At 44.2% G+C, this 141,348-nt stretch overlaps 8 protein-coding genes and 1 long non-coding RNA gene across 14 annotated transcripts in view; 5 read left to right on the top strand and 4 right to left on the bottom strand.

The window, feature by feature from the left end:
* BCL2L2 (BCL2 like 2) overlaps nucleotides 1-1,992 on the bottom strand; it is a 9,371-nt gene extending 7,379 nt beyond the window's left edge. The window contains exon 1 of the mRNA XM_033109116.1: nucleotides 1,777-1,992. The gene's annotated coding sequence lies outside the window, so the exon portion shown is untranslated. The remainder of the gene's footprint in view (nucleotides 1-1,776) is intronic.
* Nucleotides 1-19,565, top strand: part of PPP1R3E (protein phosphatase 1 regulatory subunit 3E) — a 19,847-nt gene extending 282 nt beyond the window's left edge. The window contains exons 1-3 of one of the 2 annotated variants that reach the window (XR_004423274.1): nucleotides 1-1,678; nucleotides 1,982-4,227; nucleotides 16,331-19,565. The exon at nucleotides 1-1,678 is cut by the window's left edge and continues 282 nt beyond it. Coding sequence is in view for 1 of the 2 variants with exons in the window: in XM_033109114.1 (XP_032965005.1) it covers nucleotides 1,262-1,678; nucleotides 1,982-2,404 (840 nt within the window). In the remaining variant the exon portion in view is untranslated. Of the gene's footprint in view, nucleotides 1,679-1,981; nucleotides 6,513-16,330 lie in introns of those variants that run through there. The other variant, XM_033109114.1, reaches the window with a different exon arrangement.
* LOC117023892 (uncharacterized) lies at nucleotides 3,928-11,384 on the bottom strand. Its single transcript, XR_004423275.1, has 2 exons — nucleotides 11,148-11,384; nucleotides 3,928-4,780 (listed from the first exon to the last, which is right to left on the bottom strand). It is a non-coding gene; the product is annotated as an uncharacterized LOC117023892 (long non-coding RNA).
* HOMEZ (homeobox and leucine zipper encoding) lies at nucleotides 10,913-19,565 on the top strand. The gene is given in 3 exon segments (XM_033109107.1): nucleotides 10,913-11,118; nucleotides 16,331-17,394; nucleotides 17,396-19,565. Coding segments are annotated over 3 exon segments (1,629 nt in total). The 5' UTR covers nucleotides 10,913-11,078; the 3' UTR covers nucleotides 17,921-19,565.
* Nucleotides 19,566-19,704: 139 nt separating this feature from the next.
* On the bottom strand, nucleotides 19,705-37,717 carry RNF212B (ring finger protein 212B). The gene is given in 16 exon segments (XM_033109117.1): nucleotides 19,705-20,109; nucleotides 20,112-20,145; nucleotides 21,644-21,705; nucleotides 22,379-22,479; nucleotides 22,766-22,805; nucleotides 23,768-23,816; nucleotides 24,209-24,269; nucleotides 24,433-24,475; nucleotides 24,695-24,741; nucleotides 25,720-25,748; nucleotides 26,434-26,494; nucleotides 27,138-27,253; nucleotides 33,671-33,745; nucleotides 34,144-34,196; nucleotides 36,056-36,156; nucleotides 37,595-37,717. Coding segments are annotated over 15 exon segments (897 nt in total). The 5' UTR covers nucleotide 36,156; nucleotides 37,595-37,717; the 3' UTR covers nucleotides 19,705-20,083.
* A 20,224-nt stretch (nucleotides 37,718-57,941) lies between these two features.
* On the top strand, nucleotides 57,942-107,201 carry SLC7A8 (solute carrier family 7 member 8). Of its 3 annotated transcripts, XM_033109108.1 has the most exons (11): nucleotides 57,942-58,802; nucleotides 71,714-71,918; nucleotides 73,057-73,208; nucleotides 92,424-92,549; nucleotides 94,049-94,202; nucleotides 95,180-95,303; nucleotides 96,770-96,873; nucleotides 100,423-100,519; nucleotides 102,162-102,311; nucleotides 104,831-105,008; nucleotides 105,537-107,201. In XM_033109108.1, exons 1-11 carry the CDS (start codon nucleotides 58,652-58,654, stop codon nucleotides 105,695-105,697), a joined length of 1,602 nt encoding a protein of 533 aa, XP_032964999.1. In that variant the 5' UTR covers nucleotides 57,942-58,651; the 3' UTR covers nucleotides 105,698-107,201. The 3 variants fall into 3 exon arrangements, with proteins under 3 accessions (XP_032964999.1, XP_032965000.1, XP_032965002.1); XM_033109109.1 differs by lacking the exons at nucleotides 57,942-58,802; nucleotides 71,714-71,918; nucleotides 73,057-73,208 and adding an exon at nucleotides 83,310-83,431 and having other exon boundaries at nucleotides 105,537-105,717; XM_033109111.1 differs by lacking the exons at nucleotides 57,942-58,802; nucleotides 71,714-71,918; nucleotides 73,057-73,208; nucleotides 94,049-94,202.
* Nucleotides 107,202-112,295: 5,094 nt separating this feature from the next.
* CEBPE (CCAAT enhancer binding protein epsilon) lies at nucleotides 112,296-114,465 on the top strand. The gene is made up of 2 exons (XM_033109113.1): nucleotides 112,296-113,371; nucleotides 113,931-114,465. The coding sequence occupies exons 1-2, from the start codon at nucleotides 112,862-112,864 to the stop codon at nucleotides 114,264-114,266; spliced, it is 846 nt and encodes a 281-aa protein (XP_032965004.1). The 5' UTR covers nucleotides 112,296-112,861; the 3' UTR covers nucleotides 114,267-114,465.
* An 8,234-nt stretch (nucleotides 114,466-122,699) lies between these two features.
* On the top strand, nucleotides 122,700-127,749 carry CIROP (ciliated left-right organizer metallopeptidase). The gene is made up of 14 exons (XM_033109053.1): nucleotides 122,700-123,361; nucleotides 123,495-123,579; nucleotides 123,671-123,722; nucleotides 124,034-124,177; nucleotides 124,452-124,577; nucleotides 124,770-124,854; nucleotides 125,023-125,168; nucleotides 125,241-125,415; nucleotides 125,598-125,667; nucleotides 125,746-125,842; nucleotides 125,948-126,220; nucleotides 126,410-126,639; nucleotides 126,819-126,998; nucleotides 127,507-127,749. The coding sequence occupies exons 1-14, from the start codon at nucleotides 123,064-123,066 to the stop codon at nucleotides 127,712-127,714; spliced, it is 2,169 nt and encodes a 722-aa protein (XP_032964944.1). The 5' UTR covers nucleotides 122,700-123,063; the 3' UTR covers nucleotides 127,715-127,749.
* A 179-nt stretch (nucleotides 127,750-127,928) lies between these two features.
* C6H14orf119 (chromosome 6 C14orf119 homolog) lies at nucleotides 127,929-131,637 on the bottom strand. Of its 3 annotated transcripts, XM_033109056.1 has the most exons (3): nucleotides 131,499-131,637; nucleotides 131,211-131,340; nucleotides 127,930-129,039 (listed from the first exon to the last, which is right to left on the bottom strand). In XM_033109056.1, the coding sequence occupies exon 3, from the start codon at nucleotides 129,036-129,038 to the stop codon at nucleotides 128,607-128,609; it is 432 nt and encodes a 143-aa protein (XP_032964947.1). In that variant the 5' UTR covers nucleotide 129,039; nucleotides 131,211-131,340; nucleotides 131,499-131,637; the 3' UTR covers nucleotides 127,930-128,606. The 3 variants fall into 3 exon arrangements, with proteins under 3 accessions (XP_032964948.1, XP_032964947.1, XP_032964949.1); XM_033109057.1 differs by lacking the exon at nucleotides 131,211-131,340 and having other exon boundaries at nucleotides 127,929-129,039; nucleotides 131,499-131,625; XM_033109058.1 differs by lacking the exons at nucleotides 131,211-131,340; nucleotides 131,499-131,637 and adding an exon at nucleotides 131,036-131,192 and having other exon boundaries at nucleotides 127,933-129,039.
* Between the last annotated feature and the right edge of the window lie 9,711 nt (nucleotides 131,638-141,348).

The following is a 141,348-nucleotide window of genomic DNA, read 5'->3' as shown; positions in this document are numbered from 1 at the left end:
CAGAGGTGGACTGCTGAGGTTCTAATCCCAGCTCCCTAATTATTATCTTATGTGACCTTGGGCAAGAGTCTTAGTCCCTCTCTCCATCAATTTTCTCATCTGTAAAAATAGCCATAATAAGACTCCCTGCTCCTATGATGGCTGCACGGTATGAGTTAATGTTTGTAAAACTATTACAACTATAAGTGCTATATAAGATCAGTGGGAAGTAGAAAAAAAAAATAAACAAAACTTCACATGCTCTTTTCACTAAAGTAGGAAAAAATGAAGAAAAACACCGGCCCTGTGCCCTTCTTGGAACCTCCCACTGGAACTAGAACCCTATAGTCCCAGCTCCAAGAGTGTGGTGTGTTCATTCATTCGATAATTTAAAGGCCTACTACTGTTATGAACTATCAGACACATGCTCTGTCCTCAAACGGCTTAGTCAGGTTAGAGATCAGAATTCGAACCCATTTTTTTACAGATGAGAAAACTGAGGTTACAGAGAAGTTGTGCCTTGCTCAAGATTACACCGCTAACTAGCACCAGAAGTGAGACCAGAAGCTTTGTCTTTCCACGACTTTTAGTTCAGAACTTTTTCCAATGGGCCACCCACCCTTGTGGGCCGCGTCTGTTTTTATTTGGGATTCTGCCTAGTTTTCATGACCTTCCCTTCTTTGCAACGCCCCCCCTCACCAAAACCTGTAAACTAGAGTTTAGACAACAGTGAGCCCTGCAGAGAAAGTCACACACTGAGCGCTTTGAACCTTCCCCTGCAAGAAAAGGAAATGTTACTCTTTACATCCTTCATTAACTCATCCCATGCCAAAAAGGTTGAGGTCGTTAAAAAAAATTTAAAAGGGCAGAGGGTCTCACCCAGGACGGAAAGGGTGGAGTCCCCGCCCCCTAGTGCAGCAACGCAGACAGATGGGAGCCACCTGTCAGAGGGCTGTGGGCGGGGGCCTGGGCCGCGACGGCCGCGAGACCCGAGGATGTGTGCTGCTGAGCGCACGCTCAGAGCAGACAGCTAGCAGGAGACAGGAGGTGATCGTCTAAGACCCTGGAAGCTGACGGCAAGAGGGAAGGAAAGGTAGTCACCAAGGCAAAGCAGAACTACGGGAGGTGGAGGATCCTGGAAGTGAAAGCAAGGAGAGTACGCAACTGCGAGGGGCGGTTGAAGCGGGCCGGCGGCTTCTGCGTGGACGCAGGCGAGTGGGCCATTCGGAGCGAGGTCACAGAGGCGGCGCTGCGGGCGGGCCCTGCCGGGGCGGGGGATGCCATGTCTCGAGAGCGGCCCCCCCGCACCGACATCCCCCGCAACCTGAGTTTCATCGCCGCGCTGACTGAGCGCGCCTACTACCGCAGCCTGCGGCCCAGCCTCGAGGAGGAGCCGGAGGAGGAGCCAGGCGAGGGCGGGACGCGCCTCGGGGCCAGATCGCGCGCTCACATTCCGAGTCGGGGCCGCCGGGCTCGCTCCGCACCCGCCGGAGGCGGCGGTGCCCGGGCGCCTCGCAGCCGCAGCCCCGATACCCGTAAAAGAGTGCGTTTCGCCGACGCGTTGGGGCTGGAGCTGGCCGCCGTGCGCCGCTTCCGCCCTGGAGAGCTGCCCCGGGTGCCCCGCCACGTGCAGATCCAGCTGCAGAGGGACGCCCTCCGCCACTTCGCGCCGTGCCAGCCCCGCGCCCGCGGCCTCCAGGTAGGCGGCAGGTGCACGCACGCCCTCTCCCTGGACCTCCCCATTTCGACCGCGGCGGGCATGGGGGAGTGGATTAATCAAGGAATACCCATATCCACCTCCACCCCCGGGATTGCTCTTGCACGTCCCTTTTGGGGCTCCCATTGGCGAGGGGCTATCGGCCACTCTCGCAGCTTGGCCGCACTCTGAGGGCCCGGACTTCGGGGTCGGCGTCGGATTGGTCCAATTACTCGCTATGACCCCGCCCCTCTCTGCCCTCCCTTCGCCAGGGCTCGGTGCTCCCTCTCCCTCTTTCGTCCCCAGGAGGCGCGCGCCGCCCTGGAGCCGGCCAGCGAGCCCGGCTTCGCCGCCCGCTTGCAGGCGCAGCGTATCTGCCTGGAACGCGCCGAGGCGGGCCCGCTGGGCGTGGCCGGGAGCGCGCGCGTGCTGGACCTGGCCTACGAGAAGCGCGTGAGCGTGCGCTGGAGCGCCGACGGGTGGCGGAGCCAACGCGAGGCGCCCGCGGCCTACGCCGGCCCGGCTCCGCCCCCTCCACGCGCGGACCGCTTCGCCTTTCGCCTGCCCGCGCCGCCCGTTGGGGGCGCCCTGCTTTTCGCCTTGCGCTACCGCGTGACAGGCCACGAGTTCTGGGACAACAACGGCGGCCGTGACTATGCTCTACGTGGGCCCGAGCACCCGGGCAGTATTGGAACCCCGGAGCCTCAGGGCTGGATTCACTTTATCTGAGACGCCTGCGGCCGACGGTGAAAAAACCAAAGGCACCTGGGGGCTAGGGGTGCCCAAAGATTTGGCGGGCTGCTGTCCGAGAGAGTCAAGTGCGGGAGACATCAAAGGGGTTTGGGGAGTGGGTGGAATCAGCGAAGGTCGGGGAGATAGGGGTGGAAAACACCGATTAGATGTGAGTAGACGGAACCCAAGGTACCGGAGAAAGGAGACCCGAAAGGGCGCTAGGAGGATTCGAAAAAAGCGAAAACTAAGGAGTATGGTGACGTTCTCTTCCGTGAGCAGGCACTGGGAGAAAGTTCGGCGGGCCTAGGCAGTGGAAGGTTAGGGCAGCCCTCTGGGGCTGAGCTGGTGTGTTGCGTGAAGTAGCAGCCCCCTCAGTTGAAGTCATTTAGATTGCTGGCTCTTTCCCTTATCTACCTTTGCCATCTCAGGTCCCCCAACCCTGTCCATCCTAGCTTTAACTCAGCTATAGTTGCCTTGCTGAAATCCCAGAAACTGGCCATTGCTCCCCAATCCCTGGCATTATGACAGGATTCCCTTGTCACCCCTGACAGTCCCTGGCTTGGGTATTGGAGAACTGGATGGGGAGTGATGGGAGATAGTAGTCAGAGCTCCCTCCTCCAGCCTCTTTGCAGCCCTGGGGGTGTGTAAATGAAGACAAAACCAACTCCAGACTTGTGCTTGTAGCCAAATAACGCGGCGGCTAATGGGTTGCTACACTCAGGGGCTTCCAGAAAAATGCCAGCCTTATTGTTCTGGGTGCCTTCTAATGACCTCTAAGCACTTTATGGACTGTATTTATCAACGGACTGTGAATCACAAGAATCACTATTCTGATTCTGCTCAAGACTAGGAAGTCACTGACTAGCTGTATAATTTTGGGCAAGTTCCTTCACCTTCCTGGGCCCCCGTTTCCTCCTGGGTAAATTGGATTTGGTTTAGGTGATCTCTTTTGGCCCTTTCTTGCTTTGACATTTTATGATCTGTGAGTAGCAGAGTGTAGATTAGAAGCCACGTTCTCCACCCTACAGTTGGAGTGCTACAGTTCAGAATGCACAGCACCCCGAGTGTTTGGTTGGGGCTGAGGATGGGTCCTCCAGTTTTTGACACAAATGTTCCAAGGCCAGGAAGCCTCCCCAAACCAGCCTGCAGCTTCTGGGTATTAAGGCTTCTTTCAAACCACAGCTCATCCTCTGCCTCTTGCTTTTTGCTCTGGCCCTCACAGACTTCCAGCCTGGATGCTCTGAGACAGCTTTTGGAAGGTCTCTTGGGGGAAATGATGATTGGGAGTCCCAAAGATGAAAGGAAATAATGTTGGGGAACTTGTGAGGATATGGGATTACGTGTATAAGAAATAGAAAGCACTTCAAGAATCAAAACAACTTGAAAATTAAATGGCACCAGAAGATGGCAGTGTGCTCCATATCCTGAGCAAGTGAAATGGGAAAGCTGGACTCTTACCCCTACACATTCATGCCATATGTCTCTCCTGGTTAACCTCTGCTAGTTGTTGGGGTTTTCCCCCCCCCTCTTACCCTATTCCTAAGCTCTGCTTTTCTCTTGTCCCTCTCTTTTCACTTCCATTTTTCTTTTAGCATAATAGAGTACTTACCTTCATTTTCTCTATTTCCAATTGCTTCCTTCTCATTTTTGTTGATCTGTGCTATTCCTTGTCCCTCCAGAAGGGGTGGAGAACCTACTTGCTTTTCTCCAAGACCATGGTAGATCCACCTTCCTCCTTCAGGCTCCTCCTTAACAGTCTTCTAGAAGGGAGAAGAGGGAAAAGAAGCAGTTCCTGATGCAAATGAACAAGGAGCTCCCAGGTAACCAGCTCCCCACCCCTTTATATCTGTTACTGATTTCTCAAAGAAAAATGTCTGGATCCCCTTCTTCCTTATCAGTAAGTGAGAGAGTGCATCAGGTGTACCTGTACAAGCATTCAGAATAGAGTATGGGGTTTGTTACCATGCCCATCCTACCTAAAGCCTTAATCCTTTGAAGAAAGATGCCTGAAAAAGAGGAACTCTGAGTCATTCCTCAAACAAAGGGCCATTTAAACATCATTCTTACCTGGTGAAAACAATTTCATACATCTTATGGATCACCTTCGGGTCAAAGTTCCAGCAGAGTGAAGAATGAAACTGTATTGGAAGCCACCAAGCAATGCACTTAGTTATCAGTGAAGAGCCCAAGGGAGGATGATGGAGAGGGAGACTGGGTCAAGGCTCAGGGTGTAGTAATCTTGCTTAATGTGTGTGCATTACTGTTATGTTGTATTAACAATCATAATAGCTCACATTTACTTACCCACTAAATCTGGTATCTTGCTTGCATTATAATCTTCAAAATAACCCCAGGAGTTGAGTAATATCATCCCTGTTTTAGAGAAGAGGGAACAGCTCAGAAAAACTCAGTAGTTTGTTCAAGATCATATAGCTAGTACAGGCAGAGCTAGGATTGTGAACCCAAAAAATCTCCAGAGCTCCAGTGCATAAACATGATGTTACATATTTTTTCCATTAAAAACCTTGCCATATATCATCTTATTAGGAAAATAACACAGTTTATAATAGTGCTCTGTCTTCCCATCCTCCCAGTCTCCCCAAGTGGCTTGGAGAAGGCAATGCACTGAGGGTCCCAAACTTCATCTGCTCCTTTTGGAGCTTGCTGTCTCCTATGCCAGTGTCCCAGATCTGAAGAATCAGCAAGGGACTAACTCGCCTGCCTGCTAGAGAACTTGGAACCCATTTGAACTATAGCCTTTCCATACAATGGGATTCTCCCCTGGCCTTAGTCAACCCTCCAACCTATTGGTGTGCCACCCCCTTCCCATACCCACCACTAGCCTTGAACAGGCCAATTGCCTAAACTTTCTCCTAGAAAGCTCCCCAACTAGGACTGGATGCTCTGTGCTCTGGCCGTCTCTGAGAGTCCTGGCATTACTGAGTGGAGAAATGCAAGCTGGTTGGAAGCAGGGAACCAAGGATAATCCATTGTTCCCTGAGCTCTTTCTCTGTAAGAAATACTGTGGCTCACTCATGCCCCCCGTTCTCAGCTTTACAGACCCAACACATAAGTCTTCTGGTTCTCATATAGTGCTGCTCCAGGGCCTTGGGGTGAGCTGACAGCCTAATCTGATAAGGTAAACAATAGGAATTTGGGGGAATCTGCAGGGATGTGTTGTGTTAGGCATTGTGGTAGGGACTTGCCTCTAAAGGCTGATGACTCGATGAACAGGAGCAATTTAGGGTATAACGTGAGCTGTGGAGTCGGAAGTGCCATGAGAAACCATGACCGTGGCCGGGCTTGGGTCCTTGAAGCAACACAGCAGGAGCACTGTTGCCCTTCCTCTCATCCAGACCTCAGAGGTCTGATAGCCTTCCTTCATTTCCTTTGTTTCTCGTTATGAATGTAGTTCATCATTTCTCTTCAGCATAACCCTTAACCCCTCAACTTTCCAATCTAACTCCCACATTCCTTGCTACTAACTCCTGTGTTTCTCTGGAGGTCCTCTGGATTCTTGTAATCCACATGTCATAGAATCAGACCTGGGAAGGCTTGTCTTTAGAGATCACTGGATCCTCCACGAGTAAGGACACAGATCCAAAGATGAGAAGTGACTCCCAACAGGGTCAGATGATTTTTCAGTGCAGCTTGAGATGGGGCTAACCTAGGCCTCCTGACCACATCCCATTTCCAGGGTACAAAATAGGGCTTTGCACAGTTAGATCCCCCCATTTTTCATGGCAAAGGATAACATCAGAAATGTTTCATTTTTGCTACTAGTTTCCATTCCCTTCCCCATCTAGGCATAAGGAAAAACAAAAGGGACTGGTAGTTTTTTGTGTGTCCCCAGCCGTGGCACTTCTTTGGTGATATTGCTAAAGAAAAATGAAGTTGCTGAAAACACTGAATAATCCACCCATTGAATAGCAGACCTGGAGAACTCAGGCCCTCCCAGAGCTTCCTCACCCCCTTCATAGTGCAGCCCTGTTCACTGGGCCCCAGACCCGCTAGTACTGTGCCTCACTTCAGCTGCCTTATGTACCTGCTCTCCCTTCTGGATAAAACACCTCATGTTTGAAATAAAGTTGAAATATGAAAAGAATGTATATCATCGGATATTGAAGTATTGTTTGTTTTGGGCTAAGGGTGGCAAAAGACCCAGCGACAAGGTTCTTCCCTCATACCCCCCATTTCTTGGTCATTTCATTTCTTAAAGGTCCTATTCCCTGTTACTGGAGTCCTCTGGATACGCAAACGTTGAGTGGGAAGGAAACATGGAGGAGTTGGGCAGCCCTGGTATAAGACACTCCACAAGATCCCACCACCATTTGGGGTAATGGTAGGGAAAGTTACCAGGGCCCAGCGATTTAGTTCCCTGGCACCCAGCACCAGTTGCTGGTGTAGTTAAAGGGAAGAGCTTGGGTAGAAGCCCCTAGTTTCCCCGTTGGTGGGGGTTCTTCCTTAAGGGGGCCATCTAAGTTACATTATGCTCCTTAAGCACTGGAGAGAAGAGCAAAGCCCTCCCCCCACACCCAAAGCCAAGGATGAGAAATATGACAGAGGAAAAGCAAGGACCTCTGTCTAATCCAGAATGGAGCAATAGAAATAGATATTAAAGGGAGGCATCCCTGAAAAAGATAAAGTTCCAACATAGTATTGACTCCTGCATCACCTGAATGATGAAAGAATCCAATTACCTGTAAAGTAATGAGACAACGTTCCTAGTAGGGAAGCACTAGCCCCAGAATAATCAGATGCCTCCCCATTACATCATAATGGCCAAATTGTGATGTCACTGCAGAGTACCCACTCTTTGATATGTGTTGTAAGTGAAACCAGATACACTGAAGAGTAGAATCAGAATGATGATCAGACACCCCAGGAGAGGTAAGGGGGGCTTTCCAGGGGTTCTCACTATGGCTTATTGCCTAGGGTCCCTCTTTGGCCCTAATGTCTTTCCAGACTTCGTACATCTTAGTTTGGCAATAGGTGTGTCTGAAATCTTCCTTCCACAAACTCCTTCATGGCAGCTTTTGCTATCCCAAATTCTCCATACTTGTAGTTCTCATGGGTCAGCCCTCAGCTTTGGTATTTCTTAGGAGATAGAGAGCAGAGTTCTCCTAAATAGGGCAGAAACTCACTGTATCTATTTGGTTAGCCCAGGGTAGATCCAACTTTTGGGAACCTTAATCATACCTTTTTAAAGAAAAATACATTAGTTACAAAAGTGAATATATTTTAGAATGAGAAAAGATATGAACAAATTACAATTTTAGAAAAGATAACAAGTACCCCAATATCACAAATTCAAAAATAAATTTAAAAACTTATCTACCTGGTAAACCTATATATATTTCCCCGCAATTCTGTTTTTGGCTGCATGCTCTTTGATAGCCTTTTCAAATGATGATTATATATAATATTTTCTATAAAGAGTGTGGGAAGGTACTTCACTCTATTAGATGGTTACTTTTGTAAATTCTCGATAATTTAGGAACTTATCTCCTTCACACCTTGTATGTGATAATGTCACATAATTTTTAGAATTTTTGTCAAACTTGGAAAAACTCAAATTTCTTTGGTATATGTGGTATAAGATTTTGGAGCATTTCAAATTTGCAATTATTAATGTCATATACAATACGTCTTCACTTAATATGTTGATAGGTTCTGCAACTTCAAGCAAAACAATGTATAATAAAACCAATTTTACCATAGGCTAATTGATTTAAATAAGAGTTAAGTTCCTCTGGCATGTCAACGTTACAATGAGATGACACTGAACAACATGTTATTCGAGGACCTATTATATGCTGAATTGTTGACATTAGGAGTACTATGGAAGCTATATGTATTAGTTTTCTAGAGCTGCCATAAACTACTACAGAGTAGTTTAGGTGGCTTAAACAACAGAAATTCTCTCACAGTTCTAGAGGCTAGAAGCCTGAGATCAAGGTGTCAGTAGGGTTGATTTCATTCTGAGGTTCCTCTCTCCTTGGCTTACAGGTAACCATTTTCTTACTATATCGCCACATGGTCTTAGGTGCATGTCTGTGTCAAAATTTCTTTTTATCATAAGGACACCAGTGGATTAAGACTGGCTCTAAAGACCTCAATTTAATTATCTTTTATAGACCTTATCTCTAAATACAGTTACATTTTGAGGTACCGGAAGTTAGGACTTTAACATATGAACTTGGGGTAAGGACACAGTTCAACGCATAACACTATACCTATTATTCAACTATTCAAAGAAGTAACTGCAAACCACAAAGCCCAAACTAAATGTATCCCTAACTCAACTTTCTTAGCCACTCCCAAAATGCTCAAGGCCCCACCATTTATACCTGACAAAAGAGAAAGTGTGATAGAATGGAAGACAGAACGGAAAAAGATGTCAATCTTAATGAATTACAGTTTAAATATTTTTTCCAAATTTTACAAAAGCCTATGACCATGTTAACATTGCTGGGGCTCCTCCAGTGCTTTGGAAGAGGTCTGTGCAAGGGGGGGCCTGTAACCTCAGCTTCCTTAGCTATAGGGTAAATGTTCCTGTGGTCAGTCCTAATATTTGAGCCATGCAAAGAGAGAGAGGATTTTTACCAATGATGGGTGATTAACATTTCTACACTGAGGATGACATGATGAGTCCCCATTCTTCAGTACTAGTCTCTGGACTGTACTGAGGATTATTGTCTTGCTAAGGGAGGGATTATCAGCCTCTTCCTCTCTTCCACTCCCCCACTCAGTCCACTCCATCTTCTAAAGCTTTAGGGTGAAACCCACATAAAAGTGAGAGATGTCAGCCTACACTCCAGAACTGGGGCAGAGGAGTTTCTTCTTTCCTTTGGTTCTTCTCCTAAATCTGTCTTTGATTCTGCTCCCTACTCTTGACTCTCAGGAGTGTCTTTCTGAAACAAGAAAGGTGGCTGAGTTCCCCACCTGTCATAATCCCAAACCCGAGATCAGGGATACCCAGAGTGACTGACTGAACCCTCTAGGGTCGGGCACTGAATTCCCACAGACAGTTCCTGCCTGGCTTTCCAGCCAAACAAGCACAAGTCTAGTCTCATTGTTTGGATCATGAAAGAATGACCTCTCTGCTAAAATCTGAGGGTTGCTGCTGGCTAGTGTTTCACTTTTCCCTTCCTTCATTACATAAAAACCATCGGGGTATTGTAATAGTCATGGTTTAGAAGTTGTATGCACCACCAGCCCTGACTTAAACCCTGAAGGATCAAAAGCTTCTAACTCTAAAGCTGAGTATGAATGTCTTCATTACTTACTCCTGTTTTTTGCTAATACTAGTTTGAAGGACGTGGGGCTGGCTCTTAGGTGAGATTGTCACAAAATATAATAAGGGAGAAGGGGGAGGCAGGGGCACATATGGGGCCAGCAACAGAAAATAGGGCCCCACACTGAAAAGAGATATATCTCTGATGTCTGGCAACCCTGAAGAGCTCTAGATCTTAGAGTGGAACAATGAAGAATCAAGTAACAGTTATGGTGGTTGGCTTTTGGGGGATACAAGTGTAGGGGTGAGGTCTGCATAATACAGGGCAAAGTCTGAAATTGTTTTATAAATTATTGCAGCTTATAAAAGCTACTACTAAATGACCTGAATAGGCAAGAGACTTTTTCAAAGACCAGCATAAGAACAGAAGAGTTACTTCAGAAAGTATGTTCCCAAATTTTAGTCAGAAGACAGAATCCTAACTATACACACTTTTGGCCCACAACTTAAGTGTATGGAATACTGCTTTGGTGGAAAGTCCATTTCATGGTTATCCCTTGTATGACGGCGAAAACCAAGGTCCCTAAATAAGAGGCACTGCGCCAAGTCCTCTTTACTAAGTGCAGGGATGGAGACCTGGGGGTCTGATAGATCCCAATAAGGTGACCCCTCCAACACTTCTTTGGGAACACCTATGCGGTGCCAGCTGGCCCCGGGAAGCGGCCGAAGGTGCCACGCTCCTAGTATCCTTGTCTTTCTGGGTAGCAAGATATTTAATCCATCTCGAGAACAAGTTCCCGGTTGCTCCAGCCGCTTGGTTTACAGTGACCCTGCTGACAGCGGTTGGCCCCTTTGCTGGGAAGGAACTGCTCGTGTAAAAGGCTGCCAAGCGAATGCTGAAAAGGTCTTCCCTCAGGAGGAAACAAATGGGAAGTAGTTGGCGGTCTGGACACTTCAGCAAGTGCTGTGAATTCCTTGGGGAATTCTGGGAGGAACATGGCCCCCTGTACTTCGAAGGTCCGGCGTCGCTAGGTCGAGGGTGGGGGAAGGTACCATTCACGGCACCCTGGCCCCGGAGGACATCTTCCCTGCCCCACGCACCCAATAGCCACCCCGGCTGAGGCCCACGCAGCCAATAGCCGACTTCAGCCGAGACACACGCAGCCAATGGCCAGCCCAGTGCGTTTCGCCGGTGCCCGCCTGCCTGCGTCCACCAATCGGGACTCGGGCTACCTTGGGACCCGCCCCACCCATCCGCCCCGCCTCCAACTAGCTCGAGCAGGGCTGGGCTACACGGGCGCGTTCTCGGGGGCGGGAGGGGTAGTCCCGGTCCCGGCTTTCCGCGCGGGTGGGCTCGGAGCAGGCCGCACCGGGCGGGAATCCCACTCCCACCCCGGAGGCCCCCTGCCCTTTCTCCCCCTTTTCCCCCGGCCCATGGTGCAAGGCTGGGAGCCGCCGCCCGGGCCGGACCGCGGTGAGTGATCCCCAGCCCCTTCGACTTACCTTCCCTGCCCCTGTGCGATCTCCGACCTCCGGGAGCCCTTATCCCCGCGCTGGGGGGAGGAGAATTTGAGTTTCGAACTACCCCGGTTCTCTTTTCTCCTCTGGACTTTTCGATTCCCTGTTGTAACTGGGGGAGGGTGAGTGGGTGTGTAGGGAGGGAGGGGAAGGCTGGTTTGGGACGCCCTTGGCGAGGGGAGGATTGAGATTCGCCTGCTCCCTGGGGCTCATCGCCCCAAGTGTAGCAACTTTTGTTCTCTGACCCAGTTTGGAGCCTTCTAGACTGCCTGTGAAATGGAGGATAGGAGAAACGTTTCCTTCCCAGGCCTCCCTCCTCCTCCCCATGACTACCTCCTGGCGACCTCAACACACGTACAGAAACCTGGCCTTACTTCTGGGGAGCAGTGGACTTGGGAATGAAAGGTTTGGGAGAAACCGTCCCTTCTGACCTCCTACCCAGCCATACTCAGAAAACCAACCGGGAAAGTAAGAACCCGAATCCTAGAGGTTCCTGGTGTTGCGTCTTAATCTGAGACTTCTAAACTGAAAGAACACTCAGCTGAGACCTGTTTGATAATGTGGGCCCGGATCAGATCTTTTATCATATGAACGATACATTTGAAGCCCTTTTATGTGATATAATTAGGATAGGCAGATGGCAGTAGAAAAACAAAGAATCCAGTTAGAGTTGGGAATTTTAAAAACGATGCGTACATGTCTTAAACATTGCCATTAAAAGTATATTCATTTCACCAATCTTTTGGGGTAGTGTCCAGGCGTTTTCTTTTTGTAAACCTTCTGATTAGAGTTCCCAATTGTCTTTCTAGAATAAACTACACAAACAAATCTCAAATCTGAGAACTGTTTAAACTAGTGATGCCTGGGCCCCAGTCCAGACTTATTAAGTCAGAATGAGGAGGAGGGTGCCCTGCTTTGAGTTTCCCAGGTAATTCTAGTGTGTAGTCTGAGATGGGAGCCACTGCCTCTCGTCATCTATGATTTATTTTCAGGTTTGGTTTCTTTAAAGTGGAGTGAGGACTTTAGCACTTGTGAAGCAATCTGAATGCAGAACCCTTTTGAGATATTTAAGTCCCTTGCCCCTCCAATCTTTTATACTTGTCTTGCCTACTCCCAACTGAGCAATTTTTATTTTTATTTATTTATTTTTTTAAGGAGGGCGCAGCTCACGGTGGCCCACGCGGGGATTGATCCAGCAACCTTGGTGCTATCAGCACCACACTCTAACCAACTGAGCTAACCAGCCACCCCCAAACTGAGCAATTTTTAAAATGTATACTCCTCTAGTCTTTCCAAAGCCTTTGTCTTTGTTTTCATAGGAACCATTTTTAATACACGAATTTTTCATAAGTTTATGTGATTTTAAGTACATTATTATATAAATACAGAACAACAGTGGGCACAGTAAGTAGGTAGGTTTGAAATCACACACAACTGACCCAAGTACACAGGGCAGCTGAAGGAAGCAGAGGATTTGGCACACGAAACAGCAGCCTACCAGCCTCTAGTCTCCAATGTACTGTGGGTATTGATCATGTAGTCCAGTGGGTCAGTTTAGCCAGGCTCTTGGCCCAGTTGAATACACCTCCCTTCTACTCTCTCCAGCTGATAGCACCAAAACCCTCTTATTTAAGTTCTCTTGAGTTTTCCATCCATGCTTTCCATTCATTCACATCAAGCTGTTTGTTCCTCTTTAAGCAGTTACCACCATTGCCTTTATTAAGTTGGGAGAACATAAGGCAGAGGTTCTCAAGCTGGGCTTCTGAGCAGCCAGTGAACTCCCTGAGATTACATACATAATGTGTAAGTGTGACTGCTCATTTGGGGGTGGAGGAGAAGTCATTGCTTTCTGAGGGTCCGTAACTTTTATCTGATTCACAAAGAGGTTCATGATCCACAATGTTGAGAAGCACGTAAGTTGAATGTCACTAAAAGTTGTAGGCCCTTAAAAGTGTATCACCAAAACACATTTCAGGCAGTACTTAAATTCTTCTCTGAATAAAGATGCAGGGAATTGAGCAGGATCATATCTAGTCTCTCATTTGAACTGCCACCTGCTTTAACCGTAAGCCTAGGCTCAAGCCTGAAGTTTTGAACACTTTTTTCCCTAGGATTGTGCGTGTAAACACCTAGACTGGAAGTTTAAGGCAGCCCATTCTTTTCTGCCATCTGCCCAGGGGTATGGAAAGAAAGCCCAAAGGAAAAGAGGGCATTGTTCTGACTCTTTTTTTATTAGTGGCTTAAAATAGCAGTAGGGCATATCTGGCACATTCAATAAGGATACGGATTTATTAATTATTCCGAATTGATAATCCCACTGCCACCTCTGCCTGTAGGAGTCATTCCTGCAGCTTTGATTTCCTTCTTTTTCTACCCTCCCCGAATGGAGGCCCAAGAACACAAGACACTGTAGTGTCTTCATTGTGGTTTGGATCACTCTAAGGTCTGCCCTACTTGTTATAATTCTCATGAGCCACTCTGATTATAGTTTCTCCCTATTTCAAAGCCAGATTCTTCCAGGGAGGTACCAGCTGTACAGCTGTGCCTTGATTTAAGCCACGATTCTGTATTAGGACATCTTCCATAACTTGTGTTTTGTATAATCGGAACACTGGATGTGTACAGTACACCAATACGGTATTTGCATTACTGCATGCTGTATTGAAATATCAAGATGATGCCGTGTGAATCCAAAGGCTAGCAAACCCCATGAATGAGCACAGTGTTTCCTCCTAGGCTTATAACGGTGCCTGCTTTATTTCCTGTCTGGCAGTCTTCACCTCATACTGGGCTGCTTTATCCCTTACGCTACATTCTTCTCATATCCAAAGTGTTATTGTGTCCTTAAAGAACAGGACACAAATAAGGTTAAGTAGATGCCAAGGGCTGCAGTCATAAAGTAGCTCTAGTTTAGGTTTGGTCGTGTTCCTGCTGGGCCATGGTTTCTAAATGGTGGTTTAGCACCTGGCTGTGCAAGCAGTTTCTCACTGGCCCATCAGCTGTGTCTAGGCTGAACCTGAAGGGTAAAGGTAGAGCTACGACACTGGCAGTTCACCTGGCAATCAAAAAGGGTTTATGTTCAAATTATGGATTTAATTCAGTGATTTTCATAATTTTTTAAAGCAGCAAAATCCTTTCTGGAATTATATCCAACTTCCAAAATATAAGAAGTATAAAATCACAGACGCCCTGGTTTCCTCCAGTGCTCGTTAGAAATAGGACTATGCAAAACATTGAAAATAGTGATTTTAAATAGTCTTTGTCTCACTTCCCCCATTGTCTAGGAGAAGCAGTACCTTATATCAATTACCCCATGAAGCTGAAGTAATGATAAAAGCTATTTATTGAGCCTTTACTTTGTTCTAGGCATAATGTCAAGTGCATTTTTTTCATTTAGTCATAAACTTGTGAGGTAGGTGCTGTTATTACCTCCCCTTTTTCTGATGGGACACTAAGACTTAGGTTAAATAACTTGCCCAAGGACAAGCAGCACTCTAGGACGTGGTGGAGCTTCGATTAATCTCAAATCTACTTCACCCCCCACCTCTACCTCTAACAGCTGCTCTAAGCCCTGCCTACACATGCCACCTAGTACATAGTAAGTGTTTAGTAAAATAACTTTACACTCAGGACTGTCTTCATTTTGTACATATAAGGAAACTAAGGCTCATGTAAGGTCAGTAACTTTTGCCCACATTGCTAGCTGGTGGCAGAACTGGGGTTCAAACTGCAGGTTGGCCTTACCCAAGAATCATAATTTCTACCCACTGTGCCGTGCTGCCCCCATTTACCTTCTTAAGGTTCTCTTCAAGCTGTATTGCCTTTAGGCTCTGCATGTCCTTCGGTTAAGATTTGCTTGTTGAATGGTGACACACATTAAAATAATTCTGAATTTTTCTAATCATTATATAAAATCCCTGATATTATTTGTAACTTTCTAGACTTGAGATTTTTCTCAATTCATCATGTAGCGTTTACATAGGAATTCTGTCCCATCATTAACATATCAGCAGTAATATTTATAAACTCGGATGGGATTCCTCTAAGAGTAAAGGGTGACAGATGTGTTAAAAGTCTCTAATAAAGGCCACACAAGGAGCTGAGTTAAAATTCGGTTAACAGGATTATTCTGGGAAGTAACTTGAGCAGGTATTTCTGGAATGAAGGTGATGGGGCTATCCCTGCAGTCCCAGAACCAGTGCTGCTGCTGGGTGGCTTGCAGGACCTGGTTACTATTTACAATGAATTTGCCCACCTGGGCTGGAGAAGAAAGCTGGCCTGAAGAGATAAGCACTGCCGGCCTTCCGCCCTGTGTGTGGGGGGCTGCTAAAGTCTGAGGGAGCTCTTTAGGCTCCCTAGAGAGAGACTGAGCTGTTGGAAGAGACAAAGGCTGGCGGGGGAGGGGATAACCTTTGTTCTGAGGATGACTTGGGGGAGGAAACATTCCCCTCTACCCACGGGGACCCAAACCCTGGGAGGGGTAAGACCCATTTATCCCAGATAGCTGACCTATCTTTCATCCTACTGAGAAAAAAACTAAAGCTATCAGGTTTGGGCTTAAGGTTTAAAGGTCCTATCCATTCCCCTCCCACCCCCCAGCTTCTACCACCAAGAAGGGAAAGAAAAGGGGGCTGGGTTCTGGGCAGAGGAACAATGCTGTCCTACCTTTACCTTCTAGATTCTCATGCGTTGTATTTCAATCCTATCTCCATTTTCTAGAGATAATAATAAATTGTTAGGAGCTAAAGCATTTGTAACAGTTCGGAAATTACTGCTCCTCTTGTTTTTGTTGTTGAGTCTTCATTTTGTGACTCTTGTTCCATGAACTTGGTGAAACGAGTTTGAATTGGAAAGGTAAAGGCTATATAAGGATGTTTTCCTTCTTCTAAAGACAGAATTTTGTCTTGGTGACAACACTCACTAGTCATGTGATGGGTTAATATAACTTCTGTGGACTTTGGTTTTCTCATACAATGGGAATTTTAGCAGACTGGTGATTCATAAGGTTATGAAAACTAAAGGAGAAATTGTTAAAAACACTTTAAAAGCAAAACAGCACAGTACACGTAGAAAGTTGACTGTTTTGGAGTGCAACATTTTGTTTGGTAGAAATTGAACAATGGGCCAAAAGAGGAACGCCAATGATTGAGCTGTGTTTCTTATTACAGCTATCTCTGAAGGGCACAAATCAGAAAGCATCATGCCTCCTAATAAAGAGGCCAGCAGTCTTAATACCTCCCCTGCGGGGCTCATCTGCCTCCCTCCAATCTCCGAGGAGCTCCAGCTTGTGTGGACCCAAGCAGCCCAGACCAGTGAGCTGGATGGCAATGAACACCTGCTACAAACCTTCAGCTACTTTCCCTATCCCAGTCTAGCAGACATTGCCCTTCTCTGCCTACGCTATGGGCTGCAGATGGAGAAAGTCAAGACTTGGTTCATGGCCCAGCGCCTCCGCTGTGGCATTAGCTGGTCATCTGAAGAAATAGAAGAGACTCGAGCCCGGGTGGTCTATCACAGGGACCAACTCCATTTCAAATCCCTTCTCTCTTTTACTCATCATGCAGGGCGGCCCCCAGAGGAGGTGCCTCCTTCTCCAGTGCCGCCTCCAGAACAAGTTAGTCTTGGAATAGTGCCCTTGACTCTTACTGAGCCCATCCAGGTGAAAGGATTGAAGGTAGAGCCCAAGGAATCCCCAGAGCCATTGAGTCACCACAAAGCAAAGGAGCCCCTGATGGCGCCTGGCAGTGGGGCATTCTCCCACCAATCAGAATTTTGGCAGGATCTTCAAAGCAGTGGCTTCTCTAAGGAGCAGGCAGGCAGGTGTCCTGGCCAGTCACATGGCCTAGGTACTGCTTCCTGGAACCACTCCACAGCTGCCCACCAGCCACGTACTCGGGATAAGCCCCCGCCAATCTCATTACTTGCCAGTAGTTGTAAGCCGGGGTCAGCGTCTAATGTGACTCCTTCTTCCTCTACCTCTTCTTCCTCTTTCCAGGTACTGGCTAATGGAGCTACAGCCACCTCTAAACCCATCCAGCCACTGGGCTGTATCCCACAGCCACTGTCACCCACTGAACAGGCACTACCCTCATATGTGGAGCCAGTCTCGCCCCAGAGGCTAAGGCATAACTCAGTACTAGGTAGGGTTGGGCCTGCAGAGTACCTTTCCCCAGATACACGCCAGCGAAAGACCAAGCGCAAAACCAAAGAGCAGCTGGCTATCCTCAAATCGTTTTTTTTTACAGTGCCAATGGGCACGGCGTGAGGATTACCATAAATTAGAACAGATCACTGGTTTACCCCGGCCTGAGATCATTCAGTGGTTTGGTGACACACGCTATGCCTTGAAGCATGGGCAACTAAAATGGTTTCGGGACAATGCAGTACCTGGTACCCCTAGTTTCCAGGACCCAGCAATGCCCACACCACCGCCTTCAACCCGCTCCTTGAATGAATGGGCTGAGACACCACCTCTGCCGATACCCCCACCTGCACCAGATATACGTCCCTTGGAGAAGTACTGGGCGGCCCACCAACAGCTCTGGGAAAGTGACATCCCTCAACTGAGTCAGGCATCAAGGCTTAGCACCCAGCAGGTCCTGGATTGGTTTGATTCTCGATTACCTGAGCCAGCTGAGGTGGTGGTTTGTCTAGACGAAGAAGAGGAAGAGGAGGAGGAAGAACTGCCAGATGATGAGGATGAAGAGGAGGAGGAGGAGGAAGATGACAGCGATGAAGATGTGATCATACAGGACTGAACGGGGGGGCTATGGGAGGGGAGGTCTGTTACTAAAAGATGAACCAACTTAGTAACTGTTTAAACAAACCACATTTTAAAAATTACCTTGTGGCAAAGAACTTGAAAAGCTTTGTGTTCTTGAGGTTGGGGGACAGGGATGTAGCAATGGTGGACCAGGGAGGACGAGTGTAGGGGCACAAAGTGAGGCAGGGAACTGAATGGGCAGAAATGCAGACCTCCAGCCTCAGTGAAGAGAGTGCTAAGGATCTGGTCCAAATTGGGGGCTGGGTAAAGGCTCTTGCTGTCCTCATATCTGCTGTCCTTTTCCCTTAGTGTGCTACAGAGAGGCCATATCCATAGGAGGATTGGAAAGCAGGAGTAAAGAATTCTGATTTAACTGATGATTTCAGTGTATCCCCTAGTCCCACTTTTCGCTGGAATATAAGGCTGCCTTGCACCCCTCCTTTCCTCTCTCAGCACAAGTCCATGCATGATGCAGCTAAGAATATCAGTCTGCCACAGTCTCACAAATATTTCCTCTTCCTCATACCACCTTGACTTGATATATTTTACCTGCTTCATGACTGAGTTACACAGGAAGCAGAATGTTTTCATTTCTGATACTGGGACCACTTTGCCTTGTACCTTTTTCTCTTTCCAAAATTCCCATTCTGTTCACTATGTCTCAGGGTAAATCTTCCCCCACGGAGCTTGTGAAAAAGTTTAATAACTGGGTGGAGAATAATTTAGACTGGATATTTATTGGAGGTGGGAATTAGGGGAGATGTCCTTTTAAAAAAAGTAGAATTAGGTTACAGAGGGATAGAGGAGATGGAATGGTTTCTACTGTTCAGAGGACTGCAGGTAGGCTCCAGGTTTGGTTTTACAAGCCTGACACTCCCTCCTGCCTAGCTTGACAGATTTTTCATCTTTTTGGTGTTGGTTCAATTTGTATCCAGAAGAGAGACCTCTCTATAGCATCTGTCTTGAGGACAGAGGGACCAGGTCTTGAACTGAATTTATTGATGTTTTAGAATGGTTTTCATCGGGGTCAGATATAAAGATATCAATGGGTTACCCATCTAGACACAAGAGTGGAAGCACCAAATTGCTAAAATAATAATAAAAAGGCCAAAAACAAAATTGTTTCTCCTCCACTTTGCCACTTCTATGGTTTAGAGATTAATGGAGCCAGATCCATTAACATTCTGATCTAGTACTTTTATTTTTGAAGCCTTGGGATATATTGAGACAAACTAGAGGCACACAATCTTTGAAAGGCAGTAGATCAGTATCTCTCACTATGCAGATTGTTTCCTGCACCTGCTACAGCACATGCTCTTGCTCAGAATAGGTGTGTCTAGAAATGCCTTTAAAAATAAATTCAGAGTTCCAGAAAGGGTAATGAGTTCAGCTACGAGGTCATTCCCAAGACCTAATTTATTTCTGGCAGATGCTTGCTCTCTTTACATTTTCCTAATATTTTTGCTTAAGGTCTGCCTGCCAGTGGTCCACTCATTTAATTTCTCATTTCTACCCCTTAGTAGCCAAAGAAGAATAAATACTTGATCTCAGCGGCAGTGTTCTTTGCCCCTCCCACCATTCTAGAGCTTGTAACACCAGTAGAGCTGCAGTGGCAATAAAAGGGCATCTTTTATTACTTACATACTTTAGTAAGCTGGAAGTCTGTGTCTCCAATTATTATCAGACAGAAAGGGAAATCAACATATTTAATAATAACTAGACTTAGAGGAAACAATAGGCAAATAGAAAAAAGTATAATTTTTGACAAGGAACAGAATTGTTAAGTTGTTAACACTGGCAATGGAAGAATGTATTTGAAGATAGAAAATGAAATCCAGAAATAAAACATAGTTAATGAGTATATTGCCCCTCACCCCAAAGATGCCAAGAATTGTTTTTACAACCTTTGTTTCAAATTGTAGGAAATGAAAGCTACATATGTCTTGTGGGATAAATAGAAACATCTTCCTGCGACAGTACCCTTATATAAAATCCTGACCACTTTGAGGAGGTGTATATGGTAAAGACTGAGAGAAAGTACAGAGTGAAACCAGGAAACCTGGCAGGGGTACATTTTCCAAGGCCAACATGTCTAACGGGTATTGGATGCTACAGTCCGTCCTTCAGCAGTATGTATAGATCAGACCTTGAAGATGGTCTATCTGGGAGTGGTCCACGCTTCTCCCTGGCTAATCCCATCTGCCTTTGTTGGTAGAGAGTCTGCAGCAGAGGACAAGCAGATACGGATGTTTATAACCGACAGGGCAAGTCAGGCCCTCTCTCAAGCCATTTTATGAAGTTTGCCAGGACAGCAGACCACCACTGTTGCTTCCTCATAGTTTTCGCCATTGCATGATAACTTCTCCAAACTAAGATTTGCTATATCTAGTGTGACATAGGTTTTGTTGTTACTTATGAAACTGTAATATTTCAGTGATTTCTGGTGTTAATAAGAATACTGGAAAATCAAACTACTTAGGAAGACCTGGAATATTAATACCACACCCAGAGATGATTACCAGGGAGGCAGAATTCTTATGCCTCTGGGGAGGTAGCATTTCAGTAACATTTTTTAAAAACTTTATTAGGGAAATTTTTAAAAAATACAAAAGTAGAGTAGTATAATGAACTCACATGTACCCATCACCCAACTTCAATAACTCATGGCCAGTTTTTCATTTTTACTCACTGCCCCTCTCCACTAGATTATACTAAAGCAAAACCCAGACAATCACTTAACTTCCTATCCATAAACATCTTAGTACTTATCTCCAAAAGATAAAGACTCTTTAAAAATGTAACCACAATAGCATTATACCTACAAAAAAGCTATTAACGATGCTTAATATCAAATGTGCAACAGGTCTTCAATTTTCATCAACTTGCTCACAGCTAGATTTTTAGTTTGTTTCAATCACGATCCAATGAGGGCCTATGTATTTGTAGATAGTTTCTATCTCTCTTAAGTCTTTCTCATCTGTAGGTTAATCCCTCCATTTGTGAGGATCTTAGAGAGGGACGTTATTTCCCCAGTTGCCTCTTAGGGCGTAGACCCTAATTTCTTGCTGATGGAAATAAAGAGAATATTGGATATGAAAACAAAATATCTTAGTATGGCCCTGGGGATCACCTAGGAGCTTAACATGGAAAAAGGGCTTAAATATCCTCAAAATCTAAGCCATAAAAGTTAACTTGAAAGACTGAACTTTTCATTGAATAGAGCTCATTACAAACCTCTTCTCGTTCCCATGCCCTTTTCCTCTTTTTGTCGGATTAGAATCATAGTCTCATAACTTTATAAAACATTCTAGCTATTTCAGGAGAAATAAACCAAAAAAAAAAGGTTTTTCCTAGTTCAAGCAGTACCTCTACACAAAAGATATATTCCATTAAGAATACTTTTTTGGTGAAATTTGGGAATGCCAATTGCGCCATATACTTAGTTCACCTTGGCCAAGACCTTTCAGTTTAAAGCCTTTCACAACTATGTTACCTAATTTAAAAATCCCAAACCAGGAAGCTAATCTGGGACAGAATCTTTGAAACGGAGACTATTCTGGAAAATTGAGTCGACATGGTCACCACACTTGAAATCCATGCATTCTCCACTGGTTACATTTTTGCCACCCTAACAGGAGACCAGGATGAGGCATGTAGTGTGCAGGCCTAAACGTGGGAGTTTTTCATACGCAGACAAGTTAGAGTAGCCAAGGCTTACCTGCAGGACCGGTAACTGCAAACCAGGAAGACTCTCCAGTGGGCTTCTGCTGTCCCTCTGACCTGAAGGATAGAATGGAATGGTGAAAGATAACTTCCTTGGGCAGTTCTTTGTTAGTGTTACTCGCAGATCAGGGTAAACAGATAGTTCTTAATCTGTGGAACACTCCTCAGAAGGGAAAAGACTGTTAGCTAAGCAATTTAAGAGGTGGGTTATAAAGTCTGTTCTTTTCCTGTGAAGATGGGAAGCGATCTGAGATTTGAGTTTATGAGTAGAAAAATGTAGCAACAATATAAAGATATTGATGAGCTATGGAAGATGACAGCCTCTTGTCAAAAGGACTGGGAGGTGAGTTACCTTTTCGAAAAAGGTGGGGAGAAAATAGGATACTAGTTTTATTCTCATTCAGAACTGAGTTCCTAACAATGTTCAAACAGGGATCTCAAACAAACAAACAAACAAAAAACCAGTTTAACTCTACAGGTCAACGTTCTGCCTAAATAGCAGGACTCAACCAGTGACTGGATGAGTGATATTTATGCAAAATCTTAAACCTCCCTTCACTGTGAAGGAAATGCGATAACTTAAAGGATTATTAAGGAGTCAAACTGAAGATAATGCTTTTTTGGCAGGGTGGGGGCAAATCCCAACTTCCTTTTTACCTCAAAAGTATTCATTTTAGTATATCTGTCCATGGTTGAAGCTACTATCCTTTGGTAATGTTACTTAACTTACCTGAATTATTGGGAGTGAGGACACTTGTGTGGCCTGAATCCCCACCATTTAGGGATGGTCTGAAAGAAAAAATCCCCAGTCCAGAGGAGGCAGATGAAGGTCTAAGGAGGAGAAATAAAAGCATCAGCAGAAAAAAGGAAAGATAAAGGTAAAAAGCATATGTAAAGGAAGAGCCTATACATTTAGGCTAGAGAACCTGCTTGGAAGTGAGAATAACGTAATTCCAATGTATATTAGACACAGTTCTAGTCAACCTTCTCTTTTGTTTACAAGGTAGATTATAAACTTCAGTGGTACAGGCCAGTGGAGAAGTAACCCCAGGGGTGCTGGCAGAGTGTCAGTGTGAACAGATTCCAAGTGAAAGGAAGCATACATAGTGTTACTCACCTATAAGATAAGCTGAGAGTGGAAGCTGGTGAAGGGGTTTCTGGAAAGCATAAAATTGAGCCTGTGAGATAATCCATGCACTGGAGAAGAGATTCAGGTATACTCGGGGTCAGTGCAAAAGAACTGGGGATCAAAGATTTTCAGTATATGTGTCAAAGAACCAACTTTTGGTTTTGTTGATTTTTCTCTATTGTTTTTCTATTTTCAAGTTCATTAATTTCTGCTATAATCTTTATTTCTGCTCTAATCTTTGGTTCTTTGAAATGATCAACAAAATGGACTAATATTTAGCCATGCTGTCCAAGAAAAACAGAAGGAAGCCTCAAATAACTAAAATCAAGAATGAAAAAGGGAACTTTACTACTATCCTAACAGAAATAAATTGGCTAGCACATCTACATTCTCATGGGGGTGAATATGAAAGAATTGGAGGGAGACTATTACGTGAATTTCAAAAATGGTTATCCAGAAAGATTTGCAAATTTCAAAATTGCCTCTTTGGAAAGAAAGGGAAATCTTCTCTGATAAGTATTCTCTAAGGACTGGCTAATGCCCTTGAAAATAGTTAACAGTAATAGTTCTAAGGGGAAAGAGACAAGAAATTAAATGAAACCAAAATATTTCTTCACTGGAATATTTTTATGTTTAATACATTACCTGTTAGGCTAACATAATGGGCATCTAGTTAACCTTCCTTCTAAACCTAACTTCTACTGCCATCTTGTGGCAATTTAAAAAACCAAAGTCAATTATTTTGAGTCAAGTTACCCATCTGACTAGAAATTTTCAGTGACTTTCTATCACTCAGATTTTTATTTTCTTCTTGTAAGTTTGAGAACAGAAATGTCATTATTTGAAAAGAAGTAACATATGTCTAGATAACTGGAATCATTGGAAAAAAGGTAAAAACGCATTATATTATGCACCAGAAAACCAGAAATCTGATGGTGTATGCACAGAATATGTTGATTTCTGACACGTAACCCCTCTCTCTCCCCTCACCAGTATAAGAGTCTCTGGGAGTGCTCCTTCCCTGAAGGCCTCTGGCTCCCTGAGGGACAAATAATAAACATCAATTAAAAATATATCCTGGTTTTCTGGCTTCCATATTCCTTGCTATTTCTGTATATCTACACATTGAAGCATATTTTGTTCTCCTGAAGTTGGTATGCCAGTCCAAGAAGGATCCACACTTTACTACTTCCAAAATGAACATGATGACACTGTTCCTTTAGTCCTTGAATGCTTCCACTATTCCACCCCTATTCATTCTGTGTCAGCTTCTAACATCAGGTCTGCATTGCCAAAAGAAAAGAGAGTCCAGGCATGGCATCGGGTAATTTATGCTAAAACCAACATAAGTTTAATATTCTCCACTTAAATCTTTGCTTTCATTTAGCATTAGAAATCTCAATCGGGAAAGAGAAGGTAACTATTACTTACTTGTCCCACGGTACCAAAGCCAGCCACTCTATAAGGGATAGACTCCACTGAGGAGGACCTACTGTATAAGGTGAGACAAAAAGAAAAAACACAAAAACCTGGTGTTAAACTTTTATACAGACCTAAAGTCTCCTCAGTCCCTATCTCAGCCACATCTCGGTATTTCTTTCATCTTCCAACTTTTGCCAACAGTTTTAATGTTGCTATGTAGGTTTCCTACTCACCTGACCACTTGGCTGCTATGCTGAGAACTAGGTCGTGGAGTAACTGAAAAAGAATAAAATGCACAATGAAAAGCTGCCATCAATAGTATGCTCTGCCTAGCCTAGCCAATCAACTGTAAGTGGGTATCTGATTGTATGATCTTTTCATATCATACAGAAGATTAGGAAAATTACATTCTAGTCTCTGAGAGGAAGCCATTTCCCATGTGGGAAGAGGATATTAAATCATCTCACACAGATATTTGGCAAAAATGTTCTCTACCTAACTGTGATGGGGAAGTAATGCCCACTGGTCGAGGTGTGGTTGACCTGCAAGGAAAAAAAAGAGTCAGCTCTAATATCTTTAAGTAGAAGTTAAATGCCACATCAGAGGATAAATCAGATCATTGTTTTTAGAAATAATAGCTTCCCCTGTGAGCACAAATTTCTTACTATTATGTATTAATAGGTATTATCCCAAAATATGGAAGCAGTTTCCATATGAGACTCCTTGGCTCTATAACTCCCTAAGTGAAACCTTCTCCCCTTCTTTATTGCCCATAATAGGAGAAGTTTTGAAGTCCTTCTTTCCTCCCTCAGCGCCTTACCAAGTACTCTCAACTTTACATATATCTATCTGTCCACCCATTACTACATCTAACCATTCCCTCACTCTCCATCCCCTCATCCATCCATCCATCCATCCATAAATTTACTGCTTATACGTCACAGATACTGAGATTACAAAGATAACTAGATTATAATTCCTATCTCTGAGAGGCTCATAGGCTAACGGGAGAGAGAGAAAATAAATAAAGCAATGTTTAAGCGTTATACTGGGTATATCAGAAGTACAGAAGTAAGAAAGAACACTAGACTGTAACTTCTGTGAGTGCATGGACCAGGTCTTTTTCAATCCACCAATACAAGGCTGATATTAAAAATATTTAACACTACCGATTAGAGTAACTAGTGATGTACACCCAACACCTGATAAATAGTAGTCACTTAATGAATATTTATTGAATAAATAGACCATCTAACTCTGCCTAATGAAGTCTTCATAAAAGAAATGACATGTGAACTGAATTTTGAAGGATGACAGTATTTCATAAGGTGGTGGTCAAGAGTGAGCATTATATTCAAGATTTTACTTTACCACTTTTCAGTAAGTAACTCTTGGAAAAGTGAAAGATAAGTTCATCAACCATTTCCTCCACCTCATAGCCCACACAGAAGTTACAGCCAAGAGTTAAAAAAGAACAGAAATTTTCAAAGAGGGCTAGTATGGATCCTGATAAAACTGACCTGCTTCCTTGGTACCAACTTGGAGATTCCTGTAGGGGAAAAAAACGGGACTGAAGCAAGCGGCAGCTTAAGGGTCCTAATCAATGGACCTTACTTGTTAGATAACTAAGCTGCAATGGACGCTAGTTGTGATTTCCAATAGGAGAAAAAATAGCAGCAGAGTTTCCTTAGGAAATTTTTAGCTTTGGGGGAATAAAATGTTAGTTCCTCTTCATAAAAATACATTGAGAATCCTTCAGACTGATATACGTGAAGAAATAGGGGGAGAGAAAGAAAAATGACAGGATTACAATGTGCTAGAATAGTTATAGGAGTAGGATCAATAGGAACATTATATAAAATACAAAGAACATTTTTAGGAAGAGAGAAATGTCTAGGAAATAGAGTTTGAGGGAGAGGAAGGGTGCTGAGGTGCTGTGGGATTCTTGAAAAGAAATTTTAAGTTACAACAGATGCCTCTTCTATAAGAGAGATTCCGAAATGGTATGTGATGACTCATTGATGTTTGAGAATGGGCTACCTAGATATTGATCCTTTCAGCCCTCCAAGGTCTTCTGTGGCCTCATCCATTTATTACACTGTGCTTATGGTACAAATATCAGTTGTATGTACCATGATGTGAAAAAGGTTAGGAAACACTATTCCATTCAGTCTGCTAGATAGATGGGAAAAGTAGGAGAGAAAATAATAGGAAGGAAAATTCATTTCATTCACCTTCAGGATGGCTAGAAATTTCTTCAGTTCTCCATTCTCCTTCCTTAGTACTGACAGCTCTCTAGGCAAAAGATGGAAACAATCAGCTCCAGCAGGTCAGTGGGATAAAAAGCCTGATTTTTATTATTATCAACATCTAGTTAATGCTTGTGGAGAGATGCTGAGATGCACAGTTATTTCTGTCAGAGATCTAGTGATTTAGAGAGACAATGGCAGGGTTTTGATAGTGAGAAGAATCAGGTGGACAAAATAAGCAGTCACTTGGTATGATTTCAGAGGAGTTTATATAGAATTCCATTTCCTCTCCACACACAGCCCTGGCCTGCTAATGTCTGAAAATTTCCATCAAGGATTCCATGTTTTAGCTTAATATTTCCAAAATAGACCTTCTTACAGGTAACATTTTAAATGCTGTCTCTTTATCACTGAAAAAGCTACCTCTGATTTCTCTGAAGAAGCAGTTTTTGATTGGGGGAAACAGAAGAGGAACCCTATAAAGTGAGGAGGGCCTCTTGAAAGAAGAAAGATAAAAATAAAATGGAGATTGAGGGGACCAAGAATTCTGTACCTGATTTTATCCAAAACAAACAAACACACATGGAGCAATTTACAGGCTTTGCAACCATAAGGAATTAAAGGCAACAGCTTCTCTGGAAAAAAAAAAACAAAAAAAAACAACTCTGGTGATTTGATTTGTTACTTACTTTTCCTGGCTGGTCACTGTTTGCTGTGCCTCCAGCACAACTGCTTCTAACTTTGTAATTCTATGCTTATAAAAGGCGATGAGGAGATCTGTTTGTTTCTTCTGGAAACTCCACACCTACTCAGGAAAAACAGACCTTTGATAAACAACCCCATAACTCCTTTCCCCTTACTTCTGGCACAAAGGGAAATCCACGAATTTATACTTTATTACAGAGTATTTTCTTCTGGAACATCTGGCCTAATTCATGACTTTCCAAAAATACAGGATTCAATGCTAGGGAAAGCCAAAGCTTTTCATTTCCAGACAATGATTTCCTAATATTCTAATGGGAATATTTTGACATTGTAGAAGGCCCATTTAAAAATATAATCTTTCATCTTAAAGAAGACGAGTGACACCCAAAAAACTTTTTCAAGCTTAGAATTGGTTCTGATCTAACTTATCAGATTAGTATGAAATTATCTTATTAGTTTGGACTCAGCTTCCACATTCCAGAGCACTAGTAACCAATTTACTTTCCCTAAAATATTCACACAGAGGCACTTACAAGCTGTTTATGCTGCTACAGTAATGGGCAGAGAGGTACAGAAGGGGATTACCTATTTCTGAATTTTATTTCTGGGCATGGACAAATAATTTGATCTTTTGCTTTACCATTTGATGTACTGATGTGCCTATCATGGGAATACTGAATGAGATCAAAAGTTAATAATTAGAAAGGGTTTCAGCCTTGTCGGGCTCTACTTTTGAATACACAGCAGTATTTATGTCTCATCTGCTTCCTTCCTACTCAAGACTATAAACCTTTTGTCTAAGGTCCTTCCTTAGATCTTGGTATTCTTGTCATAAACGTTTGTTCTCACTTACTTTGCAAGTTGTTTTTGTCACTTTACCACAGAATTGTACTTAAGAGTTTATATAGTCTCTAGCCTCTTTTCTTTCTACTTAAAGCAAACTAAACTAATTCTAAGTAAATAATTCATTGTAGTCTATTTTTTTAAGTTGTTTTCAATATGTTCATTTCAGAAAATCTGAACAGTGCAGAAGCAGAAAAAAAGTCACTCAGAATCCTGAGAGTTACCTAGAATGGTGGTGGTGGGGGAAACAATAGATATTACAGACAGATGTAATATGTAGCCAAGAGACAGTAGCCCAAACATCCTAATCTCCTGTTAGGATCAGTTTGCAGTGAAACTAAGTTAGTATCAGGCTAGGGCCAAGGAAAGCCAAATCCTGCCCTAGACTGGTTCTCCCTCTGAGACTACCAAGGGTCATACATGCACAGGGAACAGACCCCACTGTGGAACTCCAGGGAGCCAGACTGGAGTGCTGAAGGGCCTTCTGCCTAGGCCTAAGCAGGCTTACTTTGCCTACTTAGCCCCAAAAAACTCAAACCCAAATCTCAGATCTGATCATTCCAAGAAAAAGAAAGATGGATCCAAAAAACAACCACCCACAAAAAAGTGTTAGAGGACAGGAACAAGTGGTTTGGCCTGATGCTAGAGTACAAATGTTTAGCCTATTTCAAATACATCTACCAAAGAAGATTCTAGAACTTAACTCAGTAATGAATCTTAGTATTTTAAAAAATCTTGTTAGCACACTCATTAATTTTACTCACTTTTTTTTGTTTCGTTTTTTAAGTTGCAATTATTTTGTTAATAAGATAACATAGAGCAGATAATAAAAGTAGTTCTGTTGATAACACTAGACACTGTCTGGATATCTCCAAGTGTTAAATATTGTCTATTTTTTTGGAACAATGCATGAAACTACCAACTTCTAGACCCAAATTTCTCTCCTATATTTCTATACTAGGACCAGGTAAGGGTATCCTGGTTGTCATTAGGATTCCCAATCATTTCAGAATTGATAACATGGAACATAAATTTTATTTTATTTACTGAAGAGAGTATTTTAAAACTTCAATTCTGAATTAGGCCCAGTAATGGCAAGAGGCTGGAGAAAGTAATTGAGAGAGGCACCATAATGAAAGCAAAGGGGGAGCTCAGTAGTTTATTATGGTAAGATATAAGATATTTGGTCCAACATGGGGTGTGCATTTTACTGCTTTATTTTTAAAAAGTGGTTTTGTTTATTTATAAAAGTAATATATATTTTGGAAATGAATATTAGCTTGACCGACTGTATTTTTTGTACTAAAGAATGGCTTTCCTAATTCTTATTTTTAGTATATGTGCTGCCGAAGCGAGCACTCCTAATTCTTATTTTTAAATGTCAGAGTTTTTATTTCATTTTTTATAAATTTTATTGGGGAATATTGGGGAACAGTGTGTTTCTCCAGGGTCCATCAGCTCTAAGTAGTTGTCCTTCAATCTAGTCGTGGAGGGCACAGCTCAGCTCCAAGTCCAGTCATCGCTGTTTTCAATCTTTAGTTGCAGGGGGTGCAGCCCACCATCCCATGCCGGAATGGAATGGCAACCTTGTTGAGAGCTCGCGCTTTAACCAACTGAGCCATCTGGCCGCCAAGAGTTTTTTTTTTTCAGTTGAGGATTTATATTCCCATGAAATGTTAATGTTTTGAACATTTGTTAGGTTGGTGTAAAAGTAATTACGGTTTAAAAGGTTAAAAAAATTGCAAAAACTGCAATTACTTTTGCACCAACCTAATATAAAGGAGTTGCTAAGTTTTAGAAATTTACTTTAAAGGGACTGGTAAGTTCGCCACCTCCCATTGACACTCAAAACCTACTAGTTTGACTTACATATCTGTTGTGAAGCTGACTCCTTTATTCCATAATATCTAAAGGTCTTAGTATTTTTAAATTATTTCTCAAGTTAATCATACAGTTGAGAAGAGGAAATTTCTCTTTATAGACATATTCTAGCTAAAAACAAAAATGAGAAAGGAATGACAAAATTAAAATATCAGCATTTTGCAACTCCTAATGACTTATGGATCAATGTAAAGTTCATCAATGGCTACCATCACACAAAACAAGAGACAGAAGACCATTACATAACACTTGGTGAAACACAACACTGCTATAAAGTATTCTTGCCTCCCATCCCCTCAGTCAAATGATTCTGATTAAGACTAAATCTGTTAACGTATCGGAAACACAGAGCATAGATGAGCATATTAAATGATGCCATGGGAATATAATGAACAAAATCCACAGGGCTGTGAACAGCTCAACAGAACAAAAGACCATTTTCTTCAAAAATAATAAGAAATGAGAGGAAACATATAGTTTAAAAGAAACTTAAACGATATAACCAACTGAACTATACAGACCTTATTGAAACCCAATTCAAACAAAGTTTTAAAATAATCAGGAGACCACTGGGGAAATGAGAATGCTGATTGATGAGCTGATATTAGGGAATTGTTATTTTAGCATGACATTGTTATATTTAAGAAAAGAGTCCCCAAGTTTTAAAGACACACCCTAAAACATTGTTATATTTAAGAAAAGAGTCCCCATCTTTTAAAGACACACTCTAAAATATTTACAGATTGAAATGATACCTAGTTTTGGCTTCAGAATAATTGGGATGAGGTGGCAGTAGGCATAAAGGAAGACCAGCCATGAGCTGATAATTGGAGAAGCAGGGTGATGCCGATGTATCCCATATGGATACTACTATTTGGTGATGAGCTATCAAAGGACAACGACCCATACTATTCATTGTATTATTTCCAGTTCTATGTATCCATATGTATCCTATGGCCTCCTAACTGGTCTCCCTGCTTCTACTCTTAACTTCTCTATGGTTTATTCTCTACTCACAGCCATATTCTCTTTGAAAATTATGTGTCAGACAGACAATGCCAATTCCTTGCTTAAAACATTTCAATGGTGTCCCACTGCACTTAGAAGAAAATCTAAATTCCTTATCTTGGCCTACAGGTACCTATACTATCAAGCCTCTTTCTCTGACTTTACCTTGAATTATTCCTCTCTTCCTCCCAACCTCAATGTGCATTCATTCATTCATTTAATAAACATTTCTTAATGCAGCTAATTTGTGCCAGGTACCTAGGTAGGTATCGGGCAATACAAAGATGATACCTGACTTTCAAAAGCTTCAGTTTAGTGAAACAGACATATGAACAAATAAATTAAAAACACTTTCGCAGAGTTAGGTATTATACTTTTGCATAGTTAAGAACAAGGTGGGATTGGAGTACAAAGGACAGAGCAAAACTCTGCCTACAGGAACCAGAGAAGGCTTTACCAAAGAAGGAACAATTACTGCATGCATGTGGAAGATGCTAGTTGTGGATAATGGTGCATGTAGTCTATGACCCGGGAACAGAAGAAAGCTAACAGGTCCAAATGGGGCTTTCCAATCCTCAAAGACAGACAGTTTTATCTAGAGGTGAGTAAAAATTTCAAAACAAGGGGCAGCGGGTTAGCTCCATTGGTTAGAGCACGGTGCTCTTAACAAGGTTGCCAGTTCGGTCCCCCCATGAGCTACTGTGAGCTGCGCCCTCCATAACCAGATTGAAACAACTACTTGACTTGGAGCTGATGGGTCCTGGAAAAACACACTTAAAAAATAAATAAAAGTAAAACAAAAAGAAGAATTCAAAACAGGCAGCTTGATCAACTATTGGCCATAGAGTAGTACAGCAGAAAAATGCCCTTGTCAGGTCATTAAAGAGATTGGGGATGATTAAAACACAAATGGATATTTAGATCAACATTCCATTCATTCATTCATTCAACAATTTTTTGAGTGTCCAATACATATTAAGAACTATCTGAAGAGCTTGGTATACAACTATAAACAAAACCAACCAAATCTCTCCCTTCATGGAGCTTACTACATTCTAGTGCAGGATTCAGACAGTAAACAAATATATAATGTTAGAGATAAGAGCTATGATGAAAAATAAAGCAGGGTAAGGGATAGAAAGTGTTGGGCCTACTATTTCAGATATTTGAATCAGTAAAGGTCTGACTGAGAAAGGAAAATTTAAGCAAAAGTCTGAATGAGGCAATCTAGACATTACTTGGATCAGTTATTCAACTTCACAAATTAGGAAAACACATTTTCAGACATTGCTGACTTCACCAAACTGACCCTTCACTAAAGTGATGATTAACTGACCCTTTTCCATTTATTTTATCTTGATTATTTGACCATGTGTAATTGGTCCCATGATAGGTAGGCTAAGATTCAGACTACATATAATTTCTCTACTAATCATTAACCAATCCTGGGTTTAGTTATTAACCAAAGGTCTGCTCTTTCTCTTGTTCATGTGACCTTGTTTACATTTCTCCTTCAGTCTCAGCTGGATTTTATCTCCCCATAATGTTAAATAGTATCTAAAATATGATGGTTCACTCAAGCAGCTAAAAGCAGGATGCAGCCAAAGCCTCAATTCCCCTTCCTCTATCTGGAGAGTTAGAACCAAGGAGTGAGATACCAAAGAAAAATTAAACCTATTATCTTCAGCCAGAAAATGACTAAGGCTCCTTTTCATATTTAGAAAAGAGACACTCTCCTAAGAATGAGAAGTAAGAGTAAAAAAATAGTGATAAAATCTCAAGAAACATACCAAGATAGGAATCCCATTAGACTATGAAATAATTCCAGTGAAGAATTGCAGAGTGTGAGGGAAAATCCAAAGCTTTTACAATTTGGGAACTCTCTCAAACAGTTGTCCTGCCTTCTCTCTAGCTTCCACATTCCTATTACTCCTGACCAAGTCAATGGTATGCCAACATATGATGTATCAGGAAAAGAAAAATATTTTCTAAAAGCCAGGCAACCAATTATGAACACTAAATGAAGAATTAAATATATATGCATTACTAAGAAAGGTTATTGAAAAGTGAGAATGGGAGAGTTAGACCACTAAACCCAATGTTTGCAGGGTCAGGCCTATATATTCAAATACATTTTCAAAAGATGCATTAATCTGCACAGAAAGATTATAAATCTCCCTAGAACCTTCTTTACTCTTGAAAATTACTTAATAGAACTAGGAAGTACAAGGCAAGATGTCAGCTACATAGTGGTTTTTACAGCCTATCACAGATTCTGGGTCAGTAAAAAGTTAACTGTTGAGACTTGTATCATCAGTGAAAAAAGCAAACAGCAGCCAATTTCTCTCCACTGTGTACCAATGGAGAGGAAGTTTAAAGAGAACCTTTGGGGGCGGCCAGATGGCTCAGTTGGTTAGAGCAGCAAGCTCTGAACAATGGGGTTGCCTGTTCAATTCCCACATGGGATGGTGGGCTGCACCCCCTCCAACTAAAGATTGAAAATGGTGACTGGACTTGGAGCTGAGCTGTGTGCCCTCCACAAGTAGATTGAAGACAATGAGCTGCCCCTGAGCTTCCGGAGGGGCGGCCGGATGGCTCAGTTGGTTAGAGCGCGAGCTCTCAACAACAAGGTTGCTGGTTGAACTGATGGACTCTGGAGAAACACACTATTCCCCAATATTCCCCAATTAAAAAAAAGTTTTAAAAGAGAACCTTTGATAACGAAATAAGATGCACTTAGAACTAGCCTGGATAATCAGAGTTTTTTCACCTTTGTTTCTCATACCTGAGAGATGTGACTAAAATGCTGCAAAGCTGTCTCCACAGGGCTTTTGAAGTACATCTTCTCCTGAGGTTTCAGCTATGAAGAGAGTAAGACAAACATTGAGTATATCCACAAAGAAATCAAATAAAATTCTGGTAAATACGGCAAAGGATGTACTACCCCGTCTAAAGCACCTGGTATTATTTCACTGAGCTAAGTGAAAGGGCAATCACCACTGCTCCAGGAGATGTAGACTATATGTCCTAATTCTCCTTACCTTGTGTTTCTGTAACAGCAGCCACAAATAATTCTATCTGTTGTTTACCACCCCCACTTTTTTCTTTTTACAATTACTATCATCGAGTTTTGCTTGTTTCTTTTCTTTCTTTTTTAAAAATTTCAGTGATTAGTCCCTCATCAACTATACTCTTTGTATACTTCCTACAGGCCAGGAATGGGATAAGATCGTTTGTGGGAGGGGAAGAAAAACTTACATTATCAGAAAGAGCCAGATGCTTGCAGGCAGCTCCACAAACAGAACATTTTTCTAGGGGGAAAGGGAAAAAAATGTTTGGTTCTCATGGACATGAGGTAAGATTTTCCTCAAGTACACAGTAACAGTCAAGTAGGCTAGCAAGAGAAGAAAAGAGGGTTCTTACTGAATTTAGAATACCATTTGCTATAAAAGGACATCTACTTGAGCTCTGTTCTCTACATCAGTATTTCCAAACTTGTATGTTGATGACATGTAAGACTTTCACACTGTGCTCTACCCATCTCCCTCTTTATAAATCCCCAATTATCTTCTGTGGGTGAGGTACAGATCTAACGCCCCAGCAGGAAGTACTAGAGTACATTTATAAGAGTACTGGGAAGAGTACAAAAGCACCATTGATCTCAATTTTAAGTTACTCTTTTTCATTCCATCTACCTCACACTTAGCACACATTACTATAAAAAACTCCCCAATTTTTTCTGCCCTGTTCTAACTTTGCTAATATTCCTGGATCTTGTTCTGAAGCTCTCCTACTCTCCTATCTAATGAACCCATTCTGAAAGATGAGAAAATTGAAATTCCTAATCTTTCCTTGTAAGTTGAAATTTTAGTGGTGTTGCTGGTTATTGATTAAGATAAATGCCATGTCAGGAGAAAACATCACATGACAGATGCTTCACTGAGACAAACAGCTCCAAAGTGAGCTGCTCTTACCATAGTCAACAGCTTCGTTAACATTAGCAGACAACTTAAAAGGGTCATGAGATTCATGAGGTTAGGTAGCTTCTCCAGAGGCTACCTAACCTGGCTCTTCTTTCATTGGGTGCTAAAGCTGTTTCCCAGACTTCCCTCCATATTATTGCCAGAGTGAGCTAGCAAATGCAAATCATGCTTCTATTTAAGAAAAACACAAAGCAAACTTCCACAGCTCTCCGTCACCTGCAGGATAAAGTTCAGTTCTTTAGTCTGGCATATAGAGCCTTCCATCATCTGGCCACTGCCCTATCTCTGTAGCCTCGTCTCTCACCATTTCTTACCTTGTTTTTCATGCTCTAAAAATCTCAACCATGTGTAGTCTCCCCTGCACTATGGTTTTATGATGTGGTGTGCCATTATACATGCTGTTCTCTTAAACTAGAATGATCTTCCCTGCTATCCACTTGGCAAACTCCAGTTTATTATTCAGAACTCTACTGAAGCAACACCTCTTCTGTGAAATCTTCCTTGATCAAAGTATCCTATCCTAAGTCCCTCTTCTGGGCTATTTCCATACTGCATAAGTATTTTAGCATAAAAAAACCCAAACGAACAAACAAAAAAACCTCACCATCTTGAATTCAAGTCTCATTTCTAAGACTTAATAGCTCCAGGAACTTGGTCAAATCACTTACCCTATCTGAACCAGTTCCTCATTAGTAAAGTGGGTCTACTAATAATTACCTCCTGGGATTGTGGTGAAAATATATAAAATCGGTACACGTGGGAACTTTTTAAATTGCGAAGGTATCACCACCACCACCACATCATCATCATTTCGAATCAAATTGACCTTAGAGGCTAGAGCACTTCCCATTAGAAATGGCTCTCGTTACCAACCAAACTTTCACCCATTCTATTTGTTATTCTTATTTTTTTCTTTTCTCTAATCAGTCTGATAATCTTGTGGCTTTCCCTGCCCCGGGCTTCAAAACACTGACAAGTATCTTTGATTACTCAAGTAATGCACATTCCATTTGCTAAATCATTCTTTATTAATGGATTTCTGTGATTTCCATAATTAACAGTTTCCTGCCATATCTCTACCACCTTTGGCCTACTAAGTGATTTTTATCCCAAGTCACACAGATAAATGACTAATCATTATTTCTAGGTTAAAAACATTTTTGCCTGAAAACAATTAAGTCACTCACCCACAGTCATACACTTTTTACAGAAAATATGGCCACAGCTGGTGACAAAGAAATGGTCCCCATCTTTTCGGAAACACCAGTTGCAGTGAAACCAATCCATTCTGGAGCAGATAAAGAGGAAGAGTAAGAATAACCTGGGGCATAAAAGAATTGTAGCCGGTCCAAAAATCTATGTAACAATGTCTGCTTAGCTCCTGCTATCTTATTGGGATGTGGGCATATTATTGTGGGTATTCCAACCAGTTGTAAGGAAATACATACACCTATGAAGTGAGAAAAGCAGATTTCAGACTATGTTATACGATTTAAAAAATAATAATATATATGTATTTAATAAGACTATGATGGGACTCTTTTAGAATGGTGTGTGTGTGTGTGTGTGTGTTGCCTTTACAGTCCCCCCCCCAAGTTTTCTGGAATAATTCATGTACCAATTTGTAATTAATCTTTAAAAAAAGAACCATCCATTTCTTTCCTAATAGTTTCCTATGATACCATGAGATGAAACCAGGAACAATGGGCCAAATAATAGCCACTTGGGACACATTTTAACTAAGGGAAACATGGTTGTGAATGATAACGTTGTCTCAGCTTGTACACTTTCCCTTCTACTCTACAGAAACTCAGAATCATAGATCTGGAAGGGGTCTTGAAAATCATTTAACATCTTATCCAATCCCATCGTTTTTCAAAAGAGGTACCTGATGTTCACTGAAATTCAATGACTTGTCCTAAATTCCGTCTTTAGTTAGTGGCAGGTCTGGGATTAGAACCCAAGTCTCTTTATTCCCTGTGTCAAGTTCTTGCTACCACATTAAATAAGACTTTGTGTTATACATAGCAACCATACATCCTATATTTTCTGCTAATATAATTACATATAATTTAAGTACATAAGTATATAAATGGGACTTTGTAAGATTTTTAAATGAAGAAATTGACATGTCAAAAATACAGAACTGAGCTGATACATACTGAGCTGTAATTCATATGGTTAATGAATTCATGTTTAATTTCATTGATATTCTATTTAAGAATATAATATCTGTTAGTTTCATTTCTTTTGAAATTGGGGAAATAATTTAAAGAGAAGGTAATTTTTCCTCCCACCAGTCTTCTCTTTAAAAAAAAAAGTTTTTAAATGGTTTATGGAGAAGTTTGCTGAAAGAATGATGGCTAGCTTGTGCCGCATTCTAACATTTTTATCACATAAGGCAAGATTCGTGATATAAACTTACTGAATAAACAGTTCAATGCAAAGGAATTACGCGATCTGAGCCGTGAGCTTCAGATGTCTATTTGTTGCTCACGATACGCTAACTTCTACCAAGAAGTTGGTCTACAGAACTACTGAAAACGTCCCACTATACACACTCTGGTTTGTTTAGGGGCAGCAACAACAACTGTAGTCAAATGGGTTGGCCAGATGAACCCCTGTAAGAAGGGGAGTTAACAGGGTTTGTGAGGGAAAGACTTCCCTGGCTTCTACGGGCGGTGGGGATTCAGCAGTTTCAAATTTAGCAGCAGTTCCTTCCCTACCCACTGGGCCGCCGCCGTGATCCCAAAACGCCTCTGATCTTACTGAAATCATCCAGTTCTCCTCAGGAAGAGCTGGAAATGGCGGGAAAATATACAACGAGCCTCGCAGCAGGGCAAGGCAAGGAGCAGGGCGTGGCCCGCGACGCGTGCGTGCGCGAGGCGTGGGCGGGGCCGGGGCGCGGTGCCAGGTGCCTGCACACGGCCGGCGCCTGCGCGGTGTAGGATACAGTGGGGCTCGTGGTGGTCGGCAAGAGGCGAGGGTGCTTTTCAATAGTCAGGGAAATCTACTTCGTTAAGATTGGGACAGATAAGGAATGTGGCCTAATCCCGTACATGTTACTGTGGAAACAGCAAGGTGAAAATAAACCTCAATAACACACTAGAAAAATATGATCATAAAGCAGATAAAAACGTCAACCTAATATGTTTAAATGAAATAAAGAAAAGAATAGATCCTTTGAAAGAACAGTATAAATCAGAATTAGAAAAGCTAAAAGGGGACATGGATGGAGAACAGTCGGGTATTAAATGAGAACTAAGAAGTCTCGGGGTGAAAATCTAAACTTTTTTCAGAAATGAAAAATGGGAAAAAAGCACAATTAGGGCTGAAAGAAGACTGGAAAAAAAGAAAGAAAAAAGTTTTCAAGAGAAAGTGATAGATACAGAAAACAAGCAAAAAAGATTTTACACATATGCATACACACATATTTATGCCCCCAAGGAAAACCAGAGCAATGTATCAGAACATATTTAAAACCATTTTTGAGAAAATTTTCCTGAAATAAAATAAGACCTAAGTCTACGTATTGATAGGGCATACTATATTAGGATAAAACTGACCCAGAACAGTCAAAATCAAGACATTTTGTAGTGAAACTATTGGTCTTTAAAGATAAGGAAAACACCCCTTTGAGCAGCCAGACAAAAAGTACTAGTCACTTACAAGGAAAAGAAAGTTATACTGGCATCAGACTTCTAGTACAGCAGCATTGTTTGCTAGAAACAATGAAATAGCATTTTCAAGATTTTCAAAAAGAAAATATGATCCAAAAATTTTATATCCCCTTATACTTGTTCAGGTATAAAGGTCATTGACAAAAATAGGAACATGAACTTTTTCCTGAGGAATCCACAAAGTAGTCGTTCTCAAACTTTTTGGTCTCAGAGGTCCTTTACCTTTCAAAAATTATTGAAGACTCTCTCCCCAAAGAGCTTTTGTTTATGTGGATCATATCTATTAATATTTACCATTTTAGCTATTAAAACTGAAAAATTTGAAAATATTTATTTACTAATTCATTTGAAAACAATAAGAAGGTTCATTGAGTTATGCACATTGACACATTTCATTACACAAAATTAAAAACTGACACATTTCATTATACAATATTTAAATTCAGTTTTATTAATATCACTACCTATCTCAATGGAAAAGTCTTTGAGTATTGGGAAGCTGTCAATCCCACAGCTGCAGATACAAGTTTTCCAAAATTCTAATTTTCATCTGAAAGTTTGAATTTTATTATTGACAACAAATACTGTCACTTGTTTTCTTTGACATGACAAGCTTGTTTTGTTTGTTTTGGACAAAATGTCTGCCAAGTACCCAAGTCTGAATAACTATAGTTTGTTAATTGTTCTTTCAAGTAAAAATGAAGTTCTATAAAAAAAAAAAGTGATTAGTTAAGCTCACAACTCAAACCATTGAATAAATGGTTTTTCTAAATATAATCTTAGTTCTATGTAAATATTCTGGGTCATAGAAAAAGGAAAAAAATTCCAAAAAATTTGAATGAACTTAACATTGATATCAAAAACTAATAAATATCGTACAGATGCAATAAAACAAAACTACAGAACAGTCTCGCTTGTGAATATTGATGCAAAAATCTTAAATAAGATATTGGCAAATAGAATATAACAACACATTTTTAAAAATTTTTTTATTGGCGAATAATAGGGAACAGTATGTCCTTCCAGGACCCACCAGCTCCATGTCAAGTCGTTTCTATCAATCTAGTTGTGTGTGTGTGTGTGTGTGTGTGTATGTTTGGAGATGGGGGGCGCAGTTCAGCTCCAAGTCAAGTTGTTGCCTTCAATCTAGTTGTGAAGGGCACAGCTCACTGGTCCATGTGGGAATCGAACCTGCAACCTTGGTGTTATGAACACTGATCTCTTAACCACTGAGCCAACCAGCCACCCACAGGCAGCTCAGTTCCAAGCTCAAGTTGTTGTTTCTCACTGGCCCATGTGGGAATTGAACCAACGACCCTGGAGCTATGAGCACTGTGCTCCAAACACTGATCCCACCAGACACCCTAACAACACATTTTTAAAACTACACATTATGACCAAATGATGTTCATTACAGGAATGAAAGGATGGTTCAATATTAGCAAATCCATTGACGTAATTTATTATAGTAATATTTCTAAAAAGAAATATGTGATAATTTCCACAATTGCCAATAAAGCATTTGTCATAATTCACATCCATTTCTGATTTAAAATCTCAATGAAGTAGCAATCAATAGATGTTTCTTTAACATAATTAAAAGGTAAAAGGTGTGTGTGTGTGTGTGTGTGTGTGTGTGTGTGTGTGTGTAAAAATCAACATTTTAAAAATAGGAAACACTAGAGATATTCTTGCTGGTCAGGAATGAGACAAGAATGCTAGTACACTTAACATAGTATCAGAACATTAATTTAAAAGAATAAGATAAAAACATCTCTTTTTGCAGATTATATCATTGTATATCTGAAGAATCAATGGGAAACTACTGTAAATAATAAAATTAGGTAAAGTAACAGATTATAAAAGTAACAAAGAGAAACACAGTAACTTTTCCATATTCAAATAATGACCAGTTTGAAGATAAAATGGGTGAGAAGACTCTATTTAAAATATCAACAAAGAAGACAAAATGCTTAGGCAATACAGAAATATGCAAATATATATGAAGAAAACTTTGAAACATTACTGAACGAGACAAATGTTAGCATAAAGAAATGGATCTTGACATGATCCCAGTAAGAAACACCAACAGGTTGCCTTTCTGTAATTAAACTAATTGATTATAAAGTTCATGTGGAAAACGATCAAATGAACAAATAAGAATATCTAGGAAAACCCTAAAAATTTTTAGTGTCATGTGGGTGGAAAGCTGGCTACATCCAATATTACAACATATTATAAAGCCTCTATAATTTAAAAAGTGTGATATTGGTAAAAGAATAAACATACAAACTAATAACATAGAACGTCCAGAAACAGAATCATGTACATTTGGACAATTGAATTTACGATAAAGGTGGCGAATTCAATGGAGGGGAGGAGTTGAATTTTTTAATGAATTAGAGTTGGGACAACTGGATAGCCATTTGGAAAAATGCGAAATTGGGTCTGTATCTCACATTATTCCCTAGGATAAATTTCAAATGGGTCAAAAATCTAAATATAAAAATGAAACATGTGAGTGCTAGAAGAAGACATGGGTGAATACTTATAATCTAGGAGGGGGGAGAAAAATCTTCCCATGAGACTTTTATCAAATGTATGCTCAGTCTGTGGCTTGTCTTTTCAATCTCTTAATAGTGGTTTTTGAAAAGCAGGTTTTACTTTTGATAAAATCCAATTTACCAGTTTGTTCTTTTTGGAGCTTTGTGTGTGTGTGTGTGTGTCATATCTAAGAAATGTTTGTCTAATCCAAGGTCACAAAGATTTTTCCCCCCATGTTTTCTTCTAGAAATTCTAGAAATCTAGACTTATAGTTTTTGATTTACAGTTAGGAATACGATTTATTTTGAGTTAGTTTTTCTATATTGTATGAGGTATAGATTAAAGTTCTTTCCTTCGTATTTGTTGTTTTGTTTTTGTTTACTGCATATGGATATTCAGTTGTTCCAACACCATTCATTGAAAAGATCATCTTTTCTTAACTAAATTGCCTTTGTCAAAAAAATCGGTTGTCCATGTGGCGGCCGGATGGCTCAGTTGGTTACAGTGTGAGCTCTTAACAACAAGTTGCGGGTTCGATTCCCACATGGGCCAGGGAGCTGTGCCCTCCACAACTAGATTGAAGACAACTAGCTGCTGCTGAGCTTCCGGAGGGGTGGCGAGATGGCTCAACTGATTAAAGCCCGAGCTCTTAACAACAAGGCTGCCAGTTCAATTCCTGCATGGGATGGTGGGCTGCGCCCCCTGCAACTAAAGATTGAAAATGGCAACTGGACTTGGAGCTGAGCTGCGCCCGCCAGAACTAGATTGAAGGATGACTTGACTTGGATCTGATGGGCCCTGGAAAAACACACCATTCCCCAATATTCCTAAGTAAATAAATAAATAAATCAGTTGTCCATAAAAGCACAATTCCAATGATAATAGCATCAAAAAGAATAAAATACTTAGGAATAAATTTAACAAAAGAAGTGCAAGACTTATACATGGGAAACTACTTAATACTGTTGACGATACTACCCTAAGTGATTTACAGATTCAGTGTAATCCCTATCAAAATCTCAATGGTGTTTTTTGCACAAACTGAAAAACCCATCGTAAAATGCATGTGGAATTTCAAGGGACCCAGAGTAGCCAAAACAATCTTGAAAAAGAAGAATAAAGTTGGAGGACTCACATTTCCTAATTTCAAAACTTACTAAGAAGCTACCATAGTCAAAACAGTGTGGTGCTGGCATAAAGATAGACAAGTAGACCAATAGAATAGAATTGAGAATCCAGAAATAAACGTTTACATCTATGGTCAATTGATTTTCAACAATCATGCCAAAACCATTCAATGGGGGAAGGAATAGTCTCTTTGATAAATAGTGCTGGAGAAACTGGATATCCACATGAAAAAATGAATAAAGTTGGGCCCTTGCTACATATATAAAAATTAACTAAAAATGGATCAGAGCTAAATGTAATAACAAAAATTATGAAAAAATATAGGAGCAAATCTTCATGACCTTGGATTTGAGAATGGTTTCTAAATATGACAAAGAACAGGCAAAAAAAAACGGGAAAAAAAGGGGTATATAGAACTTTATTAAAATTAAAAACTTTGTGCATCAAAGCACATTATCAAGAGAGCAAAAAGGTAATCTACAGAATGGGAGAAAATATTTGCAAATCATATATGTCGTAAGGGTTTAATTACCAGAATATATAAAGAACACCAACAACTCAACAATAAAAAAACAACTCAGTTGAAAAATGGGCAAAAGAATTGAATAGACATTTCTGCAGAGAAAACACAGATGGCCAATAGACACATAGAAAGTTGATCACTATTATTAGTCATTAGGGAAATGCAAATCAAAACCACAATGAGATACCATTTTACACCTATTAGGATGGTTGTAATTTTTTTAAAAGGAAAACTACAAGTGTTAGGGAGGATGTGGGGAAATTGAAACGTTCATATACTACTGGTGGGAATGTAGAATGGTGTTTTTGCTGGATAACAATTTGGTGGTTCCTCAAAAAGTTAAGAACTACCCTACCATATGACCCAGCAATTGTGCTCCTAAATGTATACCCAAAAGTATTGAAAACAGGGACTCAAACAGATATCTATCCGCTAATATTCACAATATTGATGCAGCACTATTCATAATAGCCAAAAGGTGGCAACAATCCAAGTGTCCATCAAAGATGAATGGATAAACAATGTAGTATATACATACAATAGGATATTATTCAGCCATAAAAAGGAATGCAGTTCTGATACATGCCACAGTATGAATGAACCTTGGAAACATTATGTTAAGTGAAATAAGCCAGACACAAAACAACAAATATTGTATGATTCCACTTAAATGAAGAATAGTCAAATTCATAGAGACAAAAAATAGATTAGAAGTTAGCAGGGACTGGGAAAAGTAGAGAATGAGGAGTTATTGCTTAAAGAGTTTCCGTTTGAGTTGATGAAAAATGTTAGAACTAGAGGTGATGCCACAATTTAAAAAAGAGGTGAAGTGCCCTTCTCATCACATCATATCAGGAGGTTCATGATATTCACATGACAAACTGGTGATGTTACTCTTGATCACTTAGTTAAGGTAGTGTTTTCTAGGTTCGTCCACTTTAAAGTTTTTATTTTTTCCATTCTATATTTTTTGGAAGAAAGACTACAAATCCAGCCTACCCTCAAAATAAGGGAGAAGTGTTTAAGCACCAGTTCATATAATGAAGAGTATTTACGTACATTATTTGAAATTCTTCTGTAAAAAAGATTTGTTTCTACTCCACCATTCAGTTTATTTCTTCAATCATATATTTACATCAGTATGGATGCATGTATATTTATTTTATATTTTGGATTATGATCTAATACTACATTATTTATTTTGTTGCTCAAATTATTTCACTTGGCTATTGGGAAGCTCTCTCGGGTTAACTCCTCCAATCCTTTGAAATTTTAAACCCTTCTTTCCTTTCTGGTATTTCAAGATGCTCCAGACTTATTTTGTATTTTCCTTGTCCCAGCTCTAAAAGCCGATATTTCTCCAAGGATCCTTGGTTGCTTTTATTGGAGAATGGTATTTTAAAACCAAAATCTAGGCACAAGGTGTGCTCCTTGCTACGGCGATGTCATTGCTTCTAGGCCCTCTCGGTGGACAGCACTAGGTAATATATGTATGTATACTAATTCATGTACTCGTATACACACATATCGATCATTGCTTCTGTTTCTTTATCTGTATATATATTAAGCTAAACATGATTTCATACTGATCTCTCCAACTCTGTTCCAGTACCAAAGGGTTCATTCTAGGCTTCCCTTATTACTTGTCTGTCTGACAGTGAGAATTCTGATTCCCAAGATCCATTATACATTTACTTATTTAATCAACCACAGTACACATGTAAAGCAGTTTCAGAGTTGTTAACCCATACACCACAAGAAATAAATTTACCAGCTAGAGTACAGTGCCTATATACAGTATGTGGACCTTTTCTGACACTTGAAGAACTTTGATTTTGTACTGGATATTAGTTGATACCAAAAAATTATTGTTAATTTTGTTAGGTGTGATAATGACCTTGTGGTTATGTAAGAAAATGTCCTTATTTTAAAGAGATGCTTACTGAGATATGTAGGGATGGAATGATATCTGGAATTTTCTTGAAAGTGCCTCAGCAAAGAAGACAAGAAAAATGGGGAGGAGATAGATAAAGCTATGTGGCAAAATCTCGATAACTTTAGAATCTGGGTAATGATTCTGGGATATGAGATCATTGTACTCCTCCCTACTTTTAAGTATTTTGAAATTTTTCATTATACAAAATGTTTTATTATTTAAAGTTATATTTATTTTTGATAGGCAAATTATTTACTTGGTGAAAATTCAAAAGGTATCAAAGGACATACAATGAAAAATTAGTCTTCCTTTTTCTCCTGTTCCCAGCCACCAAATTCTCATTTCCAAAGGCTATTCAAGTGCTAGTTCTTGTGTACCTTTCCACAGATCATTTATATATTTACAAATATATGCATATATATACACATATATTTCATTTTCACACACACACACAAGTAGTAGCATACTTTATATTCTGTTTTTGATCTTTTTAAAAAACATTTAATTTTATAATTTCGGACTTATAGAAAAGTGCAAATATAGAAGAATGAAGAATTTCTGTTTACTTTAATCCAGATTCCCCAAATGTTAACATTTTACCAAATTTGCTTTGTTATTCTATTATTATTTTTTCTGTTCAATTTGAGAATAAGTTGCAGATATAATGTTCTATCACTCCTAACTATTTCAGTGTATATTTCCCATAAACAAGGACATTCTCTTACATAAACATAGTGCCATTATCAAAATCAAGAATTAACACTGATATGATACTATTATCTAACCTAGAAACCTTATTCAGGTTTCACCAATTGCCCCACACGTGTCCTTTATAGAAAGAGAAAAAATGTTTTTCCTACCCAGGATCATATGTTGTATTTAGTTGTCCATTAAAAAAAAATTAAAACACAAGTTTATAAATTGGAAAGTGAAAGCCCATCACCCTTGATCCTATTCTCTAAAGACAAACATGGTTCACAACCTTTATATAAATCCTTCCAGAATTTCTTTCAATGCGTATACCAACACACAACACACATGTATGTCACACACATTTAAACAAAAATGTGATAGTATATATAACATCTACAATTTGTTTTTAGTTACTATTCCATTTTTATCTTTATACATGATTCATTTTAAAGACTCTTTAAATATCATAAATTATACCTTAATTTAATTACACCTTAATTTAATTAACCAATCCCATATTGATGGGCCTATAGAGTGTTCCGATTTTTAACTATTGCAAAAATATGCTGTAATAAAAATATTTATTCATTTATCTTTGAGCACCCATGCAGTTATTTCTAGAAGTAATTTTTTAGACATAGAAGTATTTGATTATGTACGTTTAATAAGTATGCCTTGAATCCATCGTCTTTCCATTTTTACCACTCGTTTTCTTTTTTAGTCCTTCTTTTTTTTTTTTAATTTATTGGGGTGACAATTGTTAGTAAAATTACATAGATTTCAGTTGTGCAATTCTGTATCACATCATCCATAAATCACACTGTGTGTTCACCACCCAGAGTCAGCTCCCCTTCCATCACCATACATTTGATCCCCCTCACCACCAAATTACGTTCCCCAGATTAATTTTCAAGCCCCTGGCCATCCTATGGTCACCGATTGCCCTCCAATCCCCTCACCCTCCCCCCCCACCCCCACCCCTCCCGCCCATCTAGCAACCCTCAGTTTTTCCTCATTGTCTCCCAAACTGTTTCTGATTAGTTCATTCACTTATTCTTTTCTTTAGAATCCGCAAATAAGTGAGATCATATGGTACTTATCTTTCTCTGTCTGACTTATTTCACTTAACATAATGTTCTCTAGATCCATCCATGTTGTTGCAAATGGTAAGATTTCTTTCTTCTTTATGGCTGCATAATACTCCATTGTATAAATGTACCACAGTTTCTTGATCCAGTCATCTACCGATGGGCATTTTGGTTGTTTCCATGTCTTAGCTATTGTGTATAGTGCTGCAATAAACATAGGAGTGCATAAAGATTTTTGAATTGAAGTTTTGGATTTCTCCGGATCGATACCTAGGAGTGGAATTACTGGATCATAAGGTAGTTCCATTTTCAGATTTTTGAGATACCTCCATACTGTTTTCCATAGCGGCTGCACCAATCTGCAATCCCACCAACAGTTTGAGTACTGTAATTGCCTTCTAACTGCTCCCTGCCTCTAGATTTGCCCAACTCCATTGCATCCTACCACTGCTGCCAGATCCAATTACTGGTCTGCATAAAACTGCCCAACACTTTCAAGACAATTTACTGAGCATGGCAGTCAAGAGCTTCATGATCTATGCTTTTTTTTGCATCTCTTAATGTTGGTCAAAAGCACCGTGCACTTCAGTCTCATTGAATTTAAATCACGCTCTCTCACCTGTGTCTCTGTGCAAACTGTTTCCTTTGCTTGGCATAGCCTCCTGATTAACTTTTATTCATCCTTCCAGACTCAGTTCAGAAATCACTGTCTCCAGATGCTTACTCTGCCCTGCTCACTGAGGGCCCTCCCAGGGCATCCTTTGCATATCTGTATCAGGGCCCTGTCTCACCATGTTATAATTGTTCTTTCTCTCTCTCTCTCTACCCAGATGGGGACTATTATCTTCTCTTTGGAATTGCTGGTCTTTCCATAGTGTCTGATACGTTGTAGGTGCTCAGTAAATATTTGATAAATGATGGAATAAGAAAGGAAATTATCAGGGAGAATCTTCCCTTGCTTCTACACCCACTTCAGCTACTCAAAAAGAAAATACATCTCAATGGGAAAAGAGAAATTTAGGGCTAAAATGAAGAAGATTGGTGGTTATATAAAGTTGCCACCACTAGGTACTATAGGAGAAGGATCCATTTGACAATTAAATCATTCATTCAACAAATATTTCCTGAGTAAATGCCACAAATCAAGCATAATTTTAGCCATTGGGATTATAGCAAGGAAGAAGATGCAGTCTTGGTTCTGTGGAGTTTGCATTCCCCTGGGGCTGTAGCAGGGCAATTTTATCTAAGCTCCTACTATATCCTATGCACAGAGCTAGGTGGGGATAGGGATGGGGTACAAAGACATAAGAAATATTATCTATCCCTTCAAAAAGCCAATGACCTAGCAGGGAATCCAAAAGTATATACAAGTACACACACTACAAAGCAGAATATGTGATCAATTCAGAAATGTTAATTCACTCAGTCAACAAACAGTGAGCTTCTGTATTACATAACAACTGTACATGATAACAAATATGGCTCTTGCCTACAAGGTACTTCCAGTATAAGAGAAAAAGACATATTTTTAAAAATCTCATAAATAAATATGTATTAAGTACATTAAGTACTGACATAAAAGACAAAATACCAGGAACTATGACAGTGGATAATTTGGGAAATCTTTCCTGAGGAAGTACGGAGTGCTGTGAGAACACAGAAACAAGAAAGACCAGGTTAATTTAGGCCAGTTTCCTAGAGGAATGGGTATTTGAATGAGCCTTAAATAATACAGAGGTGGAGGGGAGGGGCATTCCCGGCAAAGGAAAAGCATCAGTAAAGGCATCAATATGGGAAAGTACGAGGTGGTCCAGAGTGACTGAGGGAAGAGTGAATAGGGCATCAAGAGGGATGGTGAGGAAAAGATGTTAAGGGAAAAGAGCCGAGAGATAGACTGAAGCCGCTATACATGAGTTTAGATTTTATTTTCTAAGCTAGTGGTTCCCCTAAGTAATAGGCAGATCCACTGATTTAGAATCTCAGAGGGAATTTTGTGGGTAAAACGGAGATGGAACATTGCATGAAGTTGCCACCAGAGGGTACCATAGGAGAAGGTCAATCTGAGAAATTATTGAGCACATCCCCCTGTACCAACTATATATTTTAAAAGTTCTTCAGGCGATTGTGATGTTTACTCAGGCAGTCTTAGGGGCCACTACTCTACTCGTATACAATGGAGATCCATCAGAGGCTTTTGAGCAGGATAGAAACATGATCAACCCCATATTTTAGAAAATATAACTCTGGGTACAGAATGGAAAGGGTAGAAGGTCACATACAGGGAAATTTCAGTAGGCTATTGCAATAAGACAGGATAGAGATGAGTAGTCATGGAATAGAGCACCCGCTATGGCATAAAAGAAGACAACTATGAGACAATTTTCAGAGGCAGAACCAACAGTACTTGGTGACCAACTGAATATGGGACTACAAAAGAAAAGGGAGGGGAAAAGATGAAGATATTAGGCATGGGTGACTAACAGCATGATGATATGATAGAATAATATTATAGCCACGGCCAGGAATGGGGAACACAGGAGAAAGAAAAGCTTTGTTTGGGGAACTAAGAGAAGTTTGGTTTTGAACCCAATGACTGGTATGACCTAACGTGGCTAATACCGGGGCTCAGAACTGTCTCCTGTATTCTTTTCCCTTTAAGCACCTTTTCTGAATATATGAATTGTAATTTTTAAGAAGTTTTTCTTCTGCTCCTTGCATCATCTATGTCTGTTATTGTCTATGGCTTTTCATGCTGGAGCTTTCCTCGAATGTCCAGGGATCTTTTGTTGTAGAGTCCAGGTAACTAAGTTGAACCTGGGCTTTAAGAGGTAAGAGAAAGATCTAAAGTGTCTGTATCTAAGGTCCTTGTATTAGTCAGGTTTCTTGAAAGAAACAAAACCAGTAGGAGATAGAAAAACAGACAGATAGATAGGTAAGAATATATCTATGTCAATATCTATATAGCTATATTTATATATATATGAAGAGAGAAACAGACTTACTATGACAAATTGGTTCATGTGGTTATGGAGCCTGAAAAGTCCCACTATCTACCATTAGCCATCTGCAAGGTAGAGACCCAGGCAAGTTGGTGGTGTCATTCGGTCCTAGTCCAAAGGCCTGAGAAGCAGGGGAGCCAATGGTTTAAATCCCAGTCTTAAGGCTAGAGAAGATGAGATGAGATGTCCCCACTCAAACAGGCAGGCAGGAAGCAAAAAAGGGAGAATTCCTCCTTCTCTGCCTTTTGTCTCATTCAGACCCTCAAAGGATACCCACTCACGTTGGGGAGGGCAATTTACTTTATTGAGTTCCCTGATTCAAATGCTAATCTCATCTGGAAACACCTTCACAGACCCTCAGAAATAGTATCTAATCTGGACATCTTGTGGCCAGTCACATTGACACGGAAAATTAATCAAACAGCCCTTGAGGTCCTTGAAGGTAGATAGTCTTTGTTCACCATTATATTTCCAGTATCTAGCACAGTAAACAATTAATCAATATTGGCTAAATATGTGAATGAAATTAATTGAGCACACCCAGGTATATATAATCCAATTTCTATTAGAATTTCTTTCTCTATTAATCTGATAAACTGTGTAGTATTGGAAATTTCTTAAAAGACCACATTCTCTTACTATGGATTTTATTCTCTATATCAGTGAGCTGCACACTATAGCCAGGTAAAGTTTCAGGTGACTGGGTTCATACATTTTCACCTAACTAAACTTCTGTATTTCCTTCCTAACTTTGCTACACATTTCTAGCATAGGAGATCACCGTTAGTTATCATGGTTAGGTGAGAAAGACGTAAAAAGAAATAAGCTATAATTTTTTTTAAATTGGTCTTTTTTATCTTTTATTTATTTATTTGTTTTATTAGTTTTGAGTGTACAAAGCAATGTAATAGTTAGACATTTACACCCCACATAAAGAGATAACTCCCCTCCCCGAAGTTACAACCCCTCTGACATCTTATATAGCTGTTAGGATACCATTAACTATCTTCCTTATGCTATACTCCACATCCCGTGGGAAAAAAATGTACATATATACATATATATATATGTATATATATATGTATATATATATGTATATATACACACACACATATATATACACACACATATATATATATCATTATATTTGACATTCAATATTATTCTACTTTAGCTTCAGGTGTGCAGCACATTGGTTAAAAATTGGTCTTAAGAAGAACAATTAAAGGCATAGCTTTCACCAAATTAGCCACTGTCTTTTTTGGCATCCCCACATTAGGATATCCTTGGATGCAAGGCTTGGAAGGAGATACTCTTTGTAAAATCCTCCTTTGGAACTTAGAATTTAGATTTTCAATAACTGGCATTAAATGATTAAAATTTATCTTGAAAATATACCTTTATTTTCATAACTGATTCAATATGCAATAACTACTGAATAAATATGTATTTATTAAATTCCTTCTATATGCCAAGACCTGCTCTAGGCATTAGGGAGATAATGGTAAAGAAACAAGCCAAGGTTTTGTTTGATTATATAAAAAAATTGAAACATATACAAAAAACTAGAGAAGATAGTATAATGGACTCTCCTATCTACCCACCATCCGGCTTAAACATTATCAACTCATAGTTGGCATTCTTTCATTAATAACCTACCTCTCCATTCCTAACCCCATATGATTTTGAAACAAATCCAAGATATATTATTTCTTCCATAAATATATTGACAAACATCTCTAACAGATAAGTACCCTTTAACCATAACCATAATATCTTACCCCACCTAAAAAGCAAAAAATCCAACAATCTGGAGCTTACATTCTGATAGGACAAATAAGAAAGAAATGGGCAAACAAACAAATAATATTAGGTAATGAAGATAAAAAAAAGTAAGGTCCAGTTGATGGGCTAGAGACTGACTTTTCTATTGGGTGGTCAGAGAAATCCTCTGTGAGGAGGTGACATTTGCTGAGGGACATGTATAAAGTGAAGAAACAAGGCATGTGACTTTCTGGAGGAAGAGTGGTCCTGACAGAGGCACCAGCTAGTGCAAAGGCCTGAGGCAGAGCTCAGTGTTGAAAGAAGAGTAAGGAGGCTACGAGTCTGGGAGGACTACGAGGTCTGACAATTAAGTTTGCATACTCATCCTAGAAAAAGTGCTCCATACCTCATTGCTGAGTATCACTATGGTCACCTTTGAAGTACTCCCCCTGGGAAGCTATGCACTGACGCCAGTGCCTAGTCCACCCTTCAAAGCAACTTTGGAACTCTTTTTCTGGAATGGACATCAGAGCTGTCATCGTATTACCCTTGATGTCATGAATGTCATCAAAATGCCTTCCTTTCAATTTTTCCTTTCTCTTCGGGTAGGACAGAAGTCACTGGGGTAGTAGGAGGGTGTTCCAATACAGTTATTTGTTTACTGGCTAAAAACTCCCTCACAGACAGTGCCATGTATTATCATGATGCAAGAGCCATGAATTGTTGGTGAAAAGTTCAGGTCATCTAACTTTTTCATGCAGCCTTTTCAGCACTTCCAAATAGTAAACTTGGTTAACTGTTTGTCCAGTTGGTACAAATTCATAATGAATAATCCCTCTGATATCAAAAAAGGTTAGCAATATCATTGCAACAAAGTTCATGATCTTAATTGTCAGAACCAGTAAGTGGAAGGAAGAGCAGAAGGATTTAATTTTGGAGTGGTCACTGGGGCCATGATAGAGATGATATCAAATTTGATTCTAATTAGGTGTAATTGGCAGCCCTTGGAGGGTTTTGAGCAGAGGAGTGACATGACCTGACTTATGATTATAAAGGATCATTCTGGCTGCTGTGTTGAGAATAGTGTATAGTGTGTAGGAGAACAAGTGTGGAAACAGGGAGGCCAATCAGAAAGCAATTTAAATAGTCCAGGTGAGAGCTGATGGTGAGGTGGTGACAAACTAGGGTAGAAGCAGTGGAAATGGTAAAAAGTGATTCATTTCTAGGTAAATTTAAATCTACAGCTAACAGGATTTGCTGACAAACTGAAGGTAGGGTATGTGAGAGGAAGGTAAGTCAAGATTGACTTCAAGATATTTGGTCTGACGACTAGTGCCGTTTACTAAAGAGGGAATACTGGAAGAAGAGTAGGCCTGGACGGTATGCAGGAACTGGACATATTAAGTTTAAGATGCCCATTAAACATCCAAATGGACATCGATTAGACAGATAGCTAATGAGAGTTTCTAGGCGAAATGAGAGCTGGATCTATACATTTGGGAATTACCTGTGTACAGATGCTGTTGAAAGTCATAGGAGTAGATGAGATCACCCAGTTAGTGAGGAAGGATAGCGAAGAGGAGAGATTGGGAAGAGAAAAAGATCCAGCTGAGGAACCTGAGAAGAGGCCAGTGAAGAAGGGGAAAGCCAAGAGAGTGGATACCTAGGAACATGCTGCTGTGAGATCAGTAAGATGAAGACTGAGAAATGACCACGAGATGAGACTGGTAGTTACTGATGACTTCGAGAAGAATGGATTCAGTGGAGCGATGAGGATTAAAGCTTAAATGTAGTAGATTCCAGCAGGAATGGAAGTGATGAAGTGCAAACGGGAGCAGAGAAGTTGGGTGGCAGCTGTAAAAGAATGTTGAGTCAAGGAAAGTTCTGTTCGGGTTTTTTGGTTTGTTTTAAATGGGAGCTATTCTAGTATGTTTGTGTGCTGACAAGAATAATCCCCTAACAAGTGAAAAACTGGTGGTGCAGGAGAGAGAGGACTAATTGCAGGAGCAAAGTCCCTACGAGAGGACAAGGAAGCTTCTGGGCAACTCAGGGAGATACACAGGATCACCAACAGCACATCCATCTCTGTGGGAGGGGAAGCAGGTTATGCGGTAAAGCTACAGGCAGGTTGACAGATTTACTGGTTGGAAGATGTGGACATTGTCTTTCTGCCTATTTCTATTTTCTCCATGAAACAACAGGCAAGGAGGTCAACTTGAAGTGAGGATTTGGGGGATGGTGTTGATTTGGAAGAAGGTAAGTGGAAGGATTAGTTGACTCCAGGGCTGTGGTAGGATTTCTGGGCAGTGGTGAGGGCCTGCTTGAGATTTTTGCTACGTGTGAAATGATCTTCAAAGTCAAACCTTTGATCATGTTTTTCTCCTCTTTCTACAATCCAGCCCCTCTCCAGGACCGAGGGCAACATCTTACTACAATTAGTCAACACATCAGTCTGCCCATTATTAATTAATTTATAATGCATTAATGTACCATTCGCTCATTCCTTTAATCATGTTTATTGAGCACCAGGCACCATTTTAGACACTGGGGTTACACAAGTGAACAGAACAAATCTCTGACCTCGGGGAACTTATCTTCCGTATCCTAAAAGATATAAGCCCTCCTATAGTATCAGGATTTGTTAAGAAAAAATAATTCCATGGACATTTAGATATAGTATTATTGTTTTATAGGCCCCAAAGCAAAAGGTTTTCATTAACTATGGGGACAATTTATTATTTTTTGGTGTATTGGCCACAATCACTTATAATTTTCATTCTGTATAATTTTATCTCTCTAACTGATCTTGAAAAAGGCATTTATTGGGTGCCTAGCTGCTTTTGTATTGTGTTAGATTTAAGAGCAGCTGTGCTTTCTCAATATGTATTGCATTGTCAGAAGCAACAGCACATTATTTTTTGAGCTTTCAGTGAGGATTCTTCATTTTACTCTTTCCATTGTACGTTTTTAAAATTGATTTTAAAAAGAGATGAGCCCTCATCTTTGGTAAAGATAAATCCTCAGTGAAAACTAATTAGGATGTGGGAGTTTCCATATTTAAGTACCCAGACCTGGAATCACTTTAAGCCTTAGAAAGAATACCAAGGCCCCACAAGAGATTGGGCACAGCATAGGAGTTACGGATGTGAAACCTGCCTCAGGGAATGCGTCTTTATTTCTTTCTCACCAGTGTGCTGGGCTGGCTCCATGGAATCCAGCCAAGTGCAGCAGATAGAAGAGTAATTTGCTGGAATTTTTGTTTGTAGTGTCAGAGCAAGGATTCATCATTATATCTAGAAGAGCATGAATTAATTGACAATCATAACAAAACAAGGTCATTCCATCCAAATTCTCAGGACTGCATTAACCCTAGAAGATACAACTTCCTTTGAACTTATGAATATATCCAAAGGCAAACAGAGCATACACTTAAAGGGCTTATTAACTGACTGCATCTCCTCATTTCTCTTCCTTTCTATCTTTCTGATCTGTTTTGGCCTTTTCTGTTTTTATTTCCTTCTCTTTGTTCACTAACTTTCATCTGCTTTCCATTTTTAACGAAATAAAGAACCACTAGTTCAGGAAGCCACTGTTTGATAGCAACCAGTGGTCACTGGGACTCTAGGAAGAAAGCTGGCTTTAATTGAAATCAGGTTTCCTTCTGACTCTGGACATGTAGGTGCAAGAAGAAGAGTGGAGTGGGAGCATGGACTGTGCGGTTCCTCCTGGAAAAGATTTGGGGCCTCTATTAGTGACCTCAGACTTCATAGCTGTATTATAAAGAACGAGAACAGAGTGCTTACCTACGATCCGGGTGGGGTGGGAATCAAGAATGGAGTGAATGAGCTTTGCATTCTATTTCTTTGCATTAACAGATACTTCTTACCTATTGTTTCAAAAAGGGCATATATTGGAACATGACAGTTGTTTTAGTTTAACTATTATACAAGTAGCATGTTCCCATGCCATATCCCTCTTTGTGCGGTAGGTGTCAGCCTCACACAGCCTTTCTCTTCCTAAATCCCTATTCATAAGGAAACGACCCTCTTACTTACCCTTTCTCTGTTTAAAAGAATCAATTTCTTCCCATCTTAAGCATCCAAAAACAACAGGGAACAGTCACCCAGATATTGGAAATAGTTGTAGTAAAGTATTTGGAAAATGACCAAACTGGGAACCGTGTGAAGGGGTGACAAATGTTGGAAGTGGTGTGAAGGGCAGATTAAGTCCTATGGGTCTCACTGAACAGATATTAAGTGTTGGTTTCAAGGTGGGTCTCTAAAAGGCACAGTTATGACACCACCTCAAGAAGAGGTGGAAGTGGCCTTATCAAAGGAGTCTTCTGTTTCCTTCAGACAAAGGAAGTCGAGGCATCAGCAAGTAGCTATAGTGTCCTGGGAAAGCTCTCAATGTAAACCGTTGATATCCTGCTTGTCCATGAATAGGTTAAGTGTCTGGTCTTTGACCTCAGGTAAGACACTTCTCTGAGCCTCTGCTTTCTAATCTTTACAACAAGAAAGAAAATATAACTGCCTTATTTACCCAAGGTGTTTAGTGAGAAGGAAAATAATTAGGATGTTGTACATAAAACAGTTTGTAAACGGTAAAGCACTGTTTAAATGTAGAAAGTAGAATGAAAGATATAAAAGCAAATGTAAAATAGTAAAACCGAATTCAGTGCTCAAAGTTTAAGAAACTTCAGTTAATAATTTCTATAGATTTTTTTCAACATGATACACCAAGACTTTTCTTTCTCTTCTGTGTTCAACATTAGTTATGTGGAATTTTGACACACTTAGGGTTTATTTCACAAAAAGATCCCAACCTGAAAAGAGCCGTATAATATGAATAAATGGTCCTGCTGAAGGGAGAGTCCTTTCCTAGCTTTTACTTTGTACCATTAATAGACAGTCATAATCCACTTGCAAAACTCCAAGTGCTAAAGAAATAGAAATATTAATCTTCAACACCTTTCCTTTTCAATTTGTTATGCTTAGTACCACTATATCCCAAGAATGTATTTGATCCCATAACCCTCTGTAGCTTCTTAATTCACAAATTGAGATGGCTAAAGCTTACCATATTGTAGACAGTTTCCACCGGTTTGGGCAAGAGACTTCAAATTCATCCCATTCATGTTCTATCTCATATTAAATCTACATAATTTAAATTAGAAATACAAATATTACTGAAAAAACTTATGTTTGAAAAGCAGAAAGATTATTTGTTTTATACTTCGATGATGAAATTGAGAAGTCTTCAAATCAGATTATTTAATAATTAATCCATCGATTTTTCCATCATTGCTTTCTAATGTTGTCAGGAAAGGCCAGGGGCAATTCAAAATATTTCATTTCTCATGACTCATCCCCTCCCATGGAGTTTTGTGCTATATTCCTTGCCTTGTATTTTTTTTTTTTTTTTTTTTTTTTTTTTTTTTTTTGCTGAGGTTTTCAATTTACAGTATCTTGAACTGGAAGAGAAGAAAGGGGTTGAACTTTCACTCTTAATAATTGCTGAGTGATCAAGGAGCAAAGTGGAAAAGACTGCTGATTGGACTTTACCCCCATTTGGAAAAACCTTTACTACAATAGCTCAACCACCCCTGTTTTAAGAAATCAAGTATTTATTTTCCTTAAAATCCAAAATCTTTTGGAATATTTTCTAAAAACATTGAGGCCTAACTTCTGTACGTAGTGGTCAGCTTGGGGAACTTTATTTTTTAGACTTGCTTTAAAATCAAGTATTTTACATAGTATATTTAATACAGATTCAAAATACTTTTAGATTTATAGTGCTGTCTGCTATATTGTTTCTTGCTGATTTTTTCAAAATACTTTGCAATTATAAATAGACATCATTGCTCTGATGCTTAAGGCAGCAGTTTCTGGGTGAAATTCTTCAGGGAAGCCGATATCAATATGGTCATAAGTTAATCATCTCTTAACATCAACAATCTGCTTCATGATCAGAGAGATGCTGATAATTCCCTATCCCTTCCTGGTCTGCCTTTCAAATAATTTATAGATGCAAAAAACATCAGAAGTTGGGAAAGGCCCCATTCCACCCGGTGGTGTCTTTCTTTCCTGGGACCAGGGTGAGAGTCATTTTGTTCCTGATTCAGCTAACACTAAATAAGAGCCGTGAACAGTGAGGCTTCCACCTCTTCCTAGTGATTTTGTTCCCACTATTCTCCACAGCTCAGGATTATACTAAATGAACCTCTTTTCCATTATTCTTAATTCTTTCCCTCGCCCATCTCCACCGGTGGATCTCCTCCTTTCAGAAACTTGAAGATAATGTCCCTACAACCTTCTCTCCAGTATCCTCAAATGATCCAGACATAAATATTTTAGTACATTCACCGGTGTCCTTCTGATGGTATAAAACCATCTACACAACTTGTCCCTTATTTATAAAGCTCACACATGCCGTATGACCTGTAAGGCTATACTAGCTAATGAACTCTCCGGGAACAGTTGACAGGGAAGGATTTTACTTCCACTTCTTCCAAGAAGATGGAGAAAAAGAGACGATTACAAAGAGAAATATTTTAACGCATCTTCTCAGTGATCTTTGGGGGCTGGGTGGTAATATTTAAATTGAAGAGGAGGGAGGAGACGGCGTGAGGATGGAGAGGAATGGACAGACGGAGGGCGGAGCTAGCTCAGCACATATAAAGCACACGCAAAAAGGGAAGCACGTTCGTGTTTGCCAGAGCCACTCTCCTGCAACCAAGATAGATGCGGCAGTCTGTGCGGTGAGCACGGAGATCGGAATAGGAAAACAAGGACAAGAAGACAAGCGAGACAGAAGATATCTGGAAAAACCGGAAGGCAGAAGACAGGGAGAGGAAAAGAAACCCACAGCAGGTGGAAACAAGATCCTGAGCAAACCGGTTGGGTCCACAGTTGTTTTTCTGCAAGAGAAGAAAAGTAGCGGAGGATTGCCTTTTTACCCTTCAGTGAATGAAAAGTACTTTTATCCTCATAAAAGAAAAGGCTAAAGGGACGTGAAAATCTGTTTTCTTAGAGGAAGAGCTAGGGGAAATCCAGATTATCTCTTTTTGAAGTATCTGAAATAAGCCACTGCCTGGTACATATTGCAGAACCATCCTGTTTTCTGAAGCTCTACATCCCTTCCAGGAGAATTCCAGCCGGAATAGCTGGTACAGTTTTATTTTTCTATTTAAATATCTATGTCTTTCCCTCCCCTTTAACACTTTCCTTGTTTGTAAGCACAAGTGACAAGAAAGTGTCAATACAGAAATATTTTCAGCTTTCTTTTACCTTCTTGTGTATTTTTTAAGAGGGTGGAGAGTGCTCCTTATTTTGGAAAGGACATTTTAATTTGAAAGGCTCTCTCTAAACACCCGCGCACATTTAGAAAGAGAGATACCTTTCAGAGGTTGAAATCCTACTGAGGAAGATGGAAAAAGGAGCCAGGCACCGAAACAACACTGAAAAGAATCACCCAGGTGGGAGCCAGTCGGAGACCAGCCCTGATACTGGGTCCGGAGGAGGCGGAGTAGCCCTGAAGAAAGAAATTGGGTTGGTCAGTGCTTGCGGTATCATTGTAGGTGAGTCCAATTCCTTTCCGCACCGACCACGCCTTTCCACCTCTGGTCGTCCTCCTGTGGAACCTTAATCCCTCTAAAGTATTATTTGTGCTCCCTACTCCCTTAGAAAAGGATTGTCAGTCACTTGTGCTATAACCTACCCCTGCTGGTCAAGTTTAAGAGGTATGGGAAGTGGTTGGTGTATGTTATACCTCTCTTCCTCTAAACCAGGCTGAACAGTTCTGTCCAGAGTTCATAGAATGGAGCAAATAGGGATCACACACCTGACTAATGGAAACATTGCCTGGGAGCTTGTGGGAAAAAAATACAGGTCTCCTGGCACCCCACTCGAAGATTCGGATTCAGTAGGCTTAAGGTAGGGCTAGGGAACCTGAAGTTTTAACAAGCTCGTATGCAACCATCTCCTCAGCAGGCTCTGGACTAGCTTTTGAGACATATTTAGTAAATATTTTGTTATTTTATGTTATATGAAAGAAACGGTGGGCCTAGGAGATGTGTAATAAATAGCTACAACTATGATAATAACACCTTGCCTTTTTGTAGCTTTTCCACTTTATGCAGCACTTTGTGAAGTAGACGTGACAGGGCTCTTATTCCCATTTTACAGATGAGATAAGGAAGAAAAGAAGAGACGGATTGTGCCTTTCTGTAAATGTGTAATTTGTAGTTTCCCAGTTGCCTAGTGAAGTCCACCGATCTCCAAACGTGCAAAGAAGACCCTGTGAGGTTCTTGAAGGGAACTGGGAGTAACTAGAATGGGGAGTCAAGGAGGGACTGCTGGGTAAATGTGTCCCGGCTGGGAAGTTTGAAGCTGGGGAGCCTTGGTGTCCCTGAGAGTGCCATTGCAGGCCACTCCAACCCCCTAACAGTACTCCACACAGCAAGGGGTCCCAAATATGGCTCCATCTCCAGAAACACATCCTTCTCTTTCCAGAGAGGCCCTGGGGATGAGTGGGCAATGGCACATACTATCCTCACCTGAGAGGCTGAGAGTTTCTCCTGTTGTCTTTGGCAGAGGGCTTTACCTGCTCCCCATAGTAAGGGGTGCAGGACGGTCAGGCTGGATATGCTCCGTGTCATCTCTTCAGAGTTCTTTTTGAAAGCTTATTGTGTCCTAGTGCCCACAAACCAGTTTCTCTGGATGACCCCATGGTCCATGTAGTAGCACAGGGACACTTCTGGCACCTGTGCAGTAGTGACACTGGAGAACACCCTTGAAATCAAATAAAATCAGTACAGTATTCAGATAATCCTCTTCACCTCTACACCCAGACTTCAGTGACAATGTTATCTCCACTCTGTTTTTAAAATAGAATCCCATTTCATCTAATTCTCTGACTCTGGGAGGTTCTCTAGGCATCTACAGTTTTAAGAAAGCTAATGTTATTTTCAAAAATTATAGTTGTGATCTGAATCTCTCATTACCTTTTCTTTGCCACTCTTTCATTTCAATTGCTTTTAAAAAATGAGATCAGCGAAGTACTCAATATGTACAGCACATGCCAATTTAAGGTCTATAAATAGTCCAGAGCCTGTTACCTCTTTCGCTAGTTTGACAGAGGATTAAGCATTTCCCTCCCTTTGGGAAGGTTCTGATTCATACACAGATGCACAACCCACATACACACAAGCACAACCTCCTTCTTCCTTGCTCACCTACCCCTACATATGTGCAGGTTTTCAAGGGTAGAGGATACTTTCCAATATACTGAGGTTGTTTTGTCTCTTTCTTCAACATTTTTCTAAGACTAAGAAGAAATGGGAGGTATAAAAAGTACTATGTTTCATACAAGCTCATAAAATTTATTCACAATGATCACTGATGATCTAAAGTAGACATAACAGAATGGCAGGTGCTGCAGGAATATAAAATGAACTAAGAGAAGACTCATGCCCTAGAGTTACTTATAATCTGACTGGGGAGATGCGATTCATATGCATTAAACAGAGAACATTGAAAATGAATGATATGGTGAGTTGTGTAAGAGGTAAAGGAGGGCAGATTTAGGGAAGCACTAAGAGGGAGAGGTTCTCACCCAGAACTAGATTAAGAAGCGTCTTGAAGGATGTGGAGAAAGACAGAGTAGAGAAGATGATTTGGGGAGATTTTGTGAGTAAAAGGAGAATGACTAAACTGTTATTTGCTTGAGCAAAAAAAAAAAAATGTGTCTTATACATCTCTGAGTCTTTAGTATTTAGCAGTCTGCCTGACACGGAACAATCACTGAAATGATTGTTGAATTTTATTGACTCTTGAACAAAAGTCTGAAGACAGTAGTAATAAGAAGTGTTTATCTGAAGGGCTGTTGGGAACCTGGCTTGAAAATCGTTAAGCTAGGAATAATTTCATCAACCTGGACCATTAGGTTGTTCCATTTTCTGTTTCTTTCTTTTTTTTTTTCTTTTTTTGTTAAGGGCTGCACTTTATTAAAAATCAAGCAAACATTTTCAACATATCAAATGCTTTCATTTACCCTTCTGTCTGTAGGCAATGACCACAACTATACAGACCCAACACAACAAAAGCAATTAACACAGGGTAATTAAGTGGTAGGTATATATTAATAGTTTAGTGGCCAGAGAGTGAGAACCTGTGACGCCGCTGGCTGCCTAGTCGAGCCCCACAAGGGTCCTCAACACTGGATTCAGAGATCTGATTCAGTTAGTTCACCTGCAGTGTTGATCAGGGCCAAAGACCCAGGGGGCTTTAAACGTGTATAAAACAGAATTACAGATCAGAATGCCAATTTACCTGCAGGGCTCCCGTTTTCATTTTTTAACATCACCTTTGCTCTGATCTAAATAGGCTATTGCTCTCCATGTCCTTGGCTAAGGAAACCTGTTGGCAACAGATGAACTTAGATTTCTCCATGAATGTGGAGTTCTTCCTCCTTCCTCCAAATCTAAAGAGAATGTGAAGGAGCAGCAAAATCCATTTATTAATGATTCCAAAGCTACTGTTAATAGCCATCAGTATGAAACTTTTATTGTTTGCCAGGCGTCCTATTACCTAACATGCAATATCTTATTTATCCCTCACAATAACCCCGTGTAGTAGACACTTATTAACCCTTCCTCCAGATAAGGAAATAGAGGCTCAGAGGGATAAGCAACATGGTGAAGGTCACACAGCTGAAAAGTTTTGAAGCCAAGATTCAAACCTAGAGCTTGTCTGAATCCTGAATCGAATTTTTAAGCATTATTTTCTGCTCCATTTTTATGTCCTGAAAGGGGTGTTTTCCTTTAGACCCAGGGCAGAGGTCTTTATTCGTTTTTATAGATGAAGCAGTTAGTGTTGTATTCCTGGAGGAAGTGTCCCAGTGTAAAGCGGAGTTGGGCAGGCAGCTGGGGTGGAAGAAGGTAATGTTCCTGGTGCAACTGAAGGAAGACTTGCAGGGGAGCCTGAGGTATGTCAGCTCAGCTACTACGGGATCTGGCCATCACAGACCATGTTCCCATTAACTCTCCCACATGCACACCTTTCCTTTATGGATCAGTGGTCTTCCCAGCCATGGAAGAGGGGCCAGAGTTCCTGGCTGTTTAGGTTATTTTATACCAGTTAAGTTTTTATGTACATACCCAGAATCTAGATCTGGAGGCATCATGCCGGCTGCAGAGTCTAAGAAAAATATTCATAATATGTCAGACCATTTTGTTTTTAGCACAATGTGTGTTCATGGGGAAACTTGCTTTATTTGCTGCAGAGCCATACTTGATACAGGTCTAGCTACTAGACCACACTATCTCAACTAAAAAAATGTTTAAAAACAGTATTTATTGAGTGCTAACTAAATGCCAGCTTCTGTGCTATATACAATATAAATTCCTTATATATATTATTTTATTTACTCCTGACCCAATCCCATGGAAGTAGATATTATAACTATCACTGTCTGTATTTTAAACATAACAGAGCTGGAAGGTAATTTGCCCAGGGTCACACAACTGATTAGTGAGGTGATCTGACTCCATGGCCAAAGCGCTTAGCCATTCCCCACTTCTAATTGGTAACCAGGAGAGAAGGGAGGGAGACTGGTGTATATTGTGTAGTGGGGAAGTGGGCCATGGAGGGCCATCATCCTGAGGTTGGAGTCTGGAAAGACCATGGATATCTGATACTGAAAAATTGGGGGAAAACTTTTTTTAGGGCTATTTGTCAACAAAGAAGTGTGGCTATAGTTATAACCATATTGAAATAACAGTGGCTGATTTGGAAAATTGTCAAGTCCAATAGATTTTCAGATCCATGTGTTTTACACCACTTTAGAAGATTTTACATTTTAGTCTCTAATATGATATATTAGCTTTCTAATCCCCAAAATGTCTATTGACTGTTAACCGAGGAATAGACTGTGAAAATTGCTTCTTGCGTTTAAACTTCAATTATTATTTTTAATGCATGGAGAGATTAGGATTTGGTTTATTCAGGATGAAAACACATTTAAAACTCTCATTATTCTTAAAGAAAACTCTGAGACAGCGCCAACTGGGAGGCTTGTGAAAACAAATACATCTTGGTGAATAGAGAAAGGCTATACCCAGCAGTGTAATAATAACAATAAGTAGATACCATTTACTGAACAGTACTATGCGCCAAATACATTGTACCTGATCAGTGCTTCATGAATATTCCCATCTAATCACATGAAATAAGCAACTGTTATTAAAAGGAAAGATTTTAATGAATAAGTAACTGGGCAATGACAAAGCCAGGATTCTACCCCAGTCATTAAACTCTGAAGCCACTGGGCTTAATCAAAATGCTCCACAGCATGGAGCTCAGAGCGGCTGGGACCAAGGATCCTGTCGCATGCTTCCTACACCAGGAACCAGGGAGCTCAAGGAGCAATCTGGTTGAGCCTGCAACTGACAGGGCTACAGGTATGTTCTCGCAAAGAGCAGAGTTATGCAGAATGAGTGACTAGCAGGAGATGCATAGGGTTAGGGAAAGAAAATAGGAATCCAGCAGGTAAAAAATTCTGTCCAAGAAACTGAACCAAACAACCCATTTTATTTAGAACAACAACAACAAAACACCCTGTACCCAGATCAGATGCCTTCTCAGAGAGGCCGGCACCATATAGTATATAATTTTTCTGAATTAAATTGGCATCTTGAAGCTCCTGGAGGTATTGGACAGACTGATCGGGCTTTTCAAGTTGCCTGGCTACCAAGGTTTTCTGCTTTCCTCTGAGGATTAATCCAGCAGCACAAATGCCTACCAAAAAATGCCTCAGGAATTTCTGGCTGTTGCCCTTGTTGTTATTGTTTGGAGTGGTGAGGGAGTGTTAAAAAAGCAGGTATGGTCAAATAATCCCAAGAATATATTCTGAGCGACGGAAAACGACAACCATTCAGGAGCAAGGGAACTAGGAACTATTCCATTCTGATTTTTTTTTTTTAATTTTATTGGGGAAGGGGAACAGGACTTTATTGGGGAACAGTGTGTACTTCCAGGACTTTTTTCCAAGTCAAGTTGTTGTCCTTTCAGTCTTAATTGTGGAGGGCGCAGCTCAGCTCCAGGTCCAGTTGCCATGCTAGTTGCAGGGGGCACAGCCCACCATCCCTTGCCGGAGTCGAAACCAGCAACTTTGTGGTTGAGAGGACGCGCTCCAACCAATTGAGCCATCCGGGAGCTCAGCGGCAGCTCAGCTCAAGGTGCCGTGTTCAATCTTAGTTGCAGGGGGCGAAGCCCACCATCCCTTGCCGGACTCAAGGAATTGAACTGGCAACCTTGTGGTTGGAGCCCACTGGCCCATGTGGGAATGGAACTGGCAGCCTTCAGAGTTAGGACATGGAGCTCTAACCACCTAAGCCACCGGACAGGCCCCTCCATTCTAATTTTTAACCCCTGGATGAGCATACAGAGCAAGGAACATGTCTTGTTCCCCTTGTGCCTACAGAGAAGGTCTTTGTAGTTTCACATTCAACAAACACTCGTTGAGTATATTATATACTAGGTAGGCCCTGTGCTGAGCAATGGTGAGTTTTATTTCTAAGAAGCAAAAGTATCCCTTAAGTCTATTTTAAGATGTTTTATTTATAGAAGGAATAAAGTTAGAGCCAAAAAGCTTTATTGATCACATTTCGTCCCTCATCTTTTGTCACAGTCACAAGTATTCCCACTGGTTTGCTCCCTGCTTTAACTCTCCTCAGCATTAGCAGTGACTTGTGGGGAGAGGGTTTCAGAATACGCCTTAAGATGTTCAGGGCAACCTTACACTAAGTTTCACGTTGTGAAGGCAGATTACCCAGAGAGAGTACCTTCGCTGCAGAATTATTACTGTACTTTTCGCATCTATACATAGATTTTAAAGGTGCCTGTACATCTATGAAATGCATAAATGCTTTAGCTGCTTCTTTAAAGTACAATTCTGCATAGGGTGTTTAGTAAGCAGCTGATATAGACAGGTCAGGTTGCTTTAGGGAAAAGTGGGTGGGCCCTGATGCTGGAAGTAGAAAACATATAATGAATTTTTCCATGGTTTGCATCCATGTGTTGTGGAAAGGAAGGAACCATCAAAAATACAGCTGAGAAGGAAGGGTTTGGAGAGAGTATTGGGTTTGCAAACTGCTTCCCTATTTACTCACTTGTAATCTGGACTAGTTACCAGTTTACTTATCTGTAAAATGGAAGTTTTTTGTGGAGTATTTGAGATCTTGCTGCCTGGCATGTGTTATCACATAAACTCATAAAAAATTCTCAGAAAATAAAATAAAATATAGCTGGCATCTTATGACATTTGTTCAATAAATATTAATTTTCTTCTTTCCTTAAGCTCATTCTCCACCCCACTTCTTCTCCTACCTCAACCCAAACACACACACACACACACACACACACACACACACACACACACACTAATTCTGGTTCAGAAATTTTGATTGGACTGATCTGGTGATGAAAACTGGCCAACTCAGCCCAAGTCTGACCTGCTTATTGACCAACCAATGCTTTTCCTTTTCTCTTTGTTGATTTGAGTCAGCTTACTTGTCAGAATCCGTCTTGTATTTCCCCTCTTCCAGGAAGCTTATTCTGAAGAGCCCGTGCCAGTGACCTTTTCCATCCCTAATACAATATCTTGTCATATCTTGCAATAGCACTCATGCGACTTCCACTCTACCTGGTGTTGTCAGCACTGTGTTCATGTACAGGTCTTCACTCTGCCACACAATTCCTTGAGGGCAGGCACTGAGTCTTACTCATTTTCACATCCCCGCGTGTTCAGTCTGGTATGTGGTAAGTGCTTAGAAAGTATTTGTTGAATAATAGCAGTCAGTCAAAAACAAATCATCCAGTGGGGGATCTGTTTCCTAACAATGTGAATATACTTAATGCTACTGAACTGTACATTTAAAAATGGTTAAGATGGTACATTTAATGTTATGTTTTTTACCACAATAAAAAAAGTTTTAGCTTAAAAATGAGTTATTCCCATGAACAATAAATTTGTGTGCTTGGATTTAAAAAACAAACAAATAAACAAACACCCAAATCATCGAAATTCAAATTTGAAAAGGACTTTAGAGATTATCCAGGTGATGACCTTGAGGCTTGAAGGTAGAGCCGGGTTTCTCAACCTCGACCCTATTACCTTTTGGGCCAGATACTTCTTTGTCTTGGGGGGCTGTCCTGTGCATTGTAGGATGTTTAGCAGCATCCCTGGCCTCCAACCACTAGATTCCAGTAGCGACAACCAAGTGTCTCCAGACATTGCCAACTGCCCTCTGGGGGTGGGAGAATGGGGCAAAATTGCTGCTGGACGAGAACCACTGAGACAGACAAAGCCTCTCACTGATGGTGCTTGGTTCCCCAGCCAGACAGGGAGACGCTAGAGGCCAGATGTGAACCTTGAATCGCATATTTGAGGGCTCAGCACTCTTAGCCCCTCAGGCCACGGTGCATGTCTTTCAGTGGCTGGTGGGTGGTGGCTGGCTCCCTCTATTTCATTAAAAGTCCATGTGTGAACAAGTGCTTCCCAATTACCTTCTAAAGCAAGCACGTACAGAGTGGGTGCTCAATAAATACTCTTTGAGATGCAATTACCTGTTGGCCGCCCACCTGCGGCATCTAAAAATTATATCTAGACAAGCAGACAAATGATTCAGAGAATACTTCATAGTCCTGCCTCTACAGAGCTGTTTTGGAGCAAAGCCTCACATTCTTCTAGGGATGGTCTCTATTCCTAGTGCTATAAATTCTAGCAATTCCTTGTATTTGCCAGCATTTCACAGACTATAAAGTCTGTGAAGATCACACATATGTGATCTCCTTTGATCCCCACAACAACTCTCTCAGGTAGACAGGGCAGGAACAATGATGCCCATTTAGCAGATGAAGGAAGGAGTCCTCAGAAAAATTAGGTCACATGGGAGTGACAAAGCAAGGACTCAACTCAAGGGCTCCTCCCATTCTAAGGCTAGAGCACTTTTCACTTTTCAGTAAGGAATCCAAAACAGTAGCGTCCTGTAGCACTTTCCACGTCTGTTCTGCAGGAGACGCTCTGTGGAGACAGGGCGTGTGTCACTGGCTCTCACCCTGAGGCAGCTGTTCGTACAGTCCTGATAGGAAAGTGCATACAGGGTGAGAGGCATGGTGAACTTCCAGGCTTGCCATGAGGATCAAAGCCCAGCCTTAATCTACTAGACCCTGCTTCCACACTGTTCCCTCAGTCCTGAAAATCCTGAGATCCTCCTAGATATTTTATGGGAAAAGCATAAAGAACGTTCACCTGGGCTTTCTCTGGATATTGTGGAAATGGCCAGACCCTACAAGCCGCAGGAGGAGCTCTGGCTATATTTCAGGACTAGCATGAGTGAGTAAGGAAGGCCAAAGCCTTTTGGATCTGAGGGTCTGTTGGGCGTAAGAAGTCTGTAATTCCATGCCCTAGGGAATTCTTTAATGGCTACAGCATTCCAGTGTGGACAGGCCTAGATGTGAGTAAAGCCTTTAATAGGAGTCACCTGGGTATTGGCCCACAGGTCGGGAAGTTAATGATCATTCATGGCAAATGTGGATTTTCTCAATTTTTCTAGTGAAGACTTGCCCGCCAATACAACTTGGTCCCTTTTTAATGGAGTGGTTTGCTTGGCTTTACTTTGACAGAACAAGCCAAGCTGGAGCTCATTGTCCAGGCATCCTAAGACCCATTTTTCACTAATTAAGATCTGTATAGTAAAATGATTATTTTATTAATTGGGGTGGATGAAAGGGAGGGTTGAAACACTGACCTCCAGTACCTTGTCTATATCAGATGGGTGAGCATCTCATTCTTGAATGGCTTTATAGACAATGAGTCTAAGAGTAAAACAATGGAGAAAAAAAATCCCACCCTAATCAACTTTCTTCCAACCTTCCATCAACAAAGGTTCAGAATCAAGGTGGTAGCTTTTTCTCAGTTCTCCTTTTCCAAAGCCACTCCAGAAAAGTCTCATTTGGACAATATCCAAGTTTATAAGTCGTGCAGCTAAAATGTGTGCTGTGCAGTTTCTACAGAAGACACAGCATGGGGTAGCGGAGGAAATCGTGGGCCAGGAGTCCAAGGTCTTGGCCACTCGTCCAGGCTTTGCTACCTACTCAGTATGTGACTTAGGTCAAGTCTCCTCACACCTCTGGACTTCAGTCTTTGCAAAGGTAAATAAGAATGATAGTACCTGACCTATGCACCTAAGGACATAATTATGAGAATCAAGTAAGGTAATGGATATGAGTATTTCGTAAATCACCATTGAAGCTGGTATTGGAATAGAAGGAAGGAATCAAATCTGTGTTCCAGTTCTTTAATAAGCATCTTCTGTGAACCATTCTCATTGCTTATAGAATGGAGCATATAAAACTGATTATTTTCAGGGAAAAGCTTGAGGCTGTGACAGAAGATTTAGGTTCTAATCCAGTTACTACTAACTTACCCTGTGATTTAGGTAAATAACTACCTCTCTAGGTCTCAGTTTCTTTATCCATAAAATAGGGATAATAATAACTCCCTCGTTTTCCTTATTTGGAAAATGGGAATGATAGTTGTCTTACTTTCCTCTCCTCTAAATTGGGAATGATAATAATTGCCAGTCTACTCTCCTCAACAGTGAGATAACTGGGTTGCCTTACTGATTTGCCTACAATATACGCTTGACATATTTCACAGGATTTGGAGGTTCCAAAGAAACAGGTATATTAAAGTTCTAGATTGATGTCAGATATCTTTCATTCTGTAAACATTTATGGAATGTCAGCTACGTGATACTTCACAGGCCAGAGGAGGCAATACAGTTCATATTCTCATAGACTTGCAGTCTAGTGGGGGGAGATAAATATTAACCAAGGAATTACATTAAAGACACTATATAGTAGGCATTACTTTTGGGTAAATGTAATGTGAATGTTCTTTCAGTTCCAGAACAGAGCTGTGCTGTGAGTGACATTCCTGCCCCCTGCAGAAGCTCCAGAGGCCACTAAGGTGGAGGAAATGTTAACTGATTCTGGTTTTCTAGGTAGCAGCTTCCTAGAATCAGAAAGAGGCATTCCTCTCCTTCCTGTTCTCTAGCATAATTCAAATTTGTTTTTAGATTTTATCTTTGTATTTTTAATGTGGTCAAAATTAATATTATTGGGGGGAGGGGAGAACCAATTTTTATAATATGATGCTTCTTGTCTCAGTGCCAACCTATTGCGACTTTTACCATCACTCCAGCATCTCCATGAATCGACATGCTACCCAAGAATACTGTAAGTGGAGGCAGGAAGTGGTCAGATCCCGAAATGGGCTGTTGGTGTTGCCCATCCCACCTTCCACGGCTCCCTTCACCTGGAATGAGGGAGGCAGCATACACTCTGGAAATGTCAGAATGTCAGCCAGAGAACAGAAGTGCTTACTGATTCCCATTGCAAAATTTGTTTTCCAAGAACTCTTAGTGGAACATTAACACTCTTCACTCCTGAGAAAATGGGATCTTTTCAGTAACATCCATCCTCACTCTCCACCTTGTGACAGCCATTCCTGGCTCTGAGAAACACCTAGCTGTTCCCCAACTACTCTTTCAGCACCTTAAAGACTAAAGTCAAACTTTGTTTTTCTCCTGTATTGATTGCTTTTCTAACTCCTTGAGCTAGTTTTATAACCCTCATTGTATTGCTCTCTTGGCTGGCTTTGAAATGCCCTACAGATCACTCTTCTGATAAAGACCTGCTAGGCAAGGAATTTAGTACCATCTTTCAGTGCTAGTTCTGAGCTCCCAGCAGCATGTTTAGTTTGGCAGTTGAAGGGTCACCTGACAGAGTGACCATGTCCTAAGTCCTGGGCCTTTTAGTCTCAACTAACCCAACATTCGTGCACACATGGGGACTGTTTAGACTCCTTCCCTCCCCCATTAGTCCTCTCATGTTATAATTTTTTAGTTTGAAAAGGGGCAGCTTATTCTGTATACCAGAGGAATAGCACGTTACTGCTTTTAGAATGTAAATATTCTCTTCTCCTTTGACTGAAATAACTGGATGCATGTCCTGGGATTAAAAATTAAATTTTGGTTTAGAAGTGAGTTTCAAGACTGAATTGAGGTTGAGTTATGGCTGAGATCTGTAAGTCCGGTTTTGAAAGCTGAGGGTAAAATCCTGTACTGTGCGTCTTGTTCAGCCCAGCACTAGTTCCAAACCACTAAAGAGACTATGGTGGGAATTTGAGATGTCCTCAGAACTCTGTCAAATCCAGCTGGCCTCATAGTTCTCCATCCAGCTCTGCATTTCTCCCCAGATCCATCTAGCTTCTGCTTCATCCCTCAGGCCTTTAGTGGTGCAGCTGGGTGGGGCTGGAAGAGTTTTCAAAGCACCTGTCCAATGGACCCTGATCACCATCTTAAATCATAAGGAGTACACAAAGGAAAGCTTGGGGAGGAACATGTCAGGAGCTGCCCTTAGAATCCTGTTCCTTCCCTGCCCAACACACACAGCCCAGTAGCCAACCATTCAGTCCTTGCTGCCAGCCTCACCTCTCAGGAGAAACTCAGCCTCTTGCATACAGAAGCAGAAGTGGATTAGAGCTCTGGATTAAACATCAGGAGACTGACATTTAGATCCAATTTTACTCATCAGTAGCTGTGGAATTTGGAGAAAGCCACTTAACCCCTCTGTGTCTTAGTTTGTAAAAAAGAGAAAAACCTGCCCTTCTTCTTCTACCTGAGTTTCATGAGGTTGTTTTGAGGCGAGGGAATGACCTTTGGAGGAACATAGTTCTGAGGCTTTGCACAGATTGCACTCCTACAAACGACTTCTAAATGACTAGGACTGCTTTTATAGGGTTATTTCATGTTTCTCACCAAGGGTGGGGCTGTCTTGGCTGGGGTGGAGGCCAACCTCCAGGAGTGCTATCCATGCTTATGGGTCTCAGAACCCCCAGGCATGGGGTGTGACCACTGTCTGTCCCTTTGCCTGACTTTTGAAGCTAATTGGCAGCTGGTCTCTGAGAATAGCCCACTTTTCCAGGCCTGCTATTTCTAGGCAGTCTTAAGACCTTTGTCACTTCGGAAGGACCACGTGCAGCCCATTCAGAGGGTCCTGAGATTCAATACCTGTGCCAGCACTTATTACTGTGTGGCTGGGTAATGCACTTGGTATCTCTGAGACTCAGATTCCTCCTGAATCTTAGGAGGAAAAATGATATCTGACTCCATAGTTTTGTCCTGAGGATTAAAGGAGGTATTTAGAGTACCTGACCACGTTCTTGGTCTCTACGTGCCTGTTATATGCTCCTTCTCCCCTGCTTCTAAGGAGAATTATTGCTAGACATACCTGCCTAAAGGTGATTCATGCAACACAAAGGCATTTAAGAATCAGATCAGAGATGAGACCGCCTCTGCAAATGCCAGTCCTGCCAACTCTGCTGACGCCACTCTCTCCCCCATACCTTTGGTGCCTCGTGCAGGGAACATCATCGGCTCTGGAATCTTCGTCTCGCCGAAGGGCGTGTTGGAGAACGCTGGCTCTGTGGGCCTTGCTCTTATCATCTGGATCGTGACAGGTCTCATCACAGCTGTCGGAGCCCTGTGCTATGCTGAGCTCGGGGTCACCATCCCCAAATCTGGAGGTGACTACTCCTATGTCAAGGACATCTTTGGAGGACTGGCTGGGTAAGAGGCTCTGCAGAGGCCTGAGTGGTCTAGGGAGCCAAAGCCAGGGGTTTCCAAGGTGCTGAGGGGAGCTAGAAAATGGGGTGTCCCTTTTGCCTCCATGTTATGGTGGCGAGTGAGGCCTTGTGTCCCCTTACTGCTCCTGAGAGTGGCAGAGGAACCAGGCTGTAGTTTTTTTTTAATCTCTGTTGACCTTAGTGGGCAAGATTCTATGCTAGAACGATGTGACACCTCTGACTGGAGATTCCCTGGGAGAGCACATCACAACACAAAGCCCCTTTCTCTTGACAAATGAGCGTCACCACCTAAGAGATGAGGTACCCTTCTCATATTATCAAGGATAATGGCTTCCGTCTAGAGCCAGGCCCTGATCTTGAATTCCTCAGCTTCTTCAGCCCTGCTACTGAAGAGCTCAATCCTCACCAAGGAGCGCAAGGTGTGGAGGTCACTTCCCTCACGATGCCCGCTCAGTGCCTCCCCAGGCACGTGCTTAAGTGGCCACACCCTTAGCATGTCCTGGCTGGCAAAATTCTGGGATTGCAAATTTTATTTTCCACCACTGGATGCTGGGGGCCAGAGTGGTAGGAAAGAGATGATTAAAGGAGAGGGGAGAATGAAAGAGTGCCAAGGTGTGTGTTAGCACTACCGTGTTTCCCCGAAAATAAGACCGAGCCGGACCATCAGCTCTAATGCGTCTTTTGGAGCAAAAATTAATATAAAACCTGGTATTATTTTAATATAAGACAGGGTCTTTATAACATAATATAATGCAATGCAATATAATGTAATACAATATAATATAATACCGGGTCTTATATTAATTTTTGCTCCAAAAGACATATTAGAGCTGATTGTCTGGCTAGGTCTTATTTTCGGGGAAACAGGGTAGTTGAAACTTAGCTCTTCATCTTTAAACCGTTTTATTGTCATGGCAGAGGGCTGGGTGTCTCTTTTGAGGGGGGACTGCATTCCTCAGCATCTTGAAAACAGAAAGGAAACCCACCTGCCTCTCCTCACACTGCCCAGTGACTTGTCCAGCCTTCCCCTGATGACTTCTGAATCCCTGCCATGCCTTTGGTGGGGGCAGGGGAGTCTCCATTGCTATCTTGGGTCAAGTCCCATCCTGTGTCCCCTTCAGGTTCCTAAGGCTATGGATTGCTGTGCTGGTGATCTACCCAACCAACCAGGCTGTCATTGCCCTCACCTTCTCCAACTACGTGCTACAGCCGCTCTTCCCCACCTGCTTCCCTCCTGAGTCTGGACTCCGACTCCTGGCCGCCATCTGCCTACGTAAGTGTCCTCTGGGCCTTGCTCTCAGGGCAGCCTCTTTTAGCCTTTCTGGTGGTCTCCATGCCTCTGCTTCTCCTTCCCCTCCCTCTTTCTTTCCTTCCCTCGTTTGTTTTTTTTTCCCCATTACTTTTCTTTCCATTTCCTACTTGTGTGCTTTGAACGAATGGACTCTGCATATAATTAACTACCTGGTCTTAAAAAAGAAGAAACTTGAGTTGCTGCTCAGAGCCACAGTTATTTTCATTGGCAAGGTTCTTTACATTATACAAAGCACTTTGACTTCCATGATCTGATATGAGCAAATGACAAACCCAGAAGCTAAGCTGGGCAGAATTATCATGTTTCCTAGTGCTGATAAGGTAGATGGAGCCAAGCAGTGACTTACCCAAGGTGGCAGGCCCCGAGTGGACACCGCTCTCCTGATTTCTTCTCATCCCAGCACACACACTGCGCTGGAGGCCCTGCTACGCGTGGGGAGGTTTTTCTGGGCTTGCCCACCTCTACCTTAACCTGCCAGTCTTAAAACGTCTTAATACTCTTTGGATGGAGAGTTTAGAAGTGTGAGTTGGAGGGAAATATATGCACTGTCTGTCCACGGTTCCTTGATAAGTTTTCTGTCTAACTGGGGAGAAAAGCCATATAGACAGATTTTGTGGTTAGGATTCAATTGCAGTAAGAATTCAAAGAAGGAGGAAAGAACTCTGTGAGCTAGAACAGGTTAGAGAGGCTTTATAGAGAAGTTCTGCAACCTCTATTTCTAAGAAGTCTCAACACTTAGTCGCTGATATCAGGGATCTCAATGGATGTGGGAATTTTGCATCTTTCAACCAAAAACTAATTTCCAAAGTAAATATTTGGATCTTTCAGAGGCTCCACTCCTAGAGTTAGCTCTGTCTCTACCTTCCCATACCTTCCAACACACATACTGGGGGTAGTGACCATCCTGGCCACACTCTTTCCCAGGTTTTGACACTTTCCTTCTGTCAGCTGGTAGGATGGCGAGGGAGGGGTCACTCGCCCATCCCAAAGCCTCTCACAGGACAGCCAGCTGGGCCCCAAGGCGTGGTCTCCTGGGCAAGCATGCCCTCTTCGGCAGTGATGTTCAGCCCTGGGATAGACCCCCCCACCATCCAGGCAGGTGGTACTGTGGAGCCAAGACACTTATTTGGGGTGTATTGCCTGTGCTTGGTCAGGCCTGCTCATGGATCTAGAGAGGGATGTGTGTTCTAGAACCAGATGGGTGGAGGCCACATCTGCACACCACTTTCTAACTGCTATGAGTGCTTGGCAAAGTAACCCGCCCCTCCCTGCTGCGAGATGGGAACTGGAATCCTGCCTGCCCAGGAGGTCGTGATTGCAAGGACTGCAAGAGATAACGAATGTTCTTAGCACTGCGTCGGGCGCCTTGTGGTGCTATTAGTCAGTGAGGGTGGTCAATGAGGGTAGTCACTTGATTCTTGCTCTCTAGCTGGATCTAGAGCTGGGGGAGGCGGGTAGGGGAAGAGGGTGTGGGAATGCAGGAAAAGTTGCTATATCTGCCATTAGACAGGCTTATGGGGGTTGGAAGGGGGACCACATGAGTGCTGGCCACTGCTATTTCAGTGTCTCGTGCACACAGACAGACCTTCCTCTTTTCTGCTGATTCTCCTAAAGTGTTTCAGACAAGAGGCCACCCTTACCCTCCAACTAGAAATCAAGAATCCCGAGGCTGCTCAGTCCATCCTCTAGGAGAGAAACCAAGCCACAGAGGGTAGTTCCCTGGGCAGCTGGACCCCACCGCTTCTTTTGCATTCCCCAAACCCACCAAGGATTGGTGGCCTATTGAGCAAAGACTCTCGGCAGTAATGTAGCCTTGTAGCTATCCCCTCAGGCCAGAGAGGTGCAAACCCTCCCAAGAGATAAGGACCGCTCCTGCCTGTAGCCCAGCTCCAGAAAGACAGGTTGTACACCGTCCCTTCTGCAGTCCACACCTCACCTGGACATTGCTAGCACCAAGCCAAGAACATTTAGGTACTCTAACAACAAAAAACAAGATCCTCCCGTCTCCCAATTCCTGAGGTTAAAGGTTTCATAAAGCTTATCTGGCCTGTTCTCTGCCTTTTAAATAGAACTGCAAAGAAATTGTGACCAACTTTAGTCAATTTTGCTCTCCAGAGGTAGAAATTTTTCAATGTCCTTGAGACATGTGTTCAAGTATTTTTCCACCTTCATAAGCAGGAAAATCTTCTTCAACCTAAGTTTATGTCTCCTTATTTCCTTGGGGGAATAGAAGACAGCTTCTCACCTCACCCTCTGAGCTACCCCTGTCCTCCCAGATGTGCAGGCCATGTGGAGCCTCCAACTTCTCTCCTCATAGGAGTGTACACGTGAACGTAGCCACGAACCCATACTTCCCCACCAGGCACTTCCAGGTACTTTGAGAACGTGTGAAAAGGTTCTGTTTTCTGGTTTGTTGAATGTTTTGTTTGTTTGTTTGTTTTGAGCCCACTTTTAGAGGCCCCTCAAGTCGTCCCTTAAGATAGCCAGTAAAATAGGATCCAGGCTGTCAGAAAGTCTTGGTGGATGCTATTTTTCATTAAGTGCTGCTGTCTGTTATTCCAGCACCCCTCCCACCATCATCTACCCGCACCCCTTCCTCTTAGCATGAGCTGGGCAAACTGCCCATGTAGAATAGGCCCAGTGTTCTTTGGCAGTAGAGCCAAGAGTGGCCCAGTCGAGCCATCTTCTTGAGAGAAGCAGTAGAGAGCTTGGCGATGATCTGAACGTATTTGATATAAGAAGCTCTGCTTTCTGCTGTGTCATTTTGGCATGCTGATGACAGGCTGGATCCACAGTGGAAATGAGTTTTTGAGGGAGAGGCCAGCATCTGTGGAGAGGTCGCTGGTATGTAATGGAGGGCATCTCAGTTGAAGGAGCTGGAGGACAGGGCAAGAGCCCAGAGTGGAGAACCAGTGTGGCAAAGCCCCTGGCTGGGCTTCATTGTGGGAGGGAGGAGATGAGGTCAAGTCTGGTTCCATGGGGTTGTTTTGGAACAGATCCGATGAGAAATGATGGTGGGAGGAGCCAGATGGGGGTGGAGAGGTAGAAAGAACCTGCTGTAACTGGCTTGCTTGCGGAGTTTGGAGGGGGAAGGGAGGAGAGGAGAGGGAACGAGAGTAGGAACTGCAGATTTAGATCACACTTATGCAACTGCAGCTGCCACTTTGCGTTATTTTATGATTTAGGTCAAAGCTGATTATTCACTGCTGACTTGGCAGAATATTCCTAGCCACCAGGCAGTGAAAAAAGAAATTATTTTATGTTTTAATTAAATGAAAATCCTTTCTCCCTTCTCCAGAGCAAGCATATTAGTGGGAGGAGGGAGTTAGGAAGGAGGGGAACAGGAGGTGTTAAAACTTGGTTTTGGTGCCTTCTTTTATGATTTGCTTGAATCTTTCTTTCTCTCTCTTCCTCTCTCTTTTCTTCCCTCCCTTCCTCCCTCCCTCCCTCCCTCCCTCCCTCCCTCCCTCCCCCCTCTCTTTTCTTTCTTTTTCCCTTTCTCTCTTTTCCTTCTTTTTGTTTGTTTGTTTGTGTTTTAGTATTTCATAGGTAAATGACTGTATTCTCTAAGTAAAAGATGTTCCCCTTATCTTCACCCCTCTCTCCTGCCCAGTAGCCCTGGTAACAGTGAACAGGTATCATTTCAGTTCTAAATAAAATACATCTATCAATGTATGTATCTGGGTATATAGACATACGTGTTGATAGGTTATTTCTGCAGCTTGCTCTTTTATCATCTAGCTGCATTTACCTGAGTTTCTACTTATTACAAAAAGTGGTCCCAGTGACACAGAAGGAGCACCAGGTGTTCTGGGGTCTCGCATTTGTGCTTCTTGCTTCCTAACTCTGGGTTTTCCTTTGGGATCTGTTTGTCCACCCCCTTTTGGAGACCAGGCAACCTTTCACTCAGGCAGCTCCTGGCTTCCTTCCTGTCTTTTGGGGCTGGGGTCATGTCTAGCATTGGAAGTAGATTTTTTTCTTCTCATTCAGGTCCCCCTCTTGTCTCTGAATGCTTTGTACTGAAGAAGCTCCTTTTCCTTTCTCACCCTGAGGAGAAACGAGTATTCTGCAAGCGTTTCACAAGTAAAAAATGCTTATCTTGTATTCTGTCTATCTACTGAGATTCCTAAGAGGCTGGTTTTCCAGGGCTTCAGATTTCTTCTTCTTAAGGATTTCATTGTATGTATTTCTTCTTCTCTCTTTTTTTTTTTAAACTTTTTAAAAATTTATTTTAAGTGTGTTTTTCCAGGACCCATCAGCTCCAAGTCAAGTAGTTGTTTCAATCTAGTTGTGGGGGGGGCGCAGCTCACAGTGACCCATGCGGGGATCAAATTGGCAACCCTGGTGCTAGGAGCACGGCTCTAACCAACGGAGCTAACGGGCCGCCCCTGCATTTCTTTTAACCCTGAGTTGTTCTATAATTCCTCTACAGAAAATTTCCAGCTACTTGAAGTAAGGTGCTGTGATAGAGAAATTCGTGTGTGTAGTTCTGCACATCTCTTGCAAATTAATCCCTCGACATCAGAGGATTCAACAGCCTTTCCTAGCATCTAAATCCTTTAATCTCAGTTCATTTTCCTTTAAGGCTATTCTTGAGCCCCAAACTTCTCATCCCTGGGCACTAAACATATTGCCTCAGATACCTGGGCAGGCTTCTTGCCCTTCCCTTGTCCCCAAAGAGTTATTTGGCTGTCTCATCAGCCAAAGATTTGATTCCCATATATCTAAGTCCCCCTTTTTTAATGTACATCTTCTAACTAACCAACATTTAAATCTAAATGTATTAAGAACTCTCTGGTTTTTACACAATGGTCGATTTGACTAAAATCCCATTTTTCATTTTTATAATGCATTAAGATGAAAATTACTTTGTAAATGAATTTTCTAGAAAAAAAGAAACTACAAATCCATCAGTTAATTACCATACTGAGCTCCTACACTGAGTGAGGACAAAGCATTATTTATATAGTCTTGGAAGACATTAAAGGCTAGTGAATTGAGTGGTGTACAAATAATTACAATACAATGTGATGACAAAAGGTGTTTTAAAGTTGGGAGAGGAGTGCTAGGGAAGGCTCCCAGGTTGAAAGGCAAGTAGGTAGGCTCCAGAGGGGCATAAAATAGAACCACCAGGTAGAGGGAAGGACATGGGCAAGACTTGGGGTCAAGAGAGAAATGACCTGTTGGAGAGCAGTAAGTACTTTTGAGTAGGTGGAGCCTAGGAGAGTGACAGGAGATGAGGCTGAACAGGTGAGCAGGAGCCAGACCTTGAACGATCTTGCAGATCACGCAGAAAATAGCAGACTTCATCCAAGGGATGCGGAACCACTGAAGGATTTTGCGCAGAGGAGTGATATTATTAGGTTCGCATTTGAGTGAAGAAAAGATCATGATCCTTGAAGCCTGGAGACAGGTTAGCAGGCTAAGCATTGTCCAGGCCAGGGAGGCAGTGGCCCACAATAAAAACAAAGCTACAAGGTGACAAAACAAGAAAGACTTAGGGGTTGAATCAGCTGACCATATTAATGGATTGACTGTTAAGAGGAAGGAATCTAGTACAAATCAAAATGAAATATGTTTCAACTTAACTGTCTCCAGCATTTGGGATGAGCCGTTATTTATGTGTTCCCTGTGTTTCTGCCTTCCATGTCCTCTCCAAAGCCCTGAGGAGCACTGAGCAGGTCTGTGGTTGGAAGTCTTCCTCAGGCGGTTACCCCAGGATGCTGAAAGGCGTGACAGCATGTAGCTTAGACTCTTGGGAAGCATTATATAAACAAGAATCGCAATACTTTGTTCATTCAACAAACATTTATCGAAGGCCCAGGATGTGCTAGATACTTTTCTTGGCACATGGGCTACAGTAATGAGCCAGAAAATCCTTATTCTCATTGGTGGCAGCAGCAGCAGCAGCAGAAAATTAAGCCTTCTCTCTTAAGTATTTATTGAGTCCACTTGTGTGTCCTCTGTTGGCACAGGGTACAGAATCGTTCAATCATTATTGAATATTCAAGTGTCTGTTCTGCTCCAGGCACTGTGTTGGGCATGAGGATACTTAGTTCCTATATTAAGGAACCTACAGTCCAATGGATGATTTTGACAAGCACACAGGGAATTTCAGTTCCAACTGGTAAGCTCCCTAAAGGACAACATTTAGGGAGCTAGATGTAACAGACATGGGGGCCCTGTGGGGGCGCTCCAGGTAGTTAAGTATAGCCACAGCATAGACTAGGAGGTAGGAAATGTAGATAGAAGTGGAGACCCAGCCATGAACGGCCCCAGGGCCATGCTAGAGAGACTGAGCTTTACTCTGAGAGCAATAGGAAGGCATTAAAGGGTTTCAAACAGAGGATTGACATTATCATATTTATATTTCAGAAGAATTATGGCTGCAACAACTAAGGATGGAGGAGAAGAAAGTAAGATCAGAGGCAGGGAGAGCAGTCACAGTGTGGTTACAGGAAACCAGGTTAGAGATAACGACGACGATGCGGATCAGAGATGGGGCAGTGGGCGTGGAGAGTAGATATACAGTCGGCCCTTGAACAACATAGGTTTGAAATGCGTGGGTCCACTTATACACAGATTTTTTTTCAATAAGTAGACAACTGACCCTCCATAGCCCTGGGTTTCACATCCATGGATTCAACCAACCTGGGATTGAAAACAGTAGTTTTGTTCCATGTTTTGTGAATCTGTGGATGCAGATCTGTATGCACTGTTTTATGCCATTTTATATAAGGGACTTGAGCATCCATGGATTTTGGTATGGCGGAGGTGGGTTTCTAGAATCAATCCCTGTCAGATACCAAAGGAGGACTGTAGGTAAGTTTCTGGGGAGTCAAAAGTTATGTGCGAATTTTCAATGTATGTAGGGGGTTGGCACCCCTAACCCCCACATTTTTCAAGGGTCAACTGTGTTTGGCATCAACTGTGTTTGGCAGGATTGGTAGGACTTGGTGATTCAGGATGAGGGAGTCAAGGATGATACATTCTTGTTGGCAGACAGGAGAAATAGAACAAGGACAACACTGGATTATGTTTTAATGTCTTCTCATTGGTGTGGTTCAGACTGCATTGAGTTGGCCCCCTCTGTCTTTGCTACTCGTCCTGTTCACTCTCCAATACTTACAATCTGTCACAGGCACTTGAGGAAGGCATCCCCTCTGCTTTTGGACGCCATGCCGATAACAGCAGAGTAAATGCCCATTCTTTAGTGGTATTGCCCCTCCTCCCTGCCCTATACAGCTTCTGGAGTATTCCTTGGGCCTATCCTGGAAATGAACGTATCTCCACTACCCTCATCTTACGTTTTTGTTAAGAGCAATTTAGTCTTGAGCTCTAATAAGATGAACAACTATAGGTACAGTGCTTTATAGTTTATATATCATAGTAAGCAAGTACGAAGGTCACAAAATTCAAGAATGGAGGTCTTCTTCCCTAGAGATCCATTGGTGTTGGACACTTCTATCCATTAGTCTCTTCTCAGATTGGGCTTTAGCCACTGGCTACCTGAGAAGTCAGGGTCTTCTTTTTACTTTCAGTGTACTTCAACTTCTGGTCCAGATCAGCTCCACTTTCCTAGCTTCCTTGTCTCTTCTGGTCTCCAGCTTGTTCTCTCAGACTGGAGTCCTGCTGTTCAAAGGGTGTACATAACCCAACTCCTGGAAATTGGAAATTGAGAAGCTTATTCCTGGGAATGTGTCCACCCTTGCTTGGGAGAATAATGAATGGGATTGAGGCTCTCTGAAACAGGGAGTTTTACTGGGGTTCAGCTTCCACCAGTTTGGAAACAACTTACTGACTTTCTCAAACCAGTCTAGAAGCTTAAATTCTCCACTGGCCTTTTGTCACTGACTCTTAAGGATCACATGCCCCGCCCCCGCCCCCCCAAGAGGAGCCAGCACCTGTGGTTTAGGAAGTCACCCATTCGTTGTGTTTCGTAAACTTTTAAGGGTTAATGTGACACACCAAATTTATATTACATACCAAGGAACATAAAATCATAAGACTGATGGTAGTGAAGCCTAGTAGTACTGGGAGCTTGGGGGAAGAAGAAAGAACAAGATTTGTTTTGAAAGTTTAGCAAGTTTGAACACAAGCTGCCTTTAAAATTGGGTTATAACTGCAGAATGTCCAAACCTGTAGAGAACTTTTATAAAAAAATTTATTTAAGTCAAACAGAGGATATACCTGGAAGCACAATCTCAACAGACTGAAATAAATGCTTCCGAGAATAATAGTTTGCATTTCTTTTATGAATTTGAGATTAAGGAGTAAACGTAAGGAAGATCACAAGAAGATGAGAGAAAGCAAGGCTGGGATTGGATCACAAGATAGTTAAGATTATGTGCTCACATTTTAGAAGCAGGGGTCTGAAAGGGGGCATTTCAAAGGTGTATTAACCTAGATGCATAGAAACAATGGACAGGGCTTGCTTAAGGCAAAGATAAGCCTTTTACTAAGGAAGTTATATGCCTGGGTTGTGACTACCCACCACGACCTACCCAGTTAGGAATTTAGGATCAGATCACTCTGTGAGGTTACCTTTTGTAGAACCCCTTTTTCGTCCACACTGACCAGTCTTGGGAATTTTGTAGCCTGAGCTCAGGCTTATAGTCCTTGGTGGATACTAACAGAGCCCACAAGTCTTCCAGTCCAGGAACCAACCAGACCTCCCAGGACCTACACCCTTTCCCCCAAAGCTGAGGATGATGGAGAGTCAGGCTAGCCCTCCCAAGCTCTGTGCAGACCCCTTGGAACCCGTGCCATCCCCCTTTCTCTGAGTCTGGGAGACATCAGCCCTGAGAATTGGGCATGAGATAACAAGAATTCTTCAGGCCCAGGCTGGAACAGTAATGAGTAGGATTAAAACAGGACTCCCCAAGGTGGCATGGTGCACTATCTGTCTCCCCTACTTTCCGGGCGTCTTCCGTTTTTCTCTTCTCTCCCACCGCAGCTCAGGAGCCATGCTTAGCTGATGCTGGAGAGAGAACTACTCAGCTTTTGGAAAATGCTGAGCTGGGTGTTTCGGCTTCTTGGCTGAACTAAGTACTGGATGGTGATTCAGCAGAAACTCCAGGACTGGCAACTGGCACTTCCCACGGAGGGATCAGGATAAGAAGGAAGGGGAAGAGAGAGCCAGGAAGGGAAGGGGCAAGGGTGAGGCAGCATGGGCTGGGCCTTAGCTGAAGGTGTCCAGGGAAAGCTGTGTGATTCAGGACCTCCAGAAGCTCCACAGTCTCTGTACCCTTCCTCTGCTGCTTGTTTGTCTATGGCAGAGAGCGACCCTTCCAGAAGGTTCAGCACACGTCCTCCTCTTAGAGGGGCTTCTGAGATTTCTCAAACTGTGTCAGTTCTTCCAGACGAAAAGGGCTGGAGAAGGGCAAAATGTTACTGTAGTGTGGTAGGCAAGATCTATTTCAAAGCCTATTTATGGACCTAACAGAAGCTAGGATCAAAGCTTAGTTTATAAGGACTGGCTGCTTTGATTTTTTTTTTTTCTCTTTGGTCGCTGTTGCTTTGTTTTGATGTTTTGTCTTCCACCAGTCAAGTTATTTACACATACAATAATCCCAACCTTTGTTTTGCATTGGCAGAGAGTTGAGACTATTACTGGGCTTCTCGCCCCCTATGAAAAATGTATTGGCCCTGAGTTAGCAGAGAAGGAGTCTAGGAACCCGGCTCTGTGTGTCCTCACTTCTACCCCAATTTCCCCGCAGCCTCTCTGAGGTCTATGAGGAGGAAAAATAGCTGAGGCTGGCCTGCATGGGCAGAACTGGAACTTTATCAGAGCCTTGAATTGCATGAGTTAGAAATCAAATAGGGCTCCGTGTTTTCTTTGCCTATCAGTGTCTTTTGGCAGCGGGCACTGGTTACCTCCTACTTCTGGAAACGGTCAGACAGGCCAACTCGGAGCAGCCTGTCCACAATTAGAAACACGTGCCCAGCTCCTTCCACAAGCAGGGTAGGCCACCAAGGAGCCCCGTCCAGCCTATCACAGCGCCGAGCGTCGCCACACCCCCTCCCAGAAGGCTGGGCGATCACCCGCAGTTCAGCGTGGGCACCCCGAGGGCTGGTCTGAGGGGCATCATCTCGCCCCTTTTGCTCCAGGTCCAGAGGGAGGGAGTCAGGGGAAGTTGGTCAGAGAGTTGCAGAAGGCAGAGAAGTGCACGCCCAAGCAAAAGGTGAGACAGAAACCTACGCTCTGGCAGGCGCATGACCAGGTGAAATTTACAGCAGCTACAGAGGGCCGGGGAGTTCCATCCCAGAAAGGTGCTTATTTTGAAGTTCGGGAGAGGAACAGGGTGTTCTGATTTCTACAAAGTGGCGTCACTAGCTTCCCTTCCCTGTTCAGCAGCTGTCTGCTTTCTACATTCCCTCTCTTTTTTTCTGTCCTGGCCTTCTCTCGCTATTCTGTTCCTCAAGCGCTCTCTCTCTCTCTCTCTCTCTCTCTCTCTCTCCCTTCTCTCCCTCCGCCCCCCCCCCATGTGTATTGTTTCTCTTCCTCCTTCTTCCCCTTGTTGTTTCTCATGCTCATTCTTCCCCTGTCTTCTTCACTACCTGTCTTTATGGACTTAAGCAAGTCTAGGCATTTTTTTCCTCCCCTTTCTACTCCCTGTTTTCTCTTATTTGAAAAGACAGGAGAGGCCTAGTTCTGAAATGCTAAAGGAAAACAAGGCTTTCCAAGCTGCCTCTGGCCCACACCCGAGAAATTATTTTCTAAAGCCCTGGGTGTGATGGACACAACTATTGGTTTCTGAGGAGTAGCCATCTTAGTCTTTCGCTTTTTGCTACATTGACACCTTACATCCTGCTGCCCAGAAAGCAACCTGGCCAGTATCTTCAAGTGACAGACTCAGAGCCCCAAGTGGCACTGTCAGCAGTGATCATGGGTGCCACTGACAGGAGCAGGAGAGAGAAAGAATGTGGGAATGGGTGAAGGGAAAGAAGAGTGCTGTGTATGTGATAAAAGAAAGGCAGGAGTAGTGGCAGAAGAAGCAACTGGGAATTGGGGAGCAAAGGGACAGTCCTGTCTTTGGCACTAATTAGCTGGGGTCTTACTTCACTCACATATAGTATGAGGTCCTGGGTCTCAGGTCATTCCTGGCTCTGATTGCCCCTGAGGCTGGAAACTACCTCTGAGTAGTAGAGTTCAGGCCTCAAACATCATCCTCCAGTGCCAAGAGCTGTCTACAAGGAGAGCTCCAACTGTTTTATGCTTCGAGCACTGTTATAACAATCAATCCAGCCCCCTATCCGTACGGGCCCAACCCAACTTTCACCCCATCTCACCAGAACAGTATAGTTCATGGAGCCAAAGCTGGCTTGACAAAAGGAATGAGATTAGTTTGGGGATCCACATGGGAAAGTGTTCATTGACCCTCCAATGAAGGCACAAAATGGCTCTTTGACAACCCAGCTCAGGAAGAGGCCAGATTTCTGTATCCAGAAGCGGGAGAGCACCCAAAGACAGTCATCCAATGGTCCCTGGGGATAACCTGTGTTTTGTGAGCTTTCCTAAGAGAAGGAGAGAAGCGGCCACCATAAGTGCCTTCCTCTGGCATCACAGACACTTGCCTGCCCTGCTTTATGAGGCTGTCCCATGACATTTACCCTGATATTTACTTCCTAGAGAAGCACAGTGGCTCGAATACACCCTCCCTGTATAGATGTATCCATCTATCCATCCTCCATTCAGTAAGCATTAATACCTACCATGTGCCAAACAGTGTTACAGGATCTCAAGGTCACACTGACTAGCAGCGTGATGTTTATGGCTGTGTGTGCACTGCTGGCTACAAGAAGAACAGGGAAGTTTCATTCTCCTCTGGGCCTGAGTAGAGCAGCAGCAACAGAGCTCTTTGGATTTCTGTAGGGCATTCCTTCCTAGCAATGATTTCTAAGGGGTAGTGTCATTTTCTTCACTTGTGGAAACCAAGGCATAGGGACATGCTTGAACGTCTAAGTTCCGGCCAGTGTCTCAGCCTTATTCTTACCAGGCCCACAATACCCTAGTACAGCTTTGTGCCTGTGACCCCACACTTTCAGACAGCTTGGATTGAGGGACCCCAGAACAGATAATTTGTGGACAAGCATCCTCCTGAGAAAAAGGTGAAACAGATGAGAAATTGAGGAGCAGGGTTAGGCATAGAGAAAGAAGCCACGAGGAGAGGCAATGTCACAGTGCAGGATATGGCCTGATGTGTGATACGGCTTCTCCAAAACCCTCCAAACCATCCCCTTCCCAGTCCACTCTGCTTTGCCTCTGATCGTCGGTATTATCCTGAGCAAATCATGCCTTCTTTTTGAGTTTTAGTTTCTTAGTTTATGAACAATAAGAATGACCACTTAACATTTTATACAGCAATACACAGGTTACAGAGCCATCCTCATGAGACTAAAATGGACCACACCTGCATTTTACAGAGAGGAAAGTGAGGCTCAAACAGTTTGACTAGCCAGTCCTGGCTCCCTGAGAGTCAATGACCAAGCTGGGAATGGCACCATGGTCATTGGGTTCTTCAAATTCTAAAGTTCTGTGATTCTTAGAGTCAGCCCTGGCTGCCCCGTCCCTCTAAGCTACTCATCCCCCCACCCCCATTCTTACCACTTCACTCCCTACACAAACTACTCTGAGCCCTCTTACCAGTTTTGCACTCAAAAAAGACACCAGAAACCCACATGGTCCTTCACTCACCAGGCTTACTTGGTGGAGCTGAGGGGAAAAAGTCACAGCCGTAGCTCTGTGCTGGTTGCAGGGACTTCAAACTAGCCCCACAATTCCTTAATCCATTCTTAAAATTTTCTAAACGAAGATTTATGTATTTGCTTATGCTAATGATTCACTGATGTTCTGTTGCAAAATAAACTAGAAATAATCATTTTAAATTACCTTTTACCTATAGTCTATAATATATTAACTTAAGGTTAAAGTTCCCCAAATATGTTGTTCCTATTCTCCCCTTCTAAGTTCCCCAAACATGTTGTTCCTATTCTCCTCTTCTAAAAATGTGTAATCCTTTAACCCCATGTGCCGTACCTCCTACTGAGACAGGTTGGGTTGACTACACCTAGGTCTGCCAAAGTGCATTTGGTGTTGTCCACTACAAGATAGCACACAGTATGGCCACTGTTTACCCTCCGATTTGAGGAAGGAGCTCAGACTCCAGCCTCTTGAGTTTATCTATTGGCTTTCCATCTTGACTTCTTTTTTGGCCTTCAATTATAGCCTCTGGTCACTAAAATTAGGAGACCAACAAAACTATGGGGGCAGAGAACAAAGGAATGTCTGTGGACATTGTGCATTCCACTTACCTTGCAAGAAGCTTGTAACTCTGGGCCTGTGTTCGTACAGTGTTTCCCCGAAAATAAGACCAGGTCTTATATTCATTTATTTGCTCCAAAAGACACATTAGGGCTTATGTTCAGGGGATGTCATCCTAAAAATCATGCTAGGGCTTATTTTCCAGTTAGGTCTTCTTTTTGAGGAAACATGATATGTGTATTTGGGTTGTGTATGTGGGCTGTATGGAATATGGAGGAGAATGGAGGAGAATGGAAGAGAACCTGGGATTAGATGAAGGACAGGTATTGGGAGTGTCTTTTGCCCTAAATTTTATTCAGAGGAAAAGCACAGCTAGAGTTATTATAGGACAAGCCTATTTACTGCTGTATTGAATTACAAAGGGGAGCAAGAGGAGGCAGTAACAATCTTGCCAGAGGGTCTGGGAGGCGGAAGAGTTGGGAGCTGTCGTATGGCGTGGAAATTTGCCAACTAGGTCAGCACGTTGGTGACCTCAGTTTCACTGCCCACTTCTAGAGAGCCCCACCACTTCCCTCCCCTTGGTGTCCTGCAAGGCCAGTGGGTAGGCACTCCTTTGGGGTCCTATTGCTGCTGTAACAAATTACCACAAACTTAGTGGCTTAAAACTACACAGATTTATTATCTTATAGTTCTGGGGGTCAGAAGTTCTAAATTCAAGGTGTCAACAAAGCTATGTTCCTTCTGGAAGCACTGGGGAGAATTGTTTCCTTCCCTTTTCCAGCTTCTAGAGGCCCCTACATTCTTTGGCTCATGACCCCTTTTTCCATCTTCAAAGCCAGCAGGATGGCATCTTCAAATCTTTCTTGCTCTTTGATCTCTGTTTCGGTCATCATTATCTCCTTTTCTAACTCTGACCCTCCTGCCTCCCTCTTAAAGGACTCTTGTGATTACATTGGGCCCATTCAGATAATCCCAAATAATCTCCCATCTGAAGATCCTTAACTTAGTCACGTTTGCAGAATTCCTTATATCATGTAAGGTAACATATTCATAAGATTAAGATGTTGACATTTTTAGGATGCCATTCTTCAGCCTACCCCCATGAGTTCTGATGTTATTGTCTGAGGGAGGAAGTGAAGTAGAGGCTTCTGTGACTCCCCAGGGATCAGGGCTGGGAAGGCGGCTGGGGGACACCATCTCTGCCGGAAGCAGGAGCTTGCCCCTCCCCTCTACAGAGGACACATTCCAGGTCAGTGACAGGATCTGGACTGTCATTGATCTGAGAAGGACTCTGCATTTCTCTGCCAGTCCTGCAGCTTTCCCACAGGCAGGAAGCATTGAGCCCACCTCTCCTACTTGTCAGTTGAGAAGCCCTGGGCACTAGGCAGAGCATGAGATTACTGGGGCTAATCTTACCTGCCTCATTTTTTGTATTCCTCCTGTCACCTTGACATTAGGCTTTTAAAACTGGGCGGATTAGGTAACCAACCCCTGACTTCAGCATGTTCTTGAAGTCTTGTCTTCTTGATAGTTTTTTCACCTTTTTTGTGTGTTGTTGTTAACCTGGGAAGCAAAAGAAAAAGAAAGCAGAAAAGGCCCAAGAAATACAGATAAGCCTGAACTTCCATAGAGGCCTCTAGAGAAGCGGCAACCAACCCCACAGCCAGAGTACAGTGGACAAGAACCGGAGTTGTATGCCTTTTTATTTATTTTGTTCAGCTAGGCCAAAATTATAAACATTTCTCTGGTGTTAGGGTCTCCCCCTCCTATAAGAAGCATCTCTGGTTCCCCTGGGCTGAGTTAGGGGATCCTCCTGGATGCCCCCTGGCTTCCATGAAGAGCTCTGCCATCACCACATTGTTTTATGATCATCTTTTCGCTCACCCACCTCCCCTCTTACGGTGTCAACTTCTTGAGGGCAGGGATTTGTGTCTTATTTATAACTTCCCCACCTACCAAAGTGCCTAGCATGTGTAGGCCCTTTGTAGATGACAGCTGCGTGGATGGATGGATTGATGGATGGATGGATAGATGGAAACCGTCATATTTCAAGCTGCCGTGACCACTGGTCCCCACCTACACGTGGCTTCCCTGAGGTCACTGTATCTCAAGCATGCAGAATTCATAGTCTGGCTGGGAAGAGAGGGCGGACATCACCATCAGCAACAGAAAGGGGTGCTGGATAGCAGACGGGTAGAGACGAGCCACCTAACAGGGCAGGGGCTTGGCAAGCACTTAACAAGTGTTGCCTTCACTCACTGACCTTTCCTCTCTGGATGGAGGCTCAGGTTTCAGCCTGCTGTGAGGGAAGCTGTCCTGTGGTACCAGGAGACTGAAAGTGCCTTCTTTCCCCTCAGTCACATGCTGTGATCACCCAACTGCAGGGTGAAAGGTCAGATGTGGCCTGCAGCCATTGTTCCAAGGAGATTAGTGTCACAGGCAGCCTGTCTCCTACCTCATTCTCAGGATTTCTCTTTAATTTTGAAAGACCCCTGTAAAGGGGAAAGGTTAAATATTAGTCAAGGACTGGGTTCTTGAGAAGGTGCAGAGATAAGCTCAGGCAGGACAGAAGACACCCACCACAAGTTTATTTGACAACGTCTCTCCTTCAAACATCTCCGATTCCACCAGTATACTGTGGAGCTGACCTCTTGAAGGAGTCTTTCTGGCTGCCTTGACAAGGTCTCTCTTGACAAGAAGATGATTTTGTGTTTTCTGTCCCAGTACTTGGGGAGGTGGCCACATTGTCCCTCCTGTTGGTCGTCCTGCTGCCCTTACTTCCCTTCAAGGACTTTCTAGTCAGCTCCCTGCTCTCTCTCTCCTCCCCTTAGTGGAGGATAATTTTCTTCTCTGCTCCTTGTTCTATAATCCTTACCTAGTCCTGAACCACATGAGTTTTGTGTCCTAATCTTCCTTCCTTTAATAAATCAATCTCCTTTATTTATTTTTTTCCTTTATTTATTTATTATTATTATTTTTTTTTTTTTAGGATTTTTATTGGGGAAGGGGAACAGGACTTTATTGGGGAACAGTATGTACTTCCAGGACTTTTTCCAAGTCAAGTTGTCGTCCTTTCAGTCTTAGTTGTGGACTGAGACTTAGCTCAGCTTCAGGTCCAGTTGCCATTGTTAGTTGCAGGGGGCGCAGCCCACCATCCCTTGTGGGAGTCGAACCGGCAACCTTGTGGTTGAGAGCCCACTGGCCTATGTGGGAATCGGCAGCCTTCGGCGTTAGGAGCATGGAGCTCCAACCACCTGAGCCACCGGGCCAGCCCAAGCTCCTTTATTTTTTACACATTATTGATTGTGTCTGCCTGAACTGCTGGGACCCAGTGGGCCAGCTCATCCCTAGCATGCCCCAGGGCCCTGGGGAGAAGCCCAGATCACAGGCCCAGTTGCTTAGAGTAATTTGGGTTGGATTGTCACCACGCATGTGATCTTAAAATCCTTATTGAATTGAGTAAAATAAACTAAATGTGTATTTATCATGATATCTCAGTCCATCTGGAACATTTGAGTATTTACAAAATGTTCTCCCTGTTCAGGCACTTAAAATCCTTCCTCCGACAACTTGTTTTGGTTCTCCTTATATGACACCATCTTGGATAACAGCCTCTGCATGAGGAGTCAAGCGTTTCTACTCTTGAAGTCAAGCTTCCTATTGCTCTTTTGGCTCTGTGAAACCAACTGGGGATCATGTCTCCTTTTGATGAGTTTCCTGGAGAGCAGGGGGATTGGTGTGCATTGTGAAATGTGTAGACTGAGAAGAGACTGGAGGGCTAATGAACTGGGGCATTTTCTTTATCCAAGTATTAAATATTTGCTGAGCAGCTGCTATTTGCAGGCACCAGTGATATGCCCTGGGATTAAAAACATGAAAAAGTCACAGTCCCTGCCCTCCTCATCTACAAGGAGACAGAGAAAAAGAAACAGATCATTATAATACAAAGAAATAAGTGCCAGAGTTAGATATAAACAAAGTGGTCTGGGAAGAGAAAGGAGGGACAAACTGTTCCTTGTCTATAAAATGTGGCTGATATATCTTACCTGGTAGGCACATTATCAGAAATACGTAAAATAATAACGACTTACAGAACAGGTGACATTTGAGCTGGATCTTGAAAGATGAGAAGGAATTTGCCAGGTAAAGACGGCCCAGGGAGGAAGGTTACAGACGGATAATGTCAGGTGCTTACCCTGCCAAAATGTTCTCAGAATCAAGGAAGGTTGAAAACTACTTGGAAAGTAAATGCACAGTTTCAGGATAAGGTATTGATAGAACTTGATCAGCTGTACAAGTGAAGTCAGAGTCCTGGTTAGAGGCTTGAGGAGAGGGAAAAAGTCCCATGCTTTGACATGCATGACTTGTCTGTCCCCTTGGAAGACTAGGGGTCATCCGGTCACTGTTTCAGAGGACAGGGAAGCAAGAGAATTTTAACTTTTCCTCCTTTATTCTCAAGCATTTCATAACCCCCAGGAGGTTGAGAGTCCCATTCCTACAGCACAGGGCCCCCGTGGGTTACTTAGAAAGTGTGGCAATAAAACAGAGAACCCCTCCAGCCTGGCTTTCAGCCTCTGAGCTCTCCTCCAGCCCTGGAGATTCCATGTTATTGAGATCTCTGTGACTCCTAGGAAAAGAGGCAGGTTAGAAGCTCCCCCATGCCACCCAAGAAGAGATGGCGGAAATAAGCAGATGAAAGCATGGTCAACATCATTAGTCACTAGGGAAATTCAAAGCAAAGCCTCAATGAAATACCACTTCACACCTATTAGAATAGCCAGACTTTTGAAGCCTACAGTAGCAAATGCTGACAAAGATGCAGAGCAACAAGATCTCACGCACGTTGCTGGTGGGAATGCAAAATCATACAGCCACTTTAGAAAACAGTTTGGTAGTTTCTTATCAAGTTTAACTTTCATTTACCATATGACCTAGAATCCTACTCCTAAGTATTTACTCCAGAGAAATTAAAACCCCATTCAAAGACCTCTACAGTGTACTTAAAGATTTCTGTGCAAGTGTTTATAACAGCTTTATTTGTAATAGCCTAAAACTGGGAGCAACCCAAATGTCCATCAGCCAGGGAATGGAAAAATAAACTGATACATTCATATAACGGAATACTACTTGACACTAAAAAGGAACAAACTACTGATATATGCAGCAACAAGAATGGATCTCAAAAGTATCATGGTAAGGGAAAGGAGCCCAGGCACAAAAGGCTACATATTGTGTAATTCCATTTATGTGACATTCTGGATAAGGCAACACTATAGTGACAGAAATCAAATTAATGGTTGCCAGAGGTAAGGGAAGGGGATTGATGTCAAAGAAACACAATATACAAGAGAACATTTTGGAGTGTTGGAAATGTTCTATATAGAGTGTGGTAGTGATGAAACAACTAAATGCATTTGTCAAATCTCATCAAATGGTACACTTAGAAAAATGAATTTTACTCTATATTATACCTTGATAAACCTAAGTAACAAAAGATTCTCCTAAACTTCTGTTGCCCCAAAACCACACTAGGAAGAGGACATCCAGGATCCCACAGGCTGCTCAGGGCACCCCTTAAATATACAATGATTTGAAAACATAAACCACACTAGTGCCCTGACCGGCTGCTGGCTCCCCCCCGCCCCCCGCAAAGCCAGTCCATGCCTACTTCTGGCTTCCAGCCCTGGGCAGGACATGTTCTGACCAAGTTCTAATTTGTGGCACGTAATCCCCATTTGAAACTCATTAACCTAGCCAGAGTTTCTGTACACTGGGCCTGAGCATGCGGGATATTTGGTTCATCTGCTAGAATCCCATCATCAGGAACAAGGAGCATTTCTGCTCGTGTGCAGAGGGTGTCCTTCAGCCCTATTGTAGCCCCTCAGGGTATGTTTGGGGGTCTGTCATTTCAGTGCTCCTCACATGGGTCAACTGTTCCAGTGTGCGGTGGGCCACTCGGGTTCAAGACATTTTCACAGCGGGGAAGCTCCTAGCCCTGGCCCTGATCATCATCATGGGGGTCGTGCAGATCGGCAAAGGTGAGTGTCACTGGAACCGTGGGCCCTGCCCGACTTTCCACCCCTCGCATGCATACACCCCCTCACACTCTCTTGGGATGTGTGCACGCCCTGAGATTTCCCAGTTCTGGTCTTAAATGACTTCTCTTCCTCACTTGTTTGACAAAGAGGAAGAGAAACCATCTTCCCAGGAAGTAGGGCATGTCTTGCCTGTTAGCAGATTTACTCCTCCCATGGCTCTGAAGACCCCAGATCTCTGGACTCCTATTGCCCTCTTGCCCCAACCCAACAGAAGCTCTCTGCATCTTATACTGTATCTTGTCCATATCTTAAAATGGGGGGTGGAGGAGGAGATTTTATGTTTTAAAATTACTCATAATCTCTACAAGAGAGAGTTCTACATTCCTGGGGCTCCTGCCAACATTCCCCACTGGATTTGGTCCTTTCCAAGCCCTACTCTGTATTTGGTTTCCATGGGACCCGTAGCACCCTGAGGCCCTGTCCAGTGTCATTGCCTCTTGGAGAGAAAGTCAGATGACAAGCAGGAGACCTCCCACCTGCCCACAAGCCCTGAAGGCAGTGTGGGGTGCCTGGATTTTGACTCCAAGAAACATAATTAAGATTCTGCTATATAAAAAATCTGATTATTTTAATCCGCTGGATTAAGTTCTTTAGCAGGTTATATTGTTTTTAGGAATTAGATTTAAGAAAATCACTGTGCTGTCTTTTCAAAAGTAGTGAGTCCCTCCTCACCTGGTCCCAATGCTTTCTCCTGCCCAGTCTAATCTCCTTATTTACTGTCCCAATGCTGAATCACAGATGAGTAAGTATGGGCAGTTACTCTGTGTCTCATTATAACGTCAGTCAGCGTCCTTTCTTGAGGACCGACCCTCTGTGTGCAGGGACACTGTGCTAAGAGCGGGGAAGGCAATTTAAAAGCTCTTTGTTGAAGGATCCCTGTCCTCAGGGAATCTATACCATGAAAAGGGAGACCAAACACACACCTTAGAAAGAGACAGGAGGAGATTGACAAAGAAAGCAGAACAAGCCTGAACTAAGATAGCATTATGGAAGCTTATGTTTGAGTGTTTGTTGTTCCTGATGCTTTCTTCATGAAAATGTACAAACTTAAATATCAGGGAAGGTGGTCAGGAGACTGCCAGGGGCTCTAAGCCTCCAAATCCCAGCGAGCCAGCTCCAATTTGCCCTGCTAGCCCCCCATGTTCCCCTGCCCTCCCCAGTCACGTTCCCCTGGGCTTTCCTTCCAAGTAACTTTGCCTGTTAAAAAAAGAACATTCAGAACTGTGCTTTGAACTTGAGCCCCATTGGACTCATTATCTTCGTACTCTGGGAGGTCCTGGACCCGTGTTTCCCTGCTCCTTTTAGTCCCACTTCTCCCATGCGTGGGATTCACTGGAGATGAGACAGAGGTGGATCATCACCACAGGGAGGTGCGATACGGGACCATCCAGGCCTCTGACTGGTCTCTCTGAGCAGTCTCCTGCCCCTTGTGTCCGCAGGAGAATACTTCTGGCTGGAGCCAAAGAACGCATTTGAGAATTTCCAGGAGCCCAACATCGGCCTCATTGCACTGGCTTTCCTTCAGGGCTCCTTTGCCTATGGAGGCTGGAACTTTCTTAATTACGTGACTGAGGAACTTGTTGATCCCTACAAGTGAGTTGAAATAGCCCAGTTCTTCCTCACTCCCTAGAAAGACCTAGGCACCCGCTACTGGGAAGAGGGAGCCCACTTCTCCTCCTCCCAGCCCCCATCCTGACCATGACCTGATCTATCCTGAAGAAATAGTTCATTTCCCAGGAACTTCACCATTTGCCATCCACCCTGGCAGGAGAAGAAAAATGACCCAGTGACTGTCCCAGAGCAGGTTAAAAGCTGAAAAACAGGGGCCGGCCAGTGGCTCAGGCGGTTGGAGCACCGTGCTCCTAACACCAAAGGTTGCCGGTCGATTCCTACATGGGCCAGTGAGCTTCACCCTCTACAGCTAAGATTGTGAACAATAGCTCTCCCTGGGGCTGGGCTACCGTGGGCTACATGGGCTACCATGGGCTACTGTGTGCTGCCGTGAGCGGCCGGCAGGCAGCCGGAGAGCAGCTATGAGCAGATTGCCTCAGCCCTGGGGGCGTGGGGGTAGGGGTGGGGATAGGAGCTCATAATCCCAGCATGGGCCAGGGAGCTGTGTCTTACACAACTAGACTGAGAAACCACACTTGAACTGGATTGGGGGTGGGGGGAGGAGGAAGAAGGGGGAAAATAAAAAAAGCTAAAAATGGTGCTGAGATAACAATGCCTTAGAGAGTAAAATGTGCCCTGAGAGTTTTCTAAGCACCTTACTTGCCTGTTTCAGGACAGGCAGATCTTTGTGTCTTGAGGCAGGGGAAGGGGTGCATTGTGGACATTCTGGTCAGGAAGAAATCGACAGGTGTGGAGCGTATTTCCAAACGAAATGTTTCATTTCCTTTCAATTATTCTGCCCATATTGAGACAAAAATCCACCACCACCACCCCTGCATCACAGAAGGCTGCACGGTCAGCTTCAGGCAGAAAGACAGAAGGCTCTCCCCAGACCCTGTGACGAGGCAGGTGGTCCAAGGTGCCAGGCCTTCCCCGTCTCACCTCCTCTCCCTCTACAGGAACCTTCCCAGAGCCATCTTCATCTCCATCCCACTCGTCACATTTGTGTATGTCTTTGCCAATGTCGCTTATGTCACTGCAATGTCCCCCCAGGAGCTGCTGGCATCAAACGCAGTCGCTGTGGTAAGAAATCAAACTTGCAGTCCCTCAAGCCAGGAATGTTGCCATAGTCTTGCCTGCGTAGCCCCCTCACTTTCCGCTGATCCATGGATTTGTGGAATCGGAAGTCATCCCAAGTCTTTAGGGCAGAAATCACATCTTCAGGTGCCCTGGAGCCAACTGACAGCCGTGCTGTACCTAGAACAGTCACAATGGCAGAGCTGAGTAGTTGCCACAGAGACTGTGTGGCCCATAAAACCGAAATATTTACCCTCTGCCCCTTTAAAGAACAAGTTTGCCAACTCCTGAACGAGGGCACTTTAAACTCGAAATATAATGATTGTATAAAGGAGACAGGCACCTCCCCAGAAAGGCATAATCTTGCCCAAGACGTGCCATTTCTCTCTGCCTCCATTTCCTCCTTTGGAAATCGTGCAGTCTGACTCATTCCCTCGTCAAGGAAAAGTATGTGCCAGTAAACAATTTGAAAGTAGGAGTGGGTTGTGCTCTTTGGGGAAGGAGATCATGCTGGTCCAACGCATAGGGGTCCTTGACATGTGGGAAAGACCTGGGAGCCCTTCTGTTCCCTCCCCGGCTTCACCTGGGCCACCACTTCACCCTGCCAAGCAGTGTCATCACTTGTCATATCTTAAGACTAAAGAAAGACGCCCTCCAGGATCCTGGAGGGACAGCCTGCTCCATGATCGCTAGCCTTCCCCAACAGGACAGCTATTCGAAATAACCCCTCCACCATAATATGCTGTAAATCAAGTGTGCACTTGGCTCAGAGAGTATGGAAAAGCTGGTCCCTTAATATTTTATATTACTTCAATACACGAAGACTAGTCTAGAGCTTCACTGCCTTTTCTTCCTCAACCTGTATAGTAGCCTCGTATCATTTCCTCCCACAATATCATTTGTTTCTATGAATTTAGAAATTCTCATCCTATGAGTTAGGATTCATCCCTGTTTTACAGATGAGAAAGTGAGGCTCAAAAGTTAAGAACCTTGCTCAAGGTCTCACAGCTCCTGAATGTTGGGCTGAGATTGGAGCCCCATCCTGCCTGACTCACTAGCGTACAATGTACCGGTAGTGAGGTCTAGACTCACACAGCTTGTTTCCAGTCCTGGGCCTGCCACTTCCTGGGTATGTGATCTTAGGCAAGCTACTGAATTGCTTTGTGCCTCAGTTTTTTTGTCCATGAATCAAGGATAACAAATGTTAGTTCATTATTAGCAGAATTAGTATTATTACCATACACTGTTTCCTTCAGTTCGCTCAGGACACTTACTGACTCCCAGCTGTATAGTGGTCACTATGGGAAGTGGTGGTGTGGGAGGAGGGTCAGGGCACAGAAGTCCTCTATCCTCTCAGGAGCTTAGCTACAGACCCCACACGCTGGGCCTGGGAGGAAGCATTCCCAGCAGTGACGCACAGGTGCGAGGTTGTAACCTCTCCATTTCCACTCACCCCTTGTTTTGTCTCACAGACTTTTGGAGAGAAGCTCCTTGGCGTCATGGCCTGGATCATGCCTATTTCCGTTGCCCTGTCCACATTTGGAGGAGTCAATGGGTCTCTTTTTACCTCCTCCCGGTGAGTGCTATCCAGGCCCTTTCCGAGCCTCGGCCACTCTGCTGTGCATATTGCTCTGTGTATGTGTGCGGGGCTTGTCTCCGTCAGCGGGTTCTGTGTGGGCACCTGGGTGGTGACCTTGCAGGGGGTGATTGCTCACATGAGGGCATGCGTGTATCAGTATGGATGTAGAGGGGTGTGTGCTGCTCACGTGGTTACCTACGATGTGTGTGGCTTTACATGGAGTGGTGAGAAGCCCTATCCCACTTCATTTGGGCAGTTGCCTGGGGGGCTGAGAAGGCCCCGGCTGCCTGACACAGTCCCAGCTCAGGGCCTATGGTTGGCAGCAGGACCGTCTCGGCTGTAGCCCCAGAGCTCCCTCTCCGCCCTCCTGGAAACAGGTTGTGCTGGCTAGAAAGGAATCCCACTTTGAAAAGAATCAGGAGGACCCTGTGCCTGGGGCCTCTGGGCTGGCCTTCCAGGAAAGCTCTGGGACAGACTTCGGGTGGGACGAGATCATCTCTGAGCACCCTGTGGGTGCAGGCTCCTCTCTACTCAACAGACAGGCAGCTGTGGGAGGTCGTCACGTGGCCACCCATAAGACTCAGGTGGAGTATGTGAAGTGAGAGGGCTCAGAAGAGAGGAAGGAAAGCATTTGTCCAAAGCCACGTCCCCCACCCTAAAACTCTCAGGGAAGCTAGAAGCTCCAGTGGGCCCAGGAGCCCCTGGCTCCTGCCTGCACACATTCAGGAATATGACCTCTTTGGTGCCCCTTTTTGCTCTCTCCAGAATGGCCTATTGAGGCCAACAGATCCTGGTGTGGTTCACGGGGTCCTCCCAGGGCTCGTAGAAAGCCCCTCTGTGCCCAGGGCACAGTCCTACTCAAAAGATACAACAAAAGAAGTTAAGTCCCTGAATTCAGCTGCTTCCAAAGCCACCCATCACATCAGAGAGGAGCTCCCGTGAAATGACAAAGGAGGGCTATGTTTTCAGGACCCAGGGCAGGAAAGAGGGAGGTGGGCGTCCCCTGTTCCCCAGGACCCTATAACGCTCATCCACAGCAACCTCGTGTGCATGTTACACAGGAGCAGTGACCACCTGGAGGCCCCAGCCGAGGGCGAGCGGTGGAAGAGCAGTGACCCATGAGGCTCTCTGGGATCTATTGGAGGAGAGTGACTGGCTACAGTCACTTTAGAGTGGGGTTTGTCCCTCAGACAGGCCAAGTAGCGGCCTGCATGCATGTGGTAGCTGTGTGTGCATGCAGGAGATGCGGCCCGGCGTACTCAGCCTCTGATTCCGAGGCGTGGCTCACCCACCAGGCCTCTTCAGTTCATCTTCCGGTTCCTTCCTTCCTCCTCCTCCCCTCCTTCTCTCTTTCTCTCTCTCATTCTTTCATGTTTTGGGATGTGGAGAGGATGATCCTTCCTGAGGAGTGGGAGTGTGTGTGGGTGTGTGTCATGCTTACCGTCCATGTCTCCTCCGTTGTCAGCTAGCTGGGCAAGGATTGTCTCTTGTGAACTTGACACTCGCAAAAGCTGTTGGACCTGGACAATTCCACTTGGCCCTGGCTGCTTGTGGAGGAGGGCGGGGATTGCGTGACCCTGGCTACGTGCATGATGAAGCCCACAGAACACCTGGGGCACCGCTGGCTGCATGAGGTTGCAGTATAGAGGGGCGATGACAATGGCTGCATGAAACTAGTGACACTGGCCTAGGGGCAACTGATGGTGTGCATATGTGTACAGGGGGCCGTAATCAACTCCCACACTTCGGATGCATTGCGGCTGTTAGTGCCACTCTCTCCTTACACAAGTTACAAGGTGACTTGTTCTCGTCAGAACACCCAGCATGTTGGTTCTGTGCCTTTCTGTCCCCATCACTCCATCTCCTTCCTTTTAGCCCTTAGGTGCTCCTTTCCCTACAATATCCAAGTAAAAGAAAAAGTGGTCTAATTCACACCAACATGTAAATGACTCCTAACAGTTTATATTATTCTCTTTTCTCTTGGGAGAGGAAAGGGGAAGAAGGCCTGCATTTTATGTTAAAATTTCTCTTTTTACAAATAACTCTTAAACATCAACATCCTTGTCATAATATTGTATGATAGTTTTGTAATGTGTTACCAATGGGAGAAATTGGGTAAAGGATACATAGGATCACCCTATATTATTTCTTACAACTGCATGTGAACCTACAATTATCTCAAAATTCAAATTTTTAGTATTTTTAAAGTTAAAAAATAATTTTTATTCTGATTGATTGCAAACTTACTGTCTATTTTAGAATACTGAAATTTTTTCTTAATGTCTAAGGAAGAAAATTTAAATTTCTCATAATCCTACCACCCAGAAATAATCAGTTGGTATTTTAATATATGTTTTTACATGTACTGTAAATAATTTTTTAATTAATTGGAACATATTGTATGGAATCAATACAGTTTTCTGTCTTGCTTTTTTCATTTACCATTATATTGTGAGCATGTTCTCAAGTAGTAAGTTTTTTCCTAGAACATCATTATGACTGCATAATATTCCATCTATGGATATACCATAATTTATGTAATCAATTTCTTACTTTAGGCATTTAAGATATTTCCGATCTTTTTATCATCAAAATATCTTTGTATATATACTTTTCACTAACTCTCTATTCCCTAGCATGGTTTTTTGGGAATAGAATAAGTAGCTTAAAGATATAAATTTCGGGGTGGCTGGTTAGCTCAGTTGGTTGGTGCTAATAACACCAAGGTTGCTAGTTTGATCCCTGCATGGGCCACTGTGAGCTGCGCCCTCCTTAAAGAAAAAAAAAAAAAAAAGACATAAATTTTTAGGTATAATTTTTTTTTTAATTTTTATGAGTTTATTTGAGCCAAACTGATGACATATGCTGAGGAGCAACATCTCAAATGCTCCCTTAGGTATAACTTACATACAATAAAATATACATCGTAAATGGTCAGATTGATGCGTTTCAATAATTGTAGACAGGAACGTAACCACCACCCACAAGATACAGGACATTTCCACATATCCTCCAAGTTCCCACAGGTCCCTTTCTGGTCCACCATGCATTCCCCACTCCCCAGAGGTAACTACTTTCTGACTAGGATATGAATAAATGCTTTTAAGGCTTTCCTCGTACAGTTCAGTTCCTGTGTATTCTTTGAGGATAGGGAAGGCACATTTTTTAAAAAGGGATTAAGGCCTTAGGCGAAGGAGAGAGGCTGCTTCTGCAGCAGCATTCCAGGCATTAAGAGAGACCCACAGAGTGACAGTACAATCATCGGTAACCCCAAGCCATCCAGGCTACACTCAGGGTCTCCACGTACTCAGGATCCATCCACTTATCCACTGCCTGCCTCTGTTTTGCCTGTACCTGCATTTGTGATTGTGGGTCCTGTGACTAGTGGGCTGGAAGGTGTGCATGAGAAGGCGAGTACCTGGTTGGAGGGGGGATGCTCCTGGGTGGGCAGAAGGAGGGCATGGATAAGGTAGCCCCGGCTGGGGAGGGAGCATCCTTGGGTGGTCCATGGGCCATCCTAGGCTGACCTGCTTTTCTCTCTGCCAGGCTGTTCTTTGCTGGAGCCAGGGAGGGCCACCTTCCCAGCTTGCTGGCCATGATCCATGTGAAGCGCTGCACCCCCATCCCAGCCTTGCTTTTCACGGTAAGGGCCCCCCCTTTGCCAGTCCTACACATACCCTCCATCTTGTGCTTCCTCTGAGCTGGGAGTTCACACATCCCATACATATCCTTGTCACCCTTCTGGTCTGCAACTAGGTTTCATCGGGTCCTAGATAGTCTGGCAAAAGGTATATACATAGGCTTTATTAATATGAAGAGCTATAGCAAGAGATAGGAGTCCTGAAACACCTTCAGGCTCTCAGGTCAGGTCATTTCCATTCTCCCATTCTTTTGGATCAGACTGAAGTGACTTCCTCAAGACTCCATAACCTCACAAAGAAACCTCTCCTTTCTTGGCTCCCTTCTGCACCTGTTGCCCACAGGATTGCAGCTTTGGGCCTCTGCTCCCGTCTGATCACAGCACACCCTCTCCTCTCCCCATTGATCTTCTTGCCCCAGGAGGCTCTGCCAGTCTCTTGGGAACATCACTGAAACAAATTCAGTGTTAAGGGTACACCAAATAAGAAAAATCACAAAGAAAGAAAGACTGGTACACTGAAAATGGAGAAAAGGAAACTTGGGATAAGGAAAATATAGGTGTAAAATAATTCCAGAGTGGAATCATTTAGAGAGAGCAAAAAGAAGGAACAAAGAGTTGTCCCCAGTAAGTCTTTTAAGTTATTTTTTTTCCTTCTGGATCCTGAATAAAACATTGAAAATGACTTTGGTCCACCAGAGACACTAGAGACCTCAGAAGTCAAGGGCATTTGTTGTACAACATTAGGGAGAGTTTCAGAATGTTCAGATGGAGGGTGAAGGTCATCGTGATTGCTTAGTTGTGAAAGGTGACTGCAGAAAACTCAATACTCCCAACAGGCCACAAACTTTTTTCAGTTTGAGCCATTGGTGCAGCACTATGACTACAAGACAAGTACTGTAAGAATCTGGCTTATTCATCAGCTAAAATCTTCTCGATTATTTTTACCATCAGATCTCACAGGAAAACGGAACGTTCTATTAGCCTTAACAGATGAGCAGAGGGAAAGAACATGGTCCGTGAAAATCACTGAGATCATTTTGAAGTTGGAAAGTGGACTCTATCAAGAAAACTTCACAAGGATGTTATGAGGGTTAAATGAGTTAATATTTGTAGAATGCAAAGAATAGAGCCTCGCACCTAGTGCATGCTATAACTATTTATGATATATTAAAAAAAAAAAAAGGAAAGGAAGGAAGGAAAATAAATTAGATGACTCAGACAAGAGAAGAGGATGAAGGCAAGATAAAGCCTTAATCTAAAGTTAACAATCTTCTCTAAGGGATAAAAAAAGCAAATTAATTTGAGCTATAACCAAGGGAGAAATGTAAATGAGACTAGGGTGAACATAGAGCCAGGTGTCACCAGTATTTAAGGACAAAATCTTTTCTGAGTAGTTAGAGCCCATGCCACACCAGTGATTAAATATTTTGATTATCACCCTTGCAATCAGGAAGAACTTCCTGGTAATGACTGTGTTAGCAATGGCCTGGGTTTCTAGGGGGAGATTGTAAAGTCTCCATTTTGAGACATCCTTTATGAAATGGCACCATTTTCCTGAGGAAGGGGCACAGTCCCTGACCTGTAAACACTTCCATCTGCAAATACCCTTCTGATCACTGATGCGCTTTTCCCCACCCCCACCTAGTGCATCTCCACCCTGCTGATGCTGGTCACCAGTGACATGTACACACTCATCAACTACGTGGGCTTCATCAACTACCTCTTCTATGGGGTCACAGTTGCTGGACAGATAGTTCTCCGCTGGAAGAAGCCTGACATCCCCCGCCCCATCAAGGTACAGAACCTCCCCATGGGGTCCCCTCCCCCTCCTCTACTGGTTCTAGTGGCAGCTCAGATTTTTCAATCATCTTTTTCTCAGCTGCTGACCACAGATCATCACTATGGTGGTAACAGACTATTTGGGAAGCAAGGACCTTGTATGAATGGGGCAGCCATTTATTTTCATTCTCTGCTGGGGATAGGACCAGAGCAAATTGCAGCTGGAGCGATAAGTTAGATTAAATGATACTTTCATCACGTCATTCCTTTGTAAACTCCAGCTGATTGTTCAAGGCTCCTTTCTGTCTCCAATATTTCCCTGGACCCTTTAGTCTCGCCAGTCTCCTCCTTGTCCCTCCAGATAGCTGGGTCCACTTGTGCTATGTTTCTATCCCAGAATGAGTTTCCTCCTCCCATCTGCCTGTCCTAACCATTTCCTACATAAGCTTCAAGTACCGCATCTTTGAACCTTCCCAGTCCACTCCAGCCATCCAAGACCCTCCCTTTTTAAATTATTACGATTACTGTGGCCCAACACGCAGCAGGGTACCCAGTGAACCTACTGATTGCGGTGAGAAATAACTTTGTGATGGAAATGATGGGATTGCTCAGAACAAAATATGCAAGAGTGCTACCTCTTTTACCGGATATAATACACTCCTGTGTATAATATGCACCCATGTTTTTGGCCCAGACTTCCAGGGAAAATAGTCTTTCATTTTAATTTTGAATTCAAATTTTTATTTGTTTACATTTAGATACTTGTTTTTTGTACTATAAAGGAATTTTCCTATTTATTTTAACATATTATGGTGCAAGAAATTTTATATAACATAGAATTACAAAACACAAGGTACAAGAACTTTTATGTAGTGGTAACAAATTTATGATATTTACACATCCTAGAAGGCCAAGAACTCTTCATCATTGCAAGTTTGTCAACAAAACCGATGTCATGCAGGGTGTCATGCGGGGTCTCAGCTCCCGCTCCCTACATAAGAACACAGGATATGGGGAGGCCAAAAAGGAACACCCACGGAACCATACATAGGGGAGTCATATCACTATATTCTCGCCGGCGCCTGGGTTGGAGACACAGGAAGCAGGAGCCACACTATCCGCAATCTGCCATCCACTTCTCTGCAATCCACAATCCACACTCCGCAGCCTGCCCTTGCCAGCCACCATTCGCTTGCTAACCCCTGTTTTCTGCTAGCGTAGCCACGGCAGTTATATCAGTGGCTAATAACTAACCAACCAGTAACAGCTGATGGCCAACTAGTCACAGCTGATGGCCATCTACTACCCGAGCCAGCACCTTTCCACGTGAGGCCGAGAGCCTGGAAACCGCACTCCTGGCTCTGTCCCCACAACCAATTGTCGTATTCCAGGATATTATTTTTCATACAAATATTGTTATTGATTTACAGAATTACACTTTAACTCATAAGCATAAATAAAAAAATTAAAAACATTTATATAGATACGGAATTAGTACCACCCATGTATAATGCACATCCTTATTTTTCCCTCACAAATTTGGGCAAAAAAGTGCACAATATACATGGCAAAATACGGTATTTTCTTGCAAATTAGAAGAATAGGGTATAGCCCTAAATTATTTGAAGAATTCTATTTTGGAAACAGAGGGAGACTGGATGCTTCTACTTGAAGATTCTTCCAGCTGAGAAATCAAGGGCTCTCTCCAAAGCTCTGTTTTCCACTGCCACTTTCCTACCACTCTTAGAATGCCTGCTAGAGGGCAGAGGAGGTAGGAGAAGCCCATCTCCCCACCACACGCATACTCTCGGAGAGGAGAGGACATGGAGGAGAAAGGCAGCTGAATCTAGAGGCATGATGAGGACTCTACTGGGAACTCCCACCTGTGGTCAACAACAAGGAATGAAGCCCAGAGAGAGACGCTTCTTTCTGAATAAAGTCAAGGCCCCAGATTGCCTTGTACTTGCTAGGTTTCTTGATTTCTCGGGTCTTGACAGATGTATCTTCTCAAATTGCTTGAGAGAGACAAACTGGGACTGATCCGATGAGAGGGATGGCCATTTGCCGCGGGCCTAGCGGAGGGTCCTGCTTAGAAGTGGGCAAGGGGCAGGGAGCCTGATTGACACAGGTTGTTGCATTCTTGCCCCTCATTTCTCCACCTCTCCTCCTCCCTAGGACCTCAGCAAGCATACACCAATGTACCAGCAAGCTTACCAGTCCCCACGGGCTGCTCTGGCCGCCATAGGCACAGGGCATGGTTGACAAGGACTTGTTTGACCCCACCTAGGAGGGAGCACGTGGGCAATGAGCATTGTTCCCTCCCTGGGTACCCCCCCTTCTTGGCCCACTGCCCAAGTTCACCAACATTTGTTGACACAGCACTTGCCCTATCAGGGCTCAGGGTGTGACAGCCACAGAACTGAATAAAACCCAGCCTTTGCACTTGGAGATGTTCCCTGAGGGTGAAGAAGAGGGAAGGGGCCCTGATCCTGGGGCCACGGGGGCCACACAGCTAACAGTACCTCTTCTCCACAGATCAACCTGCTGTTTCCCATCATCTACTTGCTGTTCTGGGCCTTCCTGTTGGTCTTTAGCCTGTGGTCGGAACCCGTGGTGTGTGGCATCGGCCTGGCCATCATGCTGACAGGAGTGCCTGTCTATTTCCTGGGTGTTTACTGGCAACACAAGCCCAAGTGTTTCAATAACTTCATCAGTAAGTTGTTGAAGGCTCTGGGTGGCTAGAGGGCCTCCTGATCTGGGCCAGAGTCATGGGCGGGCAGGGGAGCCCCACCAGAATCAAGAGGCTTAGGCTGGGCCCCAGAGCTCTGGGGAAGGCATTGGGGGTGAGGAAAGGGCGGGTACCTTCCCAGGGTCCTCTAAGGAGAGAGCAGCTGATGTTTCCACATAGACTTCAGACCTGTAGGTATAGGCAACTTGACAGCTATTCTGCAGGAGCTGCCCTGGGCTGGGTAGAGACCAGTGGAGACCGTGGAATTGGTGGTCATTGGGCATAGGCACAGTGGAAAACTGCAGCCTTGATGAGCAAGGGGCAGCCGGCAAACATGCTGCCCACTGACACAGGAGACAGGTGAAGTGGCATCTCCTGGAGGAGGTGTCTCCTGAAGGCACTTGTGGCTCTGCTGAGGCAGAACCCAGGGCAGGAGAGTGGGCAAGGGCATGACCCACCAGGCTGGTAGGACACTGGGCACTGACCTGGTTCCCGTGTGACCTTCTTCCACAGAGTGGCTAACCCTGGTGAGCCAGAAGATGTGTGTGGTCGTGTACCCCGAAATGGATGGGAGCTCGGGGACAGATGTGATAAATGAGGACATAGAAGAGCAGCGGCAGCCCATCAACCAACCCATTGTCTCCAAGGCCAAGGACTCAGTGGAACAGTCCTAGCCCTGAGGACCACCATCCCCACTCAGCTGCGTCCTCCCTCCTTCACCTCCTTTTTGCTCTCCTTCCCTGCCTGGGTCCCCCCAACACACACACACACACACACACACACACACACACACATACACACCCTCTGCTTCTGTCAAGCAGGGGCAGGAACTGGGGGTGGGTGGTGAGAAACTATAAACAAAAACACTAACGTTTGTACCCAAAGAACCAGAACTTCACCCCCAGGACCTGTGTCCAAAGCCCAAGGCCAGGGCTGCCAGTGCTCCGAGCTGCTAGAGGAGAGTGGAGCTGCAGGAGTCCCCATAGGGCCCTCCCTCTTGGGCCCACACCCTTGTTGCCTCCTCAGGAGCATGAGTTCAGTACTGCCTTCCTTCCCCATTCCTGAGCCCAAGGGAGGCCTCAGCTCCTCCAGAAGAGGCAGCAACAAGCAAGAGTGAGCCATTTGGGGAGGGACAGACTCAAGCAAATCTGTCACTATTAAAGGTCGCCTGGAGAGACTAGTGTCCCCTCCCTTCACTAGGGACCCAAGAAATCAGAGGCAGTACTTCCTTCTTCCCTCTTCCCAACCCCTCTGCACCGTGCCTCCACCCTCCCCAGCATGGGCTCCCTGTCCAGACTTAGATTCCTGTCAGGACAACCCCCGACTGAGCTAAGGACCAACAAAGCAAAATAACTGCCCCTCCCCTGACGCCCAGCCAGCCTGTGGAACAGATTGGGAAAGGCTCAAATTGCAGAAACCCAGCCCTGCCCCTGCCCCTGCCTCCTGCCCCCAACTGGGTGCCAAAGCTTCCTGAAACCAGAAAGATGTCTCCTAATGACAAAGCAGCTCAGCTCCTCCTCGCTCCCCACCCCCATGGGAAGGAGCAGGCACCCTGTCACTCTGCAGCTATGCTCCCAACATACCCCCACGCAGCCAGCACTGCCTGTGCCCCCGTCAGGCCCTTTTCCTCCTCTCTGGACTTTGGCTCCAGGACCTAGGACTGGGTGTGAAGGCTCCCCAAGCTCTTCAGGCCTGAAACCCGAGCCAAATCAGCCTTAAGTCACCTCCCATCCAAGAACTGGACCTAAAAATACTCCCTGATTTCTAACCTTCAGGGCAGACTTGGTATGAAAAGCTTTTCCAGGAGGAAGGGTGCTTTCCCATCTCCCCGGAAGTACCCATCCCATAACCTCCTAGACTGGGGAGAAAGTGTATTCTGAAGGCCAATTTCTCGCTCCTTCCTCAACTCAGATAACCCCACCCTCTTTTCCGGTTCCACCTCTGTCCTGTCTTTGGACAGCCTCCAGGGCTAGGTGAGAGGGGAATAGCAGAAGGCACCCACTTTGGAGCCCCTTGGAAAGCCTGTTGTCCGTGGTATATGGACTCTGGCAGAGGCTGCCTTTCCTTGTGCTCCAAAGGAAGGAGGCAGTGTTTGCCCTGGGCCTCGAGCCTTCCCCACCACACCTGTTGTGCTAAGGACTAGGATCCTTTTATCCCAAAGCAGGAGTTCCTCCATTCCCCCAACTCCCCAGCCCATCTGCTTAAACTGGAATACTCTGGGAGCCCTCCTGGCCTGCTCAGGTCTCCCAGCTTCTGGCCCAGCCCCCCTGACCCTGCATTGGTGAGTTGCCAGGTGTGGTATGAGCTATGGCCCCTTCAGAGTGGACTCCAGGTGGGCTGGGGCTGGCCCTTGGAGGGTTAGGGGACCATCCTCTTGTTCCCCCTTCTCATTCCTCCAACCTCATTTCCCCCTTCAATTATTGTTGTGTTTTTTTGTTCGTAAAGTGGATGCCTTACTTTTTGGATAAATATTTTTGAAGCTGGTATTTCTATTTCTTTTGGATTTTTTTAATGTAAGGTGGTTTTGGGGAGTAGGGAGTTAGTTATTCCTGGATAATAATCTTCTGTCTTTGAGTTGGTTTAGGTTTTAGAGGGTTTGTTTGTTTTGTGAAGGGTTTGTTTGGGGGGGGCTTTTCTTTTGATGTAATAAAATGTAAAATGGAGATGAAGTCGATGGTATGGTAATTCAATGACCTTCTGAGACAGAGTCGCCAGGTATTTCCTATCTTGTTAGGAGATCTTTGCTTGCCAGATTCCTTCCAGGATGCCATTCCTCAAAGCCCTCGCTCTGTCCCAGCGACCCCGTGCCAGCACTTTCAAACAGCTACCTCTTGTTTTGAACCAAAACTCGCTCTCATTTCTTCCGTGAAGTCACAGTGTTATGACGTTCCTGCTGTGTGCCGTGCAGAGAGCTTGCAGACTAGCCGGCTGGGAAGAACCTCGTCACTACCCAAGGTGGGCACCAAGTGCATGGAGGCAAAGGCAGAGGTGGTCCCCAAGGCCCGGTGGTCAGCAAAGTCTTCTGGTTCCAGGACTGCCAGAGCTGAATGGCAAAGGAAGGGACAGCCTGAGTTTGTGCAGAGACACAGAGGGGGATCTTGGAGAGCACCCAGCTGGGCCCAAGAGCTTGAGGGGAGGGCCTGAGAGGTGACGTGGGGTCTACTTAGCTGGAGTCGACTTCCGCAAAATAGGAAGATTTCTAGGTGGAAGAGTAGGAGGACTTGTACTAGCACAAATGAAGAAGTGGTTAAGGTAGGGGCTAGGGCCTCCCGATGCTTTGGGTTAATTGCTAGAGGAAGTTGACAGGATTAGACCCTGTCATTGCTTGGAGTCCCTCCTTTGTGGGCATCCCTCCCAGCTGCCTATCCTGGGACGGCATCATCCCAGAGTCAGCACTGCTGGAAGCCACGGGCAGGAGGGGGCCCGGGGGTGGAGGGGGGTTAAGACATCACCCTTCACACCTGGGACACTGTGAGGACACAAGCAGGCAAGATGCCTCCACTCGTGTCCTCCCGACCCCAACACTCCTACTTTGCGGTTGACGTTCTAGACTAAGGTTGGAGGCTCACCATTCACAGGGGCACAGGCTTGGCTCTGAATCCCAGGTCAGCCACCACACAGCGATGTGTCCTTGGGCATGGCAACCAGTTTGGCACTTTTAGAGGGCAGGGGGAAGAGCATTGAACCTAATTCCAAAGTGTTCCTCAATCTCCCAGCCCAAGGTTGTCCCAAAAGAGTGAGGGCAAAACTAGGCAGAGGCCAGTCTTGTGCAAGAGACCCTTCTCTAAGTCTCATGGCCACCCTTTGGGTTCACCTCTTCCCCAACAAACACTTTTCCTTTCCCTGGGCTGCACGAGGTCTTCTCCATGTCACCTCATTCTGGCAAGTCCGGCAAGTCTCCAATCTCCTCTCCATAGAGACACTTGTCCCTGGGGGCCCGCTCGCTCGCGCGCTCTCTCTCTCTCTCTCTCTCTCTCTCTCTCTCTCTGTCTCTCCCCCTTTCTCTCTCTCTCTCTCTCTCTCTCTCTCTCTCTCTCTCTCTCTCTCTCTCTCTCTCTGTAAGGTGACACTTGCTGATCTTTTCAACTTGGTCAAATGGGCAAATGTGGGTCTCCGCCTGAGCAACATGCATTTATTTTTAACCTGGGCCTTTCCCCTGTCTTAATCCTATCAGTCGCTTTAATGCTAGGAACTCAGATACTCAGACCTCAGGGAACTTGGGAGCCTTTTGGAGGTCACTGAAATCGTAGCTGCTTAAGTATTCATTAATTAATACAGTCACACAACAAATCTTTTTATAACCATTGTGTCCAGGGATTTTGCTATATGCTGTGGAACAGCAAACTTACTCTTGAATTTTTCAACTCAGCACAGACTTCAAATATTTTGTTTCATTTTCCCCATAAGAATATTCATACACGTCAAACCACCTGTCCCTAATTTTAATTCGAGCATACGGTCACTACAGCTAAAAAGGTCCGAAAGATGTATCTGACCCTACCCTCAAGGAGCAGATAGTCTCCAGGGGAAGAAGGCAAGAATGCTCATAGCACAGAGACGCGTCCTTACCGCGTCACTCACTGGCCACTCCTGCTGGACCCAGGGGCTGAAGCTGCCAGATCCCTAGAGCCTGCATAGGGCCTGGTACCTAAGTGTTCAAAAACATTTGTCAAATTAAGGCATCAGATGAGGCTGCAGACAGTGTATCTGCTTAGGAGACACAGATAAACCACAACAGGTGGTCAGCGGAAAGGCAGAAAGAGACTGAACATTGCTTTCTGTACATTATCTTATGAAAGTTTAATTAAACAACCTGACAAAGTAGGCACAACTACTGCCATTTTACAAGATTAAGTAACTTGCTCAAGGTCACCGAGATGATGACAAAGGCAGAATTCGAGCCCAGTTCTCTCTGACATTACACGGCCATGCTCAGCCACCTCCCTGTTGGAAAGACATGGTGAAAGGGATGGCCTTTGAACTGAGGCCAGTGACAAAGTAAGATAATACACGTGCATTGCTTCAATTAATGCAAACAGGTAGCAACTGCAGGGGCAAGATCTGGCTGACCAGGGAGGCTTTCTTTCTGCTCCTGAGCGACTATGCAGAACCCAAGAATCCCCCAGCCCTTGACTGGCACTGCCCTCCCCAACACCCTTCCTACCCAGCAACCCCTTCTCCCCTGCCCAGACATCAGAGCTTCTCCTGCCCAGCCAAACCCCTTGGTTACTGGGAAGCACTGATGTCAGTGTGCCAGCAACCCCGTCAGCCACCAGCCTGGGAGGTGAGGGACGGAGATCACTTATCTCCCCATGGCCGGAGCTGCCTGATTTTCTCATTTCCTGCCAGCTCTATTTGCACACCTCCCTGCTTCCTCCAGCGCTGGTTCACTCACTACTGACGCAGTCTCCCTCTCCCCCAGGGTGGCTGACTGAGAGCAAAGAAGGCTCTCTGAATCACACAGCTCTCCCTTCCTTATCCCTTCTTGCCTTGGGGTTTCAAGAACTAGCCATGGCCCTTTCCCCCAAGATCAATGCTGTATCCTTGTATGACCTTGGGCTTCAGCCTCTCTGCCTTGTTTTCCTCATTTATAAGGCAAGGATAAAAATACTGTCTGTCTTGCTTACCTTCCTACTTAACTCACAGGGAAACTGTCAGCATGGAAAAGTATGTTTCAACGATGGAAAGCATCACACCAGAAAATGCCAGGCTTTCGCTGTCATCACCAGTATTTCACAGTTGGGGAGGGATAGGATTTCTCACTGAGACAAAGCCCGGGCCCCAGTCTTCTCAGCCTGCCCACTCTCTCTGTGCCTGCACTGCAAGCCCTCATCCCAGCCATGTTTCCTCTTCCTCCTTCCCTACAGACTCAGCCTGTCTCGTGGGTGCCAGGGCTGTGGGAGGCTGCCCTCTGTTGTCCACCTGCTTCCTGGCCACCGCGGCCCCTCAAGTCCTCAATTTTGGACCAATATTGTCACCTGGTGGTCAACAGAGGCACTGCTGCCAAACTGAAGTAACTTGGCTGTGGTACCTGTCTGCCCAGGGTCCTTAGAAATCAGGAGAAGGCGGAAGAAATCTCCCCTCCTGGTTCCCGAGATCTGTCTCTGGGATGCACACAGATCTTCCCATGCCAAGTCAGGGCTTTCAGAGAAAGAACCTCAAGCCCTGCACAGAAAGCTCCTGGGGTAGTGCGGGAGGAGAGAGGGAGGGAGAGGATACTAACTAGAGGGGTAACTTGCCTCACTTGTAGGCAGCCCTGTCTACATTTGCATACTTTCTTTTAGTGTTCAATGCTACACATATCCCCTCTGCATTTGCCCCGCTGTGGCCTGGCCCTTGGTGTGCCTACCTTATAAAGCCTTCCACCTCCCTACAGGGTACCCACAGCAGTTGCTAGTGACAAAAGAGCCAGTGATATATTTCTATGTGTCCTTTCCTTGTCACTGGACATATAGTTCCTTTTATAGTAGATGAAATTCGACAAGTGAAAGCAGGGTCACAGCCAGTGCCTCTGACAGAAGGGAGTGGGGAGTTCCCAGAGAAAAAGAAAAGGGAAGGAAGAGGGAACCCAGCATGAGACTAAAAGTGCAGAGAACAAGCCCTGGGATTCTCCTGTAGACCCTGAAACAGAGACCCAGGAAGAGGTGATGACAAAAGACAAGGCTTCTCAAGCCTCACAAGAGGAAGTGGACCCAAGAGACACATCAAGGTCAGAGAACAGCCATGAAGAAGGGAAGACAGCAAACTGAGCTATAGCGAGTGCCTGAGCCCTGCGGCCGGGCACAGGAAACTGGGCAGAGCCCCAGGACCAGAGCAGGGCAGTGCGCCAGCCTGAGGCTCTGGCAGCACAGCACAGCTGGAAGAGAAAGGCACTGGAGCCACCAGAGGAGTGCAGTTTTTGGTTCCTGGGGCAGCAGCCTGCCTGGGCCTGGGGCACAGAGCCCAAGTCCTGCCCAGGGGCTTCAGCCAAGCCAGGCACTCAGGGACAGTGCCAGGCTGCTAGAGCCAGCCAGGGCTGGCAACACATGAGGGTTTGGGCTATTGCACAGATCTTGTGCAAAATCTAGCAAATAAGCATGCTCTACGCCACAACACATGCCCCATGTATGGCTTGCTCCCAGAACTTATCACGACTTCCTAGACCCCTTAAACTCCCCCTGGCATGCACCCAGGAGGATGACCTGGGAGGTGGGGCTACAAAAGGAACGGACTGCCCCTGGGTGGGGGGGGGTGGAGCCCTTGGGGGTACAGAGAGGGAGGCGTGTCAAGGGAGGAGCTCAGCCCAGGCTGGGGGTCGGCACTGTAGGAGGGTGTTCTCCGTTCGTTCTGACTTGCCACCTCATTCTGCAAAGAACTTTCTGGAAGTCGGAGGGAGGAGGCTACTCAGAGGGAGGTGTTGCCCTCGGCGAGGACTCTGGAATCCCCTGGACTCGACAGGGACTGGAGAGGCATTCCCAGAAGCATCAGCTCCTGGGAGGTTCAGAACTCTGGCTTGGACCCTGACCAAAGCGTGCCCCAACCGCTAAATAGTCCGGGGCCCCATTTCTCTAAGGCCTGCATCCTTCCCTCGGGGTGCGCCCTGCCCCTCCCTGAGTCACCCCAGGGAGAGAGGGGGAAAAAAACGGAAGAGAAAAGAGGCATTGACTACAGGGGAAGGAAAAGGAAACAGCAGAGGAGGGAGGAGAGAGGCCACACAGGAGTGGGTGACAGAGGAGACCGAGAGGGCAGATCTAGGGCAGATCTAGGGCAGGGGGAGATAGAGAGAGGGCAGGCCAAGCATCCCACGGGTGCCCCAAGAGCAGGGCTCAGGGGCGGGGAGCCCAGGGGGCGGGCCGGCCATGTCCCACGGGACCTACTACGAGTGTGAGCCCCGGGCTGGCCAGCAGCCACTCGAGTTCTCAGGGGGCCGCGTGGGGCCCGGGGAGCTGGGGGATATGTGTGAGCATGAGGCCTCCATCGACCTCTCGGCCTACATCGAGTCTGGGGAGGAGCAGCTCCTCTCCGACCTCTTCTCTGTGAAGCCAGCACCAGAGGCCCGAGGCCTCAAGGGCCCCGGAAACCCTGCCTTCCCCCACTACCTGCCGCCTGACCCACGGCCCTTCGCCTACCCTCCACATACCTTCGGCCCCGACAGGAAAGCGTTGGGGCCTGGCATCTACAGCAGCCCAGGGAGCTACGACCCCAGGGCCGTGGCCGTGAAGGAGGAGCCTCGGGGGCCCGAGGGCAGCCGAGGGGCCAGCCGAAGTGGCTACAATCCTCTGCAGTACCAAGTGGCACACTGTGGGCAGACAGCCATGCACTTGCCCCCAACCCTGGCAGCACCCAGCCAGCCCCTGCGCGTCCTCAAGGTAAGAGCAGGTCCATTCTCCTTGCCTTCCGGGGGGCTGGAGAGCTTCCTGCTTTAATTCTTAACGGGTCTGTGTTTGGTGTTGCTCTGTGAAAATGACCCACCCCGAAGCCCTCTGTGCCCACCACCCAACCATGACCCTGCTTTGCTTCTCTGTGAATTCACTCCCACGCTGAACCCCACTGTGTCCTGCAATCCCTGTGAACATCTGACCTACTCAGACCTCAGCGCCCCCACCATCAGCTTCTCCGCTGCCCACCAGCCCCCTGCTCTTGTTTCTCTACCTCCGGCTTCACGAAGGGGAAATGCCTGCTGATCATAGAACAGGAGACTGAAGTGTCCTCAGAGAGCGTGGGAACACGAAAGAGAGTTGTGGTCAGAGCAGGGACCCCATGCATCTGGCAAAGCAATGGCTGCTTTGACTGGGAGCCAGGAGCTGGCTCTAGATCCCATGTCCCTTGGATGCCCAAGGGAGCTCTGGCTTCAGGCATTCCTGCCCTGTCGCCACTCCGCTTCCTGGCCAGCCCTCACCTCTTGTGCTTCTGTACCTTCCCCTCCAGGCCCCTTTGGCCGCTGCCGCACCGCCCTGCAGCCCCCTTCTCAAGGCGCCCTCCCCAGCTGGCTCCTCACACAAGGGCAAGAAGGCGGTGAACAAAGACAGCCTGGAGTACCGGCTGAGGCGGGAGCGCAACAACATCGCCGTGCGCAAGAGTCGGGACAAGGCCAAGAGGCGCATTCTGGAGACGCAGCAGAAGGTGCTGGAGTACATGGCAGAGAACGAGCGCCTCCGCAGCCGAGTGGAGCAGCTGACCCAGGAGCTGGACACCCTTCGCAACCTCTTCCGCCAGATCCCGGAGGCCGCCAACCTCATCAAGGGTGTGGGCAGCTGCAGCTGAGCCCAGCCGGCAGACTGTGGGCACCAGCCCCCTGGCCCAGCCTGACCCTGGGGACCCCCACCCTGCTGGGGTCCCAGAGCCCCTCACAGGCAGAGCCTGAGACATAGACCATGGACAAATGGCAGCGGGTGGCAAGGGAGGAGGGCAGGCCTCAGCATTATGATTCTGTGGCTGAATAAAATTGCACTATGACTCAGTGCTGGGGCTGTACTGTGTGTGTGTGTGTGTGTGTGTGTGTGTATGTGTGTGTGTGTGTTTCCTTGTGTGGCATGGGGGACTCCAAGGGCATACATGTAGCTCTTGATTCCATACCCAAATGAATATTTGGGAGTATTCCCAAATATTCAGCAGACTTGCTACCCACAGATCTGCCCCCAAGAACTCCCCTGGCCAGGCTGTGAGCCCGTCACTCTGTTCTCTTCTCTCCTCCCCACCACTGACTCTGTTCTCTGGACACTGAAGGCACCTCTACCCCCACCCCACAGGACCTGGAGCAGCCTCTGATTACTGTCCTAACAGAGCTCTGGCTTGGAGGGAGATCCGGCACCACCCAGTCCCTTCTGCCCAGGCCTGCTGACCCCAGCCTCTCTCTCACCTTGAGGTATCAGTCTGGGAGCTCCTGTCCCAGGTGACCAAGGGAAAATTGCACATGGCTCTGCCGTGGTCCCTTAGCTCTTAATCCAGCCTCGATCCCTTTTCTTCAGATCCCCAGCTTCAGTCTACCAGACTGACATGCCTCCACGGCTCCTTTCCACCCACTCCCATCTTTGTCCCTTATCCCCTGGGACTCAGGTGCCGTAAAGCATGAGGATCTGGGTGCTTGTGGGATGAATCTGTTGGGAAAGGCCTTGAGTCCTGTTTGCATATGAGAAAATTGATGACGAGGAGGATGACACCCACCTGTGCCAGTGAAACCCCATGTTGAAAGCGTTTGCTTTATCACGGAACTCTCGCCTAAGAAGCAAAATAGTACAATGCTTGACAGCCTCAGTTTGAAACTCACTCTGCTATTTATTAGCTGTGTGACCTCAAGCCAGTTACTTCTCTGTGTGCCTCAATTTCCTCATCTGCAAAATGGGAGTATTGCTAGTCCCCACCTCATAATGCTGTTATGTTTACAGATCAACAGAGCCTGGCACAGGGTCAGCATGAATAATTGTTATTATTCCATTTTGCTAGATGTGAAAGGACCTCAGAGATCTCATCTAAACTTCTCATTTTGCAGGTGAGCAAAGTGAGGCCTCAGAGAGGGGAAGGGACCTACCCGGAGTCATGAAATTGGTTAGAAGCAGAACCAAAACTAGCTCCATAAAATCACAGATCTCAAGAGGTGCTGGAAAAGACCTCAAGAGATCATCCGGTAGGCTTTACCCTCAGACAAGCAAGATAGTGTGAGCCACATTTTGTAGATAAAGCAGTTGAGGGCCAGAGGGGATAAGAGATGGTCTCCTGAAGCTCACTCAGTCCCTTTGCTGTCAGCACAGGGCACCTGTCTCTCTCCTCGGCTCTCACACCTCCCCTCAGAGGTGTACAGCACACAGTGGGGCACCTGAATCCCATTCGTACGTTATTGGGAATGCCAGACAGAGACAAGGCAAGAGGCACAATTCAGGCTAGTGACAGTCTCTCCTAGGTCACTAATGACTTGTGGGCCACTGCTGAGAAAGCCTGGGAATAACTTTCTGAGAGACAGAGAGCCGGGGGCCTGGGGCCTCCCTGTTCTCTCGCTCCACATTCCCAGTGTGGGAATGTTCCCATACCCCCAGGCATCTGTGTGCACCATGCCTGCCTTACACAGGGCTCAGTCTCTTTCCTGCCTTTACCTCCCTGTCTCTCAGGCACCATCTCTCCTACATCTGTGCCCTGGATCCCCCGCCCCAAGTCTGGTTTGGGCAGACAGATCTGAACCTCCCTAGGTGGTTTATTCCCTCACTTGCCAGGGGCCGCCTGAGTTTAGAAGGGGGAGGTGCCAGTCTCTGTGGATGCCTGGGAGAATCCTGCACCTTCCTTTCAGCCCAGGGGGATGGGTTGCACAAGGGGGGTTTGTACAGAACATGCTGAGTGACTCAACCTCCGGATTTCCTCCTCTCAGCTCAAGACCACTGCCCCTTGACTTATTTTCAACCCCATGCTTCTTTCCCACAGCTCTGAAGTGTGTCTCCTCCCAGCCCCCACCGCCCCATTGGCTCCTCGGGACAGGTGGTTGGCACCGGGACTGGAGAAGAGCCACAGCCCAACTGGGAGAGAAGGACATGCCTGGCCCCAGTGGGACGTGGAGTGACAGGCACACCTCAGTCCTCTGTGGCAGATCATATCCCGGGGAGCTGACAGGCAGCCAGAAGCCACACTTTCGGAATGAGGCTTTTAACCTGACCTAAACTGGTTTCAGCCAAAGTAACTTATTCAACAAGTATGTGTTGAGCATCTTTCCTGTGACAGACCCTTGCAAAGTATCCAGAGCCCTGCAGTAACCAAGACAAACCCAGCTCTTAGCTGAAGGGGCAGGAAGAAAAAGGCAACAAACAAGGGTGCTGAGTGCCTTCCTCTGCACCTCCTTGGTCATACTGCCGTGTTCCAGGTGGGACAGGAGAGTGAAGTTTAGTGCTTGTCCCCACCCCTCCCGGACAGGACTGGACTCTCCACAGCTCCCCCCGGCCCCACTTCACCACTCCTTGCTGCCTTCCCTTCATCCTGTTCCTTCACATCTCTATATAGCACCTTAATTAAACTCACTAATTACTCCATTTGAATATGCCCATTAGGGAAAACACATAAACAAACAAGTAAGGAGGCTATTTTAGCTGGAGTGGTCAAGGAAGGCCTCTCTGAGGAGGTGACTTTTAAGCTGAAACCTAAAAAACTTCAAGATGGAGGCAGATGTGCCAAATTAAGGGGAACATGAGCAGAGGGGAGAGCAAATGCTAAGGCCCTAAAGTATATGGGTCGGGGTGGAGTGGAACGAGAAAAAGAAAGCAAGCCCAGGGGAAGCTGGCAGGATGGAAAGGAGCAAAGGGATAAGCAAGTTGTGAAACTCTGCTCATTCCTTCCGCTGGGGAGAACAGTCCCTAAGAAGTTGGGGTGGGATGAACAAGCGGGCATATCTCTGCTCCCACCAAAGGCAAAACAGATGGCAGAAAGGAGGAGTCCCCAGGAAGGGAGGGCAGTTAGCCAGCCCTCTGCCTGGGGAAAGGCTGGAGGCCTGGGGATTCGGTAACTTGGGAAAACCAGCCAATCAAGGTGCAAATAGTACACACATGCATTCCTATTGCTTTACAATCCACAGCTTGGGCCCGGTTTTCCTTCATGAGCCAACCTGGGCACCAGGATGAGAGTCCTGAGCTGACAGATAGGATCACAGGCCCCAGGGAAGCCTCAAAGGAAGAAAGGCTATTTGGAGATACCACGAAAAGGGAGGAAGCTGCCCAAGGTGAGCCTGCCAAGGTCAGTCCGTGGTGGAGGCTGCTTGTGAAAGCCGCTCTCCCTGCTCCGTGCACACCTCCCCACCGCACCCCACCCCCATGGATTGCCACATGCCCGGGCCCCCAGGGCCCCCATCCCAGTGTTGCAAGATCCCGGTTGGGGTTGTGGGGGTGGAAAGGGGCCTCTTCACCTCCACCCCCTACCCTGCCCCAAGCCAGTGAGGGGACTACGGGATGGAAGGGGCAGTAGAGGAGATGCTGAGGCAACAAGAGCCAAGGATGGCTGAGGGCCTGTGCACCTCCTCTTCCACAGGCCAGTCACTTCCCATTACCCTCAACCTGCCCCTAGCAGGCAGACCTCTCTCCTCTCAGGACTCAGCCTGGGCTGCTCCAAAGTGGGAACGGTCCAACCTGGATAGGACTCCTGGCTGGCTTTGTCAGCTGCTCCTATAAGCAGGTCTGGCCTGGCCTTAGAAAAACTCTAGTGGCACATAAGAAATTCTCCAGAGCTACCCATGGGGAGATGGTGGGTATTTTTAAAGGAAAATGGCTGGAACTGGCCACAAATTCTGACTTCAGGGAGCAGCGGGAAGGTCCTGGGACTTGGGGAAAAAAAGGCTGCCTAATAGGGAGAGACCCACCTCCAGAGCTGTAGCCTCTTCTCTTGTAGAAACAGAGATCTGAGGTAGGTAAGGCAAGCCATACATAGATTGGATCCATCCCCCATGTCCCATCAGCCAAGCTTTACCCCTAACCAAGCCCCAAACTGTTCAAACCCTGTTGCCCCCACACCTAGCACTGTCCCCCTGGCCAGGCCATCCAACCCTGCTGCAATCGGGACGGTTTGCAAAACGCCTACTAGCTCCCGCTTTGTCACCATCTGAGGTTAGGACTGTACTTGGGAGATAAGCCCAGGCCCCACCCGCCTGTCCCGAGTGAGACTGCCGGCCTGCTGCAATCGGGACGGTTTGCAAAACCCCTGCTAGCTCCAGCTCTGTCACCATCTGAGGTTAGGGCTGCACCCCAAGATAAAGCCGAGCCCCGCCCACCGGCTCTGCCTTCAAACCTCACAAGCAGCAAGCAGCACGGCCAAGAGACGGAACTCCTGGGAAGCCCACTTAGGGTCTGGAAGCCTTACTCAGGCCCAGTGAACAGCCCTGGTCCTCTCCTCACCTCTTCTCCCCTTCATCCCTAGCCTCACGGTCCCCATCACTGTCCTCTCCCCTCACTCTCCATCTACTCGCCTCACCTTTCCTCCTGCCTCAGCTCCCTCCTGCCTGCCTGCCTTCATTCATTCTTTGGCTTAAAAAATACTTCCCACCTACACCTACTCCAGGCCAGGCACTTTGCTTGTTATGGGAACTACAAGATAAACAAGGAGCATGGTCCCTGCCCTTGGGCTTCCCAATTCGTGTGGGGGGGGTGGGGGACGGGGACAGACAAATGGAATCTCTCAAATAAATATATAATTCTAAACTGTGGGCAGTGCTGTGTGGCAAAAGTAAAAAGATGACTGTGACCGATATTAACAAAGGCACTTGATTTAAATGTGTGAAGAAAGGCTTCTTTGAGGAAGTAACATATAAGCAGGTATCTAAAAAGCGAATAGGAATCAATCTGGCAAAAAGTGGAGTTCCCAGCAGAGAGAAGTGTGTGCAAAGGCCCCCAGCTGCAGGTCCTTCCCAGTCACAGGGGCTGGGGAGGTGCAGGCAGACGAGGCCAAAGGTGGGGAGCTGCCGTCAGAAGGGCTGAGGGCACATCTCGCTTGACGGGATCTCGGTCATCAGAGGAACCACCTTCCAAAGAAGAGGACATTCCTCTTCCAACAGGAAAGAAGGGATGGCCGCAGACAGATACCGACGCAGACAGGTTTGCAGCAGGCTGAGGCTGGCTTCTATTTCACCATGAAAGAAGTGACTGAGCAGCAGGCTCAGAGAAGGAGGCTTGAAGTTCTGAAACACTACTTGATGAGAGTGGAAGAGGGAGCTGATTGCTGAGATTTCTGACTTGGGAGCACCCAGCTGAAGACAATTTGACGGTGACAACAATCTGTCCTCTGGGGGGATTTGCTTCAGTGGTCCTTTGCTGCTCGGGAGCAAGTGGGCTGACCCAGGGAGATGAGACATGGAGATGAGACAGCCTGGGAAAGGGGAGCTGAGGGCACTTACAGAAGCGGGATTTAGTAGTGAACCTGGAACCTAAGGCAAATGGGGAGAGATGAAAAGACAGGAAGGGCCAGTGGTTATTCATTGAGCTCGCAGAACAGCTTGAGTGAGCAGACTTGAGCAAACAAACCATAAGGAAAGGAGATCATATCAGAGAGGGGGATGTTTGATTCAGTTATTTCATAGGTGCTGCAGTTTCTGGTGATGATAAGGCTCTGCACATGACTCTGGAAGTGGCTTGCTAAGGTGGAATGGAGAGGAATGTGAGAGATGAAAGGGGGAAGGAACTGAGAGGTCAGCATGGATGAATGGAGCAGCCATGCGGCTGACACTCCAGCTGGGAGGACTGCTCTGCTCAGCCCCTTCTCTCCGCCTCCCACCTCCTACCTCCTCTTTCACCTCCACCCTTCCTCATCAACACCCTCTTTCCTTACCCCTCTCTAACTTCCTGTCTTCAGGCCCATTCACACCTTCATGCCTGTCCTCTCTCACTTCCATCCTCCTGTCGAACCCCACCCTCTCTTATCACCTCCATCCTCTCCTTTCCCATTATCTCTCCTTGGCTCCACCTTTTCTCCTCACCCTCATCTTTCTCATCCTGTTCCTCTCGCCACAGCTTTCTTTCTCCTCCATGCTGTGCACTTGAGAATCACTCTTGCATGGTGAATTCAACCCTGTGCTCCGGAACCTAACTTTGTGGATTCGAATCCCACGTTTACCACTACCCACAATGACTGATTTTGCTGTGCCTCAATTGTAAAATTGAGACAATAATAGCACCTATTTTGTAAGGGTGCAGACAAGATTACATCAGTCTAAAGTGCTTGAAACGATGTCTGGGCACAACGGAAATGCTCAATAGAATGATTAGTATTCTCATCCTCTCTCCTTACGTCCTTGCTCTGTCCTCCTTTTCATCTGTCACCTCCATCATCCCTCTACACCTACCCATCTACTTCATGCCTCTTCAAAGAGGCAGAGATGAATCAGACTAGCCCCTGCCCACAGTCTAGCAGGGACATGAGCACAAAATTAAATGTCAGGAGAGTATAAGTGCTACTTCAAAGATGTGAAAGAAATGCTATTGGAAAAACAGAGGATATGCAAACTAACTTGGCCTGGGAAATAGTCTCAACAGGCGGATAACCTCTCAGCTGGATCTTGAAAGATGAAGAAGAATTTGCCAGGCAAAGGCAGAAGGGGGGTATTCCGGCAGAAAGGGGTATTCCAGCAGAAGAAACACGAGGTGTTTCTTGTGCTTCCTCTGCTAGAAGGCATGAAGTTCTACAAAGGGTGTGTCTAGTTAGGATGAACCTCAGCCCTGGCGGGGCGTGCCCTCTTCTGTATGACCACAAGGGGGCAGCAAAGCATTAGGAGCGGCTGCAGGCGGCCGGCCAGAAAACCTGCAGAGCCACAGACCTTCGGTCCCTCAGGCAAAGCCTGACCAGGAGATTTTTGTTCCCAGATGGCCTGGCTCAGCCAGGAGAAAAAAGAAAAAAGAAAAAGGCTTCCAACACTTGGAGAAAAAGACTAGGTTTGTCTAAGAGATAGAAAGAGTCCCCTAAAGGTTTAGTACACGTTAATAAGAACAGAATAGTTCTCCACTGAGTTCAAGCGTCTGTAGAACATGCACTCTTAGTTTTTACTGAGCCTGACACTGTTCTCGGCACTTTACAAATCTTACTCCTCATAACGACCCTATCAGGCAAGTACAATCATCCCCATTTTTTTTTGCAAATGGAAAACTGAGGCACTTGGCCAAAGTTACATAGACAGAAAGTGGCAGAGTTGGTTTGACTCCCGAGTTTGGATGCCTCCCTTGTAATGGGTAGTACCAGCCACAGCTCTGGAATGTGAAAGTATAAAATTCAGCCTCCCTCGCCTTGTCAGTCACTAATTAGCTATGTTGCCTTACGTCACTTCCCCCCATCTGCCCCTTCAAAAGTTAAATAATAGGGTGAGGTTCTGTTCCTTCATCCACAAACTGAAGACTAGGCCCTCTGGGCTGTGGGTACAAAAGCGGCCAGGACGTAAGCTCCCCTTAAAGGGTGTGGGATGTGAAGGGAGAGCTATGAAGCCAACAATTGTGATAGGAGATGACCAGCGGTCTGTTAGGAGTAAGGAAGAGAGGTCCCTCTCCCCCTCTGGCAGGTGTGGAATTTAGGCTGAAGGTGTTAAGAAAGGCTTCCCAGAGTAATTACAGGGAAGGTAGGAATTAGCCAAGCAGGCAGGAAAGCAGGGGTATCCAGGCAGGGGCAACACTGTGAAAGTACAGCGTGAGCAAAGAAAACAAAGGGAGTTCCAAGAGTTCTGTAAGAACATCTTTGAACATCTTCCTTTTCTGTCCATTTTAAGAGTTTGCTTGGGGTGGCCGATTAGTTCAGTTGGTTAGAGAATGGTGTTAATAACACCAAGGTTGCCAGTTCGAAACCTGCACCGTCACTGTGAGCTGCGCCCTCCTTAAAAAAAAAAAAAAAAAAAAAAAAGGTTTGCTTTCCCTCCCTGGCATGCCTATAATGGCTTCTGTGAAGCCTCACAGAGCTAACACACTCTCATTGGAGATGTCAGTCAACCAATACATACTTGTTGAGCACCTACTAAATTCCCTACATAGATGGAGGAGAGGCCTAACATCTTAGTTTAGAGTCTACCCAGCTCTTATATGTGGCTAGTGAAGTACAGGAACCTTGTTTGCCATTCTCCATGAGTTAGGCAGGCAATATGAAGCAAAGGATACCCTGCCCCCCGCCACCCCGCTCTCCCCCAGCCACCCACCCACCCACCCACACACACACTCCATTATGTTAACACCTGTATTTCAGTTTTAGGAAGGTTCCAAGGTTGTCCACTCAGAACATCAGGGGAGTTAAGATGAGATATGGAAGAGGGTTAGGAGAATTCTTTCGCGGATGGGGCAGGCTCCTCTTTGCAAAGGTTACTGGAGGCCGGGGAATAACACTGCCCCTCCTCCAGTTCTTCACCTCTGGTGCTTCCCGGAAGAGGCAACTTTGGCCCTTGAGGCTCACATCCGACCTCCTGGCAGGAACTGTAGAGTTAGTCAACAACACTCAAATCTTGAAAAAATAAGCAAAAGTGGTAGAGGGGATATGCAGAGAGATGGTAAAGAAAGGAAAGTCACAAGTAAGTGAGGCCGAGAAAAGGGAGCAGAAGACAGCATCCAGAGCAAGCTAGGAAGACACTGGAAGGAAGAAGATGCTGCTGTCGCTGCTTCTCCTGGGGGCTGCCACAAGCAGATGTCTACATGATGAGACACAGAAGTCGGTGCGCCTTCTCAGGCCCCCTTCCCCTCAACGTCCCTCAAACTTCCGCTCTTCCTCCCTCACCCTCCCTGGCTCCCGTGATCCTCAGCCCCTCCGAATTCAAACCTGCTATGTAAGAGAACCTGTGCCAGAGGGAGGTTGGGATCTGGAGAGAGACAGGATGAATGGGGAATCCCGAGTGCTGGCCGCAGTGAACGAGGCCGCCCAGCGACTCCAGGGTATCCTAGCAGGTGAGTAGGAGAGCAGGAGTCAGGGAGGCTGAGGGTCAGAGGGAGCCGGGGGCAGAAGACCACCACAGGAGAGGAACTGGTACTCTAAGCTGTTGAGGTGAAACGGACCTCTCACCTTGTTAAGTGCCTCCAGTGCGAGGACCCCTGCTTCTGAGTCGAGACCCTGCACAATACTGCCATGCTGTCTGGGGAGACCCACGTACCCCAAACTATCACAGGTGAGTTCACGTCTTTGAGAATGTATTCAATACCTCTTCAAGGATACCCAGAAATGTCTCAAGCTCACCCACAGATATTCATTCTTGGCAGGTGCAGCCTCTTGAACCCCGGGTACAAAGGAGAGAGTTGCCTGGGGGCGAGGGTGAGAGCAACTTCTCAGATTTGGGGATCTGAGCTCTCTAGCCTGCCCAGACCCCTCCAAGACCACCAGCATCAGCATTACTTAATGTGCTTCCTAGCGATGCAGATTCCTGAGCCCCTTCTCTACCGGGCAATTTATTAAATCAGAGATGGAGGGACGATAGAACTCCCTATTCTAACCGGGTGCCAAAATGACACCAAGGCAGACTAAAGACAGAGACTCGCTGCCCCTCACTCCTAGCACCCAGTTCCTTGTTGTCCTACCTCCCCGCCCATCTGCTAATCTAGATGTTACCTTTTACTCCCTGCTAGATCCCTGATGCCCATCTCCACGGTTATGCCTTGTGGCCGGAGCAGGGTCCTCCACAACTGGTCCAGCCAGACGGGCCTGGGGTCCCAAACACTGATTTTCTCCTGTATGTGCGGGTTGCCCATACTTCCAAGTGCCATCGAGAGGTGAAGTTCAAAGCAGATCCCTTTTCCCTGCTCTGCCTCTCTTAATCTTAAATATCATGGGAAGGGGTAAAGAGCATACGAGCAGTTTTTATTAAATTGTGCTTTCTTGGGGGAACTTGGAGCATGCTGATGAAGTTTGGGGGGGGACTAAAAGCCCCCTAAGCCATGCCTTGGTACCACCCCTGCCAAGTTCCCCGGTCCTCCGTTTTCAGGAAGATTTCTGTATCCCTACTTGTCTCCTTTCCTCCCCTACCTTGTCCTGCCCGGTCCACAGCCGTCTATCATTGCCTATGCTGCCTGCTGCCAGCTGGACTCCGAAGACAGACCCCTTGCTGGTACCATTGTCTACTGTACCCAACAGCTCACCAGCCCCCGTCTCAGCCACAGTGACATCGTCATGGTGACTGCTGCATGACAGGTTGGGGTAGGGGGCAGGTCACTCAGCTTCCCATGAAGGGGGAGACCCTACTAAGGAGGGAATAGAAGGTCCCTCAAGCTCTAAGAAGAGGTGATTGAACAGAGGGGCTATAGAGTGACTGGTCAGTCCTGCTGCAAATCTAGTCCCCCTCATTCTGCCTTCATTTGTCCTTAGGCCACACTGCACGAATTGCTCCATGCCCTGGGTTTCTCTGGACAGCTCTTCAAGAAGTGGCGGGATTGCCCCTCAGGACCCAGTGGTAAATGAGAGGAGTGAGGGAAAGGTCCTCCCACAATGCCAACCATAGGGAATCACTACTATCTCATTAACTCCTTCCTTCCAATTGTATCTCACCCTTCCTAAGTTTTCCTCACCTATCAGAAACGAGCTACTCTTCAGGTGGGCCTTCTCCCCTTTCTGTTCCCAGTTCCAGAGAACTGTTCTACAAGGCAACAGGTGACAAGGCGAGATGAGTGGGGACAGCTGCTTGTCACCACCCCATCTGTTAGCCGCAGCCTGGCCAAACATTTGGGAGTGCATGGGGTTTCACTGGGTGTGCCCTTGGAAGAAGAGGTGAGAATGAGTACACCTGGGCTGACGGAAGGAGGAGGGAGTAGCCAGGTGGCGACTGGCTACCTCCTCCAGCAGGGCCCCTTGTCTTCACACTGGGAGGCCCGACTACTCCAGGGCTCTATAATGACTGCCACCTTCGACGGTACCCAGCGCACTCGACTGGACCCCATCACTCTTGCTGCCTTCCAAGACTCAGGGTGGTACCAAGTCAACCACAGTGCTGCTCAGGAGCTGCTGTGGGGCCAGGGTGAGAAATAAGGGAGAACTGCAGAATTCATGACCAGAGTCAGTTCCGGGGAAGTGAGAGGCCAAAAACGACGATCTGCTCCTAAGATGTAATGGAAGCTGTAGGCATAGCTGGCTCTGAGGGACGTTTGGGGCTTCATTTGTTCTGAGGGCTCTTTCTCTCTCTTCCTATCTCTCAAGCAGGATCTGGCCTGGAATTTGGCCTGGTGACCACATGTGGGACTGGCTCCTCAGACTTCTTCTGTACCGGCAGGTGTGTGTGTGTTGAGTGGTGGAGGGGCTGTGCAGCCGTCAGTGATTCTAGTGTCACTCCACCATCCCTTCTACACAGTGGACTGGGCTGCCACTACCTGCACCTGGACAAGGGAAGCTGCTCCTCAGACCCCGTGCTGGAAGGCTGCCGCATGTACAAGCCCTTGGCCAACAGGGTGAGTAGACTAGAGAACGGAGAGTGAAAACGAGTGGGCCTGGAGAGGCGTCAACTTCCAAGGCATCGAGACAAACACTGTTCTACCTTCTGCCCTGCCCTTCAGAGTGAATGCTGGAAGAAGGAAAATGGATTCCCACCTGGGGCAGACAATCCCCACGGGGAGATCTATCATTCCCAGAGTCGTTGCTTCCTTGCCAACCTCACGTCACAACTGTTCCCTGGGGACAAGGCCCGGCAGCGTTCTCACGTCCCACACCTGAAGGAAGTGGCGCTCACTGGCCGATGCTACTTACATCACTGCACAGAGAGGGGGGCTTACAACGTTCAGGTGGAGGGATCCCCCTGGGCCTCATGTCTTCCAGGAAAGGCTATTCAGGTGGGTGTTGTAGGTGAAATAGCTGTAGCACACTGGCAAAAAGGAGTTTGGATAGTGGTGCTATCCAACCTGTTTTATGGTCATTTTTTTACTAAGTACCCACTGAGCCCATGACTGTCCGTTTTCCTTCGGAGGGCTTGAGCAATTAACAGAGGCTCTAACCGTACCCTGCTACATGTTTCCTTGCAGATACCTGGGTACTACGGTCTTCTCTTCTGTCCCCGGGGTCGGCTGTGCCAGACTAATGAAGGTACAGATGCTAGTACTGCCCCACCTGTGAGTCTTGCATCCCAAGACCTGTCACTCCAGCTGTCTTTAGGATTAGCTGGGCCCCCAGGCCACTCCCTGGGGAAGGAAGAACGGGAAGAGTTGGCTGAAGCAGTCCTACAGGCTCTGGTGAGCAGAGGAGGCACTGGCAGGTAAAAGGATGGTTCAGGCTGAGGATTTACATGATGGGCCATGGAGAATGCTTAAGTCCTTGACTTCACAACTGTCCTCTGGAGACCTTCTGTTCATCCCACTCCTAAGCCTGCACCTGTTTTGAGATATACTTTTCCAGGGACTAGACCTCCATTAAGAGATCCAAATGTCCCTTTAGGTGCTATTTCCACAGCCCCTCACTTACCTCTGGTCTGGTGTTCAGCGTGCATATGTGGCAGTCCCCTGGTTGCCAGGGGCCTTCGGTTGGTATGCTGCACAGGGCCCTGACCCTGACTCTCCAGAAGCAGCCTCTAGAAGTTTATTATGGAGGAGCCACCTTTACCACAGAGTACAGCAAGTAAGATAATATTCTGGTTTGTTTTCAAATTCTGAGTCCAGATGTTTGAAATTGCATTTATTAAACACCCATTCATGTGTAAACTGTCCTAGATAGGGTTATTTCAGAAAACAAGGATCCCTGATTACCTCGGGGCTGTCATTTAGGACACCTCTCCACAATAGTAGAGTTCCCCATCTCTAGGACACAGGGATCCTAGCCCCCTTGCCTTCTTAAGCACTATCCAGGCACCATGTCTAGCTACCTAAACACCATAGTCTAATTCTTCCCTTAGGCCACTTCCCTCACTGCTAAGTTAAGCCTCAGGAACTTCCAACAATCTAAGTTGCTGGAAGACTTGGATCTTGGCTTATTCCTACTTTCAGATTCTATAGTCCCTTGATTTCCTATTTAGCTTACTGTTTGGATGAAGCACGGTTTCATCAGCTCTATGTATTATAAATGTAAAGCCCTTCACCTCCTAAGCCTAGGCATTATTCCAGGCCAAATATTACCTCTATGTTCCTAGGTTGCTGGTTCCCTTGCGCCATAATCCCTCCATGACCTGTCTAAGTCTGACCCTGGGACTCTGCCTAGCACTGCTTATCCTAGTGGGTGCACTGGGAACCGTGGCCTATCAGAAACGAGCTACTCTTCAGGTGGGACCATCTACCCCTCACCATTCATCAGAGCTCCAAGGCACAAGGGGCCCAGCTGGAGGAATAAGGGAGGTGTGATGTTAACCAGAGCATGATGGGGACAGGACAGAGATCATTTCCTGGAAGACAGAAGGATGGAAGGTCAATCTACTATCTACATTTAAGTTCTACTTTTCTCAGAATGCTTCTTTCTCTGGATATCAACTTTATACTAGGCTTGCAATGAAAAAAAAGTTAGAGATTTATGGTTCCAAAGACTCATTCTTTATTTTAATACAAAAAATAAACCCTTCAACCTGTAAAGAGTGTCACTTGTTTTCATACTGTCATAGAGCAAACTTACAGAGTATCTGCTACCAGATCTAAGGATATCATATATGCTTTAGAAAAAAGTCATTGCTATTTGGATTCAAACACATCAGTGTAGAGGAAAGGGTAACTATCTCCCTCTCCCGAGTTTTCCGTAATTTTACTAAATCATCCCAGGAAAGCTAGTGGCACATCATGCCAGAATCTGGTAAAGGTGGTGAAACCAGCCATCTGAATCCAGTTAAGCTATAAAACATCACCTTTGATTGCCCTTCTCTCCTGTTTCTGGAGTAGAAGAGCTCTACTTTATATCCCCTGGGCCAGCAGTAGGCTTGAGTTATAATGTGTAGGTGCCTTTTGGTTACAGTTGCAAAAGAAGCCATTAAATTCTTGAGGGTTTGACATCCCTTGGAAAGAAAAAAGCTTTTAGGCAGACTGCTGACCTGGGTTCGCGTAGATGGAAAACATTTACACTAGGAGTCTAGCTGATAAAGTCAGTGCTGTTAACATTGAAATAACTATTGAAATAACTGGTCAGCAAATTCAGTCAGCAGATTGGGATACCATTCCCAGAACTTTAAGTGACATATCTGAAGTTCTCACTGTCAAGTTGTGGCTTCAGCTCCATCGCAATGGTTATCTTCTTTGATTTTAATGACTATCAGTCTTTACCAGCAGTAGCAGCCACTGCTTGATAAAACTTTGACACGAAGTCTGGCTCACTGACCTCCAGCTGCCTGACAAATTCATTGCGCTCCTCCTCAGCCCAACCTCGAAACCACTGATCCCAAAGACGTAGCTGGCACTCAAAGATACAAGGTGGTCGGTTTGCTCCCGACACACTGAGCTGCTCCAGACCTTCCAGCAGTGGCTGTAATTTTCCTGGTACTGCCTTAGCTACCAGGTCCTGTAGGAAACGTTCACGCTGGGGACCTGACCAACTGGCAAACCAGTGAAGAATACACTTCATCTCCTGGGAAGTGATGTAAGACATTGGGGGAGGGGAAGAGTTAGTAAAATTTTCTGGCACTGGTGGTAAGCACAATTGGGAAGGGAAGGACAGTTGCATCGAAGATGATGATTCCAGTGGCATCCTGAAACATAAAAGCACTGTTATATACTCTCTATTACATAAAGTAATCAAAATACAACTTTCCAACAAGGAAAGTGTGATAATACAACTTATCACACTCAATCAGCCTCTATAAAGAAAATTATCTTTCACCAATTCAATTTACAGGAAAAGAGTAGGGTCCTTTATTTGGGTTATTATACAACTACTTTAGAGAAGTCACCCAAGAATAACTTCATTTCATATTTGCCAACCTTCCTTCCTTTATTTCAAACCTATTACTCTCTCCAACCACTGTTTTTCCCTCCATCATTCTTACAAAGAATCTAAAAATAACCAGTAATTTCTTTTAAGTGACCAAAAACTTTTGACTAAATTCTATTTCATGCATAAACATGACAGTCTCCCGTTTATTAGACTTTGGCAATTAAAAAAAAAACAAAAACCAAAGAAAAGCAACCTTGTACAGAACAGTGAAAATACGAAGGGCGAGAGCAGTCTATAGTTTTATGTTAAATATGTATTGTTTTTTCAAAAGGCCTCTCTCCCTTTAGCAATATCAACTCTCAGTTCAGATCATTAAATATGGACACATTTTCAAAATCACTTCACTTCTCCAAGATCTTCGATGCTTTCATCATCCACCTCTGGTCATTTTTCCTGAATGGCATCAACTATGTCATCTGTAAAGTCTCCCCGGATATTTTAATCCTCTCCTGTTACCGAGGCACCACAGGATAATGTTTGAACAAGACATCTTAGTGCTTCTTTAATATCAACTTCAAGAGTTGCAAGGTCACACACTCACTACATAGTCCTTCCTTGTTCTGGGAATTTGGGCTATCATAAACTTTCGGGTACAGTTTTCTTCCTCTTTTTTCTTCCTCTTCCCCTGCTGTTCCTTGAACTTTGCTAACTCCAGCTTCTCCAACACATTTCTTGCTCATTCTCTCCTGCCTATTTCTATGTTCCAGGTTGAGTAAAGAGAAAGACAATGATTAATGTTGGTTGATCACATCTTCCCTAAAATGAAAAAAGGGGCACATTTTTTAATCTAGTACATGCAGCTGGTCAGGGCCTAGATACTTATCATTTCCGAGCAATCAACAGTGAATAAAAAACATATAATAAAACAGTCTTCTTTGCAATGTGTGTATAGCCTTTAAAATATACCAAGAACTTGATAACATCTATTACTTCCCTATATTTCGTGTAAAGCATCAGGAACAATTAAAGAGCAGAGTAAATGATGGGCGACTGGCCCAAAATAATATAACACAGTAAGAAAAACAGAAAAAGCCACGTCTTTATTCAAGACTGAAAAGAGTCTAGTTGGTTTGTTGGCTTAGGGATTTAACAAGTGTTATACTGCTGTAGATGTGTGACAATTCACGTCTGAACAATTTTCCTTAATGTTTAATACATGTTGATGTCCCATCACTGATTGGCATCACTAATGCAACTGGAATATCAGCCAACCTGAATAGTTTTCGAGTCCCACAGTTTGAATCTCTAACAATGAAAACCTTAAACTACTATTGTCTGACCTATTTTAAAACTGTTAGTAAAGTTTGCTCCAAGTTGAAGTATTTGTTGTAAGAAAGAAAGGAACCCCTAACTAATTAACAGCAATTCAGTGCCGAAACAACGCAAAGAGGTTGCCTTTTTCACACTGGCCCTACGAGAAGCAATTCCTCCTACAGGAACTTCATTCGGGGAAAGGGAGAGCTTTTCCCGAGTCTTGCGACATGGCTTCCACGGCAACCTCCAGTTCAATGATCATGAATACTTCAGTCTGAGTCCGAAGACACGAGGCTGCCACTTGTCCCCTTTGGAGGCCACGGAGCCTAGCATTCCGAGGTCCCAAAGAACAACGTAGCCTTAGATGGGAGTGGCGGGGATTAAGAGGATGGGTAGTGGCAGCTGTTTTCGTAGAGGAACGAGAGGATTTCCCTAAAGGGTGACCCGCAAAACACCGAGGCTGACCAGGCCAAGGGAGGGACTTCTATCCCGCTTACCTCCCCTTTCCTCTCACAGGGCACCGAGGGGCCGTCAAAAGAGTGCTTAGAATCCAACTACCGCCGCCGCTCCCATGTTTCCTGAAAGCCTCAAGCAAGGCCAGCCAGGCAGCCCACGCACTTCCGGTCCCTGACCAGCCCCAAACACCCAAGCGCCTCAGCGCCTCAGCCTTACGTCCGGAGAGAGCCGAATAACTCCGATCATGGTTATGCCAGAGTCGAGGGCTTCCGAATAGATTCGATCCAAAGCCTCGGTAAAACGAAGATATCCGAGCTCTGAAAGCCGGGCGAGGGAGGAGGAGCGGCTGGCAGGACAGAAAGAACCGATTGGCGCCGATATAGAGACGGAAATACCCGAGCAGTTCCGGAGGAACCCGGGGAGTTCTGAGTGGTAATCGAGGGGTTGACTACGGCAGTGGGCGGGGTCAGCACGGTACGTTCTAAGGGCGTTGGCGGAAATTACCGAAGATGCCCGAAGCCGTCGGGACGGACCCGAGTACCTCACGCAAGATGGCGGAGCTGGAGGAGGTGACTCTGGACGGGAAGCCTCTTCAGGCGCTGCGGGTGACCGACCTGAAGGCCGCACTGGAGCAGCGAGGCCTAGCCAAGAGCGGGCAGAAGAGTGCCCTGGTCAAGCGACTCAAAGGGGTGAGGAGACGGCGTTGCCGGGGTGTCGGAGTGGAGCGGACCCGGTAGAGACGAGTCTCTGCCGCGGCGCAGGCGCAGTGTCCGGGCTCGGCGCGAGCTCGCTCAGGCCGCCAGCGCGAGTCTCTGGAGCCGCGCGCACGGTGGTTGGCGAGGCTCGCGTCGGAATAGAGATAGCGCCGGTTCCCGCCTTAACGGCAGCGGCGCGAGCCCAAAATGGGAGGGTGCGCGCTACTCTCCCGGAGTGTCTTAAGCTCCTTCCTCCTTCCCCCACCCCCTCCTTGTTTGTGTCTGTGGTTTCGGCGCATGCGCTACAGAAGGAGTTAAATCCCACTACAACCACCGGCGTTGCTGGCCTGAGGGGGGCGAGTTGGGCTGGGTGGGAGTTAGGGGTACAGTTGAGCGGAAGGGTTAATGGGGTTGGTATCGGTGTCGGTATCCGGAAGAATAGGATTGGGGTAGGGTAAAAACGTCTGCTTGGTTAGATTAGGAGGTGAGATGAGGAGAAACCTTGATTCGAAGGGACTTGGTTATAGAGGGGTGTATAATTTATAGAGCCGGAGCAATTTGGGTGAATAAGAGTTTGGTGAATATTGGTGAGAGAGGTGAGGCAGCTTGGTATATGTTGGGGTTTTGAATCGGTTTGAGTAGATTAATGTGGGCTAGTCATGAGGTCGATGGATGGATTGGTGTGTATGGTATGGGTTTGATGTCAACGGAGGGAAGATGAAGATGTCTTGGTTTTAATTAGGATTAATTAGAATACGTTGTGGGTATTACAGATTGGGGCTGGGTTGGCTCACGGGTTAAGTTGGCAGACCGTTACACATATAGAAGCGGACTGTTTCGTGGGTGGGGGAGGGGATTGGGTCAGATCACTGTTTACAAAGTCTGGTCATTTTGTTCTGTAGCCTTCTCTTCGAAATTTTTACAAATTTGGTAAATCTAGGTGCCATTCTCTAGGAAAGAATCCAAGTTTTCTCAAGTAGATCTAGTCCCGGGTAACTGTTTTGACCAAGTAATTCAATCAGGTCAAAACCAACCCCATAATGGTTTCCTGTATTTGAAGCTGATTTGAGTATTTGAAATGATTTTACCTGTATGTCCAGATTTAGAAGGGGCACTAGTCAGAAGTGCAGAAGATAATAAGCATTGTAGTACTGCTTCTGTCACTGAATTTATTATATAGCCAGGTAACTTATTTTCACTTACATGCCTTCATTTTACCTCTGTAAAATGGGAGCAGTAACCGAGTCTATCTTTAAAGATAGGTTATCTTTTAAACATGAATGAGAACAGTATTATAAAGGGGTTTTAGGTCCCTGGAAAAGGAGAACAGTTTAAGTCTGTGTGGTTAGTTGTTGCATTTAATGAAGAGATTGGGAGAGGGGTGTTTTTTGGGTTTTTTTGTTTTTTTCCTGGTTTCTGACTTTTGCCCTTCTGTATACCAGGCTCTAATGCTAGAAAATTTACAGAAACACTCAACACCCCATGCTGCATTCCAGCCAAATTCCCAGGTAAGAAAGAAGGTTCATTAGATGGGGTAGGCTATTTGGATGCACAGACACTTGGAAGGATATGATGATGTATATTTGATGCTTAATTCCTCACCATTATTTCCTAAGTTCCCTGGGTTGGAAATGTTCTCATACCAGGACAGTTGAATTCTAATAAAGAAATCAAGAGCAGAATCAGAGCAGTTTTAGTTAATCTGATACTTGAAATGTTGTGTGCAGAGAGATGTAGCTCCAATTGATTTAGGTATAGTACAGGAATCTGAAGTCATTTATTTGCCATTGATTTTTGGAAAAGTAGTTGATGTCTTTGAATGTAGATACAAAGTAGACAATCAGTAGGACAGTGTAGGAAAATATTAGCTTAAGAACTCTTATGTTGACGTAGATTTTCCAAGAATTCAATCCTTTGGAAATCATCCACCATTAAAAGTGTTAATACCAACCATGCTGTTACTCCTAAACATCATGAATTGCTCTGTTATTTAGGACGAGAAACTTAACCTTTGAGGCCTTGGTTTCCTCAGTACCCCTGTGTTGGACTAGATCCATAGTTTTATAACTGCTTTGCTGAGGTTTTCTGGAGCTGCTTTTGGGGGCTTCCTAGGGGAGATACGTTCTTCCCAAGGTATCTCCTGCTTCCCAAGTGAGCAGAGGTTTACACTCGCCTGTTAAACTAGATTAGATCTATTTTTATCTGCTTTGTATATTGAGTTTTTGCATATGATTTCTTTAGAAGAAATGATTCCACAGTTAACAATAACAGAAAACCTAAAAACTAAAATTCTTAGCGTTATCTCTTAAGCAGTTTTAAAATCCTCTTGTTAGTGTCATGCACACTATAATGCACACTTAAAGGAAAAAATCCAGATCTTGATTAGTGCACTGGTGTGCAGCTCCAGTACTAGATTAAGTCCCAAGATACTGTGGTAAAAGAGAGCTTTCCTACTCCCTTGTTATCACCTCATTAAGCTGTAAGTAATCATAATCTAGCCAGCTTACAGAGGTTTAGTTAAGTATTTTAACAAGCATAAGAAACTATGTAAGTTAATCAGTTTACAATTAAATTCCTTTTGCATTTTAATGTTTGAGGCTTTGCTTTTATTAATAGGATTTTTGCAACAAATACATGTATTCTCTAATACATGCAATCCACACTTCATCAACGTCCATTAAGTATTAAGACACTCATCTCTAGGTGAAAATAAACATTTACCATACTTAGGAAAGATGACTAGACTAGTAACATAGAAAATATTCAGATTTTTTTCCTTTTTCTGGAGTTCTAATAGGACTCGCCAAGCACAAAGGTTCTCAGGAGGAGGAATTGTGAAGAGAAAGCTGAAGGGCAGAAGAGTGATGTGGGAGTCTTTGTTACAAAAAATTTTAAAAAAAGGAAAAGAGATTAAGCTCCTGGATTTTAAATATTGTTACCAAGAATATCTTATCACCCAAAGAAAATGGAGTTAGGGCTCTGTTGAAGTGCTGAATGGACATCCCTTTTCTTAGTCTCTTGTTTTCATATTGTCAAGTAGTGTACATGAATTTTAGAGATCTTTGACAAAATGTTTCTTAGATAGGTAGAGATTGGTCTTTTGTATCAACAAAAGATGAACTAGTATGAACTGGTGTTTTTTTTCCTTTCAGTTTTTGATATTAGTAAAAGAAAATTTTAGATTGTTTTTAGATAGTACTTTATATTATCTAAATATTTAGATTAAAATGCATAATTTTATAGGAATTTTTATTCGATTCTAAGTTATTTGTGCATCACTCTTTGGGTGAGAACTGAACATTTAAAATAGAAAATTACATGTAGTTCCTCTTTTTGCCATCTTTTGTGAATCATAGGGTATTTATTTTGGTCCTCAACATAAAAGTAGCTTAGAAAAGGGCCTTCCAACATTTTAGTTATCTTTCTTGAGTCCAGATAGATGGAGTACTTTGGAATTTTCTTCCTTGCATTTTCCTGGTTTGCTTCCCTAGACTTTTCTTTTTCCATGTCCTCTACACAGATTGGCGAGGAAATGAGCCAGAACAGTTTCATAAAGCAGTATCTGGAAAAGCAGCAGGAGCTACTTCGGCAGCGTCTGGAACGTGAAGCTCGAGAAGCTGCAGAACTTGAAGGTAAGCCCAGACTATCACTTCTTACAAGGAGTTCTTCATTCTTATTCCTGTCACCAAGTAGATGGGCCTGTTTAACTAGGCAATTTCTGGAAAACATCAGGCTGAGACTACTAATTTGCTTTGGTAGTTTATGGAGCCAAGTGAGTTACTGTTTACCTATTGTCCGGGAAGGAGACAATTTGACTGTCTTGTTAGAAGAGGATTCCTGCCAACAGGAAGAGTTATAAGTAAATTCTGCCACCCTTTAGATGAGGTAGAGCTTAATCCTAGGAGTTTTTCTCTCTGTACAGCTCTTTTTAGTATATACTCTGTATCCATGACTTGTCCTGACTTCCTTCACTCCTCTACATATTCCCACATGCTGAGCCCTTCACTCCCTCCCTGCCCCGACCCAATCTGTACTTTGCAGAAGCTTCAGCTGAGTCGGAGGACGAGATGATCCATCCTGAGGGAGTGGCTTCCCTGCTGCCTCCTGACTTTCAGAGCAGCCTGGAGAGACCAGAGCTGGAGCTCAGCAGACATTCACCCAGTACGTATCTCCCTCCCCACTGCGCTATTTTGTCAATCCTGCGTAGTTGGTGGGGGGAGGTAGTTACACCTCCTTTCATGCTAAGCCTCCATTAAAGTCCCAGGGAAACTCTGTCACATTGACATTCGACATGTGTTTTTCATGGAAATTGTCCTTTTTGAAGTCTGCTTTCACCTCTATGTTGTGTTAACAGTGTTTTATACGGCGGTGTGATTTTTCTTCTCATCTGTACCTCTTTAAACTGCTCCACCTCTGAATTTAGCAATAGGCACAACTCTTTTTTTCATTTCTTCACCAATTGTATATATTACGAGTTGCACATCTAGTCATTCCCCCCCAAAGGGGTATTTGCTACAGTTTATTAATTCATAATTTTTATTGCGTGCCAGTTTAAGCCAGACATGTGCCAGGCACCAGGAATATAGTTGATAAAAAAAAAAGTTTCCGCCCCAATGAAATGTATAATCTAGTGAGGAGATGGACATTAAACAAATTATTACATAATGAATTATAGTCATGCGGTGTGTTGTGAAAGTTAGTGCAGAGTATTTGAGCATATTACAGGGATTAGCCCAATTTGTGGAGTAGGTTCAGGGCAAGATTAATTTTTTCACAACGTTAAGTACTCAGTTTTGCATAGTCTGTCCCCCAAAGTCTGTAAATGCAGCCTTTGTTTCCTTTGCTAGGAGCTACCTGTCAAAGACAGTATCCTTTTAGGAGAACATGTATATTGAGTCGTATAAGACCGACAGCTATATTAAACCAGTGTGTAAATGAACAAGTACTTTGAATCATTATTAATATCAGTCATGGGGAAGGTGCACTCCATATTTAACATTTTTAGAATGTATGGAAGTTGCTTGCTCTTCTGATAGAATTTCTTCCTGAAAATAGATTTTTAGAAGATACTTAATGATTGGAGAGAAATAAGTTCTTTTAGATACTTTTCTCAAATACAAAAGTAACAGACCCTCAACTGATCCGTTTTGCTCTTAGCACTCTGTCCCCTCTGGAAAGCCAGGAGGAAGGGGGACACTCTTATAAATAGTTGTCAGTGTTTCTTCTCAAATAAAAATCACTCAAGTATATATGGAATTTCTGCTGTGTACATGTCTCCATACTAGAGTATTTGGGGAGTTAGCACATTTGTAAAGTCTATTAGGGAGAGAGAAGACAGTTGCACGTAAAATTAACAATAGGAGATGGTATGTTTTTAAGTGACATAATAAGTAGTACAGACACATGTGCTATAGGAATTCAAAAGAGTAAAATCTCTCTGAGGACTACAGTGATTAGAGAGAGCCTCATGAAGGAGGTATAGGATTTGAGCTGAGCCTTAGAAATGGGTAGGATTTGAATTGGCACAGAGGAAACGAGGGTGTTTTTTAGGAAGGAAAAAAGATACGAAGTCTGACAATTAAGTTCGCGAACTTGCCACCGTGTGCTTACATTGGCAGCACTGTGCAAACAATTCGCTTGGTAAGGTTTCAGAACCTTGGTATATCTGTCTCACGGCTCTGTTCGTGTTGACATGTGGTGGTGTCTTGCTGAGTGGCGTTCATTATTGTTGAGTGTTTGTGGGTGCCTTCACAAGAATATCTGAGCTTGAATTAGAGCAGCGAACAAACATTAAATTTCTTGTTAAATTTGCCAAAAGTGGGAGTGAAATCAGGGACATGTTCAAGTTTATGGGGGATAATGCCATAAACAAAGTATACAGATGGATTAAACGTTTTCTGAGGGGAGAGAACACGTCACTGATGAAGAGAGGTCAGGGCGGCCAGTAACCGGCACAACTGATGGAAACATTCCGAACATTCGTCGAGTTGTGTCAAAATTGTCGGCTGACTGTGAGAGGCATAACAGACCAAGTAAACTTGATAGAGAAACAGGAAAATCTTAACTGAAAATTTTGACATGAGAAAGGTGTGTGCAAAAATGGTCCCAAAGGAGCTCACCGATGAACAAAAGCAAAGGAGAGTCAGTTTGCCAAGACCTTTTGGAGAGACAGACGATGTTTTGTGCCATGTTATCACTGGTGATGAAACATGGGTGTTCCAATACGACCCTGAAACAGCGTCAGAGTGCACAGGGGAAGTCAGCCAATTCTCCACGACCAAAACAGTTCCGTCAGTCCAAACCAAGAGTCAAAACGATGTTGCTAACTTTTATTGCTATCAGAGGGATTATTCACTATGAATTTGAACCAACTGGACAAATAGTTAACCAAGTTTACTATTTGGAAGTGCTGAAAAGGGTGCATGAAAAAGACGAAAACAACCTGAATTTTTCGCCAACAATTCATGATTCTTGTATCATGACAATGCACCAGCTCACACCGCACTGTCTGTGAGGGAGTTTTTAGCCAGTAAACAAATCACTGTATTGGAACACCCTCCCTACTCACCTGATCTGGCCCCCAATGACTTCTTTACCCGAAGATAAAGGAAATATTGAAGACATTTTGATGACATTCAGGACATTAGGGGTAATACGATAACAGCTCTGATGGCCATTCCAGAAAAAGTTCCCAAATTGCTTTGAAGGGTGGATTAGGTGCTGGTGTCGGTGCATAGCTTCCCAAGGGGAGTGCTTTGAGGGTGAGTGTGGTGATACTCAGCAGTGAGGTATGTAGCACTTTTTCTAGGATGAGTTTGCGAACTTAATGGTTTGACCTCGTAGATTTTCTGATCTTGTCTAGAATATGAATCTCACAGGCGTGGTACAAAATTTGGTCAAAGCCCTAAATGAAGTATTAGTTTGGAGTTCTAGCAGTGCTTAATTGGATCTGTGGTAATACCTGCAGTTTACCCAGAAATTAGATTCTTTCAGGAGTACAATGTCAGTCTACCACAGGCCAGTAAACTGTTAGAATGCCAACTTATTTGTTGGCTTTGGATGTTTTTGGGTTCTCTCTTTAATAAGATTTTTATTAAAATCGGGTTCCTAGTAACATATTTTGCTAATCAGTAGCTCTTGAGGATTGTTTTTTAGTGTTACTATTTTTAAGAATATGGATTTGGGCCTTACCTGAAGAATCTCAGGGAATGTGAGTCCTGGGACTCTACAATTTTTTAAAGTCTACTGGTAGTTCCTGTTGCTCAACTCAATTTATGAATGACTAACTGAAAGAATAGTTTTTCAGTATGATATTTAATCAGGATCCTTGACTTATGTTCTGTTAACCTCCTGTTTATGTGCTATAGACAAAATCCCAAATACGAAGGAAGAAATGGCTTATGAAATCTTCCCCAGCTCTCTTTCTTGACTTCTTAACCTCTCCATCACATTCTTCAGATTTTTCTAAGGTGTTGGGAGTCAGTATCTCTCCTCCAATAGTTAGAAGTTGCCTGGATTTCCTTCTAGATTATAACTGGGCATATAAAAAATCCTTATTGCCATTTAATTATTTTTTTTAGGAGTCCAACCTAGGAAAATTAGGGAAAATACAGAAACATTTAAAAATGAATTTTGAGAATACAGATTCTTTACCAAAGGGATAGTCTTAGGGGATTTTAGTCTTGGCTTACAGAGCATGTAGTTCTCTTTCCAATTTCTCATGTTAAATCTGGATGCTGAGATTTAAATTAGCTAAAGATTCTAGTTAATGTTACTTACAGAGCTACCATGAGTGGGATTTAGGTTTGGCATCATTCCCTGGTCTCCATTCTCTTAATTCCTGCATCTTATTCATACCTAAGGATACCCTCTGGCCACAGGCTGTGCTGTGATCTCTAGCTACCTTAGTTGGATCCTGCAAATCCTGGCCAGGGATTTGTTTTCTAGGATGAAGAAACTACTTTCCTAAATGGGTCTTACTCATTTTAATACATTCTACACTGTCTAGCAGCCACCTTTTCCTTTTTCCTGAAGGCTTCTGGCTTTGGAATCTTGGAAATCTTACATTCACCCTGACTTGCTTTCAACTCCTGAAATACATTTATTAACCTGTTGCCAGTATTGGCTCCACCCATTGCTAAAGATGCAGTTTCTACACATATGATTCACATCTAGCTTAAGATACTCATGGGCCGTGTGCTCATAATAGAAGATGTCGCCTTTCCCAGAAGCTTATCTGCATCGTATCAGCTCTGTACAAGGAGCTAGAAAGAGATTCCTTATCTCTTCCTTACATTTTGTATTGCTTACTAAGCTCTTGTTTCTTGTCCAAGGGTCCCCTCAAGTTACCATTTTTTTTGTAAAACAGTTGTTACCAAAACTTTCTGAACAGTCCTGCCCACTTTTCCCTCATCTCTTTAATGACTCATTACTCAAGTGCTTCCAGAGAAGTAACCATCTAAAATTCTATCACTGCAGGTTTACAGTATCACAATAGCATTATGATCCCGTAGGATAACGTGCAGCTTACAGTAAGTGGAGAAAGAGGTTATTTGCTTACAATACCCAACTTTAAAATTACAACTCTAAAACTCTTATTTGACCTGCTTACAACACATTTATCTCTGGCCAACTTTGTACATTCCTCTTCCCCCCCTCCCTTAAAATCACATTTATTGAATCGAGCATATACATGCTTACTGAAAGTCTGTTATTCACCACAAAGCATCTTTTGTATGGCTTTAAAGATGTGCTTATAACTTGATTTTCCCCTTTTTTCCGCCTCCCCTTTCCCCTCTCTGGTTCAAGCCATTGTTTCTCAGTGTAGTTGTGTAGGACACGGCTCCCTGACGCATGCTGATCTTATGAGTACTTGGGATGGCTAGGCATATGAATTTTAGCTGTTTATAGTATTTGAGGAGTATCTGAGAATCTCTTATAATCTCTCCAGATTATAAGCTTTTATTCTTTTAAAAATGTTTTCTTATTACTAAAAGTAGTATGTATTCATTTTTAAAAATTGGGAAAAACTAGTAAAAACACATTTTTAAATCATCAGTTGTCCCACAAACTAAAATAACCACGATTGATACTTTGGTGTATAATTTTTCCAATCTTTTCTTTGTGTAAGCTTAAATTATCTGCAATATTAAAATCTTTACCTTCCCTTCAACCTGGTTAACTTTTTAAATTCTTGAGCATCTGGGTAATGATTTTTTTTCAGAGTGGTTTTAGGTTCACAGCAAAATTGAGAGGAAGGTACAGAGAGTTCCCATGTGCCTTCTGCCCCCACATATATAGCCTCCCCCATTATTACATCCCCCACCAGAGCAGTACATTTCTTAAAAGTGATGAACCTACACTGACACATAATCACCCAAGGTCCGTAGTTTACCTTCGGGTTCAAGTGATCATTGAGTGAAGTTTTACATTTATATGCATCCCTCTAGTTCATTTAATAAGTATCTTAATTACAGAAGTAAAGACTATTTCATTTTAGATTATTGAGATATAGAAAAAAGACCTTGGGTTAGAGCTCACACCATCTGCTTTATTTGCACCAGTTTAAATACTATTAGTGTAGAACATGGTTGAGCCCAATCTAGCTGAGTAAGTATCTGGAATATAACTATCTTTAGGCTGTTTTCTAAACTAGTTCT

The sequence above is a fragment of the Rhinolophus ferrumequinum genome, chromosome 6 (assembly GCF_004115265.2).
Source record: "Rhinolophus ferrumequinum isolate MPI-CBG mRhiFer1 chromosome 6, mRhiFer1_v1.p, whole genome shotgun sequence".
Lineage (NCBI taxonomy): Eukaryota > Metazoa > Chordata > Mammalia > Chiroptera > Rhinolophidae > Rhinolophus > Rhinolophus ferrumequinum.
The sequence above is the reverse complement of the archived record's forward strand: the minus strand, read 5'-3'. Positions and strand labels throughout refer to the sequence as shown.

What these genes read in the sequence shown, in the direction of transcription:
- SLC7A8 (XM_033109108.1), top strand. Translation starts at nt 58,652, where the DNA reads ATGGAAAAAGGAGCCAGGCACCGAAACAACACTGAAAAGAATCACCCA. An exon ending in TGCTTGCGGTATCATTGTAG is followed by an intron (nt 58,803 to 71,713) that starts GTGAGTCCAATT and finishes TGCCTCGTGCAG; the next exon opens with GGAACATCATCGGCTCTGGA. An exon ending in ACATCCCCCGCCCCATCAAG is followed by an intron (nt 102,312 to 104,830) that starts GTACAGAACCTC and finishes TCTTCTCCACAG; the next exon opens with ATCAACCTGCTGTTTCCCAT.
- CEBPE (XM_033109113.1), top strand. Translation starts at nt 112,862, where the DNA reads ATGTCCCACGGGACCTACTACGAGTGTGAGCCCCGGGCTGGCCAGCAG. An exon ending in AGCCCCTGCGCGTCCTCAAG is followed by an intron (nt 113,372 to 113,930) that starts GTAAGAGCAGGT and finishes CTTCCCCTCCAG; the next exon opens with GCCCCTTTGGCCGCTGCCGC.
- CIROP (XM_033109053.1), top strand. Translation starts at nt 123,064, where the DNA reads ATGCTGCTGTCGCTGCTTCTCCTGGGGGCTGCCACAAGCAGATGTCTA. An exon ending in AGAGTTGCCTGGGGGCGAGG is followed by an intron (nt 123,723 to 124,033) that starts GTGAGAGCAACT and finishes ACTCCCTGCTAG; the next exon opens with ATCCCTGATGCCCATCTCCA. An exon ending in ACAAGCCCTTGGCCAACAGG is followed by an intron (nt 125,843 to 125,947) that starts GTGAGTAGACTA and finishes CCTGCCCTTCAG; the next exon opens with AGTGAATGCTGGAAGAAGGA.
- C6H14orf119 (XM_033109056.1), bottom strand. Translation starts at nt 129,038, where the DNA reads ATGCCACTGGAATCATCATCTTCGATGCAACTGTCCTTCCCTTCCCAA.